This window comes from Myodes glareolus, chromosome 4 (genome assembly GCF_982192425.1).
Source record: "Myodes glareolus chromosome 4, mMyoGla1.1, whole genome shotgun sequence".
Lineage (NCBI taxonomy): Eukaryota > Metazoa > Chordata > Mammalia > Rodentia > Cricetidae > Myodes > Myodes glareolus.
The window spans coordinates 35,325,536-35,469,714 of NC_142029.1; the positions used below are offsets into that span (position 1 = coordinate 35,325,536).

Below are 144,179 nucleotides of genomic sequence, written 5' to 3' on the forward strand. Positions count from 1 at the left end.
CTATGCACAGGAAGAAATTAACAAAAAATTAATAGTAGAAGATAATTTTAAATAGTTCTGTATTCCAAGGAAACAATTATCTCTGTCTTTGGAAATTGAATTGCCTTTTAGAATGGAAAAATGTCCAGTGAGTAAAATATTTTAAGTGTGGTCCTCTGATAGAATGATGTGCTGTTGTCTGTACATTTGTGCTATCAGAATATAAAATATATGTCTTTCTATAGTTTTTAATTTACTAGAGAAAACAGGTAGCAAGTATATTTTTGTTAGAAGAAACATGTCTGTTAAAAGCATAACTTTGAGAACTGTTATAATAAAATACAATTTTTAATTTTTGGAAACATGATATAGTAAAAAGGCATTCAAAAAAACACAGACATCATCCTCAGACATAAGATATTTCCTTTTCCTTTAGTAGTGCCATTATGTGTATTTCATGCAATAATGTCAAAACAATTTGTTTTTCTTTTTATCATTAACTACGCATTCAGACATACAATTTTCAACAAGAAGTAAATTATTAACTATAACTCCTTCTAAGTGGAGGACAAGACAGAGAACTCTTTGTTCTTTCATATTTCAATTTCAGTTTTAACAAAGAATTGGGAAGGAAGTGAGGTACAAGGCTGCCTTGAATTTATAAAATAGTTTTTGTCCCGGGAACACAAAATTACATTCTTTTCTTCTTACAAGGCGCTTACGAGGCTTTCCAATCCTTATTATGCTCCTTGCACATAAGATGTGCCTGGCGGAACGAACACCGCCCCCTCCTTCCTTCTCATCAAGGGAGTAAGTGGAAAGAGTGGTGTGAGCTAGAGATCTGACTAAACTATTGACACAGTGAATCACAGGCATCTGAGAGTGGGGTTGTATCCGCGGAGACTTGTTAGAGTAACCACGTAGAAAGGATCATTATCTTATGAAGTCCTACTGTGCACAATTCAGTTCGCGCTTCCTTTGATGGTGGAGCTGCCTTCAGGGTGATTGTTGCTGAGCATATTCCCCTTCATCCCACACAGCTCTAACTTAATTTTACTGTTTCCCCTTCCCTGTTACTTAACACTTATCATCTTATAATGAAAATTTTTGTCAGCATGGTCAAAAGTCAAAGAATGAGAAACCAGCTCCTGCCTTGATAGATTGTTGGACAAAAACCACAAAATGAAATTCAGCTAAAATATTAGCCAACCTTAATTGATCTTTTCATTTAAGCCAAAAACTATTCCCAGTCTTTAAATTGTGTTTCACTTAATGATCAGTGCAAAATTACAACATGGTAATTATTGTTATCGATACACAATCTTAGATGAGACATCAAGAAAGGCCATATCTGGCCATATCTAGTAAAACGTCCTCCATTCATGGTTTTGACATTGCTCAGTTCCAAGTCACTTCTGAACAGGCAGAGAATTCATGGCGAAGTGGCACAGATCTGCCTGTAGCAACACAGAGCATGAGAAAGACTTATTGTGGAAAAATGACAAATAAAGGGATTTCAATATAAGAAGACATGATCTCCACAGTTCCTAGGAGTGAGGCGGGGACACAGCACATGCTCAGAGAGGGCCTGAGACAGGTGCCTTAGATTAGTTTGATTTGAGCATCTACTCTACAAGGAAAATATTATGAAAATATGAATAAAAATGACACACAAGGGAATAATGGAATCTGATTAAGTTTTAAAAAATCTCAAACCAGCTCTGTCACAAACAATAAAAACTACAGAAAAATAACATTATTGTCATTCATCAACAACCAAATATACCAATCTGAACATCTATTTCCTGATATTTTAATGTATATGCTCTATCTACCCTTCCAATTTTAATAATTTTCCTACAAAAATAATAGAAAGGCAAAAATCCAATGACTGTGATAGATAGAAATTTGCATGTTCTTTAAAAGAACTGATTAAAAGGTGTCTGTACCAAATTTCTTTAGTGGTAAATCTGCTCCAACCGTGTTTTTGCCAAAGAGAAGCTATGAGGAGACTGTAGTGTTTATCACCAGCCCATCTTGACCGTTTTCTCCTGGACTAGACCCCCAGGAGATGTGGCGGAGGTGAACCGCATAGGCGAAGCACTGTACTGTCTTTTACAAAATTATAATATTTTGTTTAGTCTCTACTCAATGGTGCACAGTGTGTTTTATTCCAATTTCATAAACATAACAAGTGTTAGAATCAGATATAGTCTATTTGGAGTCAAACTCCATTCTTTTCTATAAAATAGAACAGACTGTTTTTGCTCTTTCCTGTTGCGATTGCTTTTCTCGGTGTTTTGGTAACCCAGAAGTTAATCAATAGGATTCAGTGGAGGAATCCAGGTCCCGAAGACAAAGGACAATACTAGAATTCAGATTCACCTGGACTTTTACAATTTCTAGGGAGCCATTTCCCTGGCTAGGGACATTCCATTATTGTGAGTCTGTAGATGTTATCATCTCCTCATTCACAGTAACTCTGAAATGTGTTATGACGAGAAACTGCTCTGTGACGGTGTTGAGAGAACATGGCTGAATGGCCGGAAGCCTTTTCCATAGTGTATGAAGTAGTAGCATCATGACACACAGTGTTCCTCCTCTCACGAACTAATCAAGACCTGTATTTTCCACCCCTGCAGATTTGTTTTATAAACCTGGCGAGCAGACTGCCTTGCTAAACACTGGAAATCCAAAGCTGTGCAAAGTCCCAGCCAGATTCCATTCTTTATATCTGATACTCCATTTTCAAGGTTAACATATTTGATCCCCAGTAGATTGAATCCTTGTAAAAGTTTCTGCTCAGGACTAATTCTGAATGTGTTTGTCCCAAAGACACTTGGATGATTTTTGAACTTGAGTATCTAGATGTGAATAACCCTTGCCACTTTGCACAACACACTAAAGTAGATTCCTTCTAGGGTGATCACTGACATTCCTGAAAGCCAAATCCAGAGACACCAAGGGACTGGCTATGAAGCTAAGTCATTTCTTCTAAATACTTTGCTTTAGATAGACTTTCCTCATTCACAGCGAGAAGGAGGGCTTAATGCATCCTCCACCTATTTCCCCAAATGGAGCACAGAACTGTTCTGAAGCATAGTATGATTGAAAAGTACACATTGGCTTTGTTTTATATATAAAGTGCCTCCTAAAGACTTATATGTTGCAAGCTGCTTATCAGCAAATGGTGATATTAAGAGGAGACTGGATGCAAATGCACAATTTTCAATGTAGCAACCCACTGGTGATTTCATTAGGGCATGGACTAATTGGAGGTGGTATGACTATAGCAGGTGGGCCTAGATGACAGTAAGCCACTAGGGGATGCTCTAGATACGTTGCCCTTAGTTTCTTTTTCTCTCTGCCTTCTATCCATCAAGAGGTAAGTAGCCTTGGTCTTCTGTCTTTCATAGGCTCACAGAGATAGAATGTACTATGAACTCAAATCTCTAAAGCCCTGAATCAAAAACATTTCCTCTTTTAAATTACAATTGCTGAATCAATGTAAAATGACAAGTTGAATTACATGACAAAAATGGGGAAAACCAAATAAGGCTAAGACCTCTGGCTGCATTCTCTGGCCCTTCAGTAGACCTCTGAAGAGCTTGAGTGCTTGGACTGTTACACTTTTATACAGCATTTGGTAAACTAAGGCTAATGGATTAGAATGATACTGACACATTTAATAAAACTGTAAAATTAAGACCTTGTTTTTGGGCACCATGTTTCATTTCTCCTTGTATTTATTCTAAATAGAATTTTTAGAAATCCAATTAACTTGACTGTATGAAAACCACAAATCTTCAAAAGAAGTAGTGTTCTTAAAAACAACAACAATATCAAAAAGAAAACAAATTTCTAAAACAATGACAACAACACAGAGACTTGGCAAAAGTAGCTCTCTCTCTCTCTCTCTCCCTCTCTCCTTTCTTCCTTCTTTCTTTTATAAAACAATTTTTCTCCTTTTACACACCAATCCCAGTTCCCTCTCCCTCCCCACTTTTTTCTCCCCACCCTTGCTTCCACACAATCCACCCCCTATCTACTCTCCAGAGAGGTTAAGGCTTTTCATAGGGAGCCAACAAAATCTGGCGCATCACTGTGAGGCAAGACCAAAACCCACTCCCCTATATCTAGGCTGAGCAAGGTATCCCTCAAAAGAGAATGGATTTCCTTGATGGCAAAGAATGTTGAACAATTCCTTAAGTGTCTTTCAGAAATTTTAGGTTCTTCTTTTGAAAATTCTCTGTTTTGATCTGGACCTCACTTGTACATAGCTGCATTAATCTCTGTTTTGTTTTTTTTTTTTTTGTGTGTGTGTGTGTGTGTGTGTGTGTGTGTGTGTGTGTGTGTGTGTTCTAGAATTTTTTCACAAACTATCTCAGGTTTTAAGTGGATTTTGTTGGCCATGTTGGTGTCATTCTGTTGGCAGGAGGCTGCTTATTCATTCCTGGTCACCCAGACCCAAACTAATCACTCAGAAGCTATATTATTTGCAATATTGTTTGATCAATAGCTTAAGCTTCTTTCTAGCTAACTCTTATATCTTAATTTACTATTAATCTGTGTATTGCCATGTGGCTATGGCTTACTGGGCAAAGTTCCAGAGTCTGTCCTGCAGTGGCTACATGGCTTCACATTGACTCTACCTTCTTTCTCCCAGCATTCAGTTTAGCTTTCCTGCCTAGCTCTATTCTGCTAAGCCACTGGCCGAAACACCTTTATTCATTAATCAATAAAAGCAACACATATACAGAAGGACTTCCTTCACCAAATGTTCATGAGTGAGATTTGTCTGAAATTCTCTTTGTTAGTTGAATCTTTGTGTGACTTGGGTATCAGGGCAATTGTGGCCTTATAAAAAGAATTTGAGAATGTTCCTTCTGTTTCTATTGTGTAAAGCAATTTGAGGAATATAGTTATTAGCTCTTCTTTGAAGTTCTGGTAGACTTCTGCACTGTAACCATCTGGCCCTGGGCTTTTTTGTTTAGGAGACTTCTAATGACTGCTTCTATTTCCTTAGGGGTTTAGGTCTCTTTAAGTTCATCTGGTCTTGATTTAATTTTGGTATGTGATACCTATCCAGATAATTGTCCATTTCTTTTAGATGTTCTAATATTGTGGAGTACTGTTTAATTTTGTGGAGTACCGTTTCCCAAAGTATGACCTAATGTTCTGGATTTCCTCAATGTTTGTTGTTATAACCCTGTTTTCATTTCTAATTTTGTCAATTTGGATATTCTCTCTCTCCTTTTCAGATAGTTTGGATAAGGGTTTGTCTATCTTCTTGATTTTCTTAAAAACAAAGCAAAACAAAAAACTGTCCCACCCAATTCTGCGAGCCCCTGTCCCCCGATATGGTGCACACTTTCCATATCGAGCCACGAGCTTGGAACAATGTCCTAGGAGTTGAAAACAGGCACACACAGACACAGAGAGACATGGATCATGTCCAAAAGGTAAATGTCAACTTTATTCAGCGAAATTTCAGGTTTAAATACTTGGGGGCCAAAGGACGGGAACCCCCTTCCATCCGAGAGTGAGATCGAGGTGTTGAGCTCTTGGCTCCAGTGACAGGAGGAACAGGGCAGGGGGGCTCGAGCTAGCCACAGTGACAGACATTTCAGGCACCACTGCGAGAACCCTTGTTTGCAGGTGGAATTACCATGTCAATAGAGGATAAAGCTCTCTATACTAATTCCCCTAGCCAGTGGAGGTGACAGGAAGCTTAGACTGGTGGGGTAAACAGTCCTGCATAGCACCTCAAGGAGGGGGGGGTGTCGCCCTGGGATCAAACAAAAAAACAGTTCTTTGTTTCGTTGACTCTTTGTACTTTTTTTGTTTCTATTTTATTGATTTCAGCTCTCAGTTGATTCTTTTCTGGAATCTATTCCTTCTTGGTGAGTCTCCTTCTTACTTTCTAGAGCTTTCAGGTATGTTATTAAGTTGCTAGTGTGAGATTTCTTCGCTTTCTTTATGTAGGTACTTAATTCTATAAACTTTCTTCTTAGCACTGCTTTCATAGTATCCCATAGGTGTCAGTACATTATGTATTCATTTTCATTGAGTTCTAGGAAGTCTTTAATTTCTTTCTTTATTTCTTCCCTGACCCAGGGTTGATTCAGTTGAGTATTGTTTAATTTTCATGAGTTTTAAGGCTTTCTACAATTAGTGTTGTTAAATTCTAACATTAAGCTATGGTAATCTGATGAGATACAAAGGGTTATTCCATTTTTTTATATTTGTTGAGTTTTGCATTGTTACCAAGCATGTGGACAATTTTAGAGAAGATCCCATGAAGTTCTGAGAAGGTATATGCTTAGAAGAAGGTGTCTGGTTGAAATGTTCTACAAATGTTAAGTTCATATGAATCATGACATCTGTTCTCTTATTTCTTTCTTAAGTTTCTTTCTGGCAGGCCTGTCCATTGGTGAGAGTGGGATGTTGAAGTCTCTTACTATTAGTGTGTGTGGCTGATGTGCGATTTAAGCTTTAGTAATGTTTCTTTTACATATATAGGTGTTCTTGTATTTGGGGAATAAATGTGCAGAATTGAAACTTCATTTTCATGGATTTTCCCTGTGATGAGTATAAAGTGTCCTTCTCTATCTCTTTTGATTGATTTTAGTTTGAAGTCTATTTTGTTAGATATTAAGATAGATACACCTGCTTATTTCTTAGGTCCCTTTGATTGAAAAATCTTTCCCCAACTCTTTACTCTGAGGTAATATCTGTCTTTGAGGTTGAGGTGTATTTCTTGTATATAGCAGAAGAATGGATCCTGTTTTTGTATCCATTCTGTTGTCCTGTGTCTTTTTATAGGTGAATTGAGTCTGTTGATATTAAGAGATATTAATGACCAATGATTGTTAATTTCTGTTTTTCCCCCCTGTGGTAGTGTTTGTGTGCTTTTTTTTTCCTTAGGATATGCTTGTGTGAGGTCATCTGTTGCCTATAATTTATGGATGTAGCAAACTTTCTTGGGTTGGAGTCTTCCTTCTAGTACTTTCTGTAAGCCTGTATTTGTAGATAGGTATTTTCTAAATCTGCTTTTGTCTGGGAATATCTTGTTTTCTCCATATATGATTATTGAAAACATTGCTGGGTATAGTCGTCTGTACTTGCATCTGTGGTCTCATAGTGTCAGCAGCACATCTGTCCAATAACTTCTTGCTTTTAGAAATTTCATTGAGAAGTTGGGTGTAATTCTGATAGGTTTGCCTTTATATATTACTTGACCTTTTTCCTTTGCAGCTCTTTTATTCTGTATGTTTAGTGTTTTAGTTATTATATAGTTAGGGGCTTTTTTGGTCAAGTCTCTTTGGTGTTCTGTAAGTTTCTTGTAACTTCATTGACATATCCCTTAAGTTAAGAAAGTTTTCTTCTATGATTTTGTTGAATATATTTTCTGTGTCTTAAAGTTGGATTTCTTTTTCTTCTCTGATCTCTATTATCCTTATGTTTTGATCATTTCATGGTGTCCTGGATATTTTATCTTAAGTATTTGTTAGATTTATCATTTTCCTTGACCAATGAAACAATCCTCTTTTGTATCTTCAATTCCTGAGATTCTCCCTTCTTTCTCTTATATTCTGTTGGTTATGCTTGCATCTGTAGTTCTTGTTCATTTATCTAGCCTTTCAATTTCCAGATTTCCCTTGGTTTATGTTTCCTTTATTGTATCTCTTTTAATTTTTTAATTTTGAGTAGTTTGAACTGTTTGCTTCCCCTGTCTGTTTTTTTTTCTTGGCTTTCTTTATGAGATTTATTGATTTCTTCGAATGTTTTGTTTGTCCTTTTCTCCATTTCTGTAAGGGATTTTTAAATTTCCTCTTTAAGGTCTCTATCATGTTCATAAAGTTATATTTAAGGTCATTTTCTTCTGCTTCTTCAGGGCTAGAATATCCAGGTCTTCCTGTAGTAGAACCACTAGGTTCTGGTATTGGCATAGCTCTTTAGGTTGTTGAATGCATTCTTGCATTGGCACCTACTCATTTCTTTCTCCAATTGGTGCAGGTAGTTTCTTTTACTCTTGGTTCAGTCTTTGCAGTCAGTGTCTATGGTGTGGGAGAATTGTCTGTATTCTGTCAATCATGTAGTTTAATAAAACGCTGATTGGCCAGGCAGGAAGTATAGGTGGGTCAACCAGACAGGAAGTAGAGGCGGGGCGATGAGAACAGAAATATTCCCGGAAACAGAAAGCTCCCTCCGCCATTCCTGTGCAGACCACCGAAGAGACAGCATATAACCCGCCCAGCTGAAAAAGGTACTGAGCCGTGTGGCTAACGCAGATAAGGATAATGGGGTAATATAAGTTATAAGAGCTAATAAGAAGCCTGACCTAATGGGTCAATCAGCTTTATAACTTATAGAGATCTCTGTGTGGTTGATTTTCTCTGGGACTTGCTGGCTGTGTGGTACCGGGTGGAAACAGATACCCCAACAAGCCGGCCCTTCATGTAACATTTCTATGTCTCAGGGAGCCACTGAGATCTACATGGATGGGTGAGTTTAGGGGTAAGGTACTACTTGTAAATTACCAGGTTCAATGTTAGGGTAGTGCTGCAGCCTGCCTTTAGGAGGCCTGACCACTGACTGGTTAGTATGGCTGAGGTCGGTAAGGGAGAGGCCCCAGGTTTTGCTCTGGGTCGGTAAGTGAGAGGCCCCAGGTTTTGTTCTGGGGCCTAGGCCTAGAGAGTAGTTTGTCCAGCTGAGGTCACTCACCTCTTGGTCTGATTTGTACAGTCCCAGTCTGTGTCCAAGAGAGTAGCCAAGGTCATGAGGTATGGGTGGGTTTGAGGACAGAGTGGGACTTATAACTTACAGGGTCTGATGAGGGGATATTAGGGAAACCTAACCAGAGGAGGCTTACCAGCTGGCAAGCTATTACAGCTGAGGCAGTTGGGATTGGAGCTCAGGGTTTTGTTCAGAGGTCTAGGGACTAGACACTGGGTTGTTCAGCTGAGGTGCTGGTCACTCACCTCTTGATCTACTCTGTGAAGTTCCAGTCTGTGTCCCAGGATGTGGGCTGAGGATGTGGGGGCCAAAAGTATCTTTTTATAAAATAAGTCAAGAATAAGGCTTTTATTATTCTTTTTTTGATTAAAAAAGTTCATATTGTAAAATTCCCTGGTATATTTGTTTCAATACATTTTAGGGGGAGAACCCTCAAATTGGATCTCATCATTTTTCCCTTTGTTGTTGTTTTGTTCTTTTCTCCCTGTGTGTAGAGAGACACAGAGAAAACTAAATAACACAATTAGGCAATATGTAAAAATTCCATTGACTAGAGGTGAGTGGGTGCTCGCCTGGGCTCTCTGTCCCAGAAGAGAGCACAGCCCCTCCCCCCTCAGCTTCTGCAGCAGGGTCTTCAGTGTTCCACAGGACCCCTCCCTGCCCCCACTGCTACCGCCCTTTTGTCTCCTGGGTCCTGGAAACACCAGCTAGCACTGCTGCAGTGCTGAGAAGTTCTATCCAGAGAGGTGAGTGGGTGCTCGCCTGGGCTCTCTGTCCCAGAAGAGAGCACAACCCCTCCCCCCTCAGCTTCTGCAGCAGGGTCTTCGGTGTTCCACGGGACCCCTCCCTGAAACCAAGAAGCTTCTGTAAAGCAAAGGACACTGTCAGTAAGACAAAAAGACTGCCTTCTGACTGGGAGAAGATCGTCACCAACCCCTCATCAGACAAAGGTCTGATCTCCAAAATATACAAAGAACTCAAGAAACTAGACACTAAAACTCTAATTAACCCAATTAAAAAATGGGGTACTGAACTGAAGAGAATTCACAACAAATGAACTTTGAATGGCCAGTAGACACTTAAGGACATGCTCAACCTCCTTAGCGATCAGGGAAATGCAAATCAAAACCACTTTGAGATACCATCTTAAACCTGTCAGAATAGCTAAACTCAAAAACACCAATGATAGCCTATGCTGGAGAGGATGTGGGGTGAGGGGAACACTCATCCATTGTTGGTGGGAATGCAAACTTGTACAGCCACTGTGGAAATCAGTGTGGTAGTTTCTCAGGAAACTGGGAGTCAACCTCCCTCAGGACCCAGCAATTCCACTCTTGGGAATATACCCAAGAGATGCCCTATCATACTACAAAAGTATTTGTTCAACTATGTTCATAACTGCATTATTTGTAATAGCCAGAACCTGGAAACAACCTAGGTGCCCCTCAATAGAAGAATGGTTAAAAAAGGTGTGGAACATATACACATTAGAGTTTTACTCAGCGGTAAAAAACAATGACATCTTGAATTTTGCATGTAAATGGATGGGCATAGAAAACGCTTTACTGAGTGAGGTAACCCAGACCCAAAAAGAGGAATATGGTATGTACTCACTCATAAGTGGTTTCTAGCCATAGTTAAAGGTCTTTGAGTCTATAATTTGTGATCCTAGAGAAGCTGAATAAGAAGGTGAACTTGAAGAAAATCATATAGTTATCCTCCTGGATATTAGAAGTAGGCAAGATTGCCAGGCAAACTTGGGTGCACGGGGGGGGGGGAGTGGAAGTACAGGGAGATGGTTAGGGAGAGGGGGAGGATCGGGGATGGATTGGGGGAATGGGGGGGCGAGGGAGGAAGGATGGTTATGGGAGCAGGGAAGTTTATATCTCAACTAAGGGAGCCATTTTAGGGTATGCAAGAGACTTGATTCTGGAGGGGTTCCCAGGCCAAGGAGAGGTCCCCAGATTGTACTCTGGGCAGCAGAGGAGAGGGTGCCTGATCTGGCCTTGGCCCATAACCATACTGATGAATATTTTGCATATCACCACAGAACCTTCATATGGCGATGGATGGAGATAGAGACAGAGACACATGTTGGAACACTGGACTTAACTCCCTAGGCCCAAATGAGAAGCAGAGGGAGGGAGATCGTGAGCAAGGAAAGCAAAATCAGAGGGGGCCTTCATGTGACGATGGATGGAGATAGAGGCGGAGACCCACATTGGAGCACTGGAAGTCAGGACCGCGAAGGGTGCTTTCACCCACTGATACAAGGGGACTGATCGAATGAGAGCTCACCAAGGCCAGCTGGACTGGGACTGAACGAGCATGAGATCAAACCGGACTCTCTGAATGTGGTTGACATGGGGGCTGACTGAGCCCCCAAGGTCCAAATGAAGACTGAGAAGCCATTGACAATGGCACTGGGTCTTGTTTCGTCTGCATGGACTGGTTTTTTGGGATACTGGCCTGTTTGGATGCTCACCTTCCTGGACCTGGAGGGAAGGGGGAAGGAACTTGGATTTCCCACAGGGCAGGAAACCCTGACTGCTCTGGGGAATGGTGAGGGAGGAAGAGAGGGAGTGGGGGGAGTGGGAGGAGCGGGAGGGTATTGGGAGGAGGGGAGGAAGAGGAAAGAGTGTTTTTGGATACTTGAATAAACAAGTCTAATGGAAAAAAAAAAGAAAAAAATTCCATTGACTTTGATCTTCTGCAAGCTACACCACATAGTCACTGAGAAATTAATTTCTAACCATATGCAGCTGACAGAAGGTGATGTTTCTCAAACACGGTTTAGGAAACAGTAAAATATTCATAAGGACTTCAGTTCCCTTTACTTTGCCCTTTTGGAATGTCTAGTCATTTTCTGTAATATTGTTCACAAGTTCATATCTACTGTTCCATCTACAGGACACAAACCTATTTTCTGCAATTCTTCCTGGCCTAAGAAGTTTATTCATCCTTATAACAATACCTAGCAATCACTTAGCAGTTAGTACTCAATTTATAATATTTGAAGAGCATTCTTAAACGAGAAATCCAAAAGCCAAGGATGTTTCAAATTTATGATCCTCTTCATCTCAATCTGAGATGTGAGAGGCTCATCAGTGGGGCAGGCAGAGAACTTTGCTTGGGGATGCCTGGAGCTCTCTGAATTGAATCATTGGGAATGTTTTCTAGAATGATCCCAGCAATTCTAATCCTATTGTTAGTGGGGAGAGGCAGGGAAGGAAGTTAAAGAAACAGAGAGTCATGTCTATCAGAAATCTAGGAATTCAGAGAAAACGGTTGAGTTATTTAAATATGAAATACATATCCAAAATCAGGGGTGGTAATTTCTTCCCTCTTTAGCTAAGCAGAAAACCATGCTTCCCACAACTAAGGACCTTGTAATACACACTCCAACCTGTACATTTGAAATCCACATCATTTTTCTCTATTTTGGAGCTTGGTTTAAGAGACACAAATAGCGTGACTCAAGTACCAAATCCTCCAGAGAAATGTGGTAGAATTTTAAAAGCTTGCAGTTTGGCTCTTGGATGTTGACTCTGGGCCTCTGTTCAGTTCTTGGTGTATGAAGGGAAATTTCAACTGGAAGCCATTCAGGGGAACAAAAGGCAGCATTGGAAGTCATAAGACACTGTTGAGTGGTCAGCAAAATCAACCAAGTGAGCTTTGGAGAAACAGAGCCCAAGTACCGAGTGTCCTGAGGACCCCATGCTGCTATTGAGCACAACTCTGCTTATCACCCTTACAGTCTGTACGCACTTCATATTCTATGAGTTGTATGAAAACTCTAAGGGACCTTCTAGCCCCGCACTGGAAAGTGTTTTTGTACTTAAAATAATAGTGATTGATTTTTTTTCCAAGTATTGCTGCTGGAGCAGATTAATGAAAGAATTTAGACATGTAGACTGTTAGTAAAGTTAGGTTAAGATTTTTTGTTAATGACTTTGAAGTAGAAAATCTAGAGGGACAATTTAAAGTTTAGAAAGGCACATTTTTTAATAAATAGATGAATGAGGGATTTATTGAGATCAGGGGACAAAAACAATGACAGTCTGGCTATTGCTGGCTGATGTACCTTTCTTGCTAGGTGGTTGGGAATCAAGGGTGAGAGTTAATTCCTTGTACCCACTTCTGCCCTCAATTTCCTGATATGATTTTATTTAAAAAAATCTGGATGGGTGAGTATGCACCCTGAGGATTTAAAGTATAACGGGCTTTTTTCATATATAAAAGTTCATATTTGTGATTATTTTAAGTTTTTCTTTAGGGTTATCTTTTGAGATAAATAATAAAATGACTGATGCTTTCTTTGTAATCATAATATAGCCTTCCAGTAAAGGAACTGGCTGAGAAAAGTACCTTGCTTTCTTATACTGTGTTAGTGCATAGCAAGTTGCTTAGACATGAATGTATAGGAGACTTTGGAAATAACTTGTTTTTCACCTGTAATATCCAAAATGTTCAATCAGGTTAGAGAAATGGGAAACATCCTGCTTTTTACTTGTATTCATTGTAATCATTCACCTGAAAAATAGGATGTATTTAATTGCATTGCAAATTTAATATTGCTTGAAAGATTTTGCTGAGGTATATAAGCTGTAAGGAAAAACTAAAGTTAGTCAGAAGGAAGATATCTTCAGATATGCAGGGAAACATCAGGAAAAAAGGAAAGGAAAAATGAAGAAAATAAAGATCTTGAAGGTATGTGTGTGTGCGCGTGTGTGCATGTGCTCTCCCCTTCCCAACGAGTCCCAGAGAATTAAGTTTTATTCCTTCAGATAAAAATGTCAGTTGAGTGATGAGTTCGCCAACTCTGCACCTCCCCTTCAGTTCCTGAGCTGCTGAAAACTGATCTTTACAGACCAGATTTCCTACCTTCTGGAGTGATTATCATTACTAAACTTGGTAATATAGATATTACTTGGGCAAAATTGAATTAGCAAAGCAGAGAAAAAAATAATAATTAGAGGGGAACACATCACGAAAGGTTTTCAATGATTGAATACTTAAGAGGTTATAAGACCAGAAAGATGTAAATGTTATATGAATGTCAAATTGTAGGATAAATAGAATTTATTGGGACACAGTCAAGATTATTCATATATTATTGATGATTTATTTTTTAATGAAACTTGAATAGCTGCTATAGACACATAACTAAAAACTGAAAGGATTTTAAATCTGAAAACATTGTTGATTTTCAACATAGATGACACCATAGCTCAGATATTTCTTAAAGCTACCCAAAGCTATATCCAAATAGTTGGTAAAATATGATATTCAACTAAGATTATGATCATTTATTAACAGCTATGCATTGTTTTTACAGTTTTGTTATGGAATCTATAAAGATAGAAAATGGAAAATAAATCACTTCAGTGCTTTTCAGGTCATATTTTCTATCTTGACTACTGCAGACAGATTTGGGAAAGGTGATGCCTGGCACTTCTGCAGAATGATGTGCTGTTGACTTTAGGACAGTGTTTTGTTTAGCTGACATCTGTGTAGCACAGGGGAATTCTGGTCCTGTTCCAAGTGGAACAGTTGCCAACTCTCATATTATAAACATGTCCACTTCTAATCTAACTTCAAAAGCAGAGACCATATGTTAGAATTGGATGAAAAATATAGGAACCATGTCCAAGAAATAATTACAAATGATTATTCAAAATTATACATGCAGTTAATTACCAGTACGAAAAAATTATTCCTGGTTTCTGCAGTCAGAAATTCAGGCAGTAAAATTTGGTCCATTAAATGATTGAAATTATTACATTGTCAGAATCATGCTTTCAGAGTAACAATTTTACACCTGATATTCATTATTTGCTTTACTATTAAATGGATGTATAATGTGATTTTGATTTTTTTAACTGACTTTTAAATTCATATATAACAGCATAAAACAGCTGTGGTGTCGGAGGTCCTTCTGTCTATGTGTTGCTTTTATTGGTTAATGAATAAAGAAACTGGCTTGGCCTATAGCAAGGTAGAAGGAAAACAGAGTCAGAGAGAAACCATGGAGTAGACAGAGACAGACGCTGGAAACTTTACCTGGTAAGCCACAGCCACATGGCCATATACAGATAAATAGAAATGGGTTAATTAATATGTAAGAGTTAGCCAATAAGAAGCTAGAACTAAGGGGCCAAGCAGTGATTTAATTAATACAGCTTCTGTGTGACTATTTCGGGTCTAAGCTAGCCAGGCAGCCAGGAACCAACAAGAGACCTCCCTCCAACACAGCTGTACAACTCTACAGTCATTTTTCTCCTCTCTAGTGTGAGAATGCTGTTGTCTGAGGATATACTTTCCCAGTATGTTAAGATAGATGGCCACAAAAGGCACAGGTGTCTTCTTCTGAACAGATACGTAGATAGGGTATAGGAGCAAGCTGCTAGTTACTATTGTAATTATATGTTGACTTATGAATTACCAAATTCAAACTTATTAACAGACTCAATAAATTGTTGTTGATTTTAGGATCATAAGACTAAATCAATGGATCATCTCCATTCCCTTTGCTGCTTCCTCCTTCAAAGACTTACACTAGGTGTAATTATTGTTATACTGGGTCACAAAATTCTAATTTTATGGCATGGTGGTGTGGGTAAATAACTCACCTTGGGAGGACATTGCATAATTTAACAAATATTCACTTCCAGCAAAGAAAATAAGTTTATAAGGCAAATTATTTCCTTGAAATTGAAAGTAAATCAGATATTCCTAAATAGATTTTCTCTTTGGGGTATTTTCAACTTATTATCTGGGCAAAGCTCACTCTAAAAGTAAGTAATCCTCAGAAAGTAATTAAAATAGGATTCTAATCTGATTATGTCTTCTCTTCTTCTCAGCATTCTTTGCATTTTATAGCATATGCTTCTTTTATGATATCAGTTATCTATTCATATCTACGCATCTCTAAACTTTTTAAAGGCAGGTTCTTAATCATAACAAATAAAATTTCATTCATTGATACATGTGATGAATGAAAATGAATTTATTTGAATCTAATAAAACATCTAATGGTAGAAATATATAATGCAAAAATCAATGCAGATTTTTCCTTGACAGAAAAAGGAATTTGTATTTGCATTATGTTAAACTTAAACAACAGTCTGCTTTTTTTTTATCTGACTTGCATCTGTCCTCCATGAAAACAAAAAGGAGATAAATATGATATAAGAAGAAAATCTGATTCACTCACTTATATATGGATTTGTGGAAAATATATAAGGAAAAGACGACTTCAGAGAAGAGTAGAATGAATAGACTTGTGAAGAACAAGTGGTCATCAGAACAAAGGTACAAGAGGGATGCCCAGTCTGAACTCAACTGTTCAGATGCATCTCTGGCACACGAGCATGCTATTCTTTTTCTCTAATATTTATTAACCATTTATCATATCCAGGACATTATACTAGGAGTCATACCTATTTTATATTGTAAAAGTGTCAGAGTAATTTTGGTGGTATAGATAGGTAAATATAATTCTCCACTCTAATTTATGATGATAAATTATGCCTGAACAGAGCTGATGATTAAGACAGTAATGATCATGTTTAGAACCACAGCCAACTTGAAAAGAATTTTAGCAGGAGTAAGGGCTACTTAATGCGATATTGTTAGAAGTGAGTGCATAAGAGAGAAGGCAGAAAGAGAACATCACCTCTTATAAGTCAAAGTTCATATCGTAAGTATGTATTACGTAAGTGTAGACATTGTAGGATATTGGAAAGGAGACACATTATTTCAAAGAAGCACATTTTATTTTACCTTTGTGAAATCTATTCCAGTTAAATGCTATGATTTCAACATTTACTATAGTAATGCGCCCTTTCCTGGAAGTATTAAGGCTGATTTTCTTAGCATCACTAAACGATTTAGTACTTAGTAGTTCTCAAATTGAAATGTCGAGGCTACCTGAGAGTACCATCCAGGGACTTACTAGAAACACAAACTCTTGGACTCCACTGCAGACACACTGTCTCAGAGTGGGCATCTCACCCCTGGGAGCTGAGATATGAAAATCTATGCTTTAATGTGCTCTCCAAGTAATTTAGGTGTATGTCTAAGCTCTACAGCTCCTGGCCCTCACCAAGTCTTCACTAATGGAGAAATTGGCAAATCTGCCAGTTGACCAATGAGAAGACAACTAGAAAGATTAAAGGAGATATATTGTTCAAATTCTACTAGTTTCTCTGTGTTAATTAATAATAATTGTTCCTTCAATTATATTATAAAGCAATTTACACAAAATCATGGTTGTCCTATTTTCATGCTTTAGTAAATTCTATTTCAATCTTATTTTGGTGTCTGAAAGTGATCTTAATCATAGTGAGATACACTCAATGTAATTGCGATTCACAGCACAGGGTGAATATTATGTCCCACACTACAGGTCACACATACTGTTGGAACTTGATACACTTTATCATGTTATGAGAATAAAGTTTTTCTCTGGAAAAGAATATTTTTTCTCATATTTGTTTTGATTCCAGAAAGGATCAAGTGCATTTGTTTCTGACTACTTCCTACTGTTTATAAGAGTGGAATAATTTAGCAAGTGAGTCAAGTCATGGCTGAGTAACTGGCTAGGTCATGAACACTGGATGCTGGTAAGGTTTGGAGTGGAGTGGAGAGTGAAGCAGAGGAGGGCAGGAAGGAAGGAGGGAGCACTGACTTTCCCCTCTTAGTGCCTTTATAGGAGTCAGAGAATGGACACCAGAACCCTGAAAATCACTGCAATCTAATCAGGGCCTCATAGGATGCAGAAACTCTTCACAGAGTGGTTCCTGCTCCCAGGTACACCCTGGAGCCCACTGCTGTGAATGAACTTAGCAGGTCATGTGGAGTCACAGGCCAGTATTGAAGACTCATATTTTGTTGGAACTTTAAAATGTTGAATTCTAATTTGGATCACTTCTTATGACCTCCTGATATACTTCCAATGACCTAGGTTCTGACTTCTTATTATCTCAAGGTGAGTAACTAAACTATATTCAGGATACTTCAGAAGCCATTCTAGCTCTACATTCTAGGTCATTCCACCTAATTCTGCTGCAGGTACCTTTTGCAAACCCAACTCTATTGCACAGGCATGCACACAGAGAAAACACTTATATAAAAAAAGCAAATAAGTAACTTTTAAAAACATTTGGAAAATACATTTGATTCTATGTACTTATTTGCTGTGGGAAGAAAAATTGATTCTATCCTCAAAGCTGTTCTATACCTCTGTCAAAAACTAGAAAATTCTCAGAGCTAAAGCCAAGTCAATTCCCACATGTAATTTCAGGTACATCTCTTTTAAGCACATTGTGGAAAGTGATCATAAACTAGCAAAGCAATTTTTTATTTTGATGATACAAGAATATATTTATGTTATATATTTATTGGAAGAAAGTTCTTAGCATTTAGAGACTCATAATAAAAAGAGTCGTTAGTCCTACAATTTGTTCCAAGTAACATGAAATGTCAGAGTGAAAAAGACCATCCAGAGAGACAGTTTCATCATTGGGTTAACAGGTGGTTAATTTGTGAGGACTCGGATTTTTCCATTCGATTCTCTCCTTTTGTTTCATTTTTTAAAGCCTGGTAACAATGAAGACATACATTGCTTCAGATTTTTTTCAAACATTATCCTTTACTAAGGGATAATTCATATAGTAGTCTCTGACCTGTCTAATGCCGGCAGTCTGAATTGTCTATAATCTATATTAAATACTAACCATTTCACAAGCTCCTAGATTTTTAAAAATCACCCTGGTATTGCTCAAATGTTGCTATGTAGCTTTTGTCATAAAGTAAACTGAGATGAGGCTTCTGAAATTGGTCTAAAGCGACAAAGAACAAGCCATGACCTAAGAGGGACAATACACAACATATTTCTCCCAAGTCTATATATTTGAGTAGAACATTACTTTGATAAAACAATGAGGCTCAGATAAAGAAGCTGTATCATTTAAATAAATTTTTTACCTTGCCATAAATATGTGTCTAGAATGTATGTTCTTCCTATCCTCTCTTCTGGGTGCATTCATCTTCAATTGTGTTTATTTTACCATTCTGAGTATTCTTTAGCTTTGTGACCACAGAGAAACCCTGCCTTCTGTGTACCCTCTGGATATCCAAATTCATTCATTGGATTTTATTTTATAGATTTTTAAAAAATTTTTAATTGAGTAATAGTCTGCATTTCTTAATAGTTTTATTTGCCAACAATATTTTGTTTTCTATGCCTTCAGAAATGGTGTGAACTGCAAACAATACATTGTTTTGATATCCAGATTAATATCGCACACTCATTCTCAGACACCCATTTCGTTTACTTTCAAATTAGTGGGAACCTCAAAACTAAATTAACTGAACAAATTAAAATATATAATAGTGAAAGAGCACATTCTGTTAAGTTCTTGATAGAAACAAATTTTACAGATTTAGTTTGATGAAACAGGTATTCAGATACATTTTACTTCGTTTAAGAGTCAAGAGACATTTAATTAAAGGTCTTTGAGCCTATAATTCATGATCCTAGAGAAGCTAAATAAGGTGAACCTGAAAAAAATCATATAGTTATCCTCCTGGATATTGGAAGTAGACAAGATTGCCAGGCAACCCTGGGTGCACGGGAGGAGGGTGGAAGGAAGGGGAGATGATTAGAGAGAAGGGAGTAGGGGAGGATTGGGGAAAGCTTGGGGGAATGGGATTGGGGAGAGGGAGGAAGGATGGTTATGGGAGCAGGGAAGTATATATCTCAACTAAGGAAGCCATTTTAAGTTTTGCAAGAGACTTGATTCTAGAGGGGTTCCCAGGTCCAAGGTGAGGTCCCCAGATTGTTCCCTGGACAGCAGAGGAGAGGGGGCCTGAACTGGCCTTGGCCCATAACCATACTGATGAATATTTTGCATATCACCATAGAAACTTCATCTGGCAATGAATGGAGATAGAGACAGAGACACACATTGGAACACTGGACTTAACTCCCTAGGTCCAAATGAGAAGCAGAAGGAGGGAGAACGTGAGCAAGGAAGGCAGGATCAGAGGGAACCTTCATCTGACGATGGATGGAGATTGAGACAGAGACCCACATTGGAGCACTGGACTGAGCCCCCAAGATCCAAATGAGGAGCAGAAGGAGGGAGAACATGAACAAGAAAGGCAGGACCGTGAGGAGTGCATTCACCTACTGATACAAGGGGACTGATCTAATGAGAGCTCACCAAGGCCAGCTGGACTGGGCCTGACCGAGCATGTGATCAAACCGGATTCTCTGAATGTGGCTGACATGGGGACTGTCTGAGAAGCCATTGATAATGGCAATGGGACTTGTTTCCTCTGCATGTACTGGACTTTTGGGATCCTAGTCTGTTTGGATGCTCAGCTTCCTAGACCTGGAGGGAGGGGGGAGGAACTTGAACTTCCCACAGGGCAGGAAATCCTGACTGCTCTTAGGATTGGAGAGGGAGGAGGAGAGGGAGTGGGGAGAGTGGGAGGGTAGTGGGAGGAGGGGCGGAAGTGGAAAATTTTATAAATTAATAAAAAAAGTCAAGAGACATGAAAAATAAATATATAAGCATATGCATTGTCATTTTTCCTTCCTTTTTGTATCATTTTTATGTGTTATATTATTTTCACTAACTTAATGGAAGATTCTTGAATACTAAATTCTATAATGTGGAAGATACTGTTTAACACATGAGTAAAAATTTAATAATGTCCATATTAAATTAAATCCTCAGTTTATTACACTGACATAGAAAGACACAAAACCAAGATAATGTCTAGGTACAAAAAAAGATTTATCGGGCAAGCTTGCAAACCCTGACTTACAGTGGCTGTGTATGGTTATACCTTGCCTAATTCTTAGGGCACCTTACAACAAATTGGATGAGTCAATATGAAGCCCAGTGTGTAAGTGTTTGTAACTAATAGTATTGTATACTATAACAGAACCTGGTTGTCACAATTTAGGAAGTATTGCATTAACTGGACAGAAGTATGACATTTTTGAGGATAGTGATTTGTGAGACTTATAACATTCTTATAAGTCCATGACATGAGATAGAGGTAATTTAAAAAGAAATTAGCAGGTTCTTTAAAAATTAATAAAATTGACCTATATCTTAAGCTAGTACTTGGAATTCCGATAAGAGGAAATGGACTCTGTCTCTGTTAGATAGGTTCATATCCATGCCTCAAAGACAAAGACAGAATCTAGTCAGCTGAGGTGGTTAAAGAGAAGCAATGGACTGTTGCCTGTGCCACTCTATTCCAATCATCTTCTGTCTCCTGCTTTCATAGGACTTGTATCTAAATCAAAAACATTTTTTTAAAAAAATTTAAATAAATGTTTATTTTTTAAAAAATTTAAATATAATAAGATAAAGTAAAAACCATCACATTGAAGTCGGACAAAGTAAACTAATGATCGGAAAAGAGCCACAAGAAGAGAAATAAGAATCAGAGACCCACTTGTTTACACACTCAAGAGTCTCATACAAACACTAAATTGAAAGTTATTATATATATATATATGTGTGTGTATATATATATATATGTATATATATATATATATATATATATATATATATATATATATATATATATATATATATAAAATGAATGACCTGGTACAGATGTGTGTCCGCTTTGTGCTTGCTGCCCCAGTTTCTGTGAGTTCATATGAGCTTTGCTCAGTTGATTTAGAGGGCCTTGTTCTCCTGGCGTTTTCTGTTCCCTCTGACTCACACACTTTTTTGCCTCTTCTTACACCATATTCCTGAGCTCTGAATGGAAACATCTCATTTAGAGTCATTTCAACGTCTGCCTGTTTGTGTGTAATGTCTGGATATGGGTCTCTCTATTTTTTTCCATCTGCTGCAGGAGGAAGCTTCTCTAAAGAAGGCTGAAGAAGATACTGGTCTAAGAGTATAGCAGAATAAAAAATGACAACTAAGCTATAATCTGTAGACCCAGAGAGGTTAGGTATAGAGGAAGAGACAGGGGCAACACATGGATCTCCCTGGGAGGAGGAAATAGATTTCATGAGTGAACTGGGGATGGGAAAAAAAGAATCAGGTTAGGGAGAAAGAGGAGATGGGGTTGAGAAGGGAAATTCAGAGAAAGTCAGAGCAGAGGGGCATTTGAGGAGTGATGTGAAAACCTAGTGTAATGAAAACTTCCTAAAATATATAAAGTGATCCCAATGACGTCTCCAGATAATGAGGGAGATGGAGTCCCAACTAGCCATCTTGACACCTGAAATGAAGCTTCCAGTATCAGGACTGGGTTACATCCAATTGAATTGTTTGCTAAAGGGTTCTCATGGAAATCCCCAAACAACCCAGGCTGTTGACAAGACAATAGGTTGCTCTCCATGAACTGACAGCAAGGCCCCATTGCTGAAGACAATGCCCACAAAACTCTCTGAACATGGAGAGGACGAGCTGGTGCCAACATAGATCATTCACTCTTATGTTCTAATGTCTTTGGTGTGGAAAGGTACTTCCCATTCTAACAAAAAAAAAAAGAAGAGTAAACACCAACCCAAACACAAAATCTTTGATTTCCAGATGCATCTAGTCTTGGTTAGACTCTGTTTGAAATATGATTGAGGTTAGATTCTGAGTTAAAGCAAGTGTGTTTGTACTTTTAAATGTATGGAATTGTTCAAATCTTAGCCCTTATTAGTAATTTGTCTTTATCATTATACTTTGTAACTACAAATATTTACCTTTAACATGAGACAACATTTAACATATAATATATAGACTTTAAATATTTTGTAATTAATACGTCATTTTTTTTAAATATCTATGGTATTTTGAGTTTTAAATAATTTGAAAATTATACTGTTTAATTATATAATACAAATATATCAATGGAATATTTTATCCAAAGCCAAATGTCAACAATGTGTGCAAAAGTAAACTATGAAAATTTCTTTTAAAAATTCTATATTTACACTAAAAATTACTTAAAGTAACACTTCCAGTAGAAAGAGAAACAAGATGAACTATGCGTCTTGTAGCCATGGAGATACATGCTAGCAATGCATTTAGGGTATTTCACTACTGTGAGTTATCTTAGTGAACTTAGATTCCTGGCATAAGCTAAAGAACCCAGGCTATAAATCTACATAGCATCTTACTCTACTGAGGGCTGTGGTTAACTGTACACAGTCGATTAGGTGTATAGAAACATTTACATATAGAAAAAGTACATTGTAAATACTAGGCAATAAGACTGTCATTAGCACACATGCACATTGCCCACTGTTGACCAAATGAAAATGAAGGCACTGTTACTGTGTATCAGTTAGTGATAAAATGTTATATAAAAGATGTGTTTATCAGATGCATTTTAGAGGTTTTAAAGTCAGGGGAAATGTTGTTTTGAATGTGTATGTGAGTGCATGTTTGTAGGTGTGTGTGTATGCACTTGGGATGATATCTGTATGTACATGGAGAGGCCAGAAGTTGATAGCACGTGTTTTCCAGGACATTCTGGGCTTCATTTACTGAGGTTGAGCCTTTCATTGAGTCTGGAGTTCACCAACTGAACAAGTCTAGCTATTCAGCTTGTCCATGGACCCCTCCCAATCTTTTGCATTGGGACTGCAGGCATACTACTACACCCTTCTGGTTTTCATGTGGATGGCGGGGATCTAAACTCCATCACTCACAGTGTTGTGCAGTAAGTGTTTTATTCATTCTCCTTGGGCCCTGAGAAATACTTTTAATAAATTATCATCTAAATTCCTGATTATGATTTCTAAAGGGAAGAGTGCATTTGGATGAAGAAACCTTGAGTATAGTGACAAAAAGTCAACAATATAGCATTTGTACAAAATTATTTAATGTTCATTTATTAATCAAAAATGTTAGAGTAATATTTATTTGTAAAATTCTCTGTATATAAAAGTTAATAAATTGATTTGTTTATAATTTCATCACTTTTTAAAAATATACCAGAACCAAACTGAAATTATAATTTTTAAAACAATCCCACATTAATCATGAGTTTAGCTGATATAAAGCAATGATTCTACTTTAAACCCCTTAGCTAAAGGCACAGTAAGAGTCAACAGATATTAATAAAACAAAATTATCTGTTTCATAATAGTGGCACAGAGATGGTTCTTGAGTAAAGTGGAACTGAATGCACCCACAATTCAGCCCTTGTCTGTATTTGTTCACAAACAAAGATTGACAACATGTGCCCACACTTCAGCACACTGCGGTAGGGTTGGGCTATGCCTTCAGAGTAGGAGGATATAAACACACTAGGCTAAGTATCTCCGGGGCTATTATACCACCTGCCAAGAACCACTTGGGAATCGTACTCAGTCCTTGTGTTTCTGCTTAGAAACGAAAGTCTCTGTAGAGGGAGAAATTTATTGTCAAAGTTTAATATCAAAACACATCTAAGTAACAGCTTTCCACCAGTATTAAAATGGGAAGTAAAGAGATAAGAGGTATTATTGAAATTATATCCACCAAACCTGGGCAATATCTAGTGAAAGCTGTAACAACAGATATATATATATATATATATATATATATATATATATATATTTAAGTGTTTTCTCAGTCTTAATTGTGGGGACTTTCTCAGTGAAGACACTTTGGAAAGCTATATACACACTCAGACATAAGGGAGATAATCAAAGAAAAGGGGTAAGGAAAATAAATCTGCCATGCAAAAGCTTAAATTATCTATCAGGCAGATGGGATAAAGAAGAGCCCAGGGACAATTTAACAGGATGTTTCTACAAGTTAACCATGCTGTCAGAAATTCTGTTGCAGTCCTGTGCCGCTAAACTTTTGCACATGAACCTCTGGTCTGATTAAAAGGAGATATGCATTTTAAAAGCCTGTTTATGAGTTAACGTTTCGACGAATGGGCTCCTTGCTCATGATGAGAAAATGGTCGTTATCAGCCTCCTATTTTCCTATTATCATTAGTGTGGATGCTTTCAAGGTCAGCACGCTTACACTTCTGAGAAAATCACACCAGAACCGCAAACTTGGCAATTTCCTCAATTACAATAGGAGGTTATAAAGCTACTGTAATGATGTGAAACATCTATTCTACAGCCTTATTTATAAAATATTATTCCTCTAGAGGTACCAGCATATTTCTGCAGTTTATAATGAGAGAATGAGCAAAAGAGCGAGGCGATTATTAACATTTCCAAAGCAGGTTCTCAAAACCCAAAGCAGCTAAGAAGCAACGAGGCAGAGAATGCTGGACTAACTCACGCACTGTGCTGAAATTCAGCCTCCAGCATTTGGTGCCAAGCACATCTTGAAAAGCACAGTAACTTCTGTGAAGTGCAGTTTTATTTAAGTGGATGTTCTTGCTACGACTTACTACCGAGCTCCTTTCCCCACCTCCCTCCCTCTGCAGAGTCAGTCTTTGCTTCGAAGAAGCCCAAATGTTACAACTCACTCTGGTTCCCTCTCCTTTGTTCTCACTGTCAGAGGCCAACAAGAGACCAAAATGGGACAAAGCGATTAAAACTGGCCCTGCCCAAGTTCCTCAGAATCGCTTCTCCCCTACTTCTTCTACCTTTGCCTACTCTAACCATTTAATCCCAATATGCCCTTGTTGTCTGGTGAAAGTCAATGAAACTTTTGCTGGTGGATTCCGGGTTAGGAAGTAAATGCTTTCTTCAGTTCTAACAGGGCAGGTATTGAACCAGTTGGACAGAATGCTAATGTCATGCAGAAATGTTATAATGTAGAGCCACTATTTATTAGCTATGTGACTAGGAACATTATCTCAGTCTCACATCTCAACTGAAATCTCAATAATTTGTAAATAACAATGGCGATGTTATCATAAACACATGACAGAACATGTTTGTAAGGCCAGACCTGGTTACGGTTATGTGCTCAGGAAATATGAGGTGTTCCATTCAATAGTCTCTCCTACCAGGATTCTTCTAAGGTAAATTATTTCTGCACCATAAGTGTTGATATTTGATAGTATCAAATGAATTTGCATCTTAAAAACAACACAGTGTTCTGCTTAGTACTCCTGAAAATATTAAAAAAGATAATTTGAAGCTGGGTGATGGAGGCACATATCTTTAATCTCAACACCTGGGAGGCAGGGGCAGGCGGATCTCTATGAGTTCAAGGCCAACCTGGTCTACAAAGCAAGTTCTAAGACAGCCAGTATTGTTAGCCAGAGAAACCTTGTTTCAAAATATTAAAATATTGCTCCCACAAGATTTGGCAGAATCTTACAGCTTTGGAAGGTTTTTATAGATGGAAAGGGAGGATTCCTATATTGTGTTCACTTACTTTAAATTTTACTTACAGCATGGCTATAGAAAATGGACAGCCGATGAAATGGTGCAAAGCAGAACACTGCACAGTTATTGAAAGTTAGAAAATAAAGCCTGCATGTGTATCTGTAGTATACAAGGCCGATGCTTAAGGCTGATGTATCCAAGTACAAACACACCTCGGGCTCAATAAAACATGCTGGCCTACATAACTCAAATAACACTCTTTTTTTGTGCAATGCTGCATAGTAAAGATATTGAAACAATAAAATATATCAAGTTATTCTACAGAATTGATCAACAAAAAAGACTTTGTTCTGTTTTCTTATATTTCTGAAAAAATGAAAACAAAATTGTAATTACATCACAAAGCACCAGTGGCAAGTAATAGGAAGTATTTTTAAGTGATGACTTTGGAAAAAATGATCAAAAATCTAAATGCAGTCTCCTCCCTGAAATTTCTTCTAATTAAATACTTAAGATTTTTAGTAGGTAGAAAACAATGAATCCCATCTCTTTATTTTTAATGCTATCACCATTTACAAACAACCTTTTAATATATTTACTGGAATAGTCCCTTGTCTGCTAACCAAGTACAATTAATTTTACCACAAAACATTAACTTTTCTTTACACTACTACATAGTTCCCCAATTCTAATACAGAACACTCGCGGTATGGCACAGAAATCTGTGCAGTGTTATTTGGATAAATATTACAGCCACATTCATTTTATATTTCAATTGCAATTTGAAATGAAAGTATTTCATTTGCTTTTGTGGATGAAGTTTCCAAACTTCTGCATAAATCCTCGGAACCTGTTTTCATTGGGGGAGTATGTATGATAAGCACCAGTCTTGTAATTCAGCATCGGACTGGACCTGCCGTAACTGCTGCCCATTGCTGTGGCTTTGACTTCTGGACGGTTGGCATGGGTATTTGTCAGGCTGTTCGCTGACTGAATTGAGCTTTCAAGCTTACAAAATGGCTCAAATCGACTGTAAACTCTCTGGTTGGTTGAATGAGATCTCAGGAGCTCGTGGGACTTTACTATCGAAGAAGAGATTGGCCGTCTTTGAGGGGCAGTGACTGCGCTGATCTCCTTCGAATCACGATACTGGATCTGTTCAGTGTTAAATCTTGGGGCAGAGGCATCTCCTGCTCTCTCTGAAAGTCTCCTTTCAACAGGTCTGGGAGAAGGTGCTATTCTCCTACTTTCCTCTACGTAGGAATTTACCCCTGAAGATGCGCTAGCTGCTATGTCCTCCTTGCTCTTGTGGACACTGCCTTGAGAATTTGATGAGGAGGAACGCTTTCTTCTAGGAGATGAATCAACTCTGGGCTCGGATTTTTTGGGCTTCTGATTCTCTTCACCCTCAGAAACCAAAGTGTCAGAACTACTACACATTCTATAAAACGCGGGTGCCTTGTTCTTGGATAGATTTTCTCTCTTGTCCGGAGTGAGACTAAGTAAGGATCTTAACTTCTGAGATCCCTTTTTCAAAAAACTTGGGGAGCCTTTAACTTCTTTCTTAGAAGCAAGTTCTTTGTTGGGGTCCTCTTTATTCACATCAAGCAAAGCAGCAATGGAAATAGATTTGGTGGCCGAGCCACTTGGAGGGTCTCTCTTGATAGCCTCTTCTTCCTCTTCGTCCGTGCTGTGGGTCACATTGTGCATGCTCTTAGAACTCTTCAGCACATCCTCCTTGGGTTTTTCCGGCTGTCTAATCCGATTTCTGGTAAGGGTACTATACACATAATTCTTGCTATGGCCGTGCTCTAAATTGACTTTTGAGTGATCAAAGGAGGGGAAACTTCGCCTTTTGAGCAGATTCTCACTTTGCTGGCTTTTTGCGTTCTCTGTCTGCTTATTTACACACAGGCTTGTATATATACTGTTGTTTAATTCTGCTCGGCCATTCATTGCTCGATTTAAGATCTCTGGTTGCTTTTCAGGAACCTGCAAGCTGTGCATTTTTGGTACCTCTGACTGTGTTGGGAGCTTGGGGATTGACTCGGGCAAGGGTTTTTCTGTCACGGAAAGTACATTTGTGGACCTCTCTTGGACCTCACTATGTGTATCACTTCCTTGAGAGCCAATGATGGTGGAATTTGAGGAGCCAGTTGTACAGCTGCTGACTTCTTTTTGTTCAGGTAAAGTTGGTTTAAACGCCAATGAGGAACGCAGCCTCGAATGAGTATAGGCTGCATTGGCTTTCATGTTTTCCGCACTATCGTAACCTTCGAATCTGTCACCCAGGGTGGAGCCATCTGATTCAGGTGGGGCTTCTGAATTATCATTTAAGTAGGAGTCAATCCTCCAGGTGCGCAGGAAAGACTTTGTGGTGCTCTCCAGAGTCGGCATCCGTTGTTGTAAAGAGCGGATATGATTATCTGTCCCATTAAATGACCTCCGCACATTTGAATTCCTTTCTGCAAGATTGGTTGTTTTTCTCTGGGCAAGTCGATCAGCAAAACTCTGTGCAGGTATATTTTTCTGGCTTGTCTGGCCTCCCCGTAATGAGGATGCCACACTGAGACTGTCTGAAGACCTTCTCCACTGTCCAGGCGCATTATTAGTCCGATTCAGAGCTCTGTTGAGCAGCTGGTATGGCGTTGTGTCTGAGAGTTCCCCAGCGTAACTATGCCTTTTCCAGTTTTCATTGATCTGATTGGGTTGAAAGTGTCGAATTGTATTTGGGCCATTGAAATTTGGAACAAAATGAGGCTTGTATCCATGATTTCTAATGCTCTGTTTGTCATGTTCGTTTAGGGCATACATCCCTCTGCCTTTGTAGTAACTAGGGTCTATTTTATGAATTTGGTCTTGTCTACTAAAAAGATTTCTCTGGCTGGAAACAGAAGCTAATGAAGAAATGGATCGCTGGTAAATGCCATTCTCCCACAGAGCTTTGCCTGGCTTCACCCTTGCTGATTCTTCCTGAGCAAAACAGCTTGGGACACAGGACCTGGCATAGAGTGTTCGAAATTCTTCATCAAATAACTCTACAAGGTGTCCTGTGATGACCTGTACCATGCTGAGATGAACTTTTTCAAATGACCACATGTAGCTGAAAACAAAAGAAAACAGGAAGCTTAATTTTGGTCAAGGATTAATGACACTATACAGTTTCAGTGCAAATGTCATTTTAAAATGACAGAAGAATTCTTGTTTTGCTTGGTTAGCATAATTTAGAATAGTTTTATAATTATGTACTACTAATAAATACATATACATCTTTTTAAGTAACAGGGCAACTTGACATGTGGTTTTAAGTCCCTTTAAAAATTTGTATACTATTTTCCAAAAGCAGAAAGGAAAGTGGTTGTATATTTTGCATCTACATCTATCAAAATGCTATGGAGTTAAAAAAATTATAATTTGCATATTCCAACCCAGTGGGTGTGGGAAAACCCAGGATTAGAGAGAAACATAAGAGATTTGGATATAAAGCTGTAGCCACATGATGCGGGGTCTACCTTCCTCAAGTTTACACTGAAGACATGGATAGCACCATTGTGGCAATGCCCTGACATGCCATAAAGCACAGAATATCTGTGCTAATGCATGCAGTTTGAGCATCAATTCTTTCTGGCTCTTATCTCTGTGAGTTATTCATTGTAATCTGGGAAGCAGAGAGCTATAAATAGAGCAACTGTGGGCAGCTGCCTCAGTCATTGATGGACAGACTTCACTGTATTTAGTCCACACAGGATTACAATGTTCCCCATAGAACATGCCACTTAAAATGCCATCCAGGATTTCTGAAGAAAGTTTACAACTTCTGTGAAATTAAAGTCTACAATGATTTCATCATACTTTATACAACTTTAAATCCTTTTTCCTACATAGTTTTGAAGTGAGGGAAATCTTGAAATTTCATATCAGCTTTTGAATTTGGGCTCTAAGCACCTAAGTTAAATAGAGTCACAATTTAAATATTTAAAACTAAATTGCTAATATTATTTATATCAAAGGATGTATATAACAAGTTTATTGAAAAACAAAGTGAGATAAACACTCTATATTGAATGAATATAATATTTATAAAGGTAGTAGTATTTACATAGGGAATATAATATTTACATAGGGAAAACAAATACAAATATAAATATTTCCTAAATGCACTGAGTAAAAATTAATAAAATATTACAAACATCACTCTATACATTGGAGATTTGTCATTTTGAGATGCTCAAACTTGTGTGTTACTTCCCATGAATTCATAGTATGAGAGGAATATTTACTAGGTATTCTTTATGCGAATGTGTGAGCCAGCAGGATGACTTAAGATTAATGAAATGGAAATCAACAGTTAAAAAAAAAAATTTCTAGGCAACCTAGGCACACCTTTATTCTCAGCACTCAGGAGGCAGAGGGAGGCAGATCTCTGTGGGTTTGAGGCTGTCCTGGCTTATAGAATAAGTTCCAGGACATCCAGGAGTACACAGAGAAACCTTGTCTCAAGAAAAAAATAGAGAAAAAGAGAAAGAAAGAAAGAAAGAAAGAAAAAAGAAAGATTTTTTGAACATGAGATCAAAAGAAGAAAAATAAAAATAATTTTTTAATAAAGAATTTCTTTTTCAATTAAACTGAAGCTATGAATAAAGCAATGTTGGAAACAGTAAGTAATGAATAAATGTTAAATTTGCAGGTATGCAGGGCTCCCCAGAGAAAGTGGGAGTCTTTGGAAGAAACACAGTGAAAAGCAGAGGAAGCAGAAGCAGAAACTGTCACTGTTTAGTCATACACACACACACACACACACACGTGCACATGCATGTGCACACACATCAGATTATAGTTATATGGTATAAAGAAGTAACATGAGGAACTTGCGAGGCATGGAGGTAAGCTTGAAAGCTTGTGGCTTCGGACTTTTCCCTAAATTCAGATAAACTGTGAGAGAAAGAAGTGTTTGGGGATCATTTTTTCTATTGGCTGTTCGTAGTACACACTTGAAAGATCAAGGATTGAACTTACTATAAGGAGGACAACATTAGACTAACATACAACCCCAAAGTTTATGAACTAAAATAACCCGAAGAGTTGAGTTTAGGAAACAGAATATTAGATGTTCCTTTGGAATGTTGTAATAAATTGTAGGCTAAGGTAAGATATTCAGTTGAGTGTTGCAAAGGTGAATCTGAATGAGCAATAAGGCGGTTGTGGGATTTGGGAAGGACCTCTTTTGCTTCTCTGACACTTTAAAAAATTGAACTAAACTAATGGTGAAGTGGGAACTATAGTAGAGGATGTTGTATATGATGAGTGCCAATAATGAATTATTTAAGTCTAGAATCTTAAGATATCATACTCCATTTAGGCGGTAGGTAGGTTATGCTTGCAAACCTTAGTACTTGGAGGCTAAGGCAGAAGGAGCTCCATGAACTGCTGGACAGCCTAGATTACAAATTGAAATCCTATCTCAAAATGAAACAAAACAAAAATAAGGTATCTATGGAATTCAAGAAAAGACAGGAGAAGAGAATCAAGACATATCCCTACAAAAATGCCAACACAACAAAAGAAAGCAGCAGGGAGGGGAGAGGAGTTCCAGCTTGCTCTGAAATCAGCAATGGCAGAGGTAACTTTATTGTTAAAAATCATTCCTACCTCTTTAACCAAAAGTCATAAATCAAATGAATGGATAAAAAGTCTAGACCCAAGCATTGGCTGTCTTCAACACTCCCTTCAGATCTAAAGAGAGACAGGAGCTAAAAACAATAGACCAAGAGAAGCAGTATCTTGAAAATGACGGCTTATGACAAAAGGCATCGTGGTATCAGAGAAGACAGACTTCGAAATACATACACCATACAACGATAAAAGGGTCAATTTAATTCAGAAGGATCATGTTGGTTAAAATAAAAACAACATTCATAATTAATGAGTAAATATTATCACTCATAATAATTGTATTTATGCATCAAATCTTTGAAGTATATTAAGCAAATTATGATACAACTGAAAGGGAGTGATCAAAATACAAGAAATAGTAGCTGTTTTCAATAATGGATTTATAAATAGAGAGTTGAGAAACAATACAGAACAACAAAACATAACTAAAACATTTAGAATATCCAGCAAAGCAGAATGTACATGCTTCTTAGTGTCTATAAAAATGTTTCCAGGACAGATCATCTTTAAATCAATATTTTACTTGGTAAGCAAGTCTTAACAAATAAAGGAAGATTTGAATTACCAAAGTATGCATTCTGATTATAGTGGAAGTAAATGAACAGCACAAGAAAAGTTAGAAAATTTCTATCTCAAGTTGATCTATAAATAAGTAACTCAGAAAGACACAGAGAAAGAAAAATAAGGGAGAATGGAATTTGGCAAACATGGATCAAAGCACCAGAAACACAGACTATACTGGGATCTGAGCCTGTGTTCCTGGCATAGGCCATGCTAGTCTGGATTGCACATAACACATTGTCATCAGTAACTGCACACTGGGAAAAGTCACTCAAGTGTTGAAAATCACGCAGTCAACTAAAACAAGAGCAATAAGTAGAAGAGAAGGTGGTGAATGGGAAAAACAAGCAAGCAAGCAAGCAAAAAACAAAACAAACAAACAACTGAACAAACCAAAAACCCAAGCCTGCTGGAAAGCCCTGGAGAGTGACAGACAGGTTGACTGCAAGGATGACTCCCAGGTCAATGAGTTATGTTATTTCAATACACACACGCACACACACACACACACACACACACACACACACACACACACACACACACCCCAAAACCAGGAAACAGGAAGACACTGGAGGAAAGGAGGGTTTTTGCCTTACCAATGAAACTGCACATAGCTTGCTAACACATGTGCACATACATGGAAGAAAAATGAAACGGCTATTAATTTTGTGATGAAAAATGAAGCAATTCACCCATGCTTAGTTTTGGCTTAGTTTTGATGATGTAAACCTGGACTTCTCATGTAGGAGAATTTGGTGATAATACTCTGCTGGAAGAGTGGGGACAGGAAAGGAAAGTGGACACCCATGGGTGGGTGGGAAATACACCTCAGTCACAATGAAACAGGGAGAGATAGTAACAGAAATTTGATTGGAAAAATTGGATTGGAAAAATCAATCTAATGAGACAATTTAGGAGATTGGAATCTGTATCAGAAAACCTAGCGAAGAGAAATGTGTAACTGCATCTGAAGGCCATGATGAAGAGCAGCTAAAGGAAGAAAATAGCAATTATACTTTGGACTGCATATCTTTTAATATTATTTACCTTTTGAAATATATTATGTATTTTTAAAAATATAAACATATTATTTATATTTATTTTACTATTTTTTGATATTTATTTTTTTATATTTCTATTATATATTATTTATATTTATTATATTTAACTTGGGTTAAAAACACTTTCTCCCTCCTAACAGAACATCACACATCAGTCATGGGTGAAGTTATTAATTCACATACCAAAAGTGACTTAAGATGTTGGGCTCCTGGCAGGGAGTTAAAAAGTAAAGGCCATGAGATTCATGTAGTAGGAGTATATTGGTTGTAACATGAATCTCAGAGGTGACCATCTTCATGCCTGACTAAAAATGGCACCTTGAGAGACATCAACTTTAGTGAAAGTCTTATAAATTTTGCAGAGGTCGTAATCTTCACAAAGTAAGAGCTTACAATGGTTCTTTTTTAGTGGAGCTTAGAGGCTCACATCTGCAAACCTAATAGTCAGCAGACAAAAAGACAAAGGAGGACCTCAAGTTGGGGGTCCTGTCTATAACAAACAAAAAAACCTTTCTGAGTTTAATTTATTTAAAATACCTTAGAAATATCTCCAAAATATCCCTTAACATTTCAGAGAGGGGGATACCAAGTTAAAAAAGCTATTCGTACTCATTGACTATAAAATATGTGTGTTTTATCTAGTAAATGCTTGTGTTTTCCTGATGAGCCATCATTCTGTGAGCTGTTGAATGCGTCTGGCTGTGACAACTGCAGATTCTATGCATCTCTACAAACAATCAGTCTTTAGAACTCAATGGCTTCCATGGGAGGGGTTATCAATTAAAAAAGACTTTTCAGCTGAATGTGGCGGTACACACCTGTAATCTCAACACTGACCAGGGAAGATCTAGAAAACTGGCAATTTAAGGACAACCTAGAGTGGATAGCTAGTTCGCTAGTTCACAGGCAACCTGGGCAATAAAGTAATGCTTTGTCTAAAACCGGGGGGGGGGGGAGAGATAAATAGAAAGAACTTAAGAAAGAAAAGGAGAAAAGGAAAGGAAATGAGAAAATGGAAGTAAACAAGGAGAAAACAAGAAACAAATACCAGGGTTCAAAAAGAAAATGAGAAAATAATACACTGTAGTATAAGGGACTCAAGTTCCTTTAACTAGAAATGGTGTGGGAGAATTGTCTGTATTGTGTCAATCATGTTTTAAATAAATTCAGATTGGCTAGGCAGGAGGTATAGGTGGGTCAACCAGACAGGAAGTAGAGGTGGGGCAACGAGAATGGGAATCTTCTGGGAAGCAGGAAGCTCCCTCCGCATTCCTGCCCAGACCACCAAGAAGCAAGATGTAACCTGCCCAGCTATGAAAGGTACCAAGCCGTGTGGCTAGCATAGATAAGAACAATGGGTTAATATAAGCTACAAGAGCTAATAAGAAGACTGAGCTAATGGGCCAATCAGTTTTATAACTTATGGAGATCTCTGTGTGATTTTCTTTGGGGCTTGCTGGCTGTGGGGAACTGGGCAGGACATAAACCCCAAAAAGCCAGCCTTCATGTTACATAGAAAGAACTAGGCTTTGGCCAACGTGGTTCCTAACTATTATAGAAGAACTTTTAGAATATTTTTTACAATATGAAACTCAGCCAAAGAGGACAGGAGAGACGGCTTAGCAGTTAAGCATCCTTACTGTTCACCTAGGAGACCTGAGCTTGGTTCAGCAGGAGGTGAACGAGATCAGCAATAGACAGGCTAAAATGGATGAGGCAAAGCCCATGAGGCTTCAACCCTACACAGTATTACAGGTAATTAAGGAATGCTGAGATGGAACCGCCTTCCCCAGGGAAGAGCACACCAATTGGTTACTCAAGTTCAGCTCTGAAAACACATATCTGAGTAGCAATACATAGACTGAGCAGGTTATATTTATGTAGTACACATGTACCTACACATATGTGCATGTAATAACAAGTAATTTGTTTAAAAGGGGCCATGAATTTGAAAGGGAGCAAGGAAGGGTGTATGGAAGGGTTTGAAGGGAGGAACAGGATGGGGAAAGTGTTGTAATTTTGAATAATCTCAAAAAGTAAAAGAAATTAAAAATCATTTAAAAAAACAAACAGGTGAGGAATGATTTAAGGGAGGGTGAGGGTCCAGGCAGGAGACAATCCATGCACAAAATACACTCGAGTGTACTATATAACAGTTGTCAGTACAACAAATGATACAGGGAAAATGGAAAATAAAATGACAATGACTGACAACTGATGATTTTTAAAATAAGTGTATTTAAAAGGTTCTTGAAATAATATAGATAATGGACTTACTAGAAAAGGGTTTCTATGAACCCATAATATTCTCTGCTCTTAGAGACTATATTCTCCTCCACTCCTCACCATGATCTGGGGTTAAAAGGACTTTCTAGATTTGGTTTAGCTTGGTTTGGTTATTCTTTTCTTTTTTAAAAATTTAAGTACATTTAATCAATTATTTAATTAATTACCCATATCAACCTAAGTAGTTCAGCTCCAATCATCAAAGCATTTCACTATCAATTCCTATTGGCGCAAAAAAGAGGCAAATTCAGTATTAAAAATATTGTTAAACGTCATGTCAAAGGGTGAAAATAGAGCAACTGGATGTACTTAAATAAGAAATACCATGTGTAATTAAAATCTATCTTAATTAAAAACTCAATTAAAAACTCTTTAAGATTAAGTATTTCTGAACAAATATATACATATAATGATACTTTAAAATGACTCATGAATTTCAAGTACTAGCTATAATTTCTGGTATTTACAAGATTTCATTTGGAACACCAAACAGCTTTTAAGGAGGGGGAGTTCCCTGAGCCTACAGCAAACACAAGCAGAAAATAATGATTAAAAGACAGTCCTAAAATAATAGTTAACATTATTGTTTGGAAGGTGAAATTGCACAGATAGGCCATGTAGTGTGTCCCATGATTATGCTAATTTCATAGAAACAAAGAAAAGTACAAGTTGAGTCATTTGCTCAGGACTTCAAGGTTATTTTTTTATTGATGTTTAGATTTATCAAAGTGCAAAGATTTTGTTGCTCTGGTCTGTTCCCTTCCATAGCTCTCTGGACTCATGCCAATGTCTTCTATGATAGGCCTATAATAACTTAGTGACCTGCACTTTAGAAGCATTTCCTGGAGTTATTATTTGCCTGTTTATATAAAAACACTGGTATCAAATTCAGAAATAATGCATTATCGAATATTATTGAGCAATTACTAGCCAATGCCTTCACTTCAGATCAGCCCGACTGATGTGGGATTTCCCTCTGTATGCTGTGATTACCATTAATGAATAAAGAAACTGGCTTGGCCTATTGATAAGGCAGAACTTAGGTAGGCGGAGAAAATTAAATGGAATGCTGGGAGAAGGAAGGCAGGAAGATAAGCCATGTAGCCCTGCCAGAGACAGATGCTGAAACCTTGCCGGCAAGCCACAAGCCTCGTGGTGAAATATAAAATAAAGGTTAATTCTAGATGTAAGAGCTAGCTAGCAATACGCATAAGTAATTGGCCAAGCGGTGTTTTTAAATAATATAGTTTCTAAGTGGCTGGGAACCAACAAGCAGCCTCTCTTCACACTACACCTGACCAACATAGGTCATGATTCTGATTTTCTCAGATATTGAACAATCATAGAGGAACATCTCTTGGTGGACTTTTCAAAGCATTAAAATCTAATTTTCTTTTGAGCAACTATTTTACGTATTTTTTGTGTTTCTATAGGTGTCTGATATTTATTTTATTCATTATTTATTTTGTTCATGTGTATGTGCATGTGTGTGTGTTTGTGTGTGTGCACGTGCATGCATGTGTATGCATGTGTCACAGTGTATATATGGATATCAGAGTATTGATTCTATCATGGGAGTATTAGGGATCAAACTCAAAGCATCAGGATTAGAAATAAACACCCTTATGGGCTAAGTAATCACTCCAGCTCTTATCTTGTTATTTGAGACAGGATCTTGCTATAACCCTAGCTAAACTTGAATTCACTATGTAGACCAGGCTGCCACTAAACTTGTGGCAATCCTCCTGCATGCTGAAATTACAGGCATATAATATAATAAACCCAAACTGGCTTAAGTGATTATTTCTTAATTCATAGTATGCATTACTCTTGTAGGAGTTAGTCCACTTTGTTTATTTTAGAGTTGCAAGGCATCTTAAATGTTAGCTAAAACCCTTACTGCCTTGATGAAGAACCTGAAGTCAAGTTACAGCCTAAGTCACAAGAAGATGTTAGCAAGGCCCATGTCTCCAAATCTCCATGCTATAGATTCTGAACTTTTCTAATTTTAAAACAGATTTCAAAATAAATTATAATTATGTGTATGTATCCATGTGTGGGTTTCTAAATTGGAGTGCAGTTCTAAAAGAGGCCAGAAGGGGGTCTAGATCACTGTCTTGGCTGGAGTTAATGGTGGTTGTGAGCCTTCTATGGTAGGTGCTTGGAACCAAACTCAGGTCCTCTATAAGAGTAACAAGTGTTCAAGGATCTCTCCAGCCTCTTTTTCCTTGGTTCTAAGATACAGTTAAGTTGATTCTGCTAAAATTTCAATGGAGTAACTTATTTGAAAGTATGAAAATGAGTAAAATAAACACTATATTCTTACCTGTAAGAACCGTACATCACTTTCTGGCAGTCAACCAACAAAAATTTCTGTTCCATTTTTCCGTGAAATTTTGCTCCTGTTTTTGACAGATAATCTTGGCCTCTTACTGTCCGTACTCGAATGTTCTACAATTATATGCAAACATAAAGTGAAATTACATCTAGAAGTGAGACAGTTTGAAAAGCAAATAAATAACAGTGTGAACACATCAAAGACATTGCATTGATTGACTGATTGATTTGAGACAGTGTGTCTCTGTGTAACAGTTCTGACTGTCCTGGAATTCATTTTGTTGACCAGGCTGGTCTTGAACTCACAGAGATCTACTTGCTTTTGCCTCTAGGTTTAAAGGTGTGGGCCACTACTGCCTGGCACCAAAACAATTAATTGAAACAAACTTTTAAAACACATAAAAATTCATTAAAGAAAATTGCAAACATTTTCCTACAATTAAATACTCAAGAAAGAGAACCATTCCAAAATATTTTTGACACAGCTTAAATGAACATATTTTCTGTTTACATGGAATTATTTCATAAACAATACTAGATTTCACTATGAGAAATACTTTCCAACTATAATAGCACAAAAATCTTGAAATAAGTCAAATGTCAAGGAAAGCACTAATTCAAGTGATTTGACATATCAGATTACAGGATCACCTGCCAGAGGTTTCAGAGTTGTATATATGAGACAGAGTCACTAACCGTTGCTGCTGGCAAATAACTCCGAAGAGCATCCAGGCATCCTCTCAAGAAGCACATTCCAGAACAGACAGGCCTTCCAATCTTACTCCAAACATCACTCTGTCTCCATTGTTTTGTCTTTTTCTTTCAATTATTTTTGGCTGATTTATCTTAACATGACTTAAATTTGTATAGAATGAAAACAGTAAGCAAAGTATTTGAATAAAAAAATGAATTCTTACCCTGAGACGTTGAATTTGACAACCCTGTTTTTCAGTCATAGTTAGAAAATGATTAAAATTGGACTCATCAAGTAAAATATATACGGATATGCCTCGGGTTGATGCCTCTACTATTTCTTTGAAAATATCCACATCAGTGAACATATCCATGACTATGGCAATGACCTGTTAAAGACAAAAATATGAGCTAGCTTTAGAAAACTAGTAAAGATTATAAAATTGCTTTAGTTTTAGTAGCAAGCAAAGAAAATGGGAAGCAATTAAGCACATCACTTAAAAATGCATAAATACATGTGTCATTTCTAAAGTATGATAATGCATACAAATAAAAACAGAATCTATGCAGTTATGTAACTTGGCAATCTCCATGTCAGTCTAGGATAATGGACATCAACGTCTCAGTCATGTCCACAATTAAAGGCAAATCCAAACATGCTCTCCACAGTTGTTTATAAACCAGAGATAGCAAGGGAGTTTTAAATATTTTCTTCGATGGCATCCAGGCAAAGATGGGATTGTAGAAACTGTCTGAAGAATGAAGGTATTGGAAGAGTGGAAGAGAAGAATATCTAGGAAATGATGAAAGACAGGAACGAAGAACAAAGCGTTATATATATATCTGTGTCCCTGAAATTAGCTTACCAGACAGAAGCAGCAAAAATTAACATCAACAGCAAAATCAACAACATAAATAGTCAAAGGCCAACATGACTATGAAAGAAACACCCTTTAAAACAGGCCTCTAAATTGGCGTGCATCTGGGCTACTTGCTGGGGGAGGCCAGATGCCCAGAAGTGCTGAGAGAGAATTGAAGAAAAAGAAAATGATTTAATTGGCTTAGCACTTATGTTGCCAAGCACACTTACTGACAACTTCTAATGTGATTGGCAGTAAGACGGAAGTCCCCAACCTTGTAAAACTTGGATTAGCCTTCAGAAAGGCATTTTTGAGGGACATGGAGCAGCAGATAAAAGGGATCAGGGCTTTCTGACACTGAGGAGTGGTGTGACAGGCTCAGCACAGAAATTCCAGCGACAGGATTTGCGTGAAACGAAGTGCAGCTCTCGCCCGAAGGACAGGACAGCTTGAGGGAGAGAGCAAAACCATTTTTATTTACTCCTATACAACATTTAGGCACAACACTGGATCATCCTTAAGTTATATAAGATGGTCTTATATATTCTCGAGATCATCTGTAAAAGGCAGTGCAACCAGGCTTCAGGGAAGCAGACTTTCTCTGGCTCCTCCTATTGCTTTCCTATGTATGGACTGTTGTGGGGGCCAGAGGAAGAAAAAAGCAGGAGAAAACCATCTCACTTGAGGTCTTGATATTCTTCATGATCTCAAGTATGTGATGCTTTCAAATCACATCCATGAGTGTTAATTTATAGTACAGTGCTTAATAAATACTAATGAAATAAAGATTTAAAAATATTCATATTTTATAAAACAAATTCTAAAATATATTTTTGACATGGTCTGGAAGTACTTTTTGACTAGAAAACAGTTTAAATAAAGAAACATTACTATCCAAAATATTCTTTTTAATCAATATATATGGAGTCATTTTAATTTACCAGGAACTCTCATGTAACAAGTTATTTTAGACTTTGAAAATGGACAAAAGCCCATTTCATAGGATTTTGTTTGGAAAAGTAATTGAAATCACTCAGTCCGTGAATGATTCGATCATACTGAGAGTAGAACAAACACCAGTCTTTCTTGTGTGACAGATAAGAGACTAAGTCAAGACCTAGATACTAGATTATACATCTTCAGCAAGCTTATCTGTGGCCAGCCAAATTTGGCACCTTCCCAGACATCTGTTATCTGGCCCCTAACTCAGTGTCTGGAAATTTTATGTGCTCTACAAAGCTACAGAAGGCAACATAGCATGAGCTGTTCTGTAGGGGGATTAGTCTTGGTGCAGAACATTGACCAGAAGTGATGTATGTTCAGCTTGACCTGAACATACTGTATGCTCACTGTGCTCTATAAAATGACCACAATGACTACATTTAAGCAAAGAAGAAGTATAGAAATATCATATCTAGGTTTGATATGAAATACAATACAAATTCTGAAAAGAGAATAGCGCTCATTGCAGCCTACTGTTAAAAAGTATCTGATTGGGATATACAAAATGAAAGTACCTATTCTACAGATTTATCTGTGAGAAGGATTGTAAAACCCTCTTTATAAATGAGATCATGATGTTAATCTTTATAATTGTACCAAGACAAAGCCTGTTATCTCAGCTTCTGTTCTATGGTCATGAACAGACATGATGAACAAGGCAACTCTTATGAAAGAAAACACTTAACTGGGGCCATGCTTAATGTTTTGGAAGGTTAGTTCATGTAATCACGGCAGGAAGCAGGCAGGCATAGCACTGGAACAGTAACTGAGAGTTTTACATCCTGATTCACAGACAGCAGGCATAGAAAAAACTACACTGGGCCTGTCCCCGGCTTTTGAAGATTCTATCACTCTCAGTGACTCACCTCCTCCAACAAGGACACGTCTACTCTTTTCTAAGAGCCACACCTCCCAATCCTTCCCCAGTAGTTTCGCTAACCAGGCAGGATGCATTCAGACATATCATCGCATAAGGGCCTTTTTCATTCAAACCACTACACATGTATAGTGAAAATCAGTAAAAACATTTTGAAAAAGTGAAAAGTTGGTAGTATGTTGGAAAGAAAGGTGTCCACTGTGATGCTGAAGATCAATGCCTGATTTTTTTTTTCCAGAAAAACGGTTCACGATTGCCAGGATTTTCTTTTGAGTCTTATTTGGTTTCCTCTATGCAACCAGCTAGCAAGATAGCTTCATAGGACCTATTTGTCTAATAAGTCTGGGTGAATGATCTGCAGTCATTTAGTTGCTACGAGCACTATCAAAGTGCTTCATTTAAAGGGATTCTGACTTCCCGGTAATCATCTAAAGTGAGACAGGAAGATTTATTTTTTTCTGGCAGAAGAAATAAAATATTTTGTAAAGATAAAAAGGTTAATGTGATTTTATAAAAAGTATTTAGAATAAAATTAAACAAACTAAAAATTATTAATAATTGTGTAATGGAAATCAAGGAAAATGATGACTTAAGAGATATATATTTCTAAGTCTGCAAAAACCTGTCAAAAATTATGAGCTAATAGGTTTCAAAAAAACCAAAAAGCAGCTGATATGGAGAGCAAATGTCTCTGGCCCTTATTCTTGAACAGCTTAAGTAAGAACTAATAGCTTGTAACTGTATATCAACTACTTCGATTTGTCATAAATTAAATGGAAAAGTCACTGAAATGACTCTCTCTACAATAAATCAACTAGGCTAGAGAAGATTTTACATGCATTAAGTTCTAAAATTCTAAGCTGCAGCAACTCTTTTCTACTCTTGATAGTGATGTCTGAAGTAGTGTAAACAGGGCTTCTCCCCTGAACTCTAACAGATAGCTTCACTCTCACATACTGAAAGTAAAAATTAAATTATCCTAGAGATTTCAGGGGCTTACTACTCAAAATTTATTTACATAAAAAACCCAAACTTCATGTCTATATTCTGAATGATCTAGAGTATGTAAAGAAAGGTATTTCATTTTTCTTTGATAACTTAACAAGATACACTGTACATTATTTACAAAAATCTAAACCATCACTAATTGACAAAAGTGAGAAAAATCTAGTATAGAATATATAATACAAATTAACAGAAGAAGTGAAGGGAAAGAAAGCACTAATTGATACATATGTATGACAACTCAGAGGACACTCGGAGTAAGGATTATCCACATTACTTGCATAATATAGGATCCAAAGTGTCTAGTGCAAACATGAAATTTTTGCTTTTACCTTTTTTTTTTAACTTAAGCAAACACCAGATCTATACAAGTCAGCAAGCTTACTTTTGAAAATAACTTTACTGGGGACTTGAAAATGAATTATGAGGGAAAAGAGAAGAAGGCATAAATGAAATTGCAAAGTACCCATAGTCCTTTCTTTAATTTAAGAAGTTCAATCATTTCACATGTTCTGATTTCTTCATATTTTTTCCAAATTGACTTTTCCTGAAACTTGAACTAGCAAGTATATTTAGCATGGGCTCCCAAACCAGCTGTGTCAGAGGTCTTAGACAAAGCAGGGAATGGAGGGGGAAAAACTCAAGACCCTTCTGTAACATGAGGGGGCCTGTTTGTTGGGGGTTTTTCTGTCCTGCCCGGCCCCCCAGCTGTTTAGTCCCAGAGAAAAATCACACAAGAGATCTCTATAAGTTATAAAGCTGATTGGCCTTTTAGGTCAATCTACTTACTGGCTAACTCTCACATCTTGATTAACCCATTGTTCTGATCTATGTTAGCCATGAGGCTCAGTACCTTTTTCAGTGGTGCAGCTCACATCCTGCTCCCTCCACCTCTATTTTCTACCAAGATAATCTAGCTGTGTGATTATACAGTCCGCCAGTCTGCCTTACAAAACCTCACAGGGAATGCTGTGGAAAGGCAGAGGCTAGAGGGGCAAAAATGGAGAGGAGGAAGCACCTCAGCAGATTCTGACCTACCAAAAATCAACCAATTAAAATGCCTCCAGCTGGGTGCAAGCCAGCTCTAGGAGCATAAAAGGAACACTCTAGAATTAGAGTTCTCTTATCAGTCACAAAATACAAGTCAAATTGGATAGAAGTCTTAAATATAAGAGCTCAAAATATAATACTTGCAGAAGAAAGCATGCCAGAAATAAGTCAGAACCACAGAATGAGCAAGGACAACACCCCAAGCTACAAATCAGTTTTGAATAGTAAGTTTTTAAGATATTAAATATAACTTGATTCTCCTATTTAATGTGTGAAAATGAAGCTCTTCAAATATAGACAATGGGCACTGGATTACTAAAACAATAGCAAAAATAAAAAAATACACAAAACATTTGTGAACACAGGAAATCAAAATGGAGAAATAATATAAAATATGGGAGAATATATTTGCTAACTACATGTTTGAGAAGGGAATGGCATCCAGAACATGTAGAAAACTTCAAATTTCAAGAGCAGAAAGACAAATAGCATGATCTAGAAGTAGGCAACAGAATAGAACATCATTTACCAGAAAGTAACACAAATATTTAATAAGTAAAAAAGAGTTAATAGGTATAAATTCCAATAGTTAATAAGTACAAAAACTGCTTAACATCACGAATGATCAAAGAAATGTTTATTAAAACTATAGTGAGATATTTCTTCACAGCAATAAGAATCATTATTACCAAAATATTAACCATAATAAGTGGTAGTAAAAATATGAAGGAAAAATATGGAGGAAAAGTATATGCATACTCTTGGTGGCAAAGCAATCGAAATAGCTGTTATGAAAAACAGTGTGGACCAAAAGGACTAAATTATAGAACTACCAAGGACTCCCAGGTGAGTGGGGACCTAGAACACTTGGTAGAAGAAGACAGAAGCAAAGGGCGGATGAACAAATCCTCATCCATACTGGATTGCCTACCTGACCGGAACCCACAAGTGGCAATAGCTGAGGAAGCAGAGAGCAAACTTTATCTAAGCAAGGATAAGGTACCCAGGTACATAGGACCACAATATTAGATGGGGCAGTGGAAATGGGGAGCAGGTAGAAGTTGACTTAGGGTAGGGTATCTAGGTGTGCAGAGCCAAGCTGACATATGCAAGGGTCGCACAGAGCTGTGCTGACCCATGGACATGACTTGCAGTTGCTGACTCACTCTGCAGAACTTGCTGACTCTGAGGGGGAGACTAATGTTGGACCTGAAAAACCTGAATACCTGTTCCACAGAGGAAATCAACATTTCAGGCCAGCATACCTTAGATTTCTCCTGAGCATTGCAAATCCCTATACAAAAAATAAAATGGGTAATTTGAATTAAAAAGAAGATAAAAGTGAGAAAGAAAAAAGAAGGAAAGAAAGAAAAAACTCAGCTAACACTAACGCCAGACACAAAAGTTCCAGTGCAGAAACAAACACAATACAAAAAGCAAAGCAACACCTACCCTCCAAAATGCACCAATCTCGTAGGAGTGAACTCAAAAGACAGTGACTTAAAGGAACGCTCAAAGAGTACAAAAAAACAATAAGAAATATGTTTGATCAACACAAAGACATGAAGCACTTCAAGAGAACAAAAACAGATAGGTGAATGACATAAGAAAGTCAATTCAAGAGGTTGGTTTCAGTAAGGAGAACTGTGGATGAAAAGTCAGGCTGAAATGATATGGGAAATGGAAATTTCCATGAAAAGCCTCACCAAAAGAACACATCATGTGGAGAACAATAGTACAAGGGCTTGAAGAGAAGAAAGGAAATGGGTCATTCATTCAATGGGAAAATTTTAAAATATATGAGGTGAATGCAGGAGAAATTAGATCCTATGTGAAAGGACCAAATCTTTGAATTATGGGAACAGAAGAACTGCATGGAAATGTATGGAATTTTCAACAAAATTGTAGACTGTTTCCCAAAGGCATGGCCATCCAGCTTCAAAATCCATGCATATTCTTCAGAAGGTTCCACCTCATCAGCTGTTGGGACCCAGTGCATCACAAAGCAAAACTACAACCAGAACCAAAGACAGGAAGTAGAGCTTGTGAGATGGTCAGTGGGTAAAAGTGCTTGCTATCAAGCCTAAGGGCCTGAGTCCAATCCCCATAACTCACAGAACTAATTCGTGAAAGCTGTCCTCTGCCACTATGCATGCACTGTGGAACATGCATGGCTACACACACACGTGCATGCACACACACACACACACACACACACAAATAAATAAGTAAATAAATCTTTTTTAAAAATTGCAGAAAGATGTGGTGGAGACCTTGGGATTTGGGGAATGAGTAAGGAAAGGATGAGAGAGGTTAAAGATTGAATGAATAAAGATTAAATCAATAAAACTTTTGTGGATAAACTAGAACTACCCCATTATCTAAGAACCCCTCTACCATCCTACAAAGTATATAGCCATAGGAAATTCAATCAGCTTCTCAGGCATCATTATTCCTGTGTTTATTTCAGCAAGATTTACAACAGCCAAGAAAAGGGAACAAATTAAATGTTTCCCTAACTGATAAATGGAGAAAGAAAATGTGGTACATACATATGGTGGAATACTATTCAGCTATAAAGATGATGGAATTCTAATAAATGCCCACCATAAGCTCAGACACTTGGTCTCCAGGTGGTGGCACTGTCTTGGGGGAGGTTATGGGGAGATATAGCCTTGCTAGAGAAAGTGTGTCACTAGGGATGGACCTTGAAATTCCAGAGTCTTGACCTGCAGGCTTCCTATGAGTGGACCAAAAGGTGATGTCTTAGCTTACTGCTCCAGGTGTCTGCTCCCATTTCTCCACTGTCATTGGAGACTTTCCTTTGGAAACGATGAGGCAAGATAAGCTCTTCCTGAGATACTTTGTTTTGGGCTGTGGGTTACAGCAGCAGCAGCAGCAACAACAACAAAGCAGTAAACACAAGCAGAATCTAAAAGAGTTAGCCCCACAGAAATGGGTGGTTATGGGAGGTGCCTTAGACAAGGGAATACAGAAGGAGAAAGAGATAGAGAAAGCTAGCAGTGGGTACTACACAGTGTTTAGACTGGAGTGGGGACTGCTAATATGCTATTGCATGGTAGGGTGACTACAGATATTATTACATGCTTTATATTCTCAAGAGCAAGGAAGGGACTTTTAATATCTTCATACTAGTGAAGCAATAAATGTTAAGTAAATTGAACTTGATATTGCAATATATACATAACATAGTCCTCCATTAAGATGCACAAGTTTGTGACTATCTACACTGGTTAAAATGAGTAACTTTAAGAAATAAAACATAAGGATTGTTGTTAAGTAACTACAGATCTAAGGCTGTCTTTGAAGTGGTCTTGCACTGAAGAATGAGAGCCATATTTAGTCAAATCCTAGGCATGCATGAAACATAAGGGGAAAGTTGAGTTTGTTTGCACACTCCAAAGAAACCACCGATGTTACCAGGAAATCAGGACACACTCATGGCTTTTCAAAGCCAGTGCCCATTACTGTATTTTAATATCTCAAGAAGTACAGATGGCAAAGGAAATAGATATTCTGTAGCAACACCCTACCACAGAGTTCAAGAACCCAATATCATATTTGCATATCACATTGTAAGCTTTGCTTTTAATTTTGTTGTTAAATTTGAAAGCTTTTAATTTTATTATAAAATTTGTCAAACTTTCAGAAAAACTGAAATAAAAAAATCTATAATCTATTACAACTATTTTTAATATTATATTTTATTTAATTTTGTAGATAAATAGCATGATCTGGGATCAAAATTTAGAGTAAAAATGAACATGGTCATAAACCATATTTTTCAATAACACTTGAAGAGAAGACATGAGTAGCTATATAAGGCAATGTGCTAAAACAGTTCATTTTTTTAGAGACTAGAATCCATTCATTAAAATTAATAAACATTTTTACTTAATTACTTGTTACTTAATTGTACCAATAATATTTTAAAAGGAAACTTACTAAGGAGAAAATGAATATATTGTAATGAATATCATTTTAAGTCATTAAATTGAACCAAAAAAACCTATTCAAATTGTGATCAATGAGGGAAGAATATAACAAACATTTAAAATTTAATTAATCATGTGTATAAAATGGCACTAAAATGAGAAACAAAATCAATTTAAATTTAAATGGGAATAAGTTATGAAAAAATATTCAAAAGCAGAAAGTTTAAAAATCATTTTAGAGTTTGTCAAAACTTTTTGTATAAAATCTTTATGTTGGATTAAATAATAATTCATTTACTAAACTGGATTGTATTTCCTCAGATATATCCAGCTTTTTAGAGAAGTATATCTGACAAATATCAAATGTTGATAATTTTGTTGAGATGCAGGGTGTGTGTTTGTGTGTGTGTGTGTGTGTGTGTATGTCTTTTCTAGGAGAATAGTTATGTGAGGCATTAATTCATAAAACTATAAAGAAACATGCCATTTTTATAATAAAATTATAATCAAACTACTGTAATTTCCATGCACTTAATTTTCTCTGTATTTTGTCTGATTCGTCTATTATCTATATTATCTGTTCTTTACAGCATCAGCTTTCTTAAATTACATGCAGCTGGAACTTGAGAGTGTGGCTCTGGTGGTCAGGGAAGGTTGTCTTCAGTTAAGAAGTAAGGGAAATAGTTTTCAGGAGATAGTCAAGCTAAATTGGAAAAGTTTCTCCACGCTACTTAGACAGTAACTACCCCACCAGCAGTTCGAGTTTCTTAAGTCCCTGAGTATCTAATGACAGCCACTCTTTACAGACGAGCAGTACACAGACACAGAGCGCAAGAATGCTTGCCCCTGAACGGTGCTTGCCCCTGAACGGTGCACATCTTGTGGTCTGTTACAGCTTCTATTCTCAGGTCATTGAGATTAGAATTAAACTTTCACTGTCCAATTCTCAATTTTTTTCACAATACATGGGAAGTAGAAAGTAGAAAAAGGTAAGATCTCCTGAGTGAATTGGGAGTATGGGGACCTTGCCTTGGGGAAGGTCTGGAGGGTGAGGAAAGAGGCAGGGAGGGGAGCAGAGAAAAATGTAGAGTTCAACAAAAATCAATAAAAAAAAGAAAATTATAAACTATAACTACTTTCCTTTAACTGGTTCATAAAACACATTAGTCTGTTATTCTACATATAGAGACTGCACCAACAAAAACTGAAATAAGAACACACATTCCAAATGTTCTCATTCGATTAGATCAAATTGTTTTATTAAAAAATTAGAGAAATTATATGCTTATATGCATTGCCCTTCATTGGCATTCTACATTCATATTATTTGAAAATAAATGGTCCATATAAATCACCAAAAGCCCACAGTTAAGCCGTTACCGTAGTGGAGGCTGATTATTAAAGAAGGCAGCAAATGATGAGGACATGATGGGGAAGAAATCTATATAATAATTATCTTGCAGCAATCATCGAATTTCACGACTTTAGCAATATAAAATACAACTTTAAAACTTACTTAACCTCTAAGTGAGTTTCCAAAGGGTGAATAATTTCAATTTTCATACATGTGCACAACGAACACTTCAAAAGCTGCATTTATTTGAGCAACCTTCAAATTGGAATCTTGATTGGGTTGAGCAGAATGTTTCTGAGGCAATTGTAATGCCCCTGAAATCTGGTTTACTTGAGACTTCGGTGGCGAATAAGTCAAAGGGTATAGTAAAAAGATACAGATATTCTTGAAAGCATTAAGAAGTCAGGGAAGAGGAAAAATTATTTAAATTATTAAAATGTGAAGCACTGCAGTAAGAAATCTCCCCTTTAACTTGGGTTATTGAGCTGATGAAATGCAGTGGTGAGCCTAGAAACTGAATTCAATACCTGATGGGCTGTATAATTTTCCATAATTTAGTTTTAAACTAAATTACAATTAACGAGCATGTAAAAAAGATTCCACCTCCATTCATAAAGTGACTGTAAAGTCCAGAGAGAATCTCACTGCTGCTCCGGACCCAATGTCATGTCAGATTGCCTTTTGTCTATTTTTAACACTGACTGCAAACAACATTGTATAATATGGGTATTTCAACTCTAGGAAGCCAAGCAAGTGCATGGTAACATTCTTAAGACATGAAAAACATGATTAAAACTAGTTCTAATATTCACTATACAGGGTGTCTTTCCAAATGCGTACCTCTCCTGAATAAGTAGATTCTATTAAGAGCAAATTATATAGAAAAAGAAACAAAAGCTCAATTTCCCCTTTTATTTTGGTATGCATTCATTTTTATATGATTTAAACCATTTTATGTAATATTGTGTATTATATATTTGTCATTAAGGGGTATTTTCCTCTCTTTAAAATCTGTTGGAATAATCCTGCATGGAAAAGACTTTCTCTCAAAGAAGTGTGAAAACCACAGCATGCAGACAAAGAGGAATCAAAATCTGTTGCAAATATGTAAAGCAGAGCATGGAAACCTAGTTGGTTCAGGAGATTCTGCCGTTCAGAGTTCCGGAAGTAGTCCAAGCAGCTTTCATAACAGAAGCATTTATGGAAAAAATAAAAAAAAACTATCTACAGAACTGTACGTATTATTAAGGAAGCCAGCAAAAGAGAGCTTCAGCGCTTAATCAGGAAGAGAGCAAAGAAAAACAAATAAATACCTGGCAAGTTTCTTCAAAATAGAAAGACAAGTCCCAGGGAAAGTGATGTTTGGGCTTCAAAATCTTCTTTATAACTATAGTTTTGCTAGTGTTTTGAATCCTAATGTAAATATCTGTGTTTTCTTTTTCTTCCCCTCATATGTACTGGAGATCCAAACTCAATGACCTCTTGTTTGTGTGTGTGGCAAGCACTTTAACAACCAAGTCATCTTCCAAACTTCCTAAATAGGTCTTTAAATAAGTACTGCTAGCTTTGTGTGTCTTACGCTTATAATATTTTTATAGGTTTCTATGTCATAGTTTTGTCATTCAATTTGATGAAAATCATATCCTATAGTAATGTACTCAAACTAAATAAATACAGCATTTCACTTTTCTAAAGTCAAGCCAATTTAAAAACATTAGTATTAGAAAATGAGAGTTCTTGAAATCAAAATTTATTCTGTGGAATTTTACAAATGCTACAGTGTTTGCCTATACCCCTGGATGAAATAGAAGAAAATCACACACTGAACAAATATATATACAAGATCAACTTTGACTACAGACATACTCTCAAACTGAGATTCTGTGATTCTATGTCTTGAAAGTCTTTATAAGATATTATCTTTGAAAACATCATCAATATTTTCCTAGGTCTCTTAAAATCAGAGGATCTAAGAGGCTGGGTCTAGACAGAGCTTCTCAGCCTACCTATGGATCTAAATCCCTTTGACAAACCTATGTTTATATTATAATTTACATTACACATTTCTACTTTACCATTGTTAATGATGCTTTGTGGTTACTTTGTTATTTGCCTATGGTAACATTTACAAAGCATTGAGATCTTCTTACCTATAAATATAACTTACTTTTAAATATCATTTGATTTTTTTTAAAAAAAGCAGCGTTAGTAATAACTTGGTTCAATTAAAATATAAGATAAATCGAGATAATGCCTTTCTTTTAAAGTAATTGTTTTTAAAAACTGGATTATATTTCTAGCATATACCTTCTTTTTCAGTGTTGCTTTTTTGAGGGTTGAGTTTTAAACTGCACTGTTATTTAGTGAGGGAGGCAGAGGAAAGATGTCCACAGCACACAGTAAGAGAGCACCCTTTCCATATTACTAGCTGAGATTTACATCTCTCTAAAAATATTTGCACTATCAGAATACAAACCAATGAATTTCAGAGTAGTCATTAAAGAAGATCTAACCAAAAAATGCTCATAGATTTACATTAGATGAAAGAGTCTCTGTAATGCCCAGCTGTTTTCATTAGTGTATATTTTTTGTGTGTTGTCATCTTATCCTAATGTAGTAGCAGTGCTTATATATAATTGTGACCAATATCCTTTATCTATAAAATCACATACTCTAGAATCACTAGTAACTAGTAAATACTTGATAGCTTGAGTTATTTAACTATAGAGCATACTTTACTAAATTGTATTCTTAATGAAGAAAAAATATTTTTTTCTTATTTTGGTGAGAAAAGTAGATGAAATATATACCACAACACCAACTCAATTGACTTCACGTATTTTAGCCATATGCTGTCACTAGTGTAGCTTTGGGTACTTTTATGTTTTATGAGTACTATAAATATTTAATATATTTCTAAGTGAACTCATCATTTTACATGTTGTGATGTTTTTGTATAACCCATTTACTTAGAATTTGGATTCTCTGTAGAGATAGACTAGCATGACAAGGTGAAACAAAACATTTTCTTCACTTAAATGTCATCTGTGATTTCAATAAGTATGTGTACACACATCACACACACACACACACACACACGAGAGAGAGGGGGGGGAAAGGAGGGAGAGAGAGAGAGAGAGAAGAGGAGAGAGACACATAGAATATATATAGGTATACTGGGATGAATGAGAAATGAGAGAGGAATGGAAATATATATGCGCTACCCTTTGAGAATCTTAATTATGAAATCAAAGTGCAAAGGTCATAGCTAATATAAACAGAATGAATAAGAGGCATTTGTTTCTCCACATAGGAATGACATGTTTACATGTGCAAATAAAATTAGAGGTGGCTAGGTGTGGTGGCACACACCTTTACTTTCAACATTCAGGGGATAGAAGAAGGAACTCTGTGAGTTTCAGGCCAGCCTGATCTACATAGTGAGTTCAAGGACAGGGAAAGCCTACACAATAAGACATTATCTCAAGGACAGGGAAAAGGCTACACAATAAGACATTGTCTCAAAAAATAGATGTATATAGTAAGTAGGCAAGCTTTGTAATACGGCACGAATAGTTTGTGATGAAAGATTGTGATCTTATATCAAATCTTGATATTTTTCTAGTTTCACTGTAATATCTGAAATCTATCCTGATTGATTAAATTCTCACATATTTGATTTTTAACTTTCTGTATAGCTTTTCTAGAGTTCTCCTCGCATTCTTGAGATCTATTGTACAGCACAATGATTACACTTAATAATAATATTTTGTATTATTATTTATATATTTTATTAATTAACAAATATTTTTTATTAATTTGTCAATTATTTTAATATTTTAGTTATATTATTATATAATATATTGCATTATAGTATATTATAATCATACTCTAAATTATTAAGAAAAGCTTAAAATTCTCAGTGCAAAAGATTATAAGAATAGAGGTAATATATTAATTAACTTTGTTTAATAATTGTACAGGATATTAAGATATTACACAGGAAGCTGGCAAGATGGCTCAGCTAGTAAAGGCACTTGCTGCCAAGTCTGACCATCTGTTTCAATCTCCAGGACATGCCTGGTAGAAGGAGAAAACCGACCCCTGCAAGTTCTTTGACTTCACGCATACACCTTAGTGCATGCACATGCAAGTACATATGTGTGCGTGCACATATATACACACACTAGATTGAACAAATGCAGTAAAATATTTGTCCTTCTCTAAAACAATACTCACATTGCACACCTTAAATATACGTACACATACGTAATACATATTGCTTGAAAATGTTTTATGTCTATTTAGGTCTGTGAACACCATTAGAAACATACCGAGGAGTTCATAGTAAACTGGCTTCCACTAGAGTGTTTCTGGCACCTGGCTGATGTGAAAGCTATTGAGAGGTATCACAAGGGTCAAGAGTGATTCCAATCAGCTCAATAGTTTTACTTTTCCCTGCAGCAAGTAAACAGTCCATGGTTACCCAGCATCCATTCTTCCTGCTCTCCCTCTTTGAAGAGAGAAGAACAACTTGTCATTGTCAGGTGCTTCCAGGAGCTCCACTTCTCTGCCTGGCTGGTTCCCACCTTCACGCCACTGCTTCTGCATCTGGGAATCCTCCGGCTACGCCTTTCTTTGTATCTCTTCACTGATTTGCAAGTCCATACATTTCTCACTATCTGCCCTGCAATCCTAGTTTGTCAACTGGTTCTCAAAAGTTCTTGACTTTGTAGTTCTAGTGACAATAACAGTACAGATCCCAGTCTCTCATAGTATAATATCACTACAGTCAGGATCACACTGACTGAGCCACAGAATAAGAGTGGTGGGCAGTCTAGGCACAGGCACTGCCACACTGGTGCTAAATGATAAAGTATGCACTGAGCTTGTCAGACAGCGTGAGAAGTATCGGATCAGGGCTGGAGACAGGGGAAAGGTGCAAAAAGGAGTGTCTTAAACATTATTATTGGAAGTAGCAGTGATCCACTTTAGACTAACAACATTTGGACAACAGTACTTCTAAATGGAAGGCAGCTCTTATGGATTCAGTCTACAGGGCACCTCAGGACTCTTGGGAGATGATGATCTTTACTAGTTTTATTCTAAGATAGACCTTTGTTTAAATTTAATTAATTAGTATATTTTACATCCTGACTGTAGTTTTCCGTCTTTCCTCTCCTCCCATTCCCTCTTCTACCCTCCCCAATGCCCCCTCCCCCAATCTACTTCTGTTTTAAGGTAGACTTTTTGATAAATGCCTGCATGTCAGTTTATGTCCTTGGTTGGTCACTGCCTCCTAAGCCACTAAATATCTGTGAAGATGAAACATTATGTAGAGTGTCTCCTCTAAAAAGAGACAACCTTTGCTTTGTAAGTTAAAAACAAATAAACAAACAAAATCCCAAATAAAGCAAGGTTATTTTTAAAAAGAGCCCCATATGACTTTGCATGACACTTCTGTATCATACAATGCTGATGGAGGAGAGTCATCTGTCTATGTGTTACTTTCATTGGTTAATAAAGAGACTGCCTTGGCCTTTTTGATAGGCCAGCCCTTAGGTGGGTGGAGTAGACAGAACAGAATGCTGGGAGAAAGAAGCAGAGTTGGGCAGAGGCAGAGAGCTGCCCGCCACGAAGCTGCCAGGTCAGACGTGCTGAATCTTTCCCGGTAAGCTATGACCTCATGGTGACATACATACAGATTATTAGGAATGGGTTGAATCAATATGTGAGAGTTAGCCAATAAGAGGCTGGAGGTAATGGGCCAGACAATATTTAAAAGAATACAGTTTCCGTGTAATTATTTTGGGTAAAGCTAGCCAGGCTGTGGGAATGCAGCAGGCTGCTCCTTCTACACAACGCTGAGTCACCACAGCATCTTAAAATGCTTTTCTCTGTCAACATGTGATTCATTAAAATCTTTCCCTATTTTAGGAAATTCTATAACATCATAGGAGATAAATCTGAAGTCTATTTACCATTTTATAATGGACAAAACTTACTGAAAAAGATGAGAACCATGGCTAGAGAGAGAGGTTTGTAAATATGAAAACCACTCTTAAGTCAGAGACAGTTTACTAACTGCCTTTTTACATGGACATAGGTGTGTTTACTAGGTTTCCTTCCTGCATTGATGTTTTAGTGTAGGTATGTCTGGAGAAATTCAGAGAAGGTAACAGTATTTAAGGGTGATAGCCTGAAAGGAGGACCAATAGAAGTATATTTTGAAATATTTATTATGTTTAGCCTTAGGGTCTTTTCAGACTATTCAAAAACCCTAGTTGGGCTATGATAGACAGGATGCCCTATTCTTCCTCCACAAGTGAAGAATATCTGAGATTGCCATTAAACTAACAAAAATTCCCAGAGTCAAAAACTGTCATGTTCTATTGAAAAAAATGTAAATTTTGACCTATGGTTGCCTTTTAATGTCCAAATACGTAACTAGAGTTGCATTCAGTATTATGCACGCTACCCTCGGCAAGTGCTTACGAGCTAGCTGCACCTGTGGCCATGGTGCTTGCAGTTCAGCACCCACATACTTTCTTCTCAGTAGCACAGGGCTGGGAGAAGGGAAGGCCCAGCCCAGCCATCAGTCCAGGCATCATTCCCTTTCCTGTTTAAGGGGATATTTAAAGTATCCCGAAAATTTGGCTGTGAGCTGTAGAATCTGTTAAGAATCTTTTAAGTCTTCCTAAGACAAGCAATGGCAAAATATGCACACGTGTGTGTGTGTGTGTGTGACTGAATATGCATTCCCACATATTTTGTCACTGACATATGTGAATCTAAAGCAGGGCTTTATAACATATTGGTCACCAACTATTAACAGGAGCGATGGAATAGTGGGCACTGACTTTATGTAAAAATGTACTACATTTTGGGTATAAAAACAATTTATACTTAATAAATATAAAACAAAAGATAAACTAATGACTGTCCTCCACCAATACTTTTTATGCCACCCCTCTCCCCTGTAATCTTCAGAAAGAGCATAGGCCTATCAGGCAAAGTCCACATTACAACTAATCTTCATGCTGAGACCAAAGAGATAGAGCAATGTAGTAGGGACCCCCTCAGAGACTCTGATGTGCTGGCATGGGGTCAGAGGAGGCTGGGAGTGCCCCCTTCTCTCATCACTCCATTCCACTGAGAGGCAGTGATCTAAAAATAGACTGGCTCTTTGTTCTTGTCTCTTTGCATCCTTTTAAAGAAAGATTTATTCATTTGCATTATGTATGCATGTGCATGCCTGCATGAGTTTATGTTCACAGTGTGCATGCAAGTCCAGAGAAGTAGAGACATTAGATCCCTTAGAATCAGATTTACAGTTGGTTGTGAGATACCTGAAGTGGAGGCTGAGATCCCAAGCTTGGGACTCTGAAAGATGAGCAAGTCCTGTGTCACTGAGCCATCTCGCTTGCTCAAATGTGTGCCTTGCATATAAAGACAATGAAAGGGAAGCCATGTGTGTTAAAGTCTTAGAAGAGCGGTTGACTAGTTGGAACTTTAGCTGTTGGAGAGCTGGGATGTTACAGGTTCACACTAAGCAACAAATATTACGTTGTGCCCTATTTAACTCACAAAACACCCATTCGTTATCTACCTCTGGTGTTTGACCAAGCATTCTCACTACTATTGGGAAAAATCCTTCTTTGGAATGTACAAACAGATTCCTAGCTTCTGCCATTCAAAAGCTAAGAATATCATCAAATAATATCTGAGGCCTATATAGGAGCTTTTCTGCTTTGCCTATCTGGACCTCTCAACAATGTAGTTTTAAGTACTTTGATTTATGACTTTCTTTGTTCTATCACTATACAAAGCTGACAAAACTCTTACCATATTGGAACATTTTATTCTGGGCAACTTGACATGTGAAAATGTGACGGTGAGTTTCCTATCCTTGTCCACTCCTGCTGCTTGCTGTGGGGTATCTTTATCATTCACCCCACTGAACTCTGTCTCAAGAGTAGCAGGAATACAACTGGAGCCTCCTGGAGCCTGGCTCTCAGTGACCCCTTCCCTTTCTTACTGAAGTTCTGTAGCATGAGACCCCTGGTTTCCAGTCTGAGTTCCAGGCCAAATTCTCTTGAGAACTTTATAAGGGGCCCCTTGAGATCTTGTTCATGGCCATGAGGACAGGCATTAGCAATTTTAAAAGGTCCCAGGGTGATCCTGATGTGCAGCTACAATGGGACCCACAGCTGTTCCCAAATTTCATCTGATCAAAAACACCTGTTAAAACACTGGCCAGCAGGAAAAATCACAATGCTCAAGTAGAAGCACAGAGGTCAGGAGTTCAAGACCATTATTCTTGGGTGATGGTACCTCTCCTGATTGGGGATAATACTTTGAAGCAACATCAATTACATTCTCAAAATTTTTTGATCTGGAGACAGGAGGTGGTGGTGCAGATGGTGGTGCATGCCCTATGCCCTTAATCCCAGCACTCAGGAGGCAGAGGTGGATGGATCTTTGTGAGTTCAAGGCTAGCCTGGTTTACAGAATGAGGTCCAGGACAGACTCCAAAAGCTACAGAGAAAACTTGTCTCCAACAACAACAACAACAACAAAAAATGTGATGTGGGACTCTGAGTGTCAACCTTGTTGATCTACCCCCAGGTTTTAGTCTCTGAAGGCATGGGATAGTTCAAGGTGTATTTCTCAGGAGTCCTGGGTGCTGCTGGTGGTGCTGGAGTGGGAAATACATTTTGATAAACTGTGACATGGTGCGGGATTATTGTCTGTATTGTCAATCATATATTTTAATAAAACGCTGATTGGCCAGGCAGGAAGTATAGGTGGGTCAACCAAACAGGAAGTAGAGGCGGGGCAATGAGAATAGGAGAAGCCTAGGGAGGAGGAAGATCCCTCCGCCATTCCTGCCCAGATCACGGAAGATGCAACATGTGATCTGCGCCAGCTGAAAAAGGTACTGAGCCACAAGGCTAAAATAGATCAGAATAATGGGTTAATATAAGTTGCAATAATTAATAAGAAGCCTGACCTAAAGGGCCAATCAGCTTTATAACTTATAGAGATCCCTGTGTGATTTTTTTGGGGGTATGCCAGCTGTGGGGTACTGGTCAGGACAGAAACCCCAACAAGCCGGCCCTCAGGTTACAGTGACAGGGTCCACACACTTTGTGCTTGGATGACATGAGGCGCAAAGATGATACCTCGAGCACTCCCTGGCACCAGGTCTTATCAAAATACCTGAGATTGTTCTGTACTCTAGAAGAAGCCAAACAAGCAAGGAGCTCAGTTTTCACAGATAAAGAATCTGCTTCTTTTCCTTTCCCCATTGTGGCCACAATGAATAAAATCCTCTTTATCTGATTTTCACTGAAACATGTCTCTTTAGTTGGCACACTGAGGACAGTGAGCTGAGCCTACCTTTTAAGGGTATTAGGATCCAGGATTGGACCCTAAGAATGCCAGTGACAACGACGGGGAATACAGAAGTAATTAGACAGAATGTGAGTAATAGAATTAATTAGTCCTGAGAAAACTTCACATGAGGTTATGGGAAGATAAAGGGGAGAAATAGACTTTAAACAAATGACTTCAAGGTTAGTAATTTGAATGTGTGGTTAGATAGTGATAACATTATCCTACTAAGAAAACAAATTCAATCCCTAGCTAAGAAGTAGAGATAAGTAGCTCAGTTAAGGATGTACTAAGTTGAGGGTCTCTGGACACTCAAGTGTGAATGTATAGAAGGTGCCGGACATGAACAGCGATAGTGGACAGTGCTTCATTTTGTCTGGCCATTGTCCCAGTTCCCAACTCATGATACATGACTACAAAAACCATCCAGCCCCAACTCTGACTCCCCTGAAAAATAAGGAGTGGCCACTTGTATGTTCTGTCTACATGGAGGTGGTGATATGATAACTCTCCTGGGCTTGTCTGCTTGTAACATTTAAAGTACTTAAAATACACAATTACAGACATAATGATGTTCATTATTAGCAAGATTATAACTACTTGTGACTAATCATGATATCCAAGTTTGTATCCCATCTGTGAGTTCACCACTGTCCAGATAATACGTGTGGGGGTATACATCACATTAGGTCTGAAGTTCCCGTTTTAAGTTAAGCCATTGGCTATTGCAATACCAGTGTAATAGATGATTAGCCAGGAAAGTATCCCAGCTATGCTGAAAAGTAAAGAGTCTCATACAAAAGACCTTGAAAGGATGAGGCAGTGGTGACCGAACCAACACAAAGGATTCCGGTAAGGACTAGTACAGCGGCTTCCAGGTGAATATGGTCAGAATTGTGTCAAATGAGCTTCACATCGTTTTGAATTCCTATTGTTTCACAATGATTTCTCAAACTAGAAATGCTATGATTCTCAGTTATGTTTAATAAGCAAATTATTTTTTAGACAAGTTGCAAGGACTTTGGCTGACACAGGTAATCTCAAACCTAGTGGGTTTCCCTGACAGTAATAAAAATGAAACTTCAAGTATCAACATATTTTGCCATTTCCATTTTGCCAATTTTAATATAAAATGCTTTTAAATGTGTACTATCCACCCACAACTTCTAGAAACTACTAGACGGAGGTCATTTAAATGTACTACAATAAAATGTCAATTTAAAGACTATCAACACTGACAGTCAGTATAGTCTAGGGCAGTGGATCTCAACCTTCCTCAACCTTCCTAATGCTGTAGCCCTTAATACACTTCCTCATGTGGTGGCCCCAACCATAAAATTATTTTTGGTGCTGCTTAATAACTGTAATTTTGTTACTGTCAATGAGTTGTAATGTAAATATTTTTGGAGATAGAAGTTTGCCAAAGGAGTCACAACCCACAGGTTTGAGAAACACTGTTCTAGGGCCTTCCCAGAGAAAAAGCCATTATACACAGCACACACAGGCTGTGAGGTCTCTTACAGGCTACTGGCTGAAGAAGTGGAAGGGGCTGCTGCAGCACACACACACTAAACAGAAAATAAAAAGTTGAACATCAGGTGATTATTTTCGGAACTAGCAACTGGTCAGTCTTAACAAAGGAATTGGTGTGTCTGAGCACACACTACTTAAACTGATTAAAGCAGAATGCAGAAAGAGCCAAACTGACACAGCTACCCAAGGGCATAAAAACTTATATACAAACATAAATGTACACATTTCAAGGACACACAGGGAGAATAATGTAACTTTTGTTAGAATGTGGAAATCGTGAGATATCACCAGAGTATCTCTCTGTGGTCCTCAGCTCACAATGGTTCCATCTTAATCAACCCATCCTCTCCAGGCTGAAGAGTAATAATTTCTCCAATATCTCTCTATAAGGTCCCTTCTCATTAGGCTTTTAATGTTATCCTAGTTGGGGTTTCTGTTGCTTTGATGTAACACCATGATTAAAGCAACTCTGGAAGGAAAGGGTTTATTTGGCTTACACTTGCACATCACTGTTCGTCACTGAAGGAAGACAGGATAAGAAATCAAATAAGACAGGAACCTGGAAGCAGGAGAGGATGCAGAGGTCTTGAATGGGTGCTGCTTACTGGCTTGCTCCACATGGTTTGCTCAGCCTGCTTTTTTATAGAACCCAGGACCACAAACCGAGGAATGGCACCACCCACCGTGGGCTGGGCCTTTCCAAATCAGTCACTAAGGAAATGCCCTATAGGCTTGCCTAGCTGCCTGATTTTCTAGAGGTATTTTGTTAACTGAGGTTCTCTCCTCTTGGATGAATTTAGCTCATGTTGAATTGACGTAAAACTATCGAGCACAGATGTTATTTGTGTTTCCTCCCTTTTCTTCTCTGCCACAGTCTATACAACCAAGCCTTTTTAAAGCCACCAACCATAGCTGAATGAAACCCTAACCTCTGGAATGAGAGATTTACTTTCCATTTTCGGGCAACACGCCTATCCCACAACATTTTAAAGTCAACTTAAGTATTTTTGAGGCTTACAGCACTATCCCCAATATATAATAAAGCTAAGGGGTGGAGCTAAGACACAAAATCAGGTAAACTTACCCAGAATGCACAGGTTTCATGCCTGTGTATGAGCTAAAAGTTCTTTCTAAAAGGTATAATAACATGTTCGCACCTGCTCGTTTCCAATACTTTTTGGCCAAACAAATCATTTTTTTTATTATTTTAATCCTGATTTCTAGGGACTTGCTACTCTTTCTTGAGCCGTTTATTAAAAAAAAAAAAAACACCTAAGGAACAAGCTTCATATTGTACTCCAGAAAAATAACCCACAGAAGTATTAAGCGAAACACCAGATGGTGGAGGACAAACCCCTGTAGAGTTCTATTTCTTAGGTTCTTAATTAAAATCACTTCAAGTGAATCCTCTCAAATCTGACACCTGAACAGACTAGATTGTAGTTTTACACCATGCATGGAGAGTATGCATGCTTCTTGGCAGACACCATGCACATATGTTAAAATTAGATGGATTTGATTTTCTTCCCCCAATTTATCTTTGAGATTGTCAGTCTACATAAATTCAACAGATGATCACTGTCCAAAGAGGTGGGGGCTGCTCTTACAAATTCATGACACATCTGTATGTCAGATACTGAACATTGGGAAACAGATGTAAGTCTGAAGAGGCCGTGCCAGGTAAAGCATTTACAGGGCTCAAGTGAATAGGTGACTGAAGCACCATACATACTGTAAAACTGAAGCCCCGAAAGAATCTTTCTGATTAAAAAATTAACCCTTAGCAATAAATATAAATGACAAAGCAAGATAGAACATACTGTACTTTGTAGAATACTAGTGGAGGAATGTACTTTCTAGGATTTTAGGTTTAATTTAGAAACTGGCTCTGCATAGAGCTTATATTAACAGACTATTAATACTTTAATATATCCATATATGGTATACATATATCAGAATGAGAAATATGAAAATTAGGTGTAATGTGATGATAAACCTTTATATCAGTAAGTATCTTAAAACATAAAGCATTAAGATATCAAGTTGATAATTAAAATTTGGTAATGTTTTAAAATTTTATGTATTTACATGATCTATTAGGTAGTTTATAGTTGTAATATAATTGTATTAATATAGCATATTATGAATTATATTAACAAATTATTTCATAAATTATTATGAAAAGAATATTATTATAATAAAAATTTATGATTAAAAATAATAATTCTCGGGAGTTATATTTTCTCACCAGGAAAGACCAGACTTCTTGGGAAATATGCTGAATTTGCTATCTGCTATTGCACAACAAATTATTCTCAAAAGTTAAAACAGTAACATCTTTATATTATAGCTGAAGAGGTTGAGGAATCTAAGGGCAAAGCTGGTAAGTGCTAAAGGCTCTTCCTGCTCCACACTGGAGCCGTCTATGGTTGGAAGGAAAACTGTTTTCAAGATGGTACATTCACATGGTAGTTTGTAGGTGACCTCAGCTCTTCATTCCAATAAACACTATGTCAGCTGCTAGGTGACCTCATGAGGTAGCCGTTGGATTCCTCCAGAGTGTAGTGCAAGAGAGAAGAAGACCAAACTGCCTTCTACCCCAATCTCACATCATTGTGTCCAGTTCCACTCACTGGAAAGGAGTCACCAAGTCTAACCCACAGAAAATGGAAGTGAGAAGAGCAGGTTCCACCTTCTACAGACTACTGAAAATGTGTCAATGGTGAATACCTTCCTTGGGTCCCATTTCCTGCCATGTTACATTGTTAAGACTTTCAATTTCTTGATATCACTCAAAAAATTTAAAACTCAGTAGACATTTGCATTATTATGAAATAAAGTCCAAGGAAACCTGTGACATTGCACTCCAGGGATCATGTCTCTGAAACTATGTAAATAAATCCTAAAACCCTCTGACAAAATCAAGATTGGTCTGATGTGGGATTCCCTCTGTATGCTGTGAATACCACTGATTAATAAAGAAACTGTCTTGGCCTGTGGTAGGGCAAAAGAATAGAGGTAGACCGGGAAAACTAAACTGAATGCTGGGAGAAAGGAGGCAGAGTGAGAGAGAAGCCAGGTAGCCCCGCCTGAGCAGGACGGAACTTTATCTGGTAAGCCACTGCCACATGGCAATACACAGATTACTAGAAATGGGTTAAATTAATATGTAAGAGATAACCAATAAGAAGCTAGAGCTATTGGGCCAAGCAGTGATTTAAATAATATGGTTTCTATATGATTTTTTCTGGGTCTAAGCTGTGGGGTGGCCAGGAAACAAGTGACCTCTCACAACATTGGTCTACTTTTACAAAACTATGGGAAGGCAGAAGACAAAATAATATTTAATTCTACTATAAGCTGCAGAGCTTTTAATACCAGGTTGTTATCAGCTGAAATAAATCCTTAATAATGTGACTGGGAGGAAGAAGTTGTGATTGGCTTCTAATGGACAATTTTTAATTTCACTCTGACATGGAATGGAAAAATTAATTTATATATAGTCCAGAAACATGACACTTTCTGAAACATATTTTCCAAAAGTAAAATATTTTGTAAAATAACTATAATTAATAAGATGTTATAAGATTCTTGCATTTTGTTTCATTGATGGATATAAATTTTGATCTTCATATTTTAAAAAATTGGGGTTATACACTTTTTAACAATTATATTTACCATAAATAGAGCAAATGTGAAATTTGTGCATATGCCAGACCACTTTGATACTAAATTTCACATGGTTATTCAACTTTATAGCATTATCTGAAAACATGTTTTAGCCTTTAGATATAGAAGCATGGGGCTGGAGGGATGGCCTGGTGGTTGAGGGAACTGACTGCTCCTGGTTTGGACTGTTTGGTTCCCAGTACCCATATGGCAGCTGACAACTACCTGCAACTCCAGTCCAATCAGATCCAACACCTCTTCTGACCTCCAAGTCTTCTGCACACATGTGATGCAAATATACATACCCAGCCACACACACATACCAAAACTTAATAAACAAACAAATAAATCTTTAGATTCAGAAGTGCACAAACTCTGTTAAGTTTCTCACAGTTAAACCTTTGCAGTGTGTTTCAAAGACTTGGTGGGCTTTCTAAGATTCTAAAATTGAGAAAGAGAAGTCTGAATACCCCCTTTTTAGCTTTGCCATCTTCACCACAGAAGCCCAGCAGATGTAGTTTTGAATCACAAAATTTCGTTAAGACAACATTGGAAATAAAATGGTTCCATAAGAAAAAAAGAAGTGAGGAAAGTATATGCAAATCAAGTGGTGGCGCACACCTTTCAATCCTGGCACTGAAGGCACAGGCAGGCAATCTCTGTGAGTTCGAGGCCAGCCTGGTCTACAGAGTGTATTCTAGGATACTCAGGGCAGTATAGCAAAACCCTATCTTAAAGGAAAAAAAAAAGAAAAGAAAAAAGCATAAGACAGAAAAAGGAAAAACAAAATGCAGAATGACTCCTATCAACACAAATGCTGAAAATACTCAACGTGAAAGTAAAATAATGTAAGCTTTAAGAGTTCCCAGATGAGCAATATCTATATTTTAGTGCTAACATAAATTTAGACAACTGTCTGGTGAATTTTCTAGTGATATTTCACTTTTTGTATTTTAAACCCCTTTAAAAGAATGTAAGATGGAAGCTTATTTATTAAATACACATGTGGTTCAGACTACAGTGATTTGCATTAAACCAACCATCTTATTAAAAAAACTGATCTGAGTGGGAAAAAACAACTATAAAAAAAATAAGGTCAGAAAAGCTTGAGGGACCAAGATCTAGATAAAGGCATCTTCTGTCCCGGTCTCACCTCACACAGCTCTCATTTGCTCATTCACAGGGCAAGACACTGAGGCCTAGTAGTAAAGTAATGTCCAGCGGATAAAAAAAAATAAAATAGTGTTGGCTCATAATTACCAAAGTAAAAAATCCTAAAAGAGTTCTGACCACACAGAAAAGGGATTCCATGTGAATTCAGTGTTTAGGTTGTTAAGATGTGCACCAGATCCGACCCAGGGTGGTGAGCAAGACGGAAATCTAACAGATCTAACAGGGAAGGTGAAAACCCTGAGAGCACTTTGGATGCTCTCTAGGAAGCTGAAGGTTGTTGCACCATGGTTTTCCCAAGGAAAAGGAGAGCCTGGCACACATTTGGGCTTTTAACGAGAGCCCAGAAGGTTACACAGAGTAATTCACATGGAATAAGTGAAAATGGAAGCCAGCACCATAAAGCCCCAGAAGTTATCAGGAATAGGGTGATCTATCTTGACAATAAATGTCAAGCCCTTCTTAAATACCTCATGTTTTCCACACTGAATTCCCAAAGGCACTCTAATCCTCCAGGCCTGTGAGAAGACTGAGTCAAAACACCAACAGCTAAGAGACAGTGAAATGGGTAGAAAGCACATGAAAACACACACAGGCAAAAACTTCCACACGAACAACCAGTGGACCAGCCCTGTAAGTTAGTCTGTTGTTAGATCCCATGATGAGATGGTGTCGCAAGCACTATCCAGAAATGGTCCATGACATGGCCGTTAGAAGGCCAGAGGATAGGATGGGGAGAAGGATCAGTGCTTATAAAGGATCTAGGTTCCGTTCCTAGCACCCACTTTGTTGCTCATAGGCACGCAGGTGGCACACATATGTACACACAAACAAAATACTCACACACAGAGAATCAGACAAAGCTAATAATAAGGACGATGATTATAATAATAAGAAGAAGAATAGAAGATTTTGAAGGAAGAAGATCCAGAGGTCTGAGTCTACTTGCAGGATTCAGTGATCAAGGCTGCCTTGTCAGGTTTCTAAAGGCGTAAGCACGCACCAAGCTCTGGAGGCACGCCCGAGCTCTGGAGGCACGCACCAAGCTCTGGAGGCACGCCCGAGCTCTGGAGGCACGCACCAAGCTCTGGAGGCACGCCCGAGCTCTGGAGGCAGAGCACGATGATGCGCTACAGTGCAGAGCCTGGCGACTGTCAGTGCTTATGGTTACGGATCAGCTGGGTGTCTTCGGACTTTTGGGCTTTCTCTACCTCTCTCTGCCTGTTCGCAAAAACAGAGGCATTCTGTATGCTTCTACTATCAGTTGCTCCCGAGCGCCTGCCAGCTGAAATATGACTCCTGTGAGGCTGATGTTTTCCATTATGGATTTTTTCAGTAGTGAATATTGGATTGATATTTAGCCAAATGGCAATGCTTTTGCCTTTCACATTTATCTGCTTGTTTAAGATATTCGCTGCATTCCAATCCAAGAGGCAAACATCAAAACGATTACTAGCAGGAAATTGGTAAGACTGAAAGGGAAGTCCTGCCTTGTGAAAGAAGATAACAGAACTGCATTTTCTGCTTCTTAGAATTCAAAAGGCAAGTAATGATTTAGTAGCAAACATTTATGCACAGTTAGGAGACTTTCCTCATTCCTAAAGGAATCCTGCTGGGAGACTCTCATCTCAGAACTGTTATTGAGAGGGATACTAATGAGTAAGAGATGGGTGGAGGAAGAGTGATGAAGTAGCCCCCCTTATCACTAATGCTGCTCTCAAATGCCAGTGCTACACTATAATAAAAAGCCAGAGGCCTTTCTAAGCAGCCGCATTACCAGCAATTTTAAAATTTCCACACAACAGGGAACCCCTTATCACTTGTACCCAGGGTGTTCCATACTGTTAAATTATTGCATCACTATGCAGAAGTTCTACCGTTTGATTATGGCAAAATCAGAAGCAAAAAAAAGCAGACGTGGTCCTTTTATGTATACATATGTATATGTATCCAGTACTTGACAAATGAACAATCTGGGAAAGGCATTCAAATACAAACGCACACACAAGCACATACTTGGGTGCTGTGGGAACTCCTTCAGCCAATGGCCTTTGAGATGCCGGCCCACTTTGGGCATGGCCTTGGGTACTATATAAACACAGATATAGAAACATGCGCAGGCTCCCTCCCTTGGCTGCTGGATCTGGTTCCTGTTCCCCACTTATGCAGAGGACTGCTAATTTGTGGGTCTACCCCTAAATAAAAAATCCTTTATTATACTCCATTATGAGCTATTATGGAACTACTTTATTTTAATTGCTAGCATATGGTGCCAATGTGGGGCTAAACATATCCACATAAAATCTGAGAGAGCTTGGAAAGGAATTCTGGAAAGAAAAGAACAGAGTTTAGCACAGCTTCGTGGTAGCCACATTTTTTTTTTTGAATGGTCTCTGCTGCTGGCAAGTGGGGGCTTTATGGCTCCTTTAAGAGAGGTCTTTCTGACTCATCATTGGCAGCAAAGGCTGTGCAGCTTCTTTAGGGAAGGGCTTCCTGGTTCGTGCTAGTTGCATGAATAGCTCTGGCTCTTTCAGGAGGCCAAGCACTTAAACAGGGTCTGTGAGCAGCATGTTACTAATTGCTTAATGGTGGCATAGACCCACTGCTACCCTGGACCTGGGGTGGTGTGCATGGCTCTCAGAGGCAATGAACATGCCTCTGCCATGTTGCACTAGGCAGAGCCAACAGGCAGGGCTGTGGAGTTAGCCTAGTCAAGCCCACTTAGCATTTAAAAAAGAAAAAGGTGCTCCTGGTCAAAAGATAATTACAGAGAGGCACACAATAAAGACAAGTTCAAACAACAAAAAAAAAGACCTCTAAATGTGTCACAGTGTTGATAAATGTCTCTTGGGAGAAGGAAAAAATAGTTATAAAAAAAGTGAATAATTTTAAAAAAAACTAAAGTCTTTAAAGAGACATAGTACAGACAATCTTAGATTAAAAGATTAAAGAAAAGTAAGTCATGTAAAGATAAAAAAATACACAAAGGGTCTGGATTATGTATATTATCGTCCTTTCTTTGAAATTTCTGACTGTGAATAAGCTAAGTACAGAGAGACATTTCATTGTATGGGTTGCTAAGCTAAACCAACATTTTAGGTATCCTGACTTCAAAATTTGGGTCGAAGGATATGTTGCTTTGGAAGAGAGGTTCTGCTTTTGTTTCCACAGAGGATGAGAACCTATGGATTCCTTCCAGACTAATGTGGTTTGATGAATAAAGACCTCCCCCCAAAATGTCTCCATGAACACCCAAAAATACTTTGCCCAACAAAAAGTAGGAAGCAGTTTGGAGAGAACTACACCAAAATTCCATAATATTATCTAAAATGTTTGTTTATATTTAAAGGAGGATATGCTATAAAGATGAATAACTTGGTCTATTGATACAAATTTAAGGTCAATTTTGTTATATGTATTTCTGTTTTTGTTTACGGTATTATGTTTGTGTAGTTCATTTAAAAAATGTAATGTATAGTTAAAAATACAAATTAATAGTCAAGTTTGTAGTCATGTTAGTTAGATTTTCTAGATGTACAGAAATAGATATATTTCAGATGCAAAGGTATTCTTCAAACCTTTCAAAGACTAAAAGAATAAAGCAAGATAGGCAAAACAAACTTTCAAATTTCCTACTTCATTGAAAAATATGCCAGATACTATGGACCTATAGACTGAAGATGGATGCCCCAACATTACAGAAGAACTTTGGGTGACTGTCCAGACAGCTAGATGTCTCTGTCAATTCTAGAGTTTTGGAAGTTGCTTACAATGCACTTCCTGTTTACTTAGGTAATATTATATCCTTCTGGAGTCCTTAATGGAGTTGAAGAATAGTTATAATTATAGTTTTCTTTATGATAAAAGATAAAATAGATACAAATATTGTAACTGTAATTCTTGCTTGAAACCTGTTTTGTATATGTAATTTTACTATGTTAAAGTTAAAAGCTTTCTTTTGATTTAGACTGAAAAAGAGAAATGGTGTGGAAAGTCCTTCTGTATACATGTTGTTTTGATTAGTTAACTAGTTAGTTAATGAATAAATAAGCTGCTTGGGCCTATGACAGTGAAGAATAGAGCAAGGCCAGAATTCCAAGCAGAGATAGTGGAGAAAAGAATGTGGAGTCAGGGAGACGCCATGTATCTGCCAAAGGAGAAAGATGCCAACCTGGCGGAAATTACCGGTATACCATAAGCCTTGTGATAAAATATAAAATAATAGCAATAGGTTAATTAAAGATGTAAGAGTTTGTTAATAAGAAGTCCAAGAAAATAGGCTGAACAGTGTGTTAATTAATATAGTTTCTGAGTGATTATTTTAGGTCTGGGTGGCTGAGAAAAAAAACAAGCAGTCTCTGCCTACACTTAGGGACACTGATATTTTTCACATTTGCTTATTTAGCTAATAAGTAAGAAATTTTTTCAACTGTAAATTGGCTGAATTTATTTTCTTATTTCATTTACTATTATTTTCAGTGTTTTCCATAAGGGATATGAGTATTCTGAAAATAATGAAAAGAAAAATGAATCTCCAATACATACCGTTATAGAACTAATAAACTTGCCAATGTCTATTTCATGGCATTTTATCACATAAATTAAGTATTATATTTTTTTACTTTTTCAATTTTATTCTTAACTTATGTGTGAAAGAAAGGTATTGCTACATTGTGCTGGATGGCCTGATCCTCACTGTGTATGCCAAATTGTCTTTGAATTCCTGTCAGGATTTTTGCCCCAGTCTCCTGGGTGCTAGGATTAAAGATGTGCACTATCACACAGAGCTGTATCATATTTTTTCTACTCCAAATTTTCAGAAAATGTCATTTCCAGGCCTGATGGTAAAAGCTCAAGTGTTTCTAGATCACTAGGAATGACTACGTAAAAGATCCCAATAATTGATATCAAAGTATATGCTGAATGATAAAACTGAATATGGAGTCCTATAATGTAAAATGTCATGTTGCACATTATCATCCCGTCAAGGCTCCTTTGCACACTTGCATCACTCTGTCTCATTGAGAAGACTGGCAGGCAAAGTAAAGTCATGCCCTGAAGTATCAAGAAGGCCAACCAAGTTATTTCTGTTGTTGTTCATTTTGTTTTGTTGCTATTATTGTTTGTTTTGGTTGTCAGTGTCTAGTTTACAGTGTTTGCTGGTCTGGAATTCACAATGTAGACAGGCCTAATATTTTGCCTCTGCTTACCATTACACATATGTTCTACCACACCCAGACTGAAAACTAACCTTTGATATGAAGCCTCACTGAATACAAAGGTCTTTTGCTTATCAAAACTATAGTGTTTTAGAGAGGACTACCTATAATCAGGACATGTTATCTCTTCTTTGTCAATATTCTTTCATTCCCTAGTGGAATTCCACCTGCTCCTTACTCTCTGTCATTATTTATCATCATCATCATCGTCGTCGTCGTCGTCGTCGTCGTCGTCGTTGTTATCATGAAGCGTCTAACTTTGTAAAGTTGCTAAAATCTGTTCCTACTAAATGTAGTCTCAACCAGTAGTGATAGCACACACCTTTAATTCTAGCATTCTAGAAGCAGATGAAAGTCGATCTCTGAGTTCAAGGCCAGCCTTCTAAAGAGCATGTTCCAGGGCAGCCAGCGCTACACAGAGAAACCCTGTCTTCATAAATCACACCGCTCTTCTTTCTCTTCCTCTTTTTCTTTCACATATATTCTCAAACATAAATATGCACCTCTGCAGAATGCACCTCATTCAAGGAAAAGAGACTCAATTCAAACGCCCCTGAATAATGATGGCATTAAATCTGATGACACAGAATATGACTTCCAGGAAGGAACTAATTTTGAGTCAAATTCAATGAAAGGATTCACAGTGAGAGTCGGAACAGAGATCAGGCAGAAAGGAAACTCTCAACAGAGACTGAGATCATTGGGGATGATCCTAGTGTAATGAAAGTGCTGATAAATACTTAAGAGCTGCTCAACTAGACAAGACATGTCTGCAAAGTGACGCAACGGCGCTCGCTCACATCGTATACCAACTCAGCCAGGAGGTTTATACGTTATAAAAGTCTTGAGTCGGTAAGAACTGTCAGAGGCTTAGAAAGGGCTACTGGAATTTTAAAATGCACAAAAAAAGATTTTGTTTTATATCTCCTATGAAATAAGTGACAATACTGATCCTGAAAAGGTGTAATACTTTTCTGGTGTCACAGGTAGAGCAGAGTCCTATTGATCAAATACCGCATTTAGCACTAATATCATTCCAAGAGCTGATTCCCAAGAAAAGCAGCCCTCATCTGCTCTCCTTCACCTTTGCATCTGTGGGGACCAATGATGAGCAATATTCTTACGTATTACTAACAACTAACAAGGCCAAACAAACACTCCCAGGAACGGTGACTCAGGGTGGAGCTGAGACCTGAGCCTCAGTGATGTGGTGCAGCAGGAATGACTCCACCCTCATTCAAACCACACTTCTGCTCATGAGTCTTCCTGATTCCATATTCCTAGGAGTAAGATTTCTATCTCGAGAACTAAGCTGTCCTAGCATGAGGACACAGGAGGAAGCAGAGATGCAAACAGCTTTCTAAACATACCCAGATCCAAGCTGATCAGAAGTAACAGCTCCTTGAATGCATACCGCAGAAGAAGCAGAAAATACACTCCGTGAAAGATAACTGCTTAAAGTAATCAGTAGGAACGTTTCACAAGAGTTCACAGTAATTACCATACATGCATATATAATCTTGGGAACACTTCTTTAGATCTTAATAATTGCCTGGGAAAAGTCATGCTAGACACTATCAGAATATATGAAGACAATACACATATAACTATGCCAGCCACACAGAAAAGCATAGAAAGGGGTTAAGGAAGTTGAAGTACATTACTTTACAGAATATGTATAAGAGTAGCTGCAGCTGTCTTTTCCAAAGTGAAAATTCAGAAGAGAACAAAATAAACAAATACAAAAAAATAAAGGGGAGGGATCACAAAACAACTTCTAAGCAATAACTTTTAAGAAAGGATATGCATAAAATTTTAAAAATCTAGATTATTAAATGCTGTAAAATAATATCCTAGTTAGAAAAGCAAAGTGATTCATAGACTGTATAACAAGATAGAAAGAAAAGTTTAATAGTAAAATTTAAAAGCACTCCGGAGTGGGAATCAATAGTTCAATGGCAGATGGTTCATGCTCAGTGCATGTGTGAGGCACTGCGTTCAACCCCAAGCAAAAAACAAGGGAAAAAATAAGCATAAAGAGTGTATGAAAATATATATTACACACACATACACAGAGTCTCACACTACAATCACATACAGGCACACACATTTGTTCTGAGTAAAGACAGACAAGATACAGCGGAAGTATCACCCCTTTGTCCAAGAATGGGAAGGTGAGCTTGGTGTCCAATAAAGACCTTAGCTGCCAGATACTGAATTTACATGCTTTCCCTGAATGTAAGATTTTTTTGCATAATAAGAAACTTATTTGTTATGGAATATCAGTTTAAGATGTGCTATATTTGTTTACACTGCGGAATATTTGTTTAATGATTCAAACATTTTTTATGTTGTATTTGTTTAACTCTGAAGCTGTGCTACTTTGCCTGTCTAAAATACATGAGTGGTCTAATAAAGAGTTGAATGGCCAATAGAGAGGCAAGAGAGGAGGGCAATTGGGGCTGCCAGTTAGAGAGAATAAATAGAAGAAATCTAGACTTGAAAGAAGAGGGAAGAGCCAGAGGAAGAGAAGAAGAGGAGGATACCAGGGCCCAGTCACCCAGCCAGCCATGGAGTAAGAAGAAAAGAAAGACAAATAGAATAAAGAAAGGTAAAAAGCCCAGAGGCAAATGTAGAAGAAGAGAAACAGAATGATTTAAGTTAGAAAAGAGGCTAGAAACTAGCCAAGCTAAGGGCAGGCATTCATAAGTAAGGATAGGTCTTCATGTATTTACTTGGGAGCTGGGTGGCAGATCCCCAAAAGGTAAAAACAAACAAACAAAATCTCCCCCAAACAATTCCACTTATTTTCCAGAGAGTCTTAGCTTAGTTGCAAACAGAATAGTAAACATGGATGTAACTTACTTTAGGACCAATTCCTAGCTCTGCTGTTCCTTTTCCCGGCCTTATTTATTTAGCATTGTATTTCTATAAAATTTGGCAAGGTGTAAGTCTCTCCCAAGGAGGTCTGAAGCAAGAAATTTGTTTCTACCACTTAAATCTATTTTATTCAAAAACATTATAATAAAAGGTCAGCCTAATGCCATATTATGACAATATATTGGCTACTAATAAAGAAAATTAATCCTCTGAAAAAATCCAACACAAAGTTTATCACTGATTAGTAGGTTTCTAAAGGATAAGAACAGGGCATGCTTTCCTGTTGTAGGGATGACAGGCATAAATATCACAATTCATATTTAAAAATACATATGCCAGCTTTTATGGTAGCTTTTTCTCACTGTATAGTTAATTAACGTGGTCTTGTAAGACAACATCACACTATAGAAGCCATGCTGATCTCTAGTTCACAATACTCCTGCCTTAATATCTGGAATTGGGTGTTACCTGTGTTTGATGCTATATCTGGCTATTTGCTTTTATATTGAAATTTTTAACAAGACCTTAGGCAGTTATTGGGTTAAACATGAATTTAAAAGAGAGAAAGAGAGAGAGATTACAAAGTTCCCCAAGTATTGGATCCTTTCAACATCTGTAAATAAATGGGGAGCCTTCTGAAGGACTGTCTAAAGTCCATGAGATACAACATCCCTGAAGAAGTCCCCTTTATGCATGGAGCCTTCTGACCTTAATATTTACTGCATCTAGACAGAGATGAGAATATTTGATCTCCTGAAGCAACAAATCTTATCTTCCATCATTTGTACTCAACTGCAATGCATGTAATTTGTAAGATCAAATAATTCTCTCTAACTCAGCATGTATATGAAATGCTTTTTAATTTTATATCATCTTGATTGTATGGACAGGAAGCAGAATATAACCTTGTTTTATAATATAGGATTTCAGTTCCTCTCAAAGTCCTTATTCAAGTAGGAGTTTCCAAACAAAGACATTATTTCAGAGGCTTATTAAACAGTGCTACATTAGAAAGAAAAATGTATGAAAAAGGTCATGAGTAATGCTCAGTTTCTACGGGGAGCTGTATTATGTTTATGGTCTCACAGCCTGTGGGAGGCTGATCAGTGTGTATACAACTCTGACAGTCCCCAGATTACCTTTAATACTGGGCCTCACAGTATATTACATTTCCTGAAAAAAATTAGCAAAATCCGGTAAGTTGCACATCTTATCATGCCTTTGGCACTCTCACTTGATTAATAAAATATTATTGTATCATTTGTTCCCAGCACGAAAGAAAGGATAATTTTTAAAATAGATCAGTTCAAAAGATTTGTCTGACAGTTTGATTCAGTCAATAAAAGCTTGGTCTACTACTATGTCCTCATTTAATAGATAATGTTCAGTAATGAAAACAGATAAGCATTTTTGTCAACGTAATATGGCTAATAAAATCAGCACCCCTAAAAAGTGAGGGTATTTGAATTCAAAGGGTTCGGCCTTCCTTTCACAAAGCCTGCATCCAACATTAGCTTAAGAACACTGTGTCTCCCTTGTACAACTTTTAGGTATTAGTTACAAGTCTTGTAAACTGTAATGTCTCTGAGAACTCGGAGATTCTTATTTTTTATACTTCATGAAACTGTATTTTTCAAGCCGTTTTATGTCATGTCAACATAGAAAATAAATGAGGATATTTGTTTCCTCAATCCCTTTTCTTTCCTAAATTTCTCTGTTATACAGCATGGACCTAATACATAATTTATAAATTTATAAATAAAATTATTTTTTGTCCATTTCTCCAAAAAAAATAAAAAACCTTGGGTCAGTGTTTCACTAACTCTGTCTGATACAGAATTCACCAGACAGATAAGAATGGCCCCAAAGATGGTCTTAAGGTCCTGTTGACTCTGTCTCTTTTGTATCAAGAGTACAGACATGTGCCAACATGCCCAGACTGGCCTAAATCTTTTAAACTTGGGAATTTGATATGGGATTCCCCTCTGAATGCTGTGAATACTACTGGTTAATAAAAAAAAACTGTCTTAAGCCTGAGCAGGGTATAATAAGGTAGGCAGGGAAAACTAAACTGAATGCTAGGAGAAAGAAGGCGGAGTCAGGAAAAGCCATGTAGCCCCATTAGAGACAGACATTGGAACTTTACCTGATAAGGCACAGCCTTGTGGTGATACACAGATTAATGGAGATGGGTTAAATTAATATGTAAGAGTTAACCAATAAGACTCTAGGGCTAATAGGTCAAGCAGTGATTTTAATTAATACAGTTTCTGTGTGGTTATTTTGGGTCTGAGCTGCCAGGCGGCAGGGAAACAAACAAGCAGCCTCCTACAACAAGAATTGCTGCCATAGTCTCTAAAATGTCTTCCATGGTGATCATCACATTTAAGCAAACACAAGAAAAACACAAGAAATTCTTAATAATTTTAATTGATTAAAAGGATTTTTTGTAGCTTTATGTGAACTCTAAAATAAATTTTATATGATTCATAAGGGAATATAAGTAATTGATAAAGAGTACAAGACCCTAGACTGCTAAGTGCTTCAGAAGTTCGCTTGAAAAAAAATTGTCATAATGTTGATTTCATAATATACATTAATGTATAATTCAGAAAACAGTTAAGTAGAACTCTAGTTTATATAATAATAGAATGAACCATTCTGAGAGCAAAAATTTGTCTTTAGTTCTTTAGCAAACAAAGATTCATCAATATACATATTTTTCAAAGAGTAAGAAAACTTTCTAAGTGCTTAAAACATATGAATATGTCAGAAATCATCTTATTCTAGCCCATGTACCTTCATCTCCAATGGCAAAAGGCTTCTTAGGTACAGGGTGAAAGAAATTACTTTCTATTTATTTCTTTAATAGAACTATCCTACAATTAACGGACTTCTTGCTACTGTCTCAGATACACATAAGACATGGGGAATGTAGGGAGTAGGGAGATGACTGAATAGTTAAGAACATTTGCTGCTGTTTCAGAGGACACATGTTCAGTTCCTAGTACTCATACTGAGAAGCTCACAACAGCCGTTAACTGTAGCTTCAGGGGATATGACACCTTCTTTGGCCTTTATGGTACCCACATACATAGGTACAAGTGTTCATACACACACACACACACACACACACACACACACACACACGTACATCTTGAAAGAGATGAGGAGTGTGTGAGTTTCCAATATATCTATAGGCATATTTTCTGAAATTAGCAGGAATGAGCCACACCCACAGACTTTTATGTTAACATATGTGCCCATCATACAAAACACTGCACTTGTTCACATTTCATATTTTTCATTTCAAAAAAAGATATACTACTACCTTTCTTGCTTCTTTTATCATCTTCCGAATAGTTTCCTTTATTGTAAGTAGATGCGCTCTCGGTGGATGAAAGAGGAGGTCTATGTGGGTACTCCCTAAGAATCCGGGCATCACACATGGCCAGCCTAAATCAAGATTTGGAGCCTCCACATCAGACTGGGTGGGCCAGTAAGTCCCTGACGATGAGGCACCGTCACAGGAGCTATCAGAACCACCTTCTGTATTCTGTGCAAACTTCTGGACATTTTTCGAAATATAATTAATTTCGTCCTCAGCTAGAAAATCTGAAACTCGCTCCTTGACGAGGAATTCTTGGTAGGCTTCTATCCCATGTTCAATCAGAGCATCAACAGCCACACGGTACCACTCCTTGTAGTGTGGCTCGATGTAGTTATCGGATCTCCACTCATCATTTAGTGAGGAAAGCATTGATGAGGTCTCCATGGTTGCAGATGTTTGACGATGATACTTTCAAATGTTCATCTGTGCAGAGGTTCCTACATGTGTGATAAGAAAGCCAAGGTCAGTTAGAATTCTATACGCAGATATTTATGTTGTATGTCATGTATCACTTTGACTGCATTTAAATTAAGTACTGTTTGAGACAAACTGACACACTTCATATCCAAAATGACATTAATAGAGACACAATTCAATAGCTATCACATATCACAGTCAGTTATATGGATATCCCTTGCAAATTCAAGGCATTCCGAATTAAGTGTCTCATGTGACATAATGGACCTGTCTTCCCTGATGACACAGAACATCCACTCAACTTACACGTGAGAGCAGGGTGTGCTTGATGAGGTGGAATTTTTTGACATTAAAATAGCATTGGAATAGGGTTAATGCCTGCCTAGCCACTGAGAAAAATACATTAATATGCTGAATGAAATATTTAAGAAAAGCACAAAATATATGTCTTCCAGGAATTTACTATTTAGTTGAAGTACATAGAAAGACATACATATGAAACTATTAGTCATTATTCTGAACCAAACTATAAGCCACGCATTACAGAGGGCCAAATGGGTCAGTATTTATGCTCATTAATTAATCATGTCGTAGTCACTGGTTTAAGAATAAAAGCAAGTAGGGATCAGTACAAAATAAATGAGCTATGGGCAGCCCTGAGAAGCAGGCTTGCTGCAGCTGCATGTGAGGCCACAGGAAAGGTCCTGCAGCAGAGGATACTTTCATTCCAGCCAAGGCCAACAGCACAGTCAGAAGAACAAAGCAGAAATGAAGAGGGAGGGTACTCAGGAGTCAGGGAGGAAATCTCCGTATACGGGAAAACAGGTTTCTTTAGGTGTGAGAGACTGAGCTGAGAAGATAAGACTGACTGAGCCAGGTGTGGAGATCAGGAGGCTGCCACGGTTCAGCCGAACCAATGAGAAAAGGCTCCACCTCAGACTCATTGTTTCCTGCTTCACAGAGAGAGACACTGGGCTTCACCTCAGTCAGATTAGGGGCCTCTCAGCTGTTTGAAATCCTGATACCGATTGTGGGGATCATAGGGCAGATGCATCCTGGGTTACAAGAACTACAAAGCTGATCTGACCAGAGCGGCTTTGGCAGTGGTTCTGAGCTACTTTAATATTCTATACTTTACTGATCTTTTCATTCGTCCTCCCACTCCAATTCAAACTCAATCTGTGAGGGGCAAGTCTGGAAGTCATTACTCTTCCTCATAACACTCACTCAAGATTCATACAGCCAAGTACACAGAGGAGTTGTGAGTATACAGGCTGATGAGGAAGGCTCAAAAGATCCATTCTCTGCAGAAACTTTCACTGTGAGGAGATGATAGATAGATAGATAGATAGATAGATAGATAGATAGATAGATAGATAGATAGAGTAGATCAATAAGTGATAGGTGGATAGGTGGATAAACGATGGATAGATAGATGGATGAACGGATGGATGGATTGACGGATGGACAGATAGATGATAGACAGATAGATAGATAGATAGATGATAGATAGATTAGATAATGGATAGATAGGTAGGTAGATAGATAGATGGATAGATAGATTATAGATGTCTGCTACCCATTTCAGAGGTTCTTTCAAAACATCATTCATTTCTTGTTTTTGTTATGCATATGAAAATTTTGCAATTGTTCAAAATTAATTGCTGGACTATAGGTACACTGATAAGCTACAAAGGTTAAAAGGACAATGACTACAAAGGAAAACTGTAATTTTAGCTTTATGTTGAAGGACAGGCATAAAGGAACAAAACCTCACTATGAACTAGTCTGGAAAGTGAAATGCTAGGGGTTACTCTACCAGTTAATATGAAATGCTAGGGGCTAATCTAACAGTTAACATGAAATCTGACAATTAACATGAAATGCTAGGGGTTAACCTAATAGTTAACATGAAATGCCAAATAGGAGGCCATTGTGGGAAAGTACAAAAGTCACGTGACCTGAGTTTGGATATTACAGACAAGACTAGGGATAATAATATGTTTGATATCCTTCTTTGGGAACAGTTATACTCCAGATGAGTACTGGAGTATATGATACTGGTTAATCACAAGAGCTGTTTACAAGGATTAATCTTGAAAGGAATAGCTACAAACCAATTTTAATTAAAAATAACAAAGTAAAATCGCTTCTATAAATGCAAGCTCAAGCAAAAGAGCACCTGTGTTTAGTTACAGACTCTGGGTTTCATTTGGATGAGTTTGGCTGAACATTTCGAAAGGTTCTTTAGAATACAAAATTAATTAGGTGTGGCTCTAAATGCAAAACTGAAGAGTACTTTATTAATAATGATTAAAGCAGCTAGGAAGAATGTACTCTTTTAACATAGAAATAATGAGTTGGTAAAAGTAAGTCTCAATGTGGCATAAAAGCTAGACTGAGTACTAGGATTCACTGCTAGTGAAGTGATTATTCATTCTAGAAAAACATACCCTTAAAGTCTATGCATCAAAAAAAAGCGTAAGTACTCTTGATATCAAATTTGAAGTGTCATTTATAGCAAGCAAATAAAAATTCAAAATATAAATTCTGCTAATACAAAGGCTATAAAATAAGCTAGAGAAATAGATTTCACACGTCACTCTGGGAAACCCCACTCAGCCATTATCAGAGAGGCATCCTCCTGCAGTAGATGGGTAGTAATACAGAGATCGACAGCTGGATTACATGCAAAGAATGAGAGATCCTGGAACCCCCAGTACAAATATGGATGTCCCTATCTAATCCCTTCTCTCTTGGCTGAGGTAGGTTTGCAGAAGAGGAGGCAGAAAGATTTTAAGAACCAAGAAACTGTCTTCCAGACACAACAGGGCTAGTGCACATAAGAACTCAGAGACTGTAGCAATACACACAAGGGCTACACATGTTCAAGACAGACAGAAGCCCAGCTCGAGAGGAGGAAATGGCCATGATCATCCATCTCCAAACAAGATGCTATCTCCAACTGACAACAGTTTGGGAAGGGAAAATTTAGTTGTCACCAATGGAATTTTGCTGGGTATATAAACCGCACATAAGGGTAATCTCCATGCCCAGTTGTAGAAGGCCAACATAAAATGAATTCAGTAGTTTTTTTTGTAGATGTTTTATTTCATATTACTTTGTTTTTTATTTTTTTTATCTTCCTGGTCTTTTTGCTTGTATTTTATGATTTCTGATTTTGTGATTACATGTTTTTTTCATGTACGTGTGTGTGAGAGTGTTTGTGTGTGTGTGTGTGTGTGTGTGTGTGTTGTGTGTTATGCTTTTTCATGATGTTCCTACCCCATTTTTTTTCTTAAAGAGGAAAAGAACAAAGACTTGGAGTTGGGTGAGTAGGTGAGAAGATCTGGGAGGATGGGGAAGGGAAACCATTAGGCAAATACATTGTGGAACATTTAGTTAAAACACACACAGAGAGAGAGAGAGAGAGAGAGAGAGAGAGAGAGAGAGAGAGAGAGATGAATGTTGAAATCAAACTTTTAAAGTTTCAAAGGCTTTTTTTTCATCTTTTTCTGTGGTGCATGGAGCATTTTGATGAAGACTAAGGAAGAAATTTATACAGTCTGGAGGTGGTTGTCAAGTAGGAAGGGAGTACTGATAAAGAAAACTAGGGTAAGGAAAAGCACACATATCTAAATGAACACATGAGGGTAAGAATTCCTGTACAGACACGTGAACAAAAAGGGGGAAAATGGCAGCTGTGAGTGCACGCCCATCTTATAGCTTTGAGATGCTGTAATACATTTGAAGATCTAACAACAAAAAAAGTAAACCAGTTTCTAGAAATGCAAGTTTACAAAGAGTGCAAAATGGGTGAACTCAGAAGGGAGAACCTAAGCAAGCGCTGTACAGTTAACGAGGAGGACAACATGGGAACGAGCAGAAAGAAAGATCCAGTGGGTTCCACTTGCTCTTTATTACACAGCTCTCATAAAGGCGGGTCCAACTTAGATGTGTCACTAAAATGTGAAGGCCGTGAACACATTGCCTTTAAATCTCTAACAAACTAACCTGTCTCTTGTACAGAGGTAGATTTAAAACTAATTACAAACTTTAAATCAATTCCTGCAACTTCATTCTAAACTATTAGCATATTTGTATGGACTAAAATGCTGGATGAAATCAAACATTTGTATTATTGGACAAACTCTAACCATAAACCAATCATAAGAAAATTAGGCTTCATTTAGAATCATTTATATTAATATTATATAAAATAATCAATTATATTTTATTTAGAATCAATATATAAAGCCATTAATACATGTAAATATATTAGTATTTATGCCTCTGACATGATTATTTTTAAAAACTTTAAGATTGAACATATTCTAAGTACAATATTAAATAATATTTTCAAGTTATACTTAGAGAAAGTTTATATTAATAGATAAAAAAGTGATTCCTGGTATTGTGTAATTCCATGCACAGATTTTGTTTGAATGACAACTCATATTGAACAATCTTTCTGTCAGGTAAAAACCAGCAATGGTCTTATATTCAATAAATTTTATATGAAGGAGAATATAAAAAGAAAAACTTAGACCCTTCCGCCTTTAAATTTTTATTTGTAGGGGTTGTGTTTCATTTCAAATTTGATTACTAGAACTTTAGAATGACAAAACATCAAGATGCTGCAATTAAATAAACTGTTTTATTATAAACTTGTTTTAATAAGCTGTCAAGTATACGTTAATTTGTACTTCTGGCATCCAATGTCATTATATTTGAAAGTGGCTTCATAATTGCACTTGTGATGAAATAGCTCAAAAACACAAGTTAATCAGCACTCAGGACCACTATAGTCAGATCCTACTCTGCCACAGGTACTAAGAGCAAACATTCCAAAGAGTAAAATTTGTCATCTTCTGGTCCCAGAAATATTAAGCCAGAGCATCTCAGTATCAATTCATTAATCCCAAAGCAAATCCCAGTGGCTCAATACCTAATTATTTTTGAATTTCCTTAACTTTCTAAATTGGAAGATGGGGTAGCAATATCACTTTTACATCAATATAATTTCTGGGTTTATTAGTATTGGCTGTTATTTAGGACATTTGCCATGCCTGATCTAATATAGCAATTTCAGATATTAGGGGCGAAAGCCTTTAGTAAATATTGATAACTTTAAAACATGAACAATATTTGGAAGTCCATATCCGTACTGAAGAATTCCCACATTTAATTCATAGGAATAACAATGAACCAGGAAGGCGGTGGTGGCATACAACATTAATCCCAGCACTCAGGAGGCAGAGGCAGGCCAACCACTGTGAGTTCAAGGCCAGTCTGGGCTATAGAGCGAGTTCTAGGACAGACAGCATTACACAGAGAAACCCTGTCTCAAAAACCTAAAAAATACAAAAAGCAAGCAAGCAAGCAAACAAAAACAAACAGTTCTATAAAGGGCACACAGGATTTGTCTACACAAAGTTTAGAATGGAAGTAAGGTAAACCAACCTTTACCCATTTCCAAACCATTCCTGAATCTACCAAACTTTGAGCACTCCATCAATTACAGTGAATGGAACATGGCCGTCCTGATGCCCTCGTGCGTTGTGCTGTGCTGAAGTGTTCCATTCTTTCTCTGTCCTTAGTAAGTGTAGAAATATTTGGATGAATAAATATAAGCATAGTGATATAACTTTGGATAAATATAAACATAGTGATATAATTTTGGAACTAGATGTCAGATTAAGACTCAAAAATTTTTAAAAAATGGTATTAACATGGCAAAATAATAAACATGAACAGTAGTGGGTTGGGGTGGAGTTTAATTCAGTAATAGAACATCTGCATAACAAATATAAGCCCCCATTTGCCCCAATAAAACAGTACCAAGGTCAACTACAATAAATTTAGAGATGTGAATCAACATTCAAAAGTTACACAAGTACAGGCCTACACAAGCTGTATATTTCATTATTTAATGTAGACTAGTTGAAAAATAAAAATGTTTAATGAAGAAAGTGATCAATTATATGAAACAAAGAATCAGAATTATTGTAAAGACCAAATAAGAAAATAGAAACAGCACAGTGTGTAATGTGGGTTAGCTCTTATTTCTGCTGAAACCTCCACTTAGTGTTGCAAGGGCTTGAAATCTCAAAGTTGCCACCAGGAAAATGGATACATTTAATGGTTTTAACCTCAAAGAGTCTTCGTAAAGATCAAATGAGATTCAACTCCTCACCATTTACAACTCCAAACACTGTTTAAACCTGTTAGGCAGTGACCTGGAAATAATTTCATGTAATAAGAAAGCAAAATGTCAGGGGTGGAGAGATAGCTCAGTCACAGCTTGGTCTTAAAAATTATGCTGTATCTTGTAGACTACTTCCCACTTTCTCTTCTATCAGGTTCAAAGTGGTCGGATTAATGTTGATGTCTTTAATCCATTTGGACCTGAGTTTTGTGCATGGTGATAGATATGGATCTATTTTCATTCTTCTACAGGTTGACATCCAGTTATGCCAGCACCATTTGTTAAAGATGCTTTCCTTCTTCCATTGTATACCTTTAGCTCCCTTGTCAAATATCAGGTGTTCATACATTTGTGGGTTAATACCCGGGTCTTCTATTCGATTCCATAGGTCGACTTCTCTGTTGTTATGCCAATACCAAGCTGTTTTCAATACTGTTGCTCTGTAATAGAGTTTGAAGTCAGGGATGGTAATGCCTCCTGAAGTTCCTTTATTGTATAAGATTGTTTCGGCTATCCTGGGTTTTTTGTTTTTCCATATAAACTTGATTATTGTTCTCTCAAGGTCTGTGAAGAAGTTTGATGGGATTTTGATGGGAATTGCATTGAATCTATAGATTGCTTTTGGTAGAATTGCCATTTTTACTATGTTGACTCTCCCAATCCAAGAGCAGGGGAGGTCTTTCCATTTTCTGGTATCCTCCTCAATTTCTTTCTTCAAGGACTTAAAGTTCTTGTCAAATAGGTCTTTCACTTCCTTGGTTAGAGTTACCCCAAGATATTTTATGCTATTTGTGGCTATCATGAAAGGTGATGTTTCTCTGATTTCCCTCTCTGCTTCTTTATCCTTTGTGTATAGGAGGGCAACCGATTTTTTGGAGTTGATCTTGTATCCTGCCACATTACTAAAGGTGTTTATCAACTGTAGGAGTTCTTTGGTAGAGTTTTTGGGGTCGCTTATGTACACTATCATATCGTCTGCAAATAACGAAAGTTTTACTTCATCCTTTCCAATTCGAATCCCCTTGATCTCCTTATGTTGTCTTATTGCTATTGCTAGAACTTCAAGCACTATATTGAAGAGGTATGGAGAGAGTGGACAGCCTTGTCGTGTTCCTGATTTTAGTGGAATGGCTTTGAGTTTCTCTCCGTTCAATTTAATGTTAGCTGTCGGCTTGCTATATATTGCTTTTATTATATTTAGGTATGATCCTCGTATACCCAATCTCTCCAACACCTTTATCATAAAGGGGTGTCGGATCCAGTCTGTCTGGACACTCACCTTCCTGGACCTGGAGGGAGGGGGGAGGAACATGAACTTCCCAAAGGGCAGGAAACCCTGACTGCTCTTAGGGATGGAGAGGGAGGAGGGGAGGGAGTAGGGGGAGTGGGAGGGTGTTGGGAGGAGGGGCGGAAATGGAAACTTTTATAATTTAATAAAATTACTTTCTAAAAAAATTATGCTAAAAACTGTTGAGTTGCATAGCCTGTGCCTGTGATATTAGTGCTGGGGAAAAAGAAAAGCAGGCCACTGGGGCTCATGGAAGCCAACTGAGCTCCTGTGGAGAGTTTCACAGAAGAGACCTTGTCAATAATAATAACAACAATGACGATGATGATAATGATGGTGGTGGTGGTGGTAGAGGACCTTCCCTGAAGAAAGATCTACACTGCACACATACAAACACGTAAATATGCACACACAGACACACCCACACAGAAAGTAAAATGAAATAATAAAACTCATCATTTAATAAAGTGAATTTTTGTAAATAGAAAATTAATCTATATATAAATTTAGTACGTACCTTCCAAGTTTTTTTTTTTTTTCCTTACTAAGGCCTTTCTTTTTCTGTGGGAATTGGCTGGTGCCACCGATTCAAAGTACCTTGGTGACTCATGGCGGGTGAGAACTTAGGTCTGTTAGTAACCAGTTAGAAGTCTCCCACAATCCCAACTTCACAGTGCAAGCTGGATTCTCCCTCTGTCTGGGTGTGCTGTGCAGTGAAGCTTCAAGGCTAGACTAGACCTCCTTCAGCTGTTTCTGTCCCCTGTGTCCTAAATATTCAGGCCCAAACACTCCTGTAATCTAGACCAAAGGCCTCTAAATCCCATGACCTCACATAAGATTTCAGGCCATCTGCTTCTAGACCTAAAACATTTCACCCAGCAGGCATTACTTCCTCCAACATTTTAAAAATGTACACAAGATTTACAACCAGAAGAATGTAAGCAATCATTTTGTGGATTGTCACTCCCTGAACCTAATAAGTTTTGGATTTTTTATAAAACCTGTTCTATACACTTCAGTACTTATTAGAGAATAACATATTAATTGCTTATGCAACAAGTTCTGCCTATAAAATAAGCCACTCTGGTGTCCTCATGAGCTGAAAGGCATCAAGGACAAGGAAAATGGATCAAAAGGCAAGGAATTCTGACATAAGACACAGAATGGGGTTTTACGTCTGGGCAGAATACTTTCTCTAAGCAGATGATGGCCTAGGCATCTACATTTTAGGTTTACTATCATCTTGAATTAACATTGAACACACAAAAGACTGAATTTGTTTTTCATATGTGTATCCATTTGTTCTAGGACTACTGGAAAGACATGTTTCCCACTACACTCTTCAAAGCATGAACTGTTTATCTGCCAATTGAAAATCCCATACTGCATAAAAGACTATCAATTTCTGAGTTTGTTTCTCTTTCATGGATGTCTTTGTTGATCTGTATGTCAGTTTCAGAGGTCTGGGATGCTATCGCTTACAGTAAAATAATGTAAGCTCTCCACTGTTCTCTCCTTGAAAACTGTTTAGTATGTTCTGGGCCTTTTACATTTTCAAAACTATTTTAAAATCAACCTGAAAATTTTCACACTAAATTATCGCAAAGGATGCAACTTAGGAAGGGCCAAATGAAAAAGATACACAGGGCAAGATAAGGGACAATGAGGAAAGGGAGCTCCAAGGCCTTAGGGGCAAGTTTCATCCCAGTTCTACCCCTAGCAAGTCAACACCTCCCAAAGAGGAAGTGCTACAAGTTTCACTTCTAGCCTGCTTCTTAGTTTATGAATGTTAAGCAAACATCATAGCATCAGAATGCAAAGACAAGACAGGAAGGCCAGAAGCTGCATGAAGTCCTTTCAAGGACACTCAGAAAAGCTTGCTGTAGTTTAGTAGGCTGAATAGAACACACACACACACACACACACACACACACAAGCAAAATTGTAATTCAAGAAAAGTTTTCTAAAAACCCAATAAATAATTCTCAAAATGAAGGTGGGTTTTCACTTTGTTTTGGTTTCTTTTTTTGAGGAAGGTTCTAATGTCAAAGGTCTCATATGTGATAGAGGACAAGAAGGCTCCTTTGGATAACAAGGATTAGTTAATGTCAGAGAGAGTGTGGCAGGGTATGGAGGGAGAAGGAGAATTTCTGGGACTTGTAATCTGAACCTTGGCCTCCATCTTTGGAGGCCCCTCCCCCGTGCCCTTCGAACTTTGACCCCTCCAAGGTAACAGGACTACCCTGAAAAAAATGAGGGAATATACACTAAGACATTTGGAGAAGGGGACAAGGGGTGTCTTGCCCTTTGGGAAAGTGTTTAAGGAATATTTTATGTGGGGGGAGGGAGTAAAGGGGAAGATAACCTTGGGCGTGTTCACTGGACATCCAAAGATGAGTCTTAGCCCTTTGGTATCTTTGGCCTCTAAGTTCTTACGTGCCTGTCATTCTCCAAAATTAGACTTTTGATTTAAAAACTCAGGTAGACTGCTTACCTCTCCCTGTAGCGGCAGAGATCCCAACCCAGAATCTACAGGAAGCACCAGCTGCTGGAGATAGGGAGATAAGTTACCTGGCCTGTGGGAGATAGCATTCCTCCCCTGAAGTACCTTTGTCCTAGGAGTCTGCCACAGAGTGAAAGACATCTTGCTGGCTAGGCGCCTGCTGCTATCTGTAAAGCTGACTTCCGGAAATGTGCTCTATTATATATAGTTATATAGTTATATATATATATATATATATATATATATAATGTGTGTGTTATAACGAGATATATATATATATATATATATATATATATATATATATATGTTATCTTACAGCTAACATCAAGTAGTTCAGGCTGACTTTGTGATCTAGAACCTGCTATTAAGCAGAGGCTGGCCTTGAACTCAGGGTCCTCCAATTTATACCTCTTATTTTGTAAGACTACAGACATGTAGCAGCACATCAGCTCACAAAGGAGGTTTTCTCTAAGTGGTACTTCTACAGATTTTATTTTTTGAAACCTCTTTCCACTTTTTTATAATTCAAAAAGTTTATTAATGAATATATATCGGCAAATCAATCCCACACCAGTTATGTTTTAAGGGGTTATTTATTTTGGGGGGTAAAACTTACATACACCATAAACCGTCAGGAAGGGAGCCTAGTCGCTGGAGCAGGAGCCGGGACCAAGCGCCGGAACCAAGAGAGCCTGATCCGGGATCTGTGTCTCTTTTTAAAAGAGAAATATACCACGCCCCAGTAGGCTGGTATTTCAGCGGCTATTGGCTGACGGAGCGGAAGGTGCTCCCCGCCGCACTGTGGGCTCGTGCTTCAGTGGCTATTGGCTGAGGCAGCGGAAGATACTCCCACAACAAATATACATTATTTTTGTACTGAAGAAAAATAAATTTTAAAAGAAGTACTTCAGAAGTTATTATGAACTAACACAGGCATTTAACTGATGGTGATCTGTGATTCAGAACTCTACATATAAAGCTGTTTCATAATCCTTACACAGCAATGTAAACAGTGCAGAGTGTCCAGAACCTAAAGTTATTGGGATATACCAAATCCAAGAAATAAAAAGAAGGAAGGAAAGGAAGGAGGGAGGGAAAGAAAGAAAGAAGGAGAGGAGGAAGGAGAAGGGAAGGAGAGGTGGAGGGAGAGAGAGAGAGAGGCAGAGGGGGGAAGAAAGAGCAGAACAGAATGGGCTGCACTTCACTGGAACTTAGCAAGGAACTCCAGGCACAGAGTTGCCACTGCCCTCCGTACCCAGGTCACACATCAGCAGCATCCCAACTGTCCTCTTCAGCACGCTTTGTGAGGGCAATAGTTGCGTCTGTCCAGCAAAATTCTTAAATCTCACTACATAACTGCTAAATGCTAGGCTAATGATATATACTAGAATAATAACACACTACCTTAGCGACTTAAGTGTGACACATTAGAAAATGCTGCAGCTGAATTTAAACACTGAACCATCGACACAGAACTTCTTAAGAGTCAAGCACACAGCTGTGTCTATTAAGTGGAGGTGTTGAAGTAATAAAAATACACACAGCTTCCAAAAGAACAGTGCAGATACAATGGGTACTTGAAAGCAATCAATAGGGCAGTCTCAAAAGGCAAGTATTAGTTTCATCTACACCTTGTCAGAATAATAGAGATAGTGAATATTTGTGTGGGGGGGGTGTGGTCCTGAAGTCTTGTATTTTCATGTCTTAATTAAAGTCATTCTGCAAACAGCTTGTGTACATTTAGGTTAATCATAATGAAAGTTCTAAACTCTATTTTCAATACAAGTAGGGATTCTTAAGAGGTGTCAGGATGAGTCATTTTTTGTGTCTTGTATGGGTTTTACTTTTTATAAAATTATTTCATAATGAAGAGTGAGTATTAAAATTAATTACAGTTATGTAGTTTGGTGTATCATTAATTGCAGTAAGCTGTATTGGAGTTAAGATTCTAATTTCTCACCACACCCTTTGGTCATAGGACACAGAGAAGTCATCAGCCAGATGCAGAGGAAGCAAGGTGAGACTGCCTCACTGAGAAAAGGTACCAAAACACATGACTAAACATAGATAAGAATTATGTGTTAATTTAAGTTGTAAAAGCTAGCTAATAATAAGCCTGAGCTACTAGGCCAAACAGTTTATAATTAATATAAGCCTCTGTGTGTTTCTTTGGGACTGAATGGCTGTGGGACTGGGTAGGACAGAAACTTCCGTTTACAGAACAGAGCTTGAAACCCTCTACTGCCTAGTTTTCCTGGTGTCAAAGATGTCATGCAGAATGCTAGGGGACAGAAAACTTTTCAAGGCTCTTGCCTAGCTATAGAATACAAGTACTACAATACCTACTCACTGTGCATAGTATGTCCATTGGTGCCATAGTGGCACAATCATTTTAGAGATAACCAACTGCTTTGCTGCTAAGCTGCCTTCTAAATACTTACGTTTACATTTACAAACTAATCAAACTCTCAGCACGAAGCAGTACTCTCTGCAGAGCATGGTCAATGCAGAAACTCAAACCTGGTTAACACGCTAAGAATAAGAGACTGATGAATGTTCAGTATTAAGCAATCTATCTCTATCAACACTCACACCACAACCACCCCATACTAAGGCACAGTATGGTGGCACCGCAAAAGGCAGCAAGAATTTAAGAGCTGGAGAATGGGTCGAGTGACATGAAAAGCCATCATCCAGATGTGACATTGCTGTGTTAGCCATGAACACATGGCAGCTATGGATATCTGCACAGGATTGTGCCCACTAGTCTTCCACTACTGGCAGAGAAGCTGACCACTAAGCCCCATCCTCTCCTAAGGAGCATATGACAGTTGATGGTTGCTAGAGAAAGGAATGTCTTCGTCTTTAATGGTGTAGCCACTAGAGTATTAGGTATGAGGGAGTTTGTTCCTGGTGGGGAGGGGGAAGGATGGTACTAAAGGGTCATGGGTAGGGAACATAATCCCAATACAAAATCCAAAAGGAAACAAAAGATTAGTTTGCAACTTGACGAAATAACAAGTAATGTTTTGAGTTATCGGATAACTCAATCCTCCAGTTATGAATCCAGATTATTAAGAAACATGTTTCTCTCTCTAAAATGAAAACAGGTAAAAATGAGAAGAGGATGAAGGACATTTTTTCTTGGACATTTTTTCTTTGAGACACTGCAGGTGTGGGGAAATGATTTTACGATAGTGATAATCCAGAGTGCAAAAGGTCGCTGAAAGCCACTGACACACATCCTAATGCTGGGTTCTGGAAAAGGTTAAGGATTCCCTCAAAGCTCATCAGAGGTACCTGTTTCCCAGTTGCCAATGTTTAGGTGAAGGAGTTCTGCTTACCCGTTTTCTCTCATCTCATTGCTCACCTCAGAACAACCTCACCCAGTGTTAGATCCATGGACCACTGGCGAAACTTTTGAAGCTGTCTGTTCTGCTGAGCTCCCACCCATATGTTCCTTGACTTGTGGGCACTTTCCTGGATATCCAACAGATTCCTTCCGTTTACCACCCCAGTAATCACTATTTCTGTACCAGTTGTTTCATGTGCCTGGAATGTTTTGTGTTTACACTGCTTTCTTAGTGACCATTACTAATCTCCTTAGAGGGGTCTCCTAGACCCCTTGTTTTAAAGGGGACCCATCTTCACCCCATGCTTACTCTGACCACCTCACTTTTTAAAATAAGTGAAACAGTTGTCACCTGCATAGGCTCTTCAGAACAGGAGCTCTCTAAGGACCTCTGAGGGGGCTGTGTTCACTTATCAGGGGGCTGTGCTCCCTTATCAGGGGGCTGTGCTCACTTATCAGGGGGCTGTGCTCACTTATCAGGGGGCTGTGCTGACAGTGCTGTCATAGATAAGGCTGGGTCTCTTGAATGAAATTTTAAATTCTATTCACTAAGCAATTATACAGGAGAAACAAAAAATGTACCTTGGGTCTCCCATCTTGTTTTTTCGTGACTGTCTTCCTCACTTTTAAGCACCCTCTATAGATTCTCGAATGTCAGAACCTTAATAAAATGTACAACATATTTGGACAAAGCACTGTAGGCAAGAAGTGGCCCTTGGTGCTAAAATATTTGACACGTGTCATAAGCACTAATGTCCCACTTTTTGAATTTGCTTAAAATAAAAAGCTGTTTTGGGGACATGTTGGCATTTACAGACAAATGGTAGAGGGAAGAATAGCAAATATATGCTGTGATATGAACTCTTAAAACGGGGTTTCAAATAATTTTCGCAAAGGCAGTGCACCTCATCTATGAAAAGGCAAAAGCCTGCAAACTACATGTCACAGTGTGCAGAGACACACGGAGCAGCTGCAGGCTCATTTTTAAAATTCCTTTATGTTACATGTATGAGTGTTTTACATGCATGTATAGCTGTGCAGCATGTGTCTGTTGCCTGCAGAGTCCCGAAGAGGATGTTGGATCTCCTGGAACTGGATACAGACAATTGTGAGCCACCTGTGGATGCGAGAAATTGAACCCTGGTCCTCTGGAAGAGCAGCCAGTAATCTTAGCTGCTGAGCCATTTCCCTAGCCCAACCTCAGGCTCTTAAAAAGAAGCTTGAAATGGATACAAATCATGGAAAGTATGTCTGTGAAGACAAATTTAGACAACTAAAAAGCCAAGAAAAGTGTCAATGTTAATATTAAGTTTCCCACAGTAAGACATGGGACACTGATCATACATGTAACAGGGACATCAGCCAGGGTCTACTGCTCCCACCTAGTCACCGATCTCGGGACTCACTTTTAATCAAGCGTGCTGAGGCGTATATGCTATAATTGAAATAAAAATGGTTTTCATTTGACTTTTTACCCCCAGAAACTCTCAATGAAAATCTGAAAACTAGCCTCCTCTTGTTTTCAGACATGTTTTCTCAACAGCCTTATTGGCTTCTTTCATTTGTCTATAGTCTACTCACACACACATAGGTGTTAGTCAATAAACTATAGCCCAAGTACGTAAACTGGTGTTGGGCTTGGATGTCTAGGCCTGCGAGTCCCTGAAAGCAGAGTGACCCCAGGAGACCAAAGAGTAACCAAGCTGGTGTTCAAAGACTCATGTCACAGGTCTAAACCATCAGAAAACGCATCTGGAGGCTACTGCTTTTGTTTGCTCCCATGCCCAGGTCGGACTGGCAGCGATGTGGGGCAAGGGGGAGGGGAGCTTACACAGTTCTCAAACTCTGGATCCTTGCTGTTGCTCTGTACATGTTGCCTAGGTGCATATATTTTTATGCAAATGTGTCAAGTCTTGCTTTTTTGTTTACTCTTCTGCCACGCAAAGCTCTGATTTCACAACCAGGTCATGTGCACGCGGCATGCCTAATTAACATGCTCAAAGGCTCTGGTCACATATTTGGGAATTTTCATTTTGTAGCACATGACCTCGGAAAGGTCTCCTTCATTATTTTCTCTCTTGCATTTCAAATTGCAGCTCTTTGACACACAAGATTTAACATGCCGAGTGGAGTGACTCGACTCCACCGAGGATGCAATGTCAGGCTGTTGGAGGATTTGATACTAACAGCAGAACTGAGTCAGGGCTTTGGATTTAAGTCAACGTGACTGACTTCCCAGAGAGTAAGAATGGGTCCATTGCTGAAAGACCAGAACTTTCCACCAGACCCCTTCTTATGACACTTCCAATGGAGAGATTGACGTCTCTTTCTTCTCTTTGCTTGACACAGAAATTGCACATATATATTACAACTTTGAATTTATTTCATTATTATTTTACTACTGTGATGAATTTTCAAGGCTAAACAAGAGATACAAATGAACTGCCCTTATATCCTCTACACTTTGTGACTTTAAACATATATAGTAATTTTTCGTTGTTCTTGAGAATTTCATAAATGAATACAATGAATAATGATTTGATCCTCACCTTCATTTCCAACCTCCAATCTTCTCCAAAATGGTCCCCTCTTGACCTCTCCTTTTCTTTTCTTTCTTTTGTTTTTGTTTCTTTTTTTGACAATCCACTAAGTCTAATTGGAGCCATCTACAAGTGTCTGGGTATAGGGTCATACAATGGAGCATGTGAAATCTACCACTGACCACATATTCAAAAAAGAATGAATCTCCCTTCCCTCTACAGCTAATAGCGCCTCAGTAAATTACCTTTGAACAGCCTGGACTTTTTCACATAAACACTGACATACAAAATACTTTTTCTTTCAAATAATTTGATTGCCAAATATTTTAACTCACTGCACACTGGGCTGTGGGCATGCCATGCTGTGTCTTTCCCAATCATTTACTTTCATTGTCTTACTTCCACAATTATTTGAGTATTATAATGCAAGATGAACTTCTAAGTTTGGGGAAAATAGAAAAACCAAGTCCATATTTTAGTAATATTCACCTCATAAGGTAAATACAATTTAAGCACAGAGAGCATTGGCTGGCCATGCCAAATGAGGCAGAGCTTTAATTCTAAGCAGAAGATCATTGTGCATACTTTCTATTGGGAAAGAAAGGACTCACCATTTTAAATATGCAAAATGCTATAAATATTTTGATTAATATTTTAATCAACATTCAAAGAATGACTCTTTTTTATGTAATATATTAGAGATTCTATGGACAAAAGTTTAATTTCTAAAATTTGCTTTGCATTTGACTTCTGTACAATGTTGTAGACTTTTGGAACCTTACATCCTCTCCTGATAGAGATGACAGGCCGGCATCAGATGGAGCAAGGGGGAAAACAACAGACAGCGTAGACAAAGAAATGAGAGAAATAGGAAACGCATGAGAAAGGAACAGAACAGAAAGAACAAAAGGAGCAAAACAAGAAGCTCTTTTGATGAGCAGTAGAGGGAGAAAATGGGAAGCGAGGGTGGCGACTGAGAACAAACCACACAGGACGCAGCAACACAGCCATGCTACACATTTCCCCAGCAAACGAATCAGAAATTCCATTTATTCAAGGAAAACACAGTTCTTTCAAAACATCAAGAAACAGCTGCTAAATGAGTCAGAAAAGACTATGTGGAGTGACTATGCAGAGCACTGAGCTGAGAAAAATTAAAGTCATGATACTTCTGCGTGCATATCGATGGCAGCCCAGACCAAAATCCCATGCTGGATGATTCTATCACAAGCCCTGGGATGGGAGATGCCACTCTTTGGTGCTCCCAGACTTCCCTTTCCTTCCCCAGTGAACAATGTTCATGCTACCACAGAAGCAAGCTGAGATTAGCTAGCACCGAAAACCTTCCGAAATGAAACTACGACACGAAAAAGGGAAATCACGAGCTTCCTGGTGACACACATTTCAGTGTGCTCTCAGCGGGAAATGACCACAGGGCATTTCGGAGCACAGTGGGACAAAGGAGAGATCACATGGCGCAAATATTACACAGCCGTAGGAAACCTGAAAGTCGGTAGAATCAAATACTTTATCCAAATCTGCGCATGTTCACTTCGAGAGTGATTAATGAATCCATACAGAACCCACAAGCACCTGCAGCATTCATCTGTGTGTATGAACCACCACTCTCAGCTCTGTCAACTGGGAGGGCCCTGATATCCAAGAAGGGTGTCTTGCTTCTAGTTCTTGGTGGGATTGGACAGCTTGGAATACACTGGTGAATATTTTTAACGAATGGACAGTGTGAAGAGCACAGATATTATCCATTTCACGTCGTCATGGCTGTAAGATGTTTGTATGAACTCTTTAGCATAGATGCCTGCCAGGACAGGAGACTACACGTGACCCCATGCCAGTGTTCAAGGTAAGCTGGTCATTAATTCCTACTTCACTTTCACCGGGGATGAGCAGTCTAAAAGCTACAGGATATACAGCTCAAATGATAAATATCAAGTGCCCCAGCGGGTAGCTTACCCCTCTTCTAGGCGCAATGCGACAATATAACAAAATAAAAATCACACAAAAATTAGATGTCCCCAGAGGAAAAATGTCCTCGAGTCATGCATGATCGTGTGACTAAAGGACTCCCCAGCATAGACATGCCCAGCGAATATCCCCGCTGTTAGGATCTTTTCCTCGGGTGATAGGAAGATTATCCATTGGTTAGGGTCAAGTACCTGCCACCAAGCAAGTGTGAGGACTGAGGTTGGGATTCCCAGCACCAAAAGAATAGCCAGGTAGAGAGCCTGAAACCACCATGCTGGGCGATGGGATCCTCAGAACTTTCTGGTCAGACAGTCTAGCACAATTTATGAGCTTCAGGTTAAGTGAGAAATCTTGTATGAAAAATAAGGTGAAACTCAAGAGGGGAGATAACCTGACATTTACCTCTGTTCTCCGTGTGAACATGCAGTTCAGGTGGAATATAGCACACAAGGGTGCACACACAGAAGCACGATCTTTTCAACCCCATTCATCTTCCACAGAATCACAGCCACTGAAGAACCCTTTTCCTCCCCATCCTCATTTTGTCTCCCTCTATATATGTTAGTCTTCCTGATTTATTAACGCAACCCCCACCCCCCAGCTTGTCCCTCCACTTGTAACTCCTGCCAGTGGATCCTCCATTGCCATAGCTCCTGTCTCAAGTGACCACAGCAATCATCCTGCCAATGGCTGGCAGTACCCTCCTCTCTGGAAGGTACTGAAGTACCCCTACTTATGGGGCCTGGGTTACTTCAAGACAAACACCATAGAGAATCGCACTATCTCTGAAGGCTCTAATACATTTTCTCAGAAAAAAAAATGCTGAGTTTGATTTTAATTGGACTTAAGTGATATTTGTACAAAATTTTATTCATAGCATCCCCAAGCCTCATTTTCCGTTTAGAAGTGTTTGATGAGAAAGAGGGATTGATTCTGACCTGCAGGTGAGAAATTCACCAATAAAACTCTAAAACACAATGCACAGAGTAGAATTTATGGGACCAGAAGTACCTTTCACATCCGTCAGTGATAGTGTATTAAACAGAGCTGATTTGCAGACACTCACATCAGACAAGTTGCAAAGGGGCAGACAAGCACACTTACCCAACTAGCTAGACAAGGGTAACTTGTCACTTTGCAAATAATTAGTCAAATTCAATTAAGTGGGCACTTCTTGAAAGGTGTCCTATGACCAGATTCACGCTTTGGAGAGCTCTGCTTTACTGGGGCCAGAGGTTCTTCCTCCACAGTATTCTCTTGGTTAATGTTACATGTTAGAAACTTGTTATGACCTAGCATAGCTGAACAGGGTGTAAGCAGAGGAGGGCTGCAAGGTGAGAGTGTCATCTTGAGAAAATACTCATAAGGGCCGTGAGACATCTTAGCCAGCAAAAGCCTTGCGGTGCAAGCCTGGACTACCTGGGTTTATTCAGGAACCACCTCACCAAACCCCTCTACACATTTATCACACACGCACACGCATACACAATAAAATAAATACTTTCAGTGAACAAGCCACACCATAAACTTTAAGAAATGTGAATGCAGGAAAAGACAAAGAGAAAAAAATCGTATAAATTAATTATTCCACCCCAAGATTTTTTTTGTAAATTATGAAATAAACTCAAGCATAATCGCAAAAGGCATCACTGAGTCAGCACCAGGGGTGTGGTTTGTCTCTGCATCTATGCAATCCCTTCGTCAACCGTTCAACTGAGCTACTTCCCACAGTAAATTCTGAGCAGCTGCGGTCTCCACCTGCCAGGCTTAGAAAGGAGATCCACCCATCCCCTTGGGCAGGCTCTGCAGGGTGCACCAAGCACTCTTAATAGGAGTATACACCCCTAATGCCCTAGACTAACAGCAAAGGGGTGGAATCAGCAATCTGAAGGTGTGGGGACAGCTACCATGCTTGGAACTAAGAGTGGAAGCCAGGAGAAAGCAGACAGATCTCCGCCCCACCTTGCAATCACCCCCATTCTTTACTTTGGAAAACTACAAAGTGCTTTCTCTGCTAAGCACCTCTCATCACTTGTCTCCTTTCCCTGCTGCTTGTCAGCACTGATTCAGCATCAGTCAGATGTCCTTGGGCTCTTGGGCTTGTTGGGATGAGAAAGGGAAAGAAGGGAGGTGTCTGCCAGTAACCTGGATGATTTTAGTGGGTTGAGTCTGAAAATGGGCTGTGGGAAATTATAGTCTTGCTTCAACGGCTGGCAACCAGAGCGTCTTCTTGTCAGTGTCCTGGTCTCTTGATATGTATTTATTTAGTCTCCACCTCTAGATCAGAGACCTTGCAGACTATAACCTTATCACACTAAGCATAGCCAACATGCCACCAGCATTGCCATAATCTCCTGTCTCGGTCCTAAGAAGCACTACTAACATACTCACAATTCCGACAACTAGCAAACCCTCTCCACTGCCCTCAAGCACAGGAAAGACAACAGACAAAACAGGCCTGAAGTCTCCAAGACCCTTTCCAGGAGCCACCTCCTGCAGTCACACTTTCCTCTTGAGGTTACAACCTACAGGAGCAGATTCCCGTGTATCAGAATCATCTTGGAGAAATCAGTGAGGTCAACGACCCAAGGCATGCCAACCGGAATCATAAAAGTACTGGTCTACTACCCAGCAGAAAGTGGATCTTACAAAACTCTTCCTCTTCATCTTCTGCTTGGCCTTTGAGCTCTCTGCAGCCTAGCTCTGGGCTTCCTGGTACTCCTGGCCCTGCCACTTCCACCCTCCTCCCTCGCTCTCCCCCCTACCCCTAGACCCTCGTCCTCTCCAGTCCTCTCCAAGGGTCCTCCTCTTCAGCAGGAAATACACCAAGCGATCCCGGTGGGCGGTGCCTGTCCTCTATCTAGACCGCACCTCCTAAGTCAGAGACTTCACTTTTCAAACTTTCCGACTCTCTCTCCCCAAGTCCATAAAGAAGGAAGAACCCGGGATAGCACCCCGCACTCCGCAGGCCGCTTCGGTACCCCGCACTCCAGACTCACCCTCCACCACCGCCGCCGCCGCCGCCGCCGCGCCACTGCGAAGGTGGCGCCCAGGAAGCCGGGCGGAGGGAGGCGCACCTGCGCGGGCGGGAACTGGCCGCACCTCCCGGGCGGTGCCGAGCGTGTCACCAGGGGGCGGCGAGTTGCAACAGGTCCCTATTCTCCACACTGCGCAGCCCGCGTGGCTGAGCGCCCTGTCTGAACTCAAAATCCCAGCCCTGCACACAGCAGCCTTTCTTTTCCTCCTCCCCCGCCGGGCTGGGACGCTAGAACAAGTCCGGACACTGCAAGCAGGGACCCGGAAAAATTCAAGCTCACCTGGGAAGAAGGTGGACCTTTGAGGAGGACAAGAGTGCTTTCCGCCAGGCTCTTGGACACTGGAATGCACCCTGGAGCCCCAGCGAGAAACAGAGTTGGTTCCCTCCAGGCAGCAGCCTTCAACCAGAAGCCCACAGCCCACAGCCAGCAGCCCTCAGCCTGCAGCCCGCAGCCCACAGCCGCCCCCCCCACCCCGCTGTTCAGACCCCCTACCTGGTTTGGAAAAGACACAGAGGTGGAACTGTGTTTGAACAGGATTTCGAAAAACATTGGTTTGGGTATGGATTTTTTACTGTATTGATTACTTGGGAGGAAAGGACAGGATTTAAAACAATCATTTAAGCTCACTCAGGGTACAATGGGGGAAGCAGGGACTGCAATTTTATTTGAACAGAAACAGCAGTAAACAAAAGTTTTATTCCCTTACCTCTCAATTAATGCCATGAGTGTTAAGAGGAACCTGTATAAACACAAGGCCATCAAGATACAACCATTGCAGGCAGTGTTACAATTTCAGCCTATCAGGTCTGGAGAGGTGACTCAGTTCAAAATAGCACCGACTGCTCTATGAAAAGACCTAGGTTCGATTCCTAGCACCACAAGACAGTTCACAACTGTCTATAACGCCAGGATGAAGGAATCCAGTGTCCTCTTCTGGCTCCTGTGGGTACCGTGCATACAAATGGTGCACATACTTACATACATGCAGGCAAAATACTCATACACATTAAATTTTTTAAAAATATTTTTTTCCAATGCAGCCTAGCACAGAAACATGATGTCTAAGGGTCAAGATAAGCACACTTTCATCTTCTGGCATGACACTTCAGTTATCACAAAATGAAGTTAACCTTTAAAATGACTTTTAGGGAAAATATTAAACTGTTAGAAATTGAGTTTGGCCAGTACTGAAGAACTGGTTTAAGCAGGAGAATGAAATTTACATAGTCTAGAATGGTAAGACATTACAACCTAGGCAAAGAGTATGTTCTAGCATAGACCAGGGTTTGTGGCATCTGACTACTACAGTTTCCTTTCTTCAAAACAATGCAGAGAATTATCTTGCTTTACACATTAAAGTTTTTCTTCTGTTCCTACTAATTCCTTTTGTTCTCTCAATTATATTTTTTTGCAGCCTGGTCTTTACAGACAAGCACCATGTTTTGACTCAGGCCATGTTCCCACTGACAAGTGTGCATCCACTGCCTTCAAATATAACTGGAGATTTTTATCATCAGTCTCATGTTGGGACTGAATCCAAGGTCTTAGGTACCACCGAATCTCATCTCATTCATCATCATCTCTTCTTCTTCTTCTTCTTCTTCTTCTTCTTCTTCTTCTTCTTCTTCTTCTTCTTCTTCTTCTTCTTCTTCTTCTTCTTCTTTTCCTTTTTCTCCTCCTCCTCATCCTCCTTCTCCTCCTCCATCTCCTCCTCTTCCTCCTCCTCCAACTCCACTTCCTCCTCCTCCTCCATCTCCTCCTCTTCCTCCTCCCCCAACTCCACCTTCTTCTCCTCCTCCTCTACCTTCACTGTCTCCTTCTCTTCCTCTTCTTCCTCTTTTTTTCTCTATATCTTCTTCATCCCTCCTCTCTTTATTGTTTTGTTTGTTTTGATGCAGAATTTCATATATCTCAAGCCAGCTTTATGGAACTCTTTATGTAACAAAGGCCCCCGACCCCAGAATAAGAATGATTGGTTTTAGAAGTCTGTGCCACATTGCCCAACTCTAAGATACTTCTTAAGATTAAATTTCTTTTACATTTGTTTGGGGATGAGGCCACATGCATATAGAAGAAACATGTTGAGACTACCTTAGTGTAGATGCACTTAACTTACATCTCAATTGTCATGGTTTTGTGTGTGTTTGTTTGTTTCCAACTTAACATAAGTTATTTTCAACTGGGAAAAGGAACTTTAACTGAGAAAATGCCTCCATCAGATTGTCTGTAGACACGCCTTTGGGTATTTTCTTTATTAACAATTGATGTAGAGTGCCCAGCCCACTGTGGGTAATGCTATCCTTGGGCAGGTGGACTTTGGTTGTATGAAAACACAAATTGACTATCACATGAGGGGGAAGCCAATAAGCAGAATTCCTCTGTGGTCTCTGCTTTCATTCCTGCTTCCAGGCCCTGCCCTGAGTCCCTTCCCTGAGTTGAGTTCCTGTTTTGGCTTCCTGCCTGAAGCTCCTGCCTTGGCTTCCCCTGATGATGGACTGTAATCTATAAACCAAAGAAACCCTTTCCTGGTCAACATGAATTTCATCAGGTTGTTTATCACAGCAGTAGAAATCAAAACTAAGATAGCCTATTTTCAAAAAAATATACAGACTAAACAAATTAAAATGGGGCCATCAGTCAAAGGGGAGTCCAGTTTTATTAAATAAGCATGCGTAAAAGATCAAGAAAATCATGATGCCAGAAGGAATTCTGCTGGAGTGATAATTATTAAAAGCAAATAAAAAACAGGGAAATAGAAGTAGAGAGACTCTTTTAATGGCTTCATTTCAAGTGTTGTTTTACATCCTTGGTTGGACAGGTAATGTATAAAATGTCCTCACCTAACTGCAGAATGTACACGTAGGTTTTTTACTTACTTTTCTATTGCCATGGAAACATGATCAAGGTCACTTGTAAAAGATAACATTTAATTTGGGGGCTTACAGTTCCAGAGGGTTAACGTTCACGACCATCCATGGCAGAGAACATGGAAACAAGTAGACAGGCGTGGCAGTGGAGCAGTGGCTGAGAGCTTATATCCGATCCTCAGGCAATAGGCAGGGGAAGAGGGAGAGGTCCTGGTATGGGAATGACACACCTCCTCTGACAAGGCCATACTTCTTAATTCTTCCCAAACTAGGACCAAGCATCCAATTATATGAGCTGCTAGGGACCATCCTCATTAAAATAACCACAGTAAGCAAGGAATACCGAAAGACTTTGACATAACTTTCTTAAACTGATTGGTTCCTGAAGAATGGATTTCTTTGAAGAATGCGGGTGGCACACGCCACATCCTGAAAAAGCAGGATTAAGGTTAAAACAGGAAAGCAAGAACAGCTTCTGAAACATATCAATCCATTACTAAATTGGGCCACGCAGAAGACAAGTTTATAAATACGATTTCCCCACACTCAATATTATTTATTCCCTAAGATTGTGATGGGAATAATAAGTTAAGAATAGTGTAGGAAAAACATTGTGGCCTTGGGCACGCTGCAAGTAAACAGTAAGCAGTCACCATTGTTGCACTTGGAGTCACGTTGTGAGGGAGCCAAAGTGAAAATTGAAAAATGTGCACTCGTGTCTACTGATGGTGATCTGAACATTCTAATACTTAATACCCTTCCCAAAAAAATTCTACAAAATGAGGCCATGACTTATATCCATCTGTAGCAGGGAAAGTATGTCAAATACGAGAGTAATACAAGGGAAAAGGAAAAGATGAATGTCCAGCCAACGAGGCTGAAAACTGCTATCACTGAGTCAGAGTCAGTGTACAAGCAAAGGAGAGGAAAAAGAAGCAGTTACTTTTCAGGCTGCTGGAAGTGCACAGTGGAGACAGAAATCCCAGGAATGGGAAAAGAAGCATGAGATGAGCGCACCTTCACCTGTCAACCTGTCTTCATGGTGTCAGGACCCTTTGAAATCCGCACATACTCAGAAAATTTTCCAAGGAATAGCAGGTACCGGACAGGACCCACCTGGGATGTCTTCGCATGTCAGCTCTATCCATAAAGAATTTTCCTTTCTGTTTCTAATCAGTTTTCATTGAATGTTGTCTGAGGTTTTCTGTGCCACCTGGTCCTTGTTCTGCCCAGTTTCTGCAGTCATTAAGTCCCAAAGAAATAACATAGAGGTCTACATTAATTATAAACTGATTGGCCCAGTATTTCAGGCTTCTTATTAACTCTTACAACTTATATTAGTCCATTATTTCTATCTGTGTTAGCCACGTGGCTGGATACCTTATTCAGTGGGGCAGTCACATCTTGCTTCTTCTGTATCTGGGACAAGACTGCAAAGGGATGGGCTTCCTTCTTTCCAGAATTCTCCTGTTCTTGTTTACCTGCCTCTACTTCCTGTCTGGTTGTCCCACCTATACTTCCTGCCTGGCTACTGGCCAATCAGTTTATAGTTAATGTAGTACTCTGTATGATTTCTTTGGGACTTAACAATGGTGGGAACCAGGCAGAATAAGGACCGGGTGGGACAGAAAATTGAAGACAACCAAAATTAGAGTGTTAAAAGTTATATTCAGAAAATCAAAGGATAATTGAGAACTCTGAGCTCCAGTTAACGGGCTTCCAAGATAAGGCCTCTAATAAAAGCGAGTCAGTCTTCATGTCACTTTACCTCGTCTATAAAGCTCAGTCTAAAGACAAATAACAAATCAGTGAAACTAATATTCAACAAGTCTTCATGGATTTCTTATATTGAGCTAAGTACACAAGGGGGATAAACAACAGTGTTCAAGATTTTCCCATCTTTAAAGTGCTTATTCTTTAACTGAGAAAATTATAGATACATAAAGTACAAGAATCTAGGTAGTAGTAGACATAAACAAAATACAGATAGATTAAAAGAGAGAGAAATCATAGAAGAGGGAAGCAAAGCTTATTGAGAAAGGAGATTATGTTTTGAATAATAGTTTCTGCTTTAATTATTTTGTTTTCAACCAACATGAATCCCTTAAAAATTTCTCCCATATGTAATAAATTGCTATTCCATTTTGTTACCAGGGCTCAGTAATTATTTGCACACAAGTGCTGACAATGCCTTGTAGGCAGGCAAATAAAGCCATTAGTATAGAAAAAAGTCACATCTAACAATAAGAATCGGGGGAGATTAATGAGCAAAGTTCCTGCCAGTGTTGGCAAAATCCAATGCTGGATGAATCATCATATTAGTTTAACAGTGTTACTACACTTCATGGGCAACTTCTGGGAAGATTATTTAAATGAATGTCACAATCATGTCATGTAACTCTTATATTTCAAATGTTAAATAAAGTATTATGTGTCATTAATTCAGAAAAGTTATTGAGAATTTTCTATAAGCAAGGCATCATACCAGGCTCTGCCTGGGGTAAGGATGAAAGATTAACAAAGCAGTTTATATCATAGGAGATGATACCTCTAGGAATCCATTCCTTGTGTGATTTCCTTGATTTGATTTGTGTCTGTTCATATTTGTGTAAACACTGAGCAACCTTATTATTTAAAATCCAAAATTTGCTATAAAATATTTCTGAAAAGAGGTGTGGAATCAAATGGGGATTGGCAAAAGAAGAAATCCTGACTTTATGCATCCTCTTAACCCTACTTTTCAAATCCCCATCCCAACCCATCACTAAATCCCTTTAGGAAGAAATGAGGAATTCTTTGTAGTTTGGGCTGCAGCCAGTCTTCAAATGTATAATATAGCACTGGGGATTGTCTTTTTATCTTCGAGCATCTGTAAAAGCTTAAATAATATTAACAAATTATTTTGGCGAAGAGGTAAAGGATAAAAGGACTTAATTAAAACCAGAATAAACAATGATAATTTATTTTTAATAACTAAAATCATTAACTATTCTGAATGCATTGTTTCTCTGGGATAGACCAAACACACAAAAATATTATGTTGCTTACATTTTTAATAATACGGATAAATCACTTTCAGGATCTTGTCACTATTTCTTGGTATAATACATAATAGAGCAATTATATGGAGTGATAACTATTAGAATGAGTATAGGAAGATATTTAATATAAAATATTTATTTTTAATTATTTGATTTTAGGAATGTTCACTATTGTTCTGTTAAAATGACCTGGAAAATTCCCCCTTTAAATATGCTTTAAAATATTTAATGTAATTTCCAGGAAGTCAGTAGCTTTTTAGCATTATTATAAGTTTGAATAGTCATCATAAGGTCATTTTATATTTTAACACAGCACTATGTAAAAATCATGATAGCCAACAATACTAACCTAACAACAGACATCCTTTATTACCCTTCTGTTGTATTGATTATGCAGAAATGCATCAGCACATCAGTGATCTCATACCTAATGTCCCGTAGAGTCAATCAACTCTTGCCTGTGATTCAAAGTCTGCTAAAGTCTTTGAAACCTCTGATAATTGAAAGAGAACACAGAGAAAATGCACAGATACAGGGAAAATAAAGAAGAGTAGTAAACTGCCAGTGGCAAGTGCCTTTTTGGGAAGGTGTCCTTTAGGGATGTCTGCAGGGGACCAGCTCCCAAGCAGATGAGTTTTTGCCACCTCTGCTCAGTGGGTTCCCAGGCCAAGATGCGGCCCTGGTTCCTTTTCTGTCTCCTTTCAATGATTGCCTTCCTTATGATTGGTTAGTATTGTTACGTTTTGGGCTTGGCTGCTGTGATGAAAATGAGTAATACTGCTTTTCTGACCTCTCTACCAACAATGTGTGAGTGCTGATAGTTATTTCATTGTTTCCTGGGACCATTACTGAAGTTCTCTGCTGGGTCTTAACCTGCCCCGGTTTTCTGCTCCAGTCAGATAGGTGCCATTCAGTATACCATTAAACAATATTTACAAAAATATTTCAACGATGGAAGAATTTTCTGTTGTTTGGAGGATAGGGTACTACAAACCCTGTAATATGTCTTTTGCAGTTGAAATATATTTAATGTCTTATGTAGTACTGCCAGACATGATAAAGGTGAACCAAATCTATAATTATCTACATGATAGGCTTCTGGTTTACCTACAAACAATAAACATTTTAGTAAAGTTGTATGCACATTGAGTTCAGGGATTAACTACCATTACACGGTATATATTTAAGACATGTGCTAAGCATTTTTTCAATATTTTGTAGTACAGTTCTAACAACACGCTTCAGAGTCAATGCAGCTGATCCTAGTTCCTCTGCACTTGCAGATGAAGCAGCTAGTGGCTCTCAACCTGTGGGTCATAACCCCATTGGGGGGTTAAATGACCCTTTTGGAGGGATTGTCTAAGACCATCAGAAAACATAGATATTTACATTATGATTCTTAACAGTAGCAAAATTGCAGTTATGAAATGGTAATAAATAAATTATAGATGGGGTCACCACAACATGAGGAACTGTACTAAAGGGTTCCAGCATTAGGAAGGAAGTTGAGAACCACTGATCTGCAGTCTTATCATGTCTTTATGGAAGGCTTTATGTAAATGTTTATATTACAAAAGTAATGCTTTATAAATTGCTGTTATTGATAATGCTTGTAAAATATAGCACTTTTCAAATTTATAGGTATATGTTACGTATGTCATCAACAGATTTCATTGTTTTGTAAATGCAGGTTACAAAGTATTTACTTAAAACCAAAATGAGGCATTAAATCTGAAAGTTTGAAACTACAAAACCAGGTTATATGCGTGTAAAGAGGAAACAAAGTAGAGACTTGGAGTTTACTGAGAATTTTCTTTTATGGCAAGTAAAGTGTCTTAGATCCTAATGTAAACTGTGTGCTCTGCAGGACTATCCCAGTGATCGCATGCAGCCATTCACTCATGAAGGAAGAAACAGATGAAGGGTGTAAACATATCTCTGTGGTTAGTGTGGCCTTCCAGTGCACGACTTTACCTGTCTGATATTTTACCTCAGCTCTTTCACCCTCACTAGCCCAGGTCTACACCTTGTTCCTTCACTTCTGAGATTCAGGCGCATCGATGTCCTCTTGGTTCATATACTTTTCAGACCCTCTTCCTTGAGACAATCACATAGAGAGGCCCTTCTTTTCCTCATTTCACCTCTTTCCCTTGAGCAAAATCTCTTTCTGGATTATTCCTGTTTTCCTAAATATGTGGTCCTTCTCACTCAACTTCACTTCACAGAAAATCTTGCACATCAGTAGAAAGGAATGATTGATTCTTTTGCCGTGTTTGTAGTCTCTCATATGTTTTATGTCTGGCATCCCTCTGTGGAGGAGAATTTTGTATTGAGACTATTGTTCTACTATTTCCAAAACTGCTACATACATGTAATTCATGGTCAATCTGGCTGTTTCCTTGACTGGTTCTGAAATCCACAACCATATACATGGTACATCCATGTAAGGGACTTTCTCGATTAAGTTTATTATTTAAGTGGGCTCAATGTGTTTAGCAATTTCTAAGTGATTGCCAAGATAAAAACAACAGTGAAGGAAAATCCTTGTTTTTTGTCTGCTTCCCTGTACCGGTCACTGGCAAGTTCATCAAGTTCATCTGTCCTCTTTGTGGGTTAATCTACTCTGCTGTTGCTGCTACTGCTTCCCTTCACTGATTTCAAAATGCTTATTCTTCAAGCTTCTACCCTGGACCGAACACCAGTGGCTCTCCAAGAATCCTCAAGGCCTTCACTGCCAGATTGGGACCTCTAAGGACTCCATCCTCAAGGAGTGAGGCAGTCATTGTTAGACTACTTACACTGTATTGTGTAAACTAATCCAATAATCCCATTTTAGCATTATTTATTCTATCAGAACTGCTCCTGTAGACAACTCTAATACAGATTGGGGAAACAAATATGGATCTTCAGGACACCTTTCTTATTGTCCCATTGGACAGCACAAAGATTCTCTTCAATGTTGCTAATCTCCTTAATAAGAACAGATGCTTTATCATATGTACACTCCCTGTTTACAACTTTAGGCTTGCTCAAAAACCTTTTCTTAACAATCTTCTTTTTAAAAATTTCTTCTGGTTTTACTTATTGCTCTTGCTACATGTTACTATAGAGGTCAATGACAGCATTCAGAAAGAACCATGATATAGCATCAGTATTGTTTTATCTTGACATGTCCACCTTTAAAATAATTAGTTGGTTACTTTTAAATTCAGCCTTACCCAAGATATCAGGACATGAACGAAATGCAGCCAGATTCTTAGCCAAAATATAAATGACCTCTAGCCCAGTTCCCATTATAGTCCTTTTGTTCTTCCTAAAACCTAGTAGGGCAGGCCATTTTTCCACTACTTTCCAGTCTTTCAAACTCGAAGACGAACAGAACAGCCTATTAAGCTCTTCTCTTGTACCATTCAAGGGTTTTTCCAGTTCAAAGTTCCAAACTCTGTCACATCCTTTCCATAAATTAATCCCACACACTTAAGAAGAGCAAAATTAAGTTTGTTCTGATGATGGCCCCACTTCTTGGCACAAGTTCTTGGTCTACATTTCTGTCATTGTGGTAAAATGTCTTGGCAAAGGCAACATGAAAACAAAAGGATCTATGTTGACTTACAGTTTCTGGAGAGCAGAGTCCACCATGGCGGGGAAGACATGGCAGCATGTTGCAAAGGCGCAGTGGCAGGAGCAAGGACCAGGAGCTTGGTTGCTCATGTTGCATCCAATCCAGGAAGCAGAGAGTGAGCAAGAATTAAGGCCAGGCTGTGAAATCCCAAGGCGTCCCACAATGACCCACTTCCTCTAGTGAGGTTCCACAATCTTCCCAAAGAGTTCTACTACTTGGGGACCAATTTCCAATTCAAATCCATCAATATACGAGGGACATTTTGCATTCAACACACATCTTTGTGTATTTTTAAAAAAGAAGTCTACTGTGAGCTAATTCCTCTTCCAAGTTGAAATCAACTTTTCTTCTCACAGGAACATCATCTGGCTTCTGAAATTCAGTCACTTCTAGGTTTATAAGTTTTCATAAAATTGTTCTTCCTAAAAAGACTATAATGATAACTTAGAGTTATTTGTGAAAAAAATACCAACTCTTATACTTCTGGAAAAACTCCCATCATTCCCCCCACAGACCAGGTATTTGTTTCCATTTACCACTGAACATCAGTGCACAATTAGCATTTGGTTGGCCCTCAGGACATTTAAAGAATAGAAAGGAAATAAATGGAGTGAAGGAGTCCATAAAGCATTATAATCAAGAATGTGTTCTTGATCAAGTATGTTTGCACACTCTTTTTTTTTTTGTCTCTTGTGATAGGTAATCTTTACTCTCAACTTGGCTACAGAGAATTATCCTGCAAATACATTTCTGGGTATGGCCGTGAGAGATTTTCTAAATTAAGTTAATTGAAGTGAAAAAGCATATTCTAAATACAGGCTCTACCTTTTGATATGCTATGAAACAAAGTCCTTCCTTCCTTCCTTCCTTCCTTCCTTCCTTCCTTCCTTCCTTCCTTCCTTCCTTCCTTCCTTCTTCCCTCCCTCCTGCCATTCCTTCCTCCCTCCCTTCTTCATTAAATTACTTATGTTAAGTAGTTCATCATAGCAACAAGAACAGTAACTAATATATCTCCTCCCTCATTCCCTTTCTTCTTTTGAGACAGGATCTCAAAAGTAGCCCTTGTTGGTCTGGAACTAGTTATGTAAACCAGATGGCCTCAGACTCACAGAGATCTGCTGGGATTAAAGAAGTTCCACCATACCACACATTAATAGATTTACAAACTCCTGTAGTTTATATTTCTTCATTTTAGGAATTCAGAATATATATATATGTATATATATATATATATATATATATATATATATGGATATAGTACTAAACAAGCATGTATGAAATTGAAGAGACCATAAGCTTCAAATGTCCTAATATTTATAATCTTAATATCAAGCTTCAATACTAAAGATATCTTCTAATCATTGATCTAATCATTTGAGTGAAAACAGTCACATTTAAACAAGGAAGTATCTTAGTTGGTTTTCCTGTTGCTCTGATAAAGCACTCTGATAAATCAACTTACAATCTCATCTCTGTACTTCCTCCATCTCTACTATCCCATTCCCTCAACTTCTCCTCCTTCCTCCCCTCTTTTTCCTCTTCCTTCCTCCCTACTCCACCCACTTCCATGCTAACAATTTTGTCAGAATTTTCTTGTCTAGTTCCCCTTTCCAGGTGGATCTATGTATGTTTTTCTTAGGGTTTACCTTGTTACTTAGCTTCTCTAAGATCATGAACTATAGGCTCAATATACTTTGTTTTATAATTAGTATCCATTTATGTGTGAGTACTTACCATGTTCATCTTTCTGGATCTGGGTTGCCTCACTCAGGATGGTGTTTTCTAGTTTTACCCATTTGAATGCAAATTTCAATATGTCATCATTTTTTACCACTGAGAAGATATGTAAATGTGCCACATTTTCTTTATCCATTCTTCAGTTGAGGGGCATCTAGGTTTTTTTTTCCAGGTTCTGGCTATTAAAAATAATACTGCTATGAACATAGTCAAACAAATGTTCTAGTATTATGATTGAGCATTTTTTGGGTATATGCCCAAGAGTGGTATTGCTGGGTCCTGAAGTAGGTTGATTCCTAATTTTCTAAGAAATTGCCATACTGATTTTTAGAGTGGTTGTACAAGTTTGCATTCCCACCAGCAATGGAGGACTGTTCTCCTTACTCCACATCCTCTCCAGCATAAGCTATATTATTGGTGTTTTTGATCTTAGCCATTCTGTCTGGTGTAAGATGGTATCTCAGAGTTGTTTTGATTTGAATTTCCCTGATGGCTAAGGATGTTGAACATTTCCTTAAGCATCTTTCAGCCATTTGAGTTTCTTCTGTTGAGAATTCTCTGATTAATTCTGTACCTCATTTTTTGACTGGGTTATTTGGAATTTTGATGTCTAATTTCTTGAGTTCTTTATATATATTGGAGATCAATCCTCTGTCTGTTGTGGGGTTGGTGAAGACTTATTCCAAATCAGTAGGCTGTCTTTTTGTCTTATTGACTGTCCTTTTGATTTATTCCTGCTTCTTGTACTGGCTTTTTTGGAACCTATTCTCTTTGGATGGATACCTTGCTCAGCCTAGAAATAGTAGGAAGGGCCTTGTACCTGCCCCCAAAGCAATGTACCTTACCTTCTCTGAAGAGTGGATGGGTGTGGGGTAGGGGGTAATTAGAGGGAATGGGAGGAGGGGAGGGAATGGGAACTGGGATTTATAAGTAAAATAGAAAAAGATCATTTGTTCTCTTTTTTAAATAAATAAATAAATAAATAAATATAATGAACAGGAAAAACAACAATATAAAACAAATTATGGAATAAGGTTTTAATTTGGGTCAGAGATGGAGGGTTCTTGTTGAAATTCTCTTTGGGCCACCAACCAGCTCCCAAATAAAGATACCAAGACTCATTATTAATTGTGAATGCTCAACTTTAGCTTAGGCTTGTCACACTAGCTTTTTTAACTTAATTTAACCTGTTTGTATTTATCTACATTTTGCCTGGGGCTTTTTACCTTTCTTTCATTTTGTATGTCCCATTTTCCTGCTTCCTCCATGTATGGCTGTCTGGCCCCTGAAGTCTCCCTGTCATCTCTTTTTCTTTATTCTCCAAGCCTAAAGTCCGCCTCCTTACTCTCCCTGCCTGGAAGTCCTATTTATACTGCCTCCCTCATTCAGCTTTTTATTAGACCAATCAGGTGCCTTGGACAAGTAAGGTAAAATGGCAACACATCTTGACATAATGAAATAAATATAACATATCTTCACATAGTTAAACAAATACAATACATCTTTGAATATTTAAATAAGTACTCCTTCACTGAAGGTATTCCATCATGACTGGAGAAGTGCTGGGAGCAGGAACTTAAGGCATTGGGTCTTGTTGTATCTACAGACAAGAAGCAGAGAGCTATAAATGTTCCTACTTAACCTTTTTCTTTTGTATACAATCTAGGACCACAGTCCAGGGAATGGTGCTTTCCACTTTTAGAAGGGGTCTTTTCACCTCAATTACCCTGGTGACAATAATTCTTCACAAGAATTCTTCGGGATTTTCCTTCTTGGTAATTCTATATCTTTCTTAAATCAACAGCATTAAGTATCACCACATGATTTTGAATGTTTTTGTTTTTGTTGTTTTTGCCTTCATTAACCCCATAAGTAGATGTTTTTTTTTCCCTTTCTGTATTTGAAGCAGAAATAGCCACTACACCCTTGAAGTTCTAAGTTTGCTTAGAAATAAAAAGAAATAACATTCATAATTAGTATGATTGTTAGTTGAAAAAAATACACCAGAGAACAATGTTAAGCAAAGGAAATAAATTACAAAAACTTGAAGGACACTGTTGGTCTGAAAAATTAGAATACATTGATATCTGCTACTATACAAAACCATATTTCCCATTTAAAAGTCTGCCATATAAGGTATTTGTGTAATAGGAAACCAAACTGAAGACATTTTAAATGAAACTTCCATCTTAAATAGGGGTTGACTAAAGTTTAATTTCCCAAGGCCTCCTCAGATCTCCCTGGGTAACTAACATCCTGGTTGGCAAGTTGAGACATGAATGGTGGACTAGCTACCCCACCACATTAGAGTAAATCACCATTGAGAACAAGATAAGTGCACCACAGAACAATGTTCCTGGGAAAATCTCTAATCCTTGAATACTGATTGATGGGAAAATGTAACTGTAACTTGGCACAAGTGTTTATGGTTTTTCTGCTTAAATACTTCCTGAAATGAATGCTCAGGCATGTAGTCAGCTCCTAGGTTTGTACAGTTGCCCCTGACCAGTCAGTTTCTTCTGTAATGCCAATAAATCTTGCTTTGAGTAACCTCTTCTGTCTGCTTGGGTTATTTTGGAGTCTCATACCCACACCAGTTGTAATATTGCAGTATGTAGAATGAAAAATGATGGGAAGAAAGCATACACTGTGTAAAGATATGACACTGTGATTGGTCTAATTAAAAAAGAAATCTGAATATCCAACAGCTAGGTAGGATTTTCAGACACTGGGGCCGAGACTCAGAACCCATGCAGGGGAAGAGTTTGACCCCGAGTGACCAGAAGAAGGGGTTTTTATAGGAGGAAACCATAGCCCAGTAATCCGAAAGGGGCAGGGAGGGTGTCACAGAAAATTCCGAAAATACCAGTGACAATCACAAGGGGCAACTCCCTACCTCTCAAGATCACTCTCAAGGTCATAATCAGTTAGTTCCTAAAACACAGTATTCCAAAAATACCAATGATAATTACTAGGGGGAAAAATCCCTGTTTCTCAAGATTATTCTCAAGATTACAATCTAACCTTATCTTCAGCTAGTTCCTGAAACCCTGAACTGGCTAATGCTAGATTTCTGATTTTTCTCTTCCTGCTAGATTTTTGGCTCTATTTTTTTCCTGCTAGGGGATCTGGATTTATCCAGGTCTTTCAATATAGAAATATAAGCCAAAGAAATTCTTCCCTTCCCAAGTAACTTTCGTCATGGTCCTTTATGACCGTAATAGATCCCTAAAGCAATCCCCCCAAAGAGGAATCTCTTTACTACTTTGTGAATAACATTTCATCACTTATTTAGTAAGAGGAAGGGATGTGGTAGGTCATGATAATAAAAGCTCCTTCCTCATCCCATTGTTACCCATCCTCAGTCTGTGACCAAGTTCAATCAGCAGAAAAAAAATAGAATGATTAAACTTTGGAAATAGTTCATCATCACAGGTGGAGGAGCTTTCACAATAAAAATAGGAATTAGGGAATCTTTATAAGCAGTGTTTTATGGAAAAAAAATCCCCAGCTGACTGAATCATGAGTCTCAAGAGGGCATCAAACTCAGCAACATTGACCCTCGAAGCCTTTGAGTCATCTAAAGAACCAAACTTTCATATTACAAGGATGTAAAATTATACCTCCACATGTACGCAAACGCACACCAGGAGCAAAATCTCCTTCAAGCTCACATTGAATTAGCCTTGAATAGCACTGAATAGAAGAAATATTAAAATCCATTTCATAAAAATACCATCCTTTCTGTTATCCACCATCATTTTTCTAGTGCTGACATTCTTAAATTTGTGACAATAGTACATGATGTGGTGAGACTCCATCCATGACTAGATTGAGAAAGAACTACATAGAAAATAACTTTCATCTGAATGTAAAAGTCCTTGATTGATTTTTGTCTAACAGGCCTTTCTTGGGAGTGCCAAAATTTCCCAATCTCTTCTGCATGAAATGCAGCTGGAAATAATAGAATTTTCTTCCATTACTGACACTCTTGGTGTTCAGCATTGACCCATGACCTAATCTTCCATGTTTTTCTGGAAACAAGAATGGGAAGCCAGGATTTTTAAACCATTTAGTAATAACAAACAGAGATTATGTATGACATATAAATTCCATCATTTATAACAATTCTTATTCTTTTAACTTGAAGTGTATCTTGGTCATGTTAAATGTGTAAGGAATAATGTAACAGGAATGTACATAACTACTAACAAGTTTAAGGACCAGAGCGTTATCAACAGAGTTAAAGTTCCTGTGTACCAACTTTACTCACACACGAAGTCCTTACAGGGTTGATTATTCTTCTCAGTTACCATTTCTATTGAATTTTTAAGAAATATATGTTGGACTGGAGAGATGGTTAAGAATTTAAGAGTGGTGGCTACTCTCCCAGAGGACCTGAGTCCATCAATTCCCAACATGCTTGTGGTGGTTCATAACCGTCTATTACTTAAGTACAAAGGGATCCATTGACTCCTCCTGGCCTTTTTGAGGAACAGGCATATACATCGTGTACAGACATACACATAGGCAAACCACTCACACACAGAAAATAAAATAAAATATTTTAAAGCTTGTATATCCCAAAACTGTAGATTAATATGCTATATCACAACTGGAAGCTATTCTTAAGCTGATATTAGTTGATGTAACCTGGAACATGTGCCTCCATCTTTTCTGATTGTGTGAGGAAAAGTTATGTAAAAGATGAGTAGGTGAAATCAACTTATGAAGAAAAACAAACTGTGAAGGTGAGAGGTGAAAGAGAGAGAGGAAAAGAGAGAGAGAGAGAAAGAGAGAGAGAGAGAGACATTGGTTTTAGTGTTGGATCTAATAGGTTTCATGACGAGCTGGCTACTTTATGTCAACTTGACACAAGCTGGGACAAAGAGTCATCTGAAAGGAGGGAACCCAGGTTTAGAAGATGCCTACATGGGATCAGGCTGTAGGCCGTTTTCTTAATAAATGATTGATGTGTAGGCACTCAGACCATTGTGGGTAGTCCCATCCCTGGGCTGGTGGTCTTGGGTTATATAAGACAGAAGGTTCAGCAAGACAGCAGGCTGAGCAGCAGTCTTCCGTGGCCTCTGCATCATCTTCTGCCTCCAGTCTCCTGCCACATTTGAATTCTCTCACTTCTTTTGATGACGGATTTTTGATAGGGAATTGTGTATAAAATAACTCTTTCCACTCCAAGTTGCTTGCGTTTAGCACCCTAACTACGGCAGTTGATGTATAAATTGGCATCCTGTAAAGTAGAACCCTGGGTAGCAGAGCCCAAGATATCATTACTATCTGGAAAATATCAGATAATCTATATAATATGACCATATACAATATACAATATGCAAGTGTATATGTTGTGTTCTTATGGTATCTGAGAAGTCAGATCCCCATGTCTTCTTAAGGTATAACTTTGGGGATAACATATAAAGAGATGATTATGTCAAAGTATTGCTGACTTCTTCCAACAGCTTCCAGGAAAACACTGCTACAATAGAGGCCTACATAGACGTTGAAGCCAGCTAACTGAGAACAGGAAGAAAATAAGAACTTATTGTGCTGATAAAGCACAACACAGGACTCTGAGATGGCAGAGAATAAGAACATCAGAGAACTGAAATATACATATAAAAATGTATAAAGTCTACTCTAAAGCAAAAGCAAGCAAGCAAAAGCCATGAAAGAAAATAAGAGTAACCAAGAAAGACAAAGACCCTTACGGTCAAATTACCAGATGGTCTGAAAATATTAAAAAAAAAAATAGAACTACTAAAGTAGTCCCAATTTTAAAATGTTTGACTTAGCAAATTGTTTATAACCTATAATTGTGTTTTACTTGAGATATTGTTTTTTGCCTATTAAATAATAGTTGTTGTTGTTAGTATTTAAGACAAATACACAAAATATATCATACGTAAAAGCAAGAAATATCACCTAGATGTGTTCTGTTCAGATTCATTTCTTGGATTCTTACTTTAGCTGACTTTTTTAAACAAAATTTCCAAGTTTCCTTATGCAGGATTCTGATGTAAAAAAATAAAACAAAACACAAAAACAAACAAGACCCCAGCTGATTACGTTTACCTCTGCCTTCTGCAGAATTCTGGTTCATGGCCCAGTGAGTTGTACAACTATCTTCAGCCTCGTGTTAATTTTATATTTAATCTTATGATATATTAACTCATGTTAATATTGTTGTAAAAGTTTTCTTCGTGTAACTATGTCTTTTGGTGATCCCCACAAAGTTGTACAGATGTTACTTCCTGATTTATGCTGTGAATCTTAGCCAACTGTTAATTTTTATCACGGCCCCTTGGATGACCCATCTCTAAAGCATTCTGACTGTGACTGCCTTCAGTGTCTTCCGTCAACGTCCAAGCTCACACCAAGAGATCAGCACCCTCCAAATGCCTAAATGTGATTCAGGTGACCTATAAGATGGGGGCTGGTGAGGCGTGAGCCAAATATCCCATCCCTCTTCCTGCCTCTCTGGACATTTTCTTTGGGAGTGAGAACTAAAGGAGAAGACTGAAGCCTTCTTTGCAACAATTTAACCTTTGTCTGTTGCTCAGATCAACAACATCCTTCAGGACCAGTTCGACTCCTTCACTGTAGCTATTCTACAAGATTAAAAAGGACTATTTTTGACAATCGCTGAGGATGGGATTTGTGCCTTTCAGAAACAACACTGTTTCAAGGCCAGCAAATTCTAACTAGTTCGAAATGATGGCTAAAAACAGGAAATTCAACAATAATTCCCTCTGGTTCCTTCCTCCTCTGGCTCCTTCCCTTCATCACACTTTTCTCCTTATTAGCCTCATAACCCTTATTACCCTGTCCTTTAAAAATTCTTGAAAAGTAGAAATCATCCTAATTTTTAAATAGCTAATTAAGTTATATCCTAGTTTAATCAAGAAAATGGCTTGTATGATTTCCTTCTATTACCATTTGGCACCATCAGTTAATACAGTATTTACAGGCTGGCTGAGAAGAAGCTGCCTACAGTAAACTTGCTCATTATGTGGACTACTTACACATTCATTCCAATTTCTTTATTCATAACATGAAATAATATACCTTCTTTTGATAAAATTATTTTACTTCAAAAATGCAATAATTTAAAAAACAAACAATAGATCTACTGGATGTGATATGACAATCTCACAACTTGGTAAATAGCCAAACAAAATGATACCTAAACTCCCATGATTACTATAGCATCATTTTCAGAAACTGAGTATGGAGTCAACCTAACTGTTCATTGGTGGATGACTGAATAAAGTGAATGATGGATGTACGCAGAGTGAAGAAAATATTCAGTTCTAGAAAGTAATGGTAGCTAGCCATCAAGCAAAGTCAGTATAACTGGAAGAGGAAGCCCAGATAAACAAATGCTGTCTATTGTTTCTCACCTACAAAAGGTAAGAAGGTTGATCAAACGTACAATAGGACTTACTAAGGCTCACAAAGAGGGAGGAAAGAGAAATATTTAGAAATTATTATTTTTTATTGATTTTTATTGAGCTGCACATTTTTCTCTGCTCCCTTCCCTGCCTTTCCCCTCCCCTTCAACTCTCTGCCAAGGTCCCCATACTCCCAATTTACTCAGGAGATCTTGTCTTTTTCTACTTCCCATGTAGATTAGATCTATCTATGTCTTTCTTAGCATCCTCCTTGTTGTCTAAGTTCTCTGGGATTGTGATTTATGGGCTGTTTTTCTTTGCTTTATATTTAAAAACCACTTATGAGTGAGTACATGTGATACTTGTTTTTATGTGTCTGGGTTACCTCAAACAAAGTGATGTTTTCTAGCTCCATCCGTTTTTTTGCATAATTCAAGATGTGATTATTTTTTTTTCTGCTGTGTAGTACTCCATTGTGTAAGTGTACCACATTTTCCTTCTTCGGTCAAGGGGCATTTAGGTTGTTTCCTGGTTCTGACTATGACAAACAATGATGCTATCAACATAGTTGAGCATACGTCCTTGTGGTATGATTGAGCATCCTTTAGATATACACCCAAAAGTGGTATTGCTGGGTCTTGAGGAAAAAATTAAATTGTGACTATCAAAGCACTCTTATATAGTAAGTTCTAGTGCTTAGCACAATGCAGTGACTAGTTAACAATAATGTATATTCTATTATATATTATATCAGTATTATTATATTATATATAATTATTTTTTATTGTATTATTACAAATATATATATATATAAATATATAGAGAGAGCAGCTATCACCCAATAGCTTAAAGACTATCAACATAAATGACATAGAAATGTGAATTATTCTAACTTGATCAGTACACATTCTCTATATATTTAAAATCAGCATATTTTATTCCATAATTAGTATTATGATGTGTTAACTGAAATAAAAAATACATTAAAAATTGGTGTGTACATATAGATTAAGCACTAGAGTTTATTTAGAAATTTCTTAATATTTACTCCTAGACTGGAAGAGGTGATTCTCTGTCCAGGCATTTTAAAGGGCTACCCACTGGGATACTACAGAACAGGTTAGAGATGAATTTGCCTAAGTCTTTTCAGTTGAGGCTTAGCAGAAGCCAGTCAATAGAGGCATAAAGTGATCAGCAGGGCACAAAGAACAATTATTGACAGGAATATCAGTTAGGTTTCACTGCTTTTGATTTAAGATTTATAATGAAGATTTTTATATTGTGAAGATCTCAGAAATAAATTAATAAGCAAAGGAATCAATATTTGACTTGTCAGTGATCCCTCAAGCCTAGAAAAGTGTCTGTTACGATTCAACCGTTAATTCAACATTTGGTTCATTAAAATAACATTATCAGAAATGGATGAAGTAAGCAATTAGATAGCCCTATAGAAGAAATTCTACCATTTGCCCATTTCAGACAAAATGAACCATGAATACCCTCCTTTTAGAGGAAATAAAAGCAGTTATGTGGTTTAGAATTTACTCCATGACCAGCCTGGGAATCCCTGCTAGTTCATTTTATAGAAAATCATTTATGCCATGATTAAAATATGTGTTTCTGGGTAACCTCACTCAGGATAGCTTTTATCTTGTTGCAGCCATTTGCATGCAAATTTCAAGATGTTATTGATTTTTACCCCGAGTAGTACTCCATTGTGTAAATGTATCACATTTTCTTTATCCATTCTTCAGATGAGGACCATCTAGGTTTTTCTAGCTTATGGGTATTATGAATAATGTTGCTATGAACATAGTTGAACAAATGTTGTAACATGATTATCCTATGGGTATATGCCCAAGAGTGGTATTGATGAATCTTGCAGTAGGTTGATTCCCAATTTTCTGAGAAATGACCATACTGATTTTCAGAGTGGTTGTACAAGTTTGCATTTCCACCAGCAATGGAAGAGTGTTCCCTTATTCTGCATCCTCTCCAGCATAAGCTATTATTGGTGTTTGTGATCTTAGTCATTCTGACAGGTGTAAGATGGAATCTCAGAGTCATTTTGATTTGCATTTTCCTGATGGCTAAGGATATTGGACATATTGAACATTTCCTTAAGTGTCTTTCAGCCATTTGAAATTCTTCTGTTGAGAATTTTCTGTTTAGGTCGATAACCCATTTTTTAAAATTGAATTATTTGATATTTTGGTATGTAATTTCTTGAGCTCTTTATATATTTTGGAGATAAGTCCTCTGTCTGATGTGGGGTTGGTGACAGTGAGGGACCCATCATAGGACCAAACTCGATCCTCTGAATGTGGGTGACAGTTGTATGACTAAGGCAGACTGTGGGACCACTGGCAGTGAGACCAGGATTTATCCCTACTGCTTCTTCTGGCTCTTTAGAACCCTTTCTCTGTGGATGGATACCTTGCTCCACCAAGATATAGTGGGGAGGGCCTTGGTCCTGCCTCAAAGCAATGTGCTAGACTTTGTTGACTTCCCATGGGAAGCCTTATCCTGTCTGAGGAAAAGATGGGGGTGAGATAAGGGGAGGAAGGGAGGAAGATGAAGGAGCAGGTGGAGGGGAGGGAGTGGAATATGGACTTAGCATGTAAAATAGGAAAAGATTTTTTTTAAAAAAATTAAAATTAAAAGAAGTTTTTAAAAAACCACACGTTTCTGTTTTTTTTTTCCTTCTACAAACACCAGACTAATCATAGCTCCCTTTCTTCTACCTACACCCATGGTGGATTCTCGGTTATGGAGAGAATAAACATATCTTGGGGAACCACTTCTGGATGTAGTCACAGGATATGTATGAGCAGATGTGTCATCTAGACATCATGTTGATCTGTTATCTTCTGGGGTGGAACAAACTCATCATGGGTGGTACTTGTAGTTAGTACAATGTTCAGTGGAAACCTTGGGTAACTACTCATCTTGTAAACACTGGGCACTGTGGGGTTGAAATATTGCCACGGGTAGGAAGAACACCCTATCAGTGCTTTCCCTAGTGTGGAGTAATCCATATCTATCCACATGCTTCTCATAGAAATACCAGTTATAAGGAATATTCTTATTTCTCCCCATGAGCTCAAACCTCAGATGTAAATACAAGGCACCGGCTTAGCCAGAGCAGGGCTCAGTTCCCTTAACTACAGCCATAGAATAGTGGGCTCTGGGAAGACCTGCCTGATATAAAAACAAGATCAAGTTCCTCCAGGTACAAGGTTTCTGAGTGTTCACTGTTATGCCTAAGTCAGATAAATATATCATAGAGATGGTAGCTTTAGAGCCATGGAAAGAATGACAACTGAGAAATTGAGAGTAAGATACAGTAGGAATTTCCTTGGTATAGAAAGTATTCCTTTATCTCTGAACAGTCACAAGTATTTTGAGGAAGAATGTTAAAATCATACTCCCATTCCAAGCTACCTAGGTCAGGAGAATATTACCAAACAGAATCAACTTTAAAGCTTTAAAATTAAATTTTCAAAATTTCAGAAATAATATTTTATTTCCTGTGTAACCAGTTAGTTGTGTCACGAGACAGGAATTGCAACATGTAAATTCTGGGGCTGTGACAATATCCTTTCACCTTAGAAATAACCAGGCTGGAGTCGTTAAACAGATGAGACACTGAGACATGTGCTTAAATACACAATTGACACAATTGAGGGAGAAGGACAGTTCTGAATGCCCTCCTAGCTCATGTTCCATGGCCTTCTGAGGCTCCAAGTCACAGTTCTCAGTCACTCTCTGACTCTGAGACAAATTAAATTCCCCTGCATTCTGTTTCTTTGGAAGAAGATGTTTCAAAGTAAAACAACTTAGTTCTTACGGCTAATATTTTTAATAATTATTATAACTAATAATGTTATCTAATGTATATTATTTCATGAATCATTTAATGTTCATTATAATCTCACGAGATACTGTTGTTATTATCCTGTTTAACTATGATAAAGGAGAATGTTATCATATATTGTTACACATTTAGGCAAAACTTATTCAGCAAATTTTCACTACAAATCAAAACAAAGAGCAGGTATCAGGCATCTGTGTAGCTGATTTTATTATAACACAATTCTGATTTAAAAGCTGAGGCTCAGCATGCAGATGGTAACATGTTATCTTCTTGATGTTGTCTGTTGTTCTAGAAAGTATTATGATTAACGAGTACTATTTTATTAAATCTTTCTCCTCAGAGGATGGTCAAGACGCAATAAAATAGCCCATGATACCACAATATAATCTGTTTGAATTTTTTAGAGTGAATCTTATGAATAAATTCAGAAAGAAAACAGAGAGTATACTCTAGGTTCTGTGTTAGGTTCTGGCGTCCTGATATTCTTCCAGCTGAAGCTGTGACTTTAAACTTTAAACACATGCATCTATGACTCAGACAACTTGACGGAACATGAAAGAAATGCTTTGTCCCGAGCAGAACAGAACTCGCATGACTGTCTAAACAAAATCCCTAGAAAAATATTAACCACAAGGAGTCTTACCTATGGCATGGTTTGTCATAATGTAACTCAACAGGAAGGATTAGAAAACGCTGTATCACTGAAACTCCCAGTGCACTTTGGACAGGCTTAGGAATTCTCGATCCACTAGATGTGTTCAGAAGAATCAGTGTAAGGTGGACCTTACACTAATTTGATGTGAATACAGAACATACGATGCAAAAGGCTTTTGTTTTCATCAATTCATCACTCAGGGCATTTCTATTACTAATTTTCATGAATTTCTGATGAGCATTTTCAGGGCCACACTACTTGTCCCTTGTCTGTCTTCTTTATTGAACTGACTTCCTTCATATCTAAAAACATGTCACATTTATTCACCCATATTTCTTTCCTAACTAGGACTTTGAAATTTGATAGAAAGTAGGTATAGTGAATCAATATTATTCCAAACACAGGATTTTTCAAGGTTCTGGCAATTGTTATACAAAATCATTCAATTTTAAGAAAGATATGAGGAATTTGGGCACCTATTTCCTTTATTTCCTTGCTGTTATCACCTATAGACCATTCCTTCTAATTTCTTCTTTCTAATACCAGTTTTTGTCTTAATTCTCGACCAGTGCAATATCTACATACATGAACTTTCCAACACTTTGGCCAGTAGGCTTTTAACTGCTTATTTAGTAATATTTTTGTTATCCCACTCTGTATTAGATAGTTTCATGTTGTGATAAAACACCATGGCCAGAGGACCTTACAAGAAAAACAAAGTTTATTTGTGTGTACAGTTCTGGAGGATTAAAGCCATGATGGCAGTGGAGAGGCAGCTGATGGCAGCTAGAGCAATTTTATGGACTTCTGTATGCACTAGATATGTTCAGAAAACTCATTGTAAGGACTGTCTAATTTTACGTGAAACCAGGACTCATATCTTGAACCACAACCAGGAAATAGAATGAATGCACAGGAAACGGTACAAGGCTTTGAAACTTCAAAGCCCACACAGGTAACATACTTCCTTCAACAAGACCACACCACCGAAATCTCCCAAACAGTGCTATCAATGACTCTGTGTGATTTTTATCATTCACCATTCCCCCTCTTTTTTTTAGACCTGTTATGGTTAATACAGTTTTAAGAGACATGCTACATCAGATTCCTGAATCTGGGAATGCCAAGTCTGTTTTCAAACAACCATTTTAACCTCTAACATCACTCAGCACTCGTGAATTTGTCATTACCAATATTAAATCATCTCCATAATATTAAATATAAACCTGTATTTTCTAGTCACTACTTTCATTCTTTCCTGTTTCTCCTGAATAAATCCCTAACAACTAGTACTTCCCCACTGACCTAGAACCTACTCACTTTAACACTAGTCATTGTCTCCTGGGTGACTCACCTTCCCCCTCGATGCTACACTGCCATCCTCACATTGGACATAATTGCATTACCTTCAGTGTTACCTCTGGTTGCCTCTGCTTTTCATTGTCATCAGTTTCTCTCCCAGCACACATGTACATTGACCATCAGAGCCCATGTTACACCCTCCCATGTTCCACCCCTGTGGATACTCAACATGTTTCTGTGTGCAGCTCAACATCTTTCCCAGCACACTTATCAGATGTGACCTCATTAGGAGACGCTGCCATTGGTCTACTGGAGAGCATGCTTTGCATTCTTCTATCTTTCACAGAAACATCTAATTGTTCGAGCTGCTCTCTTCCAAGTGTTGCTTTACTATTAGTGTAAGAAAACACAATAACCAACGCAACTTAAAGAAGAGGAAGGTTATTTCAGCTTACAGTCCCAGAGGGATGAGTCCACCCTGGTGGAAAAGCATGTTGGCAAACAGCGGGTAACATGGCTGGAACAGGAACCCGAAAGCTCACTTCTTTAGCTATAAAATAGAACCATTGAACAAGATGCAAGGTACAATGGGAAACTGTATGAGAGCTCCTCAATGGAAACAAAGGAAGACTGTGAGATCCCGCAGCTGCAGCACATGAAAGACTTAAAGGTACAGTTTCACTCATTTTACACAAACTTGCGTAGCATCTTCATTTGCAATAGCCAAATGTTGACAAAATCAACAACACATGGTGTATCTATAGAATATAATATTGGACATCCAGAAACAATGAAATTCTAATACATATTACACGATGGGTGAACTTTGAAAATATATGAAACTAAGTAAGTCAGCCAGTGAAGGACAAAAACAGGATCTCAATTTTGTAAGATGCATAGACTGTCACACAAAAAATATTGTAGTGCTTTCTGGGGACAAAGGGATGAGAAGGGGCTACAAAGCTACAACTTCAAATGATAATGGATAGTAGCAAGGTGGGTGTATAAAATGTTAATGAATTTTACATTTAAATAGTTAAAATGATAAATTTTATAAACATTGTAGCACAATTTATGTATATATATATATATATATATATATATATTTATATATGTACTTATTATTTAGTGTTTCTGGGGACCAAACCCAGGGCTTGGAAGGTGTGAGGCAAGCCTTCCACCTCATCAAATATTTTAAATTTTAATATTGGATCTGTTGATCAATTACAAGAACCTGGTTCTTTATTTCTAAAAATTAAAGAAAAAATGTGTGTGTCTTTAATTTGCATATTGGTCAGAGGATAGTTCTGAAGAATGGATACTCTCCTTGCAGCTATGGGATCTGGGGCTCACACCAATGCTGTGAGGCTTGTGTGGCAAGCTCTCCTATCTAGTGAACCATCTCAAGGACCAGATCTTACCAGTTTACAAGGTGATGAGAACACGTTTACATACTGGATTTGTTATTATGCTTCCTTTGTCTTTTGTCGTCTTCGTAGACGGCAGTTCGCTATTTTGCCATGACAGGTTTAAAGCTCATACACAGAAAATTCTGTAGAAGGGCAGGTGTGGAAACAGCTGAACCAGTTAGGCAACTCTACCGGTGTTCCAAAGCTGTGATAGTTATTGACTTCAGGGTGGTATTAAACACGCTAAGAACTGATTGGGTTTGTATGATCTGACCTCAGAGAGAGTGGGGTTTGCTGAGAGATGGGTTACAGGATGTCAGAAAGATAGGGTGTCTGGTTTGAGCTCAAGGTTTTAGAGATCTGTGTTTGGAAAGAATAGGTGATCAGGTAAGTATTATAGGTAAACAAAATAAAACTAACAAAAAAACCACACAAGGTTCTTCAGTGCCAGATGGAATAGTTTGGACTTGCTCATGTAAGAATCACGAAGTCATTTTAGGTTCTGGGGTAGGAGAAAAAGATGATGTAAGAAATGCTTTAGACGAACGACCTGGCAGCTTTGTGTGGCTTGGCTAAGAGAAGGATGACAAAGCCAGGCTAAGAAAACAGGACGCTGCTGTTTCTATCTTAGGGTGTAGGATTGGTCTCCTTCCCTCCCTGGGTAATGGGAACCACACACCATGGCCCCTCCTTCCCTCCCTTCCTTTCTGCCCTCCCCTCTTTCTTTCCCTTCCTTTATCCTAGTTTCTTTCTTTCAGGATGGGTGAGCATGAGAACAATCTGAAATGAATGTACTAGTTCTTATAAGCCTCAGAAAGAGCACACAAATGTGTATGACTGCCCTAATTGTCCACTTAGCAAAACAGACACTTAGGTTCTTAGAATCAAGCCAAATCACGAGTCCTGGCATTGCTACTTGCATCTGCCCAATCGTGAGGAAATTATTTAACTTTTATACAATTTTGCTTTCTCATCTGTACACTAGGTTCACAGTAGTTCTTAAATCAAAGGGTCAAAATGACAATGAGATGACTATCGAATTGTAAATATTTGGAATGTTGCTTAAGATATGGCAGGATATTCAATAAATATGAATTAAATCTGCTCAATACTTTTTTAAAAATAAGACAACCAGTGTAGGCTGATCCTTGCAATATTTTTTTTTTATAGAAGCCTGTAGTGAGTTGGTAAAAGTTAGTGGTAGATAGCAGTAAAAAATATAATTTCAGGGCTGAAGGCAAGGCTCAGAAGTTAAGACCACTTTCTGCTTTTGCAGAAAACCTGGGCTGGCGACATCCCACAACCCTCTGTAACTCTAGATTGGCTGCAGTCTTCTGGCCTCTGAAGGCACCAGAAACATATATGCTGTGTATACATACATGCACCCAAAATATTTCTATACATAAAATAAAAATATATAACTCTTTTAGGAATGTATTTTACACGTATGAAAGTTTTGCCTGTATGTATATCTGTGTATCGCATGTAGGCACAGCGCCTCCAGAGGGCATCCGATCTCTCAGATCTGGAGTTACAGGTGTTTACTAGATACTGTGTAGGCTTTGGTAATCAAGGCCAGGTTTTCTGGATGAATAGTCATCTCTTTACTGCTGAGCCCTCTGTCTATCTCAAAAAAATACTCTTCAACAAAAGACAGATTATACTTATAATTTTAAAACAATAAGATAACTTGGCATACAGTAGGAAAAATGGAAGAGTAAAATAATGACACCAAGACCTAGGTCTTGATAATGAGAAGGAAAGAGAAACCTTCTGTTTAAAATACAGATATATTATCAAATTCCTTGGAAATTTTCAAAATGTTATTATATGGATTGCATTTATACTTAAAATGAATTTGTCTTTAGGAAAATTTTTCCAGCTTTAAGACCGAGGGTAATTGATTGAGTGAAGCAGGACCCTGAAGGAGCAGAAACTCCGTTTCCGCTTTCCCATGGAGGTTTCTGTGCAGGGCCGCTCACCCCTGGGATGCGGTTTTCCTTCACACAATGCACTAGGGATTCCCCTTATCCAGTTGCCAGTTTTGCACTCAAAGCAGATTTGTACATTCTATGTATTTTTGCTTCTTCAAAATGCCATTCCCGCTTGCATACAATTGCATGATTTAGTATATTGTATGGTATCAAAGAAGGCCACTGGTTGGTTCCCAGTCACCCAGCTGGCTTAGAGAAGAAATAATCACACAGAAACTGTATTAATTAAATCACTGCTTGGGTCATTAGCTCTAGCTTCTTATTGATTAATTCTTATATTAATTTAACACATTTCTATTAATCTGTATATGCCACCTTTTTTAAAGGAGCCAAGCTCTGCTTGCTTCTAGCAAATAGAGCCCATCCAAGAAAATGCTGCTATCAAACCATGTTTAACTCTGTTCTTTTGTGCCTAAGATTACGTTTTAAAAGGTTTTTATGTGTCTGTAGTTACCTACACTGGTGCGCCAATCTGTTGGAGAACGCCACTTGTTGGTTCCCAGCCACCCAGCTAGCTTAGACTCGAAATAATCACACAGAAACTGTATTAATTCAACAACTTCTTGGTCCATTAGCTCTAGCTTCTTATTGGCTAACTCTTATATTAATTTAATCCAATTCTATTAATCTGTATATTGCCATGTGGCTGTGGCTTACCAAGTAAAGCTCCCAGCAAGACAGCTCTGTGGCTTCTCTCTAACTCCGCCTTCCTCCTCCCATGCTATAGGCCAAGCCAGTTTCTTTATTCATTAACTAATAAAAGCAACACATAGACAGAAGGACCTCCCACACAAGTATGATTCCCAATAATAATGAGCTAAGATTATTTTTATCTTCATTAATATAAAAGATAGTTTCAAATAGAAAAGATTTTGTGTGTGTGTGTGTGTGTTTTAAGACAGGACTTCTCTCTGTATCTTTGGCTATGCTGGAACTCAATCTGTAGGCCAGGCTGCCTTCTCGAACTCACAGAGGTCTGCCTGCCTCTGTCTCCCGAGTGCTGGGATTAAAGGTATGAGCCACTATGCCCAGTTAAAAAGCTTTGTATTTCCAATGTTTATACATAAAAAATCAATTCTGAGATTTTTTTTTCTACTTTTAATTTCTTTGAAGGGGACTTTTATTTTTCTTTCTTCTGTGTTCAGCTAGATAATACTTCCTAGGGGCTTTCATGTTCTTATCTGTACATATGGCATCATATATGTAAATGATGAGATAGAGATTATAAGGGGCATTATCTGAGATGGGAGACAATCTAGTCCTAAAAGTTATGAGCATGAATGAAACAATAAATAAACAAATCAATGGCAGCCTGAGAAATCCTACTCCTGTCATGTCAGATTTGAATATAGAGGGAATTATGAGGCAAAGAATGTAGGAAACTTCCATAAACCTAGACACAAAGGCCTCCCAGAAGGAGTACAGACAGCCCTTGGAAAGGTCGATTCTAATCCACAAAGCCTGCCTTAAATTCTTCACCTCTCTCTGGGATCTGTACTTGCTTTACAGTCACCAGGCAACAGAGGATGACTTGCCTCTTTTTTTCTTTTCTTTCTTTCTTTTTTTTTATATAATATCACTTGCAATACATAATTTGACCTCATTATTTCTTTTCCAGAGCATTAAAGAAATGGAGATACTTAGCCAATGGGTAAAACTAGATGATACTTGTAAAACAGAAAATGTCTGTTTAATTAGAATGTGTCTGTCAAATACTCTATACATCAAATAACAGTTGTTATCAGAGTATGTTCTATAAGCAGTAGTGAACATTATTATCCCAGTTTTACACAAGGAAAACAAAGACAAAGGAATTCAATGCAATAGAAAAAGCCATGAATATAAAAGCCCATTAGTAACAGGCCCTGAGGGCTGTGATTGCTGTATACTTGTCTTCTGGGTCTGAGTTACCTCAGTTAGTTAACTTATTTTATATTCCCAAGTATGTACTTGAAAATTTTATTGTATTATTTTTCTTTACAGCTGAAAGGTGTGTGTTATTTTTTATATTATTATTTTATTACTAAAAAAATACCAATCCAAATTCTCACTCCCTTCCCTCCTTCCACTCCCTTTCCACACTCTCCACACACCCTCCCACCCCCCTCCAATCCTAATAGAGGGCAAGGTACTCTGCCCTGTGGAAAGTCCAAAGCCCTTCCTTCTACATCTAGGTTGAACAAGGTACACATCCAAAGAGAATCAGATCCCAAGAAGCTAGTACATGCAGTAGAGATAAATTCCAGTGACACTGTCAGTGGCCCCTCAATCTGCCCCACTGTCAATCACATTCAGAGGGACTAGTTTGATCCCATGCTTGTTCACGCCCAGTCCAGTTGGAGTTGGTGAGCTCCCATTAGCTCAAGCAAACTGTCTCAGTGGGTGAACCCCTCATGGTCTTGAATTCCTTGCTCATACTCTCACTCCTTCCACTCTTAACTGTAGGAGCTCAGTTCAGTGTTCTGATGTCAGCTTCTGCCTCTGTTTCCATCTGTTGTTAGACAAAGGTTCTATGGTGATATTTAAGATAATCATATCTTGATTGAGGGAGCTATTATGGGGTTAGCAAGAAACTTGGTTCTAGAAAAATTCCCAGGAATCCACAAGAATGACCCCAGCTAAGTCCCTAAGCAATAGAGGAGAGGGTGCCTGAACTGGCCTTGCCCTGTAGTCAGACTGGTGTGTGTTATTTTTATCTCTACCACATTTTTATTATCTCATCATGGTTGAGTGGTTATTTCCATTTCTTAACTATTGTTAACAGAGCATTGGCAAGAAAGTACCTGTGGAGTCGAATGCCAAGAAGTGGTATAGCTGGGTCAAATGATAGATTTCCTCATTCCCAGTGACTTCCACAGTGGATGCATGAGTTTGCAACAGTGAGGGATGGTTGCTTTCTCACACATCGCCATTTGTGATCATTTCTCTTCTTTTTACGATCTTAGTCATTCTTGCGGAGTAAGATGAAATCCCAGAAGCATTTGTATTTAAATTTCCCTAATTACAAAGGATGATGAAGACTTTGGGGGAAGTTCCTCATCACCTTTTATTTTTTCTTTTCAGACTCACTGTTTAGACCCACAGCCCATAAAACAATCCTGTATAATAAGGGAACTTCCCGAGGCATCACCATCCCTGATATAAAGCTCTATTACAGAGCTACAGTAATGAAAACAGTTTAGTATTGGCATAAAAACATACTGACTGAACAATGGAATCAAATCAAAGACCCAGATCTTAATCCACATCCCTATGAACACCTGATTTTGACAAAGAAGCTAAAATTATAAAACAGAAAAAGAAAGTATTTTCAACAAATGGTGCTGACATAACTAGATGTCAACATGTTGAAGAAGACAAATAGATCCATACCTATCCCCATGCTCAAAACTCAAGTCCAAATGGATTAAAGACCTCAATATAAATCTGACCACAGTGAACCTGATAGACGAGAAAGTAAGAAGTAGCCTTCAATGAAGGGGCACAGGAGATCACTTCCTAAATATAACCCAAATAGCACAGACACTGGGAGCAACAATAAATAAATGGGACCTCCTGAAACTGAGAAGCTTCTGTAAAGCAAAGGACACAGCCAATAAGACAAAAAGCCAGCCTACTGAATGGGAAAAGATCTTCACCAACCCCACATCAGACAGAGGACTGATCTCCAAAATATATAAAGAATTCAAGAAATTAGACACCAAATATCAAAGAATCCATTTAAAAAATGGGATGCAATTCTAAACAGAAAATTCTCAAAAGAAGTATTTCAAATGGCTGAAAGACACCTAAGGAAGTGTTCAACATCCTTAGCCATCAGGGAATACAAATCAAAATGACTCTGAGAAACAATCTTACACTTGTCAGAATGGCTAAGATCAAAACTACCAATAATAGCTCATGCAGGAGAGGATACGCAAAGGGAACACTCCTCCATTGCTGGTGGGAATGTAAACTTGTACAGCCACTCTGGAAAGCAGAATGATGGTTCTCCAGACAATTAGGAATCAACCTACCCTAAGACCCAGCAATATCACTCGGAAAAATACTCTAAGTATGCTCAACCATACTACAAAGCCATTTGTCCAAGATCTCTTTCTCAGAGTATTTGTTATTGATATATAGAGAGTGTACTTATTTTTCTAGGTTGACTTTGTATCTTTACTCTGCTGAAATTGTTAATCATTTCCAGAAGTTTTCTGGTGGAACCATTGGGATCCCTTATATCTGATATCCTAACACCTACAAAGAGCAAATATGACTGCGGCTCCTTAAACACATACTCTGCCTAAAAAAAGCATCCTCAGCCCAAAACTCAGGATGTTTCAGTTTAAAAGTAATATTGATAGTAAATTCCAAATAAGACTTTTTGATCAACTGTAGAGTATCTTTACAGATAGTATTAAGTTAAAGTATATTAGCATTTTATGTAAAATTCAATTAGTCTCATTATTTCTTAATTTTTAAAAATTTCTCTCCCATTCCAATGTGGCAAGGATCATATACATAATTTGATATAACTGACAGACATATATAATAGCACAAAGTTTACCTGAAATTTCCTAGGAGAATGGCTGTAAACCAGGACACTGACTTGTGTTTACTGGAAAATAGAGTTGTAGGCATTGCCCTAGATTGAATATATCTAAAAAGAAAACTTTATTTTACAAAGCCAGACTGTGCAAATTGACACTAGAAAATCTTTTTGTTTCTAGCACATTTGAAGATAATAAATATTAATGGATAAAATTTTGCTAATCCAATAATTAATGACATATTTCATATGCTCCCAATGTATTACAACATTATGATGAGACATCCATTATCTCATTCAAACTGAAGATTTGATTTTATACTTGAGAAGTTTTAAGTATTATCTTTCCAGATGGTAACATTTTTGATAATAAAATTAATAAAAGTGTATTGATTACTATAAAAAATCTGATTGATGAGTTGGCACTCTTATTCACTGAATTTATTATAAAGGGGCCTATATGTATGACTTATTACTATTTGTCTCTTGTAGGGAGTCAAAGAAAGGAAAACCCATTAAAAAGTTAATGACTTGTACCAATCTTATTGAGACAAGGTAATAAATCACTTGGCCCAAAGAGCTATTTTTATTTCAAATAACAAATGAGCCAAAGCCCATAGATTTAGACAATTCTATATGGTTGACAATAAAATTATTGCAATATCAAATGCCTTTCATTTAATTACACAGTGTATTTGATATGCTCTTCAACTTAAACTTCTTTTAATAAAATAAAAATATTTAGTAAACAAATATGTGTATAAAAGTACATTTTTTGCTAATTTAAAATGCTTTTCAGACATTTAGGCTTCATGTTAACATCATCTTTAAAACACAGTGTTTACATCTCTGTACGTTTTTGAACACATTTTTGATTAGTGGTTTTATAACATTCATATACAATCTTTTTCAGAGTCCTTTCCTTAAATTCTAATTTGTTGAATAATAGTATTTTTCTTTCTTTACTTTTAGTCTGAATACATTTAAATGATTAACTGTATGATACATTAGACCTAGAAAGTAACTTGACCTTACAAATGATGATGTGTAAATTTGTCAGGCAGTTTGGTAATAATTGTGTTGTTGAACATTTTCTTCATTCTCTAAAAAGGATGCTTAGAAAAATACATGTGGTGTAAAGTGAAATAATAAAACAAAATATGCACTAGAATGTTGAGATGCAGATAGAAAGAGCAGCGAATGAGAAATAATAGAGAATGTACAGCCATTATTAAGGTTTCAGTGTTAGCGAAACCATTAGCACCCTTCTTTAAATATCTATGTCCACAGCTCCATCAAAGAAGCAAAGACAAAGAGAAATACCAGAAGCGTCAATGCCTCATTTATTACAGTAGTGGTGAGATGTAAGCTTATGGAAAAAATATGTCCTGAGGGAATATTCTTCTGTGTGGATTATAAGGGTGCATTTTTTAGTAGCAAAAATAATATTTTCATTAATAACCTCATAAAAATTATCATATCATATTCAATAAGACCATTCTCTTACAAGGCACTATAATATAGAGAACTATGCATTATAAAGAGCTTAATGATGTCAATTTGTAACTAATTCTCAGAACTGTAGTTAGTAAAATGTAGGCTCCCTGTCAATTGGAATTTCTGATATATTAAAACTATTTTTAATATATAACTTTGTTTCCAATATTTCATGCAAGCATGAAATATGCTCATAAATCAAAAATTAGTCACGTAATCTGGTCACTGTAGCATATAACTACAATCTGAGACTTAGAGAGGCTGGGACAAGTAGATTGTTCAAAGTCAGTCTTGTTTATAAAGCAAGTCCCTGTCTCAAAAGCAAGCAAACAATCATTTAAAAAAAACCTGTAATAAATACATGAAACAATTTAACTGGGCTTGCTTGATTTTATCTGTGAACTGTACTTGTCATTAAGTTCTTAGTTTTCCAAGTTTAATACAGATAATTAGACTGTTGAAGGCCCAGCTGCTGTGTTGATTGACCTTCAGACCATTTTCCAAATTAGTTGCTGATTTATGTTGAGTTTTTTTGTTTTGTTTTGCTTTGGTTTTTTGAGACAAAGTTTCTCTGAGCAGCCATTGCTCTGTAGACCAGGCTAGCCTCAAACTCAGGTCTGCCTCCCAAGTGCTAGGATTAAATACTCACACTACCATGCCTGAATGTGTTGAGATTTTGGTGCATATCTACACAAAAACATACTGTGCATCAATAGAAGCCATAATTGCTGCAGTGAACAGTTGATCTTTGCAGTGATGGAGGTCCCTTAGTTGAATACTTTTCTGTAGACTTGTTGAAATGCTTTCTTTTTGAAAAAGAAATAAACCTCTTTGTTCTGCTTGAGAACCACAAATTATGTGGTCTATATTCTATCTAGGGACTGTGAGCACTACATATAGTTCTTTCATGAAAGATTTTCAGCATTTGGCTATGCAAACTTCTAAGCGCTCCCACATGGATTCAAGAGCACATTTTTAAGCCTCCAGCAAAGCTGGCAGCTTAGGAAGCACGGTCAGCATAGACAACGTCTCTAAAAGCATGTCAAGATGCACACTGAGAACAATCACAGAGCAAAAATATGAGCAAGGAAATGATTTTGGAATACTAAAAACCTTGAGCAAGCAAATTGAAAGAAAAAATAATTGAACCTTATTATACAAATATAACTACTTTGTAAGCGTCAATACCTAACCTTATCTGGATTGAAAGAACTACTTACAAGCTAAAGTATTTTGGTTTCCTGCACTTTTCATCATCATTATTTACCTTCATTTCTTCCTTCTTCTCCATTTGGGATTTCCCCAAAGTCTCCATGCTGGGCTGTATGCTTTGAAAATAGCAAGTTGCCCTTGAGAATTTACTCTTGTCATCTTGTTCAGTCTTTACTGGAATGACAGCTCCAAGGAGAGAGAATCATCCAGTTGGGGTTTTCTTTTTCTCCTCTAGCATACAACAGTGTGTCCTTCCATATGACGGTATAAAATAAACTAGTGGAATGAACTAAAAAGTATTAGCTTTAGTTGTTTCATGGATGTGTATGAATGTTAAACCTGAGTCTCTAGCCGTGATTCTAGCCTTGAAGTTTTTCAAAAGTTTCAGAAATGGACTTTTGAACACTTGTAAAATTATGTTTAAGTAAGTGCACATCTATGTTTACTAACTAAGACATAGTTTGCCATTTGGAAGTATTTGTCAATGGATTTACACTCCTCACTCTATTTGATTTTTCTTTAATTTTTCTCTTGAAGAACAAGAGTAGTTAATTAATTAAAATAATTTAGATAAATTTAATTCTTGGGCTAATTTAAAAACATTATAGAGACAAAATAGACAAAACAATAAATTATTCCTGAGGAATTCAGGGACAACTTTAGACTCAAGGCTGACTGATTAGGTTCTTGCTTATAAGGGACAAAGGAGAAGATACTAGGAGATTGATCTCATTGGCTGAAATCATTGAGGTAGATTTCACTGTAGATTCATACAGTGTAGAATATTTGAAAATGTTGAGAAATGATTATAGAATGGAAATGTGCAAACTGTTTTGAGCTTGAGACCAGGGTAGGAGCATGTGACTACAAGTGAGGCTGTAGCAATCATTTTACTTATTTTCTTACGTGCTACTAGTTTAAAAGAAGTTTCTTTCAATACAGGAAGTATCTGTTGTCTGGCAGCTAGATCCACAGCATCCTCCTTCCTCGTCTGAGCTTCCTAGAAACTTGATTACTTCCGTTCACTGGAACACATCATGGTCTTACCAGGGTGATTTTGTCTCTCTCCTGTTCAATAATAAGAAAGATAATGTGGCACCGCTAAGACTTGGCATAGCTAAGCTTGCTTTTGCAATCCTGCTGCCTAACAGAGATATCAGTGTCTGTGGAATTTATGGCTAGACTTTGTGCTGAATCAATGTGGGGTGGGACGCCGGTTGTAGACTAACTCTAGTAAATCTTCCTGTGATGCTAACATATAAATCACAGACAAATCACTGAAGTGGTTAACTGATTACTCCTTTTTGCCTTATAGCCATGATCTTCCATCATTATGAAGCAGGATAAGCTATTCTTATCTCATTCTAGAAATTGCTTTCTTAGCTAAAACAGACCAATTCTTTAACACTTCTACCTTGTGTCACTACAAATAAAAGTCTCCACTTTTGATATGCCAGTCTTTTTACTACTTTAAATGCTTGCTCACATACCCTTACTGGTATTTTGCTTCTCTAAGCTAAACATATACAATTAAACAAAACAAAACAGGGTAAGGGGGACATCATAAAGTTTTGCTATCAGGTTGGCCTAGTTCAGGTATAAGCTAGGAGCTCATGGAGATTGTCACATTCTATAAATTCCTTACATTCATCAATGATGTTGTCTATAAACATAAACATTCAGAGTACTTTGCCCCAGAAGGCAAAACAATGTGAACTGGCAGTCCCAGAAAACAAACTATACTGATAGCAAGGATTCTTAGAGCTAATCAGGAAGAGCTGGAATGCCACATGTCCAAAACAACGTCACCTTTCTACCTTTAGTTCATTAAACAACCATTCACGGCTCACCTGTGTCTGACACAGCATCCATCAGTGTCTGGTAAACCCATCAGTACCATAGCTGAGGTATGAGATAATTTATGAGTCTACGTCAGAAAACCACTTTCTGTTATAACCATCTACCAACCTCACATTCCCATCAACATACTGGGATAAATGCCTTAGTTTATGATGTTTTTCCTTTTTGCTCTGTAACTATAGACACAAGATGATATCATTTCTACATTGGCACATGTTCTCTTGAACAACCCAAGTGTGTTCTTGGACTATGGTCACTCTTAATTGACTCAGAATAAACTATGCTTTATTTTCCTTGAGGTGAGGCTGTTGTTTTCTTTTATATCGACAAGCAGAATGTCTCCTTTTCTTATTATCAAAACCAGAATACAATGGTCCAAGTCAATTGATTAAAATGTTATACAATTGGAATATGTTTAAAGAAATACTTGAAGTATAAACAAATATGACAGTCAATATGCATGTTACATAGTAGAGTAAACATTATTAATATTCCTATTTTGCAATGTTATTTTATTACAACCTAAAACTATTTTTGCAAGTTTGCTATTTAATCATAAAACAATAAAAATAATCTTCAATCACCTGTAAGACAACATATCTGAGCATTTTGTCACTGCCTTTTGCCTTTCAACAGGTTTTCTAGTTTAGTAATTGAATATTCTGTCTTTTCTTGATGTGGTTCCTACTGCAGGTAGGTCGGCTAGTGAGTAATAGAGCATGGATCTCAATTCTATGTCTGTGGAGGAGTCTACAATTTATGAGAATAGGTCTTTGGCATTTGATTTAAAATGTTAGCCCTGGGAGCTGAAAAGATGCCTCATTGAAAAGAGCACACATTGCTCTTACAGAGGACTCAAATGTGGTTTGTAGCACCTATTTCAGGAGGCTTATAACTGTCCTTAACTGCACCCCTAGGAGATCCGATGATTCCCTGTGGACTTTGCAGGCACTTATACTCATATACCAATACCCACACATAGACGGGCACATACACATAATTTTCCTTAAAAAAATATAAATCACAGTACTGAGCATCCCTAAGTACTATCCCTTTGTTTCTGTTTACAGTAGTTCATTAAGGATAGTCCAGTTTATTATCAATTATCTCCAGTAAAATTTAATGTACCATGCCCCTTTACTATCCATGTCTATCTAACCTGGATCTCTTATGAGATCACTCTATTACTGTCTCTTTAAGAGATATCATGAGGATTTCCACCTGCTTTCTTACCTGTTATCTTGTGTCCTGAAATCTGACCTTCTTCCATGCACAGACTCCTTTCTACCTAAGGAATCCCCTTAACCAAACACCAGCACATACCCTGCCTCTTCAGTGAAACACCTTCAGTCCTAAGGATCAAAAAAATTGTGCTTTCTTTAGATGCCAGAAATGCACAAAATATGTGCTTTTTTTTTAAGTGTTCGAAATGCAGCATAAATAGTAACAGCTGCCTACCAAGTTACCTTTTTCTGAGCATCCTGCTGGGTAATTTCTATATATGTGTGCTCTGAATCAGGTGTTACTATACTTCTTTGCAAAGGACAAAACTGCAAATCAGGCAATTTAAGCTACCTTCTTCCTGGTACAGAGTTAACAAGGTGTGACCTAGGTTTCCTGATCATCCTGACTTGTAGCAGCTCACTTATCTCTAAGACCTGGTCAGTCTTGAGAGTGTCTCCTGCTACTACTTATTTTGTGTTTGACATCGTTTACTTTTATTTTTAATATAGCAAGTCATTTTCTTTAAGCACACAGAAAATTTAACCACCTAAAGTCAAGGAAATTGAAGAAGAATTCTACAGGCATGGTGACGTTTGCTACGTTAAGAAGGCACACTCCGACTCCTCTTTAATTCACGCCCCCTTTCCTTTGCTGGAGTTGAACTGCATACATTGTAGCTGAGGAATTGCATCCGGTTAAAATATACAACTCTGAAAGACTGAGTTGGCACGGGGAAGTAGGATCAGTTGGCACCAGACCCCATCTACTTTGCATGCTGTTTCTCCAGGCTTTCTCAGCACCGAGGTCCCCAAGACACCATGATGGTTGCCCACAGTCATCCTTTACTGTGCCACCATGGCTTATGCAGTCATATTCCTTATGCCAGGCTATCCAGCTGCGGCTTTTCTGTATCATGTGCACTCCAGCCCTGCTCCTTTCCAGAGGTAGAATTAAAGTCCACACTAATGAATGCCCTCACTGCAGGTCTCCACTTCCTCACCATGGCAACCTCAAGATACTTCAGTATAAGTCATTTGGAGAGATTTTGCCAGGCAAAGAGCTGACCTGAATGCTAGTATTTCTGGGATGGTAAAAGTATTTCTGTTGCAAGACTTTTTGACCCTCTTAAGTAATGTATTTAGTCTATACTGAATAGCCTACGACAATGACTCAGAGTCACAGATTTTGATAATAAGCAGAGGAAGAAAAGAGCCCATTGCAGGAGTACAGAGGATGTGAAGTACATGGTAGGATAGCTTCAAATACAGAATCAGTTTCAATATTAGAATTTCTCCACTCTTCTATTAAAAACGGTGCCATGAAATTAATTTTTTTCACCTCAAGTCTTAAAATTAAAATAAGATAAAATAAAGTAATCTTAATAATTAGGTAAAAATATTACTTATGAATGTGATCATCTACTACATTTTCAATGGCTTCTAAATTATGTTTTGGCAATCACCTCTTTTTCTTAAAAATACTATGATCATGTGTATTTTGAAACAGATAAAGAGCTAATAATTAAACATTTCCTTTTTATATATAATTTCATTTATTAATTGAGAATTACAAAATGAGAGTTGTATTACATTTCTCACTCCCTCTTCTTCATCTAATTCCTCTCATGTTCCTCCCACCCATCAAATTCATGGCCTCTAATTATTTAATTATAAATGGCGTGAGTGTGTATGTGTGTGTGTGTCTGTGTGTGCGCGCACACGTGTGTGCATGTTTATAAATACAACCTCCTAGTATCATTTAGTGTTGCTCATATGTGTTTAGGGCTGACCTCTTGAGATTGACTATGCTATCAGGGGCCTTGTCTTTGGAGAAAAGTGATTCTTCCTCTCTCAGCATTCACTAATTGCCTGTAGTTCTTCTTCTAGGAATGAAGCCTTGTGAAAATTTTCCTATCTATACTGGCATGTCAATTGGCGTTATTTTTCAGGCAACCATATTTATTGGGATTTCCTGTGGGAAGCTTATGTGTCATATATAGAAGACATTACTTTACATCAGATAGACTACTCTGGTCCTCTGGCTCGTACAATCTTTCTGTCTCCTCTTCTGCAACAGTCCCTAAGTCTTAGGTGTCCAGTTGTATTGGTGATATATTAACAGGGATTGGGCACCTCCCTGTCATTTGTTCTCTCTATTTGGGTTGTGAGTCTAGCCATCCCTCCAGCCCTGATCTCTACATTTTGAATAGTAATAATCTCTAATAGTTTCTATTTGCTTCCAAAAAGAAATTTATTTAGTGAGATGTGTGGACTACACTTATCTGTGAGTATAAAGATAAGTACTTAGAATGCAGTTAGAAATTATGTTTGCTTAATGAAGTAGTAGTAGTAGGTTTTTCCCTAGGGCCCATGGCCTCACCAGCCTTAGGTAGTGGGCTAGGTTTACAGTTCCAGACATGGATCCTTCTCTTTGATTGGAACTTAAATCTAATTACATTAGTGTTTGGTGACCCCAGGATATAAGTGTCATATTGGACATTTTGAGATACTTTGTCATTCTGATCACTATTGTTTTTTACTGCTGTTTATTGGCATGACTGTAGGGTAGTACTATTGATTGTTTTCTCCTAAATGTTTCTATCAGGCACTTCTATACACATTATTTAGCTCATTATACTAAAGATAAATTTTATTGACATACCCTTATTATTACTGAGTAATCATAAAGAGTAGCACAAACAGTTGGGTGCTATTTGTAATCATAATTATACTTTTGAATAGATAAGTATTCTAAATATTTCCAAACCAAAGTTTAGATTCCTAAGAAGTTTTATCTCATACACATAAAACCAATACAGTGTGGAAATAAAAGAAAGTCCCCAAATATGAAGCCCAAGGTATATTCCTGTAATGACAATTGATTTTTTTATTTCAGAATTATGTTTTACTAGCATAAAGTTGACTTAATGAATAGTCAGTTAAAGTTTACATGTTCTAATATTTCAGTCTATCCTATTATTTTTCCTTCCCCCCTTCTCCAGAGTATGAGAGTATGTGTATGATTTGCATGTGTATAGGCACATATGTATGTTCTTGTGTGCACGTGGAGACTCCAGGATGATGTTGGAAACAAATCTACACTGTTCTTCCATCTTATTCAGTGAGGCAAGATCCCTCAATTAACCCAGAACTCATAGTAGTTTAGAAGAGAGGAGTATTATTGGTATCACTTATGCATATCTGAAAACAGAATAAAAAACCTCACAAGGCAAATCAACTATTTATTACCATGTGGTTCCTGTTAGGACCATGAATTTGATAACAATGAATGATGCAGGATAGCTTTCTGCTTTAGGAACATTTAGCAATAAAGAGACAACTTTTTAATTACATTTCTCACATATGACCCTGTCCCTCTGAATTGTTGTGGATTACTAGCGTGAGCCACAGAGGCAAGACTCAGCCACAGATGCCTCGCATCGTGGTTTCCCATTACTATATATAGGTATAGTTTCTCTTCAAAAACTTTTGTTTATTTTTGAGAATTTTATATGTGAGTAGTTTATTTACATCATTTACAAACCTTCCTCTTCCCCCTGTAATTTCTTCTTCTCTTCCTTTTTGGATTCATGATCACATGACTTACTGAGTTCATTTAGTATGGTCTTATGTAAATGAGCTGAGGGCTGACCAATTGGGGCTAGATAAATCATCCCTAGAAAAGGCTTGTTCTCCCTCTTTTAACAGCCATTAATTGCCTACAACTCTTCATCTAGCAGTTGGGCCTTGTAAACTGTCCCCCATCCTGTTCGCAAGTTGTAATTATATAAATCCTATTCAGGCAACCACATTATTGAGGTTACATGGGTACACTTCCCCTGCGATGTTTAGGGGACGTTTTCTAGCCACAGGTCTCCAAGTCCTCTGGCTAAAGAAATCTTGTCATATCTTCTTCTGCGACATTCCTCAAACCTTAAGATTTTGCTTTGTAGGTGCTCCCATGATAACGGTCATCCCAGTATCACTTATTCTCTGCCTTTTGAACAATTATGAACCTCTGTAATAGCCCCCATCTGCAGCAAAAATAAACTTCTTTGATGAGGGCTGAGAACTACTCTTAAAGATATAAGTATCAATATTTAGAATACAGTTGGAAATTATATTGATTTAAAATATAGAAGTAAAGAGTTTTATTTTCATGTCTATGATCTCTCCAGTTATGTACAGTTGACTAGCTTTCTAGTATCAAGCATGAGTAACCTCATGTTAAGCCAGCTTTAAATTCAAGTAGATTAGTCCAAGGTGGTTGACCACAAAGACACTACTGAATTATTAAGAATACCTCGCCAGGAAGGTTGTTGTGCTTTGTACATCTGGGTAGGTCTATTAGTTGTCTTTTCCCTTGGAAACTTGCACAGCACCTTCCAATACTGTAAAAGCTAGTCCTCAAGGCAGAGACATCCAGCTTGCTTCATCTCAATTTCTCCAAGACCCATGTTCAGAGACTGGGGTGTCTTAAGCAATAGGGTGTTATTCTTTTGTTCTAGTAAGTACCCAAGGGCAAATGCTACAATTTGTATTGTTTAGGGAGGTTGTTAGATTGCCTGGACCAGGATCTCAAAGGGAGGTTTCCTGAAGACATGATTTCTTAAGCTCTATTGCCATAATTAACTTGTTCAAGGTACAATGAATCAGGTATTACTTGCATTATTTATTTTTAAGATTTTAATAAAATATAGAGGCATATGGAATAGCTTATTGGTGCTAAAATTCTACTAAGTACAAGTCATGCAGAAATGAATATCACTATGCTTTTGTGCTATGTTTCACACACATTAATTGTACGAAGTGCTTGAGGTCACTGTGCTATGTGTGTGTGTCCACACACCTTCTGGGCTGCTTATGGTTACCCACTCATACTTTTCTCAGGACTCCTGTCTTTCATTCTCCCTCTCCACCAAGCACCCTTCACTAAGCCCCCAGAGGGTCTCATGATTACTTTCTGTTCTCCCCTTCCTTATATATTCCTGTTTTAAGAGTCTACTATTTATTTCAGCATACACTTTTACAAGGTGTCTTGTTGATCTCTACATGAGTAAAGGCTCGTGACATCCTCTCTCTGTGTCTCACTGGGTTTACGTGGCATGCTCTGTAATTCCACCTATTCTGCTACAAATTACAGGGTACCATCTTTTTTATGTCTGAGTAGTATTCTATGACAATACATTTCATTTATCTATTCATTGGTTAGAATATATGTTGGTTCTATATTTGATTTATTGTAAACAATACTTCAGTAAACACTGGAAGTAATGTCTTTTTAATTTAATAATTTAATATTTCATTTGGGCTATGGCCACAATCATGTCTCTTCTAAGACACTGGGACTGTGTTATTCATGTGATCTTTCTAGATATTGTGCTATTTTTTTCTCATACTATCTGAAATTCCCACAAACGGATTCATTCTAATAATTTTTATTAGCTCTAGCTCTACCATGGAAAATGAGAATATTGAAATTTGGCCCATGCTTCAGATACCACATAAATATTAAATTCATTTTGGTTCATGGAAAGTGTTAAATTCATTTGCGTGACAAGTCCTTCATTGATTGAATATGACTGTGAGTTTTTTGAAAATAGATACTTCAAATATTCAATTAATATTCTAATAATTTTGACATTTAATGCCATCTGACTTTTTGTCTGTTTCCATATTCTTCTATCACTTTGATCAATTTGTGGCATCAAAAGAGAAACATGATGACAATGGAAATCTAACTAAAAAGATATGATTTCACAGATATTATTATATTCATGATTCATTTTGAAACTGATGAATGGATTATATTTTAATTTGTTCCATTATAAATCATCTGGGATGAATCTAACTAAATTTCCGGGCATAACTCAATGACTGACATACAGAGTATGTTACAGTTCTATATTGAGCAAAAATGCTTCATGATTGTGAATAATCATATTACCAGGGCCCACACTGGTATAGTAAAAAGTAATCAACTTCAAATTATTCAGGTAGTAGAGTCTCTATGGTTTAATAAATGCTAGAAAATGAATAGTAAATGTCGGAAATTATTGTTGCTATTTTATATTTTGAATATTTTAGTTTTCAATTTGCAGTCAGAGATTAGATAAATATCAATAGGATCCTAATGAGTGACCAGAACACTGGAATTTCTAGAGCCGATGCCTTGCTCTATGACAACTTTCACAGGACACATATAGTTTAACACTTCTGTCACATTTTTTCCCAACATTCCTTTCTTTTGATTTATCATATTTAAGATTTGTATTTATATATTTATGGTATATGCCACACATATTACTTCACTGTCAAATGCCATCAAAATTCAGTTCTGATTTATTCTAATAATAAATTTCACTAGCAAAGTTAGCACCCTTGCACTATCTCCTCATTTTCTTTCATGTGTCTGTTTTCTTTTACACTGAAAGCCCATTTGGTGGATACAATCAGTGAATGATAAACAAATGAATAAGAAAACAATCTTATAATTATAGGACTGAGAGTTTATAAATAAAAACTCAAGCCACTAAGAACTCATATGGCGCCTCCCCTCTGGGGCCACAAGATCTCTCCAGAGCTGTTCCCTTGCACGCTGGGCCTGAACTGTGGGCTCAGGCTGGTAGGGGCATTTCCTTTGCTTTGAGAGCCTGCCTGAGGACAGGTAAGCTCTGTCTCAGCTCAACCACACTCCTGGCCAGCAAGAGACAGTAATCTTCTAGCAGTCATCCTTTGGAGGAGGGGTGAGTTTTCTCCTGTCCCGAGGGCTTTGGCTGGGAGGAATTCAGACTTTCCCCGCCCCCCTCGACTTTCTGGTCACCAGGCAGAGGCGGGCCCTCCCTGCAGAGCTCTCCCAAATCCTATCCCAGCCTATATCCAGGTACACCTTCCTCTCTTCTCCCCTCCCCTCTGGGGCCACAAGATCGTCCCAGAGCTGCTCCCTTGCACGCTGGGCCTGGGCTGTGGGCTCAGGTTGGCAGGGGCAGTTCATTTGCTTTGAGAGCCTGCCTGAGGACAGGTAAGCTCTGTCTCAGCTCAGCCACAATCCTGGCCAGCAAGAGACAGTGATCTTCTAGCAGACATCCATTGGAGGAGGGGTGAGTTTTCTCCTGTCCCAGGGGCTTTGGCTAGGAGGAATTCAGTCTTTCCCCGCCCCCCTCGACTTTCTCATCACCAGGCAGAGGAGGCTTCTCCCTGCAGAGCTCTCCCAAATCCTGTCCCAGCCTTTATCCAGGCACACCTTCCTCTCTTCCCCCCTTCCCTCTGGGGCCACAAGATCTCCCCAGAGCAGCTCCCTTGTGCGCTGTGCCGGGGCTGTGAGTGCAACTCGGCAGGAGGGAGGGCCTGTGTTTCAATAGACTACCTGCGGAAAGGTAGACCTTCTGTCAGTGAAGTCCCTGCCCAACAAGGGAACCTGACCTGGTACCAGAGGTTCCAATAGAGAGCATTTGAAGGAAGAGATGGGCAGACGCCAAGGCAAGAACTCCTCCAACAATCTAAAAAACAACATGAAAACACCAGATACCAATGACCCTACAATAGAAGGTCTTGAACCTCTTAATTCAGAAGAAGCGGACAAAAATGCCATTATGAAAGCAATAGAGTCCCTTAAACAGGATATGAATAACTCCCTTAAAGAACTGGATGAGAAGTACAACAAAAAGATTGAAGAAATGAGTAAAGAAATGGATGAGAAATATAACAAAAAGTTCGAAGAAATGAGCAAATCAATGAATGATACACTGGGAAACCAAGAAAAAACAATCAAGCAGGTAATGGAAACAGTTCAAGAATTGAAAACTGAATTGGAGTCAATGAAGAAAACACAAAACGAGGGCCGGCTGGATATAGAAAATCTAGGTAAACGAACAGAGATTACAGAATCTAGCATAACCAATAGGATACAAGAGATGGAAGAACGGATCTCAGAGTCTGAAGATACCATAGAGAAAATAAATGCTCTTATCAAAGAAATAAGCAAATCCAATAAATTCTCATCACAAAACATTCAAGAAATCTGGGACACAATAAAAAAAACCAAATCTAAGAATAATAGGGATCGAAGAAGGAGAAGAACTGCAGATCAAAGGACCAGAAAATATATTCAACAAAATTATAGAAGAAAACTTTCCCATCCTAAAGAGTGATATTCCTATGAAGGTACAAGAAGCATACAGAACACCGAATAGACTGGATCAGAAAAAAACATTCCCTCGCCATATAATAATCAAAACACAAAGCATTCAGATTAAAGAAAGGATATTAAGAGCTGCAAAGGAAAAAGGTCAAGTAACCTATAAAGGTAAACCTATCAGACTTACACCAGACTTCTCTATAGAAACCATGAAAGCCAGAAGGTCCTGGATAGAGGTATTGCAGAAACTAAGGGACCATGGATGCAAGCCCAGACTAATATACCCAGCCAAGCTTTCATTCACTATCAACGGAGAAAACAAAATATTCCAGGATAAAAACAAATTTAAACAATACGTAACTACTAATCCAGCCTTACAGAGAATATTAGAAGGAAAATTACATCCCAAGGAATCCAACATTGCCAACACTGACTACAATAACTCAGACATCTAGCGACGCTTCACTAGCACAACTCAAAGAAGGAAAACACATACACTCTACTACCC

The 144,179-nt window shown here is 37.9% G+C and overlaps 1 protein-coding gene across 2 annotated transcripts; it reads right to left on the reverse strand.

Moving 5' to 3' along the window:
- Nucleotides 1-23,564: 23,564 nt before the first annotated feature.
- On the reverse strand, nt 23,565-97,346 carry Sack1b (scaffolding CK1 anchoring protein B). 2 transcript variants are annotated; one of them, XM_087905381.1, is made up of 5 exons: nt 97,260-97,346; nt 75,907-76,403; nt 38,829-38,993; nt 37,901-38,025; nt 23,565-29,096 (listed from the first exon to the last, which is right to left on the reverse strand). In XM_087905381.1, exons 2-5 carry the CDS (start codon nt 76,348-76,350, stop codon nt 26,792-26,794), a joined length of 3,039 nt encoding a protein of 1,012 aa, XP_087761507.1. In that variant the 5' UTR covers nt 76,351-76,403; nt 97,260-97,346; the 3' UTR covers nt 23,565-26,791. The 2 variants fall into 2 exon arrangements, with proteins under 2 accessions (XP_087761507.1, XP_048280268.2); XM_048424311.3 differs by lacking the exon at nt 97,260-97,346 and adding an exon at nt 86,374-86,428.
- Nucleotides 97,347-144,179: the final 46,833 nt, after the last annotated feature.

What these genes read in the sequence shown, in the direction of transcription:
- Sack1b (XM_087905381.1), bottom strand. Translation starts at nt 76,350, where the DNA reads ATGGAGACCTCATCAATGCTTTCCTCACTAAATGATGAGTGGAGATCC. An exon ending in TGATAAAAGAAGCAAGAAAG is followed by an intron (nt 38,994 to 75,906) that starts GTAGTAGTATAT and finishes TGTCTTTAACAG; the next exon opens with GTCATTGCCATAGTCATGGA. An exon ending in GTGATGTACGGTTCTTACAG is followed by an intron (nt 29,097 to 37,900) that starts GTAAGAATATAG and finishes TTTTGTTTTCAG; the next exon opens with CTACATGTGGTCATTTGAAA.